Genomic DNA, 142,762 nt, shown 5'->3' on the forward strand with positions numbered 1-142,762 from the left:
GTCAAATCAGCTCTTATTTTCAGTGAGAGACCTTCTCTCACCTTAAGTTAGGAGAAGCAATGGAGGAAGACTCCAACAATGTGAGCCTCTGATCCCCAAACACAGAGACAGTTACACCTGTACACACACACACACACACACACACACACACACACACACACAGAGGGGAGGGTGATTAAAGACCCCCATGGCCAGACTGCCTGGGTTCCAGTCTCATTCTGCTATCCATAAGTTGTGTGGGCACAGGTAGGCTGCCTCACCTACTAATGCCTTCACATTTGCATCTGTAAAATGGCCTAACAAAAGCACCTACTGCTCTGGGACATGAAAGTCACAAGCTCCATGCAATCACTGGACCCTGACTACTGCAAACATTGGCGCGTGCGCGCACACACACCCTGATCTATGGTCTCCAAGCCACACTGACTCCTTTCTCTTCTCCAGCCTGGCAGAGCACAGTTCATTTCCAGACCTTAGCACCTGCCATTGCCTCTACCCAGACCTTCATCTTCAGAAACACCACCCCTGATAACCCTAAATGTAGCCACTTCTTTTTCTTGTGTGTCACGGCCTTTACCACTGTCTGATGAGTGTCACAGCAGCAATGGCCTAAGGCAGTGCAATATGATCTTACCTGAACCCATTAATGCTAGGTTTCAAGACAGCAGGGAATCTGACAAGTGACTGTATTCCCAGTGTGGAACCGTGCTGAGCACATGAGATGTAGAAACACCGGAGAAGTGATGACTTAGAGAAGGGAGGGTTCCACAGTCCTCATGAAATGGGTTTCTTATAACACAGACCTCTTTAGACTGAGACACCCCCGCCTCCATGTTAGCTTACCACAACCTGTTCTATAAAATAGAATTGTTAACTCTTTTAATTTTCCAAGTTTCTCGAACTGTGCTGTAATGGAGGTCTGCAGAGAGAGAAAGAGAGAAAGAGGAATTCCAGCCAATAAGGATTCTCAAGGTCAAAGACACTGGGAAATGCTGTCTGCACACTTGGGATTCATGGTGTTCAGAAAAAGCTCTCCCGAGCTCTAGAGGGAAAATAAGCATCGAACCTGAATTTGTTGTGTCTCCCAGACTCTACCTATGATCTTCTACATCATGAAACACAATTTCAAAGTTAATGATCAGGTCCCTCTAGTTACAAATACATCCAGAAAAGGAGGCCCAGAGAAGGCCAGAGGCTCATTCAGGATCGTGCACCCACCTCATGAATGCTGACACGGTGTACATTTCCCAGCCCCTGCCCTGTATCTCGATGATCTGCTCAGCTGTGGGCTTTCAGGAAGTCAAAACCTGAACGTAGACCTCAGATCCCAGGATTAGTTTGACAAAGATCCTGGGACTCAATATACTCAGTAAGGTCTGCTTTCGGCCTCACTGTTCCAGAAATGAGTCATTCAACCAACATTTATTAAGCACGATGTGGCAGGCACTACACAGTTTACAGGGAACAAGACACGGCTGTTCAGAAGACTCATAATACAGTCATCCATAAGGAAACCAAAATTGATTGAACTGTCCTTGAGAACCCGTCTTTGGAGCAGGGGCGTGTAGGAACTAACATATGCACATTTCGTTTCCTTTGCTACTTTTTTTTTTTTTTACATTTGTGTCTAATGAAATCATAACGGAATAAAGAACACTTTGCTGTACTCAGTGCAGGTTGGGAAAGCAAAAAGACACGTGGGCTCCTCCGTGAGCCCCTCACCCTATAAGTTCATCCAGTCATGTGTTACCTCTGGCTTTCCCCATAGAGGCTGAAGTTCATTCCATTTGCTATTGGCTGCAAAGAAAATCATCGGCTTCAAAGCAGGATTTTGGTTTTGAAGCATTTCGGAGCACATCACATCTAAAAGACCCTAGAAAATGTGGTTTCCAGAACCCATGTCACTCTGGAACCCCCCAGATGAGAGATGGAGAAGAGGGGTTGCTATGCTAGGTGGTCTTTCCGATGAACCCTGACTATCTGTCTAGCAAGCAGAACCATTGTCTCCTGTAATTCCAGAAGACAGTTCCAAAAGACAAAACAAAACTCATCGAGTTTCAGGCTTGAGGGAAATCCCGCATCTCATGTGTGAAGGAGAAACTAGCCTTGAGTGTGTTCTGAAGGTGTGACTAAGGAAAGGGAAGCTAAGAAGTCAGAAGTTCCTCAAGGCCCTTTGTCCTGTGTGTTCCCTAAGCAAAGCTGCCCAGAAAATAAATGTGTCTTTCAAGAGCACTTGCACTTGTGGTTTCTCCAGGAGCAACACGCAGCACCAACTGGCAAAGCAAAGGTGACTGCCCCCCCCCAGCCTTAAACGAATGTACTGTGAGCTTACAAAAAATCAGAACAAATCAGAAAGAAACCCCAGTCACAGGAAAGACCCCTCAACTGCACTAAAGCAGCTGCCAGAGCACAGGGCTACAGACCTACATCTTTAGAAAGTCACAGCCCACACCAACAATTGCCACTCAGACCTGTCATTTAAAAAGCAACCCAGGTGCAAGTCACAGAACAAATCTTTGTTAGAAAGGGTAAGTTGAAGTATATACTCTTAAAGGTCCAGGCTCCACTTTCTCATCTCTAAACGGAACATTCTTTGTCCAGAATGTCTGAGTTTATTCCAACAGCCTCGGTTCATTTTCTCAGCTAAGAATAGTTTGGTTTCTATGCAGCAGGACTACAGAAAGCATATGCACACTGGGAGTGTGTGTGTGTGTGTGTGTGTGTGTGTGTGTGTGTGTACGCACGTGGGTATTTGTGCATGCTTGGAAATATGGCCACCATTGTATATGCCCATGAGAATGTTTCTAAGCAGTTTTATCGAAACAATTGGGGGTGAGAGGTGAGATTTTGCCTAAGGAAACCTCTTCCTCACAGTCAAGCTCCCAGACAGACTCAGCAGCCAGGTCACCGTCTGGCGTCGTTGGAGAGATTTGAGACATGTGATCGAAAGGCCCCTCCTCCTCCTCCTCTCCCACCTCCCTGTCTCCGGAGGATACTGCATTCGGTATCATGTGGACATAGGCAGCAGCGATCTCCTTGTGGAAGACCGTGTCTTGGTTGTAGGAGATGAGCTCATTACTGATGTTTACCGTCTGCACTGGGGTCCGGAAGCAGAAGTGGCTGCACCCCAGCAGCTGGGCAAACACCTTCCGGAAGTCTGCATTAAAGGCATAGATGATGGGATTGAGAGAGGAGTTGGCCCAGCCAAACCAGACGAATATGTCGAAGGTGGTCTCGCTGACACAAGGGAAGCCAGTCTTTGGGCCCTCGGCATCCCCACTACTGCAGAAAGGAACCATACAGTTCAGGATGAAGAAAGGCAACCAGCAACACACGAAGACCCCCATGATCATTGACAGGGTTTTGAAGACCTTGGTCTCCTTCTTGATGGACGCTCGCAGGCTGGGGTCAGGTTCATAGGCTCCACGACTCCGGCAACTCTGAGCATGCTCAGCTGCCCTCTCTAGGGAGGAGATCCGCCGGATCTGCACCTGCGCAATGCGGTAGATACGCGTATAGGTCACGATCATGATGGCCACCGGGATGTAGAAGCTGATGAGTGACGAGGAGATGGCGTAGGTTCGGTTCAGGCTGGAGTCACAGTTCTCCGTCCTCCCTTCTAGCTCCCAGCCTTCCTCCCAGGGTGTCCCATTGGACAGCAGGCCCTCTTGGCCCTGGGAGCCTGCCTTGTCTCTGTGCCAATTGAGTTGGACCGGGATGAAGGAGATGAGGATGGACAAGGTCCAGGCCAGGCCCACCATGACCAGGGCTACTCGCTGGGTCATCTTGCGCTCGTAGCGGAAGGGTCTGGAAATAGCCCAGTAACGGTCCACGCTGATGATACACAGATTCAGGATGGAGGCAGTGGAGCACATGATGTCAAAGGCCACCCAGATGTCGCAGAATGTCCCAAAGGGCCAGTACCCAGCCACCTCAGCCACAGCCTTCCAGGGCATGACCAGCAATGCCACGAAGAGGTCTGAGACAGCTAGGGATACGATGAAGATGTTGGTCATCTTGGCGCGCAGATGGCGGCTGCGGACGATGGCAGCACACACTAGCACGTTCCCGAGCAAGGTCCAGACGATTAGGAGAGTCAGGAGGCCTGCGGTGACCACCTGCGCGGGTCCCAGTGGGGTTGCAGAGCCCGCTGGGGCGTCCACCTGAGCCAGTTGCCTCTGTAATCCCAGCCTTGCCGGTTGAGCCGTGCGGTTGCGCCCAGGAGGCAGCATGTCGCGCTGAGTAGCTCGGGCTCTCTGCTTGCGGTCCCAACTTCGCCCCTGCGCCCCGTGGAAGGCCCCATCGGGCACCCCAGAGGGTGCTCCGGGCCCTGCAGCTGACCGTCCCCGGACCCGAGGAGCGCTCACCGTGCACCGCTTAGGATCCTGTAATGGTAACACTCTTGCGCACCTCTGGTCCCCAAGATGGGACCAGAAACGACCGATGCCCGCGGGCCGCCGGGTCTGAGATCCTGTGTCGGCAGCACACCGGAGGCTGCCGCTGTGTCTGGTTCCGAGTCGGAGAAACGCAGAGCGGCCGCCAACGGGGGCGGGGTCCGGAGTCGCGGGCACCGGGCGATCTCTCTGGCGCGGTGGCTGCCGCGTCCCGCGCGCCCGCCCCTATCAGCCACGCTTCTGCAGCCCGCGCGCCCTCCCACCTGCTTCCTAGCTTCATGACTCTCTGATGTCTTCTTCCAACTTTAGAGGCCACACACAGGTCCGAGAGTGAACCCAGTGCCACACCCTTGCCCCAAACCCATGAATTAGCTTCTCCCAAACACCTCTCTTGGTGTCTCTCCTGGAACACTTCTGGGTGGAGGAGATCCAGAGGCCTCTAGACAAACCAGAGACTTAGAGGATAGGAGAGTGGCCTTCGAAGTCACAACTGTATCCCGAACCCCTATTCTGGGTCATAGGACCTTGAATTCTCTACTCAGTTTCTCTGATCCTTGCTTTCTTCTCCCAGAAGGAGAGATAAAAGGTCTCCTTCCTGGGTGCGCAAGGATTTGGGAGAGTCACCCAGAAGGTGATCAGTGACAGTAGAAGCCCCTAATCCCACCTCCTCCTCTCGCACTCCAGTCGCACACAGGCCTCCACAAGACCACCCACTTTTCTCCTCCCTCCTAATTTCAGACATGTTCAATTCACAGAAGTGGGGGTGGGCTGGGGAGAGGCTGGTGATTCAGTGTGTTTCACAGAAACGGAAGCTGTAAGAACCCAAACTGGAGAGGGAAAGAGGGACTGTGGGGAAAGAATAGAGAAAGAGCGGTGTTCTCTGGCCTTCGCACACCTCTCACACACAAGTCTCTCAAGATGCTCCTGTCTTCCTGAGCTCAGATGGAGTGAAAGAAAGCAAGCACCTGAAGGTTGCCCTTCCCCTGTAGGTGTGGCCTCCGATTTCAGCTGCTTGCCCTCCACCCAGAAGCACTTGCGCTTTGAGCAGCTCCCGGAGTCCTTGCTTCTGAACGTCAAAATACGCTTGCACCTTTAATCTTGCTCCCAGCTTTCTGCTGGGGGAGACAGACAGATCACCTGTCCCAGTGCCAGAGCACAAACTGGACAGTCACCCTTCACTCCTGCCTCTCCTCTCTGCCACCAGTGGCCTTGTCTCTGAATTCATTATGGTGTCACCATCCCAGCCTCCAGGTGCTGAACTGCCCTGGTCCCACCCTACACCCCCTCCCCGCTCAACCACAAGCAGAGTTCTCTTTCTGCTTTGTGGTTGGGTAGATTCTAGCATGGTTTCTCCTGACGGAGAAGTTCCCAACAGTTCCCTATGAGACTGGGCCTCTGGCCAGGCATATCGGTAGGATGGCTCATCAGTTTATGCTTGCTTGTCTCTACCCATAGCTCCTATTGTTTCTCCCGGGGTTCCTCCGAATTTGACCTGTGTTTGAGAAGGCAACAGGACCACTCTAAAGAAAGATCAGTCATCAGAAAGCTCAGATGGGTCAGATGGGGATTTCCAAACCCGAGTCAACCTCTGTCACGACCTTGACATCCTAGAAAGCAACCCCTCATGATGCTGGGAAAGAACTATGATTGTTAGAAATAGGCTCAGAGTCCAGCTATTTATTGAGCAACTACTAGATACGAGGTTCTAGTACAGACAGATAGATAGATAGACAGATGGATGAGATACATGCAGAATATGGATATCCATGAGCTGTCAGGCTTGCGATATGGTATATGTTTGAGGAACAAATTTATATTTGTTCTCACATTCTTTAGAAATCTGCAGCTCCACTAATCAATACCCAGGCACTTGCTGATGGGAGGGGTACAGCCCATGTGTATCATAGAGAGAAGAGGTTTGCATAGTGAAGCAAGAAAGAATCAGATCAACAACACACTCTGTTTCTCCATGTCCACAAAACCGCTGTTCGAGTCAGGGACACAGCTACAACCTATAGAACTTGCTTAGGCCTGGGAGAGACGGGGAGAATCTCGGACATACTCATTGGGCTGAGGGTATGTCTCTGTGACAGAGCACAGTCTTAGCGTGCCTGAGGCCCTGAGTTCAACCCCCATCTCCAAAAATTAATCGTCATAACAACTTAATTTCAAAGTAAGGCAGTTTTGGTTTGTGCTAAGTGCTATTCGGGAAGCAAAATAAGAGTATCTAGACTGAAGGCACAAACTGCTTCTCGCCAATAAGGAAGATGAGCAAGATTGGGTGAAGCCAATCACTCTGGAAGAGAAGACAGGCTGATGCAAAGGCCCAGAGGCAGAATGAGCCTGCCTGAGAAGAAAGCACAAAGGTCAGTAGGGTTCTTACAGCACAGTTTCCAAGAGAAAGCAAAGGTGTGAGACTGAGAAGGGCGTGAGCCATGTTGCCATGGTGAAGACACTGAACTGTGTTCTAAGCACCAGATGACTGGTGTTTAAATCCGCACCTCTCCCTTTTAACACCATCATCATTTTGGATGCACATGGCCATCTCTGCAACATTCATGGCAGTCCCTATCACCCTTCTCATGAGAGTCAGCTCCAGCTGTCCTTGGACAGACATCACTGTGATCCTTTACAGCAACGATGGCACCAGACTCCCTTGCTGCTAGGTGGAGGCTGGGTGCCAGGTTCTAGTCAAAAGCATGCGGCTAGGTCTTGAGAAGGCGTGCAGCTAGACTACGGTCTGAGCTTAACTCAGTTCTACTTCTCCAGGGCATCCTACCCACCATCAGAAGTGTGAGCCATGAGGAAAGGCTGCATGAAGTTCCCCTGAACTCCGGAACAACTGAATTCTCAAGAACACAGCCAGCGCTAACTGCCAGCTGAGGGTGGACTGGCTCAGACATTCCAGTCTGTTCTAGCCATAATCACCTCTGCTTGAGGCTGGTTGTCATGATCTTGGAAGCACCACTTGCCAAGCAGAATTTTCCAGCCTCGATGATGGGGGAGGTATAGAAATGGCCCCACAAACAGATCATAAGGCCTGCTTGTCTGGCCCAGCATACAAACAATGCAGAGAGGAGCTGAATGTCCTTCCACTAAGAAGCTAGGCTGAGGACTGGGGTGAGGCTTGCCTCTACAGACAGTCTTTTTCCATATTTGCAGTAGAAAAGAATGAGGCTCAGACAGAAAACAGAGCAAAGCAGAGACCGGGTCAGACCAGGTATGGGGGGAAGGGAAACAAAGAGAGACAGAGAGGCAGAGACAGAGAGACAGAGAAGCAGAGAGAGAGAGAGAGAGAGAGAGAGAGAGAGAGAGAGAGAGAGAGAAGCAGAGAGAGAGAGACAGAGAGAGAGAGAGACAGAGACAGACAGAAACAGAAAGACAGAAAGGCAAAGACAAAGACAGATGCAGAGAGAAAGGCAGAGAGATGGAGGAGAGGAGAGAGGAAGGGGAGAGAGAAAGGAAAGAGAAAGAGAATATCTTGTAATTCAGTCGTACCCCCTGGTCTTTGCAGTTGTAAAAGCCAATAAATCTCTTTTGACTGAAAGGTGTCTTTAGAGGTTCAGATGCCATCTGCCATCAAAAAGCTCACCCATGCAAAGCTGGTGAGCAAAGACTGCCCAGGGGCATGAGAACAAGAGTTTGCCTGAGTGCCTGTTAGGCTGACAGGGTGGGCTGAGCAGACAGGAAGGGACAGCACAACTGGTGAGCTGGTGGAATTCACCAGCATTTCAGAACTAGGGCATGCCTAGGAGAGGGAGCAGTATATGCAAAGGCACAGAGACCTAAGTGTGGAAAGGATTTCTGAAACTCTCACGGTGTAGTCTGCTATCCAGAAGACGTCTTGGCTTCCCCTCTGTGGTGAAGACTTTATCTACAGGGTCAGAACACATAGCCTAGGAGGTGTGGTGTGCATTTCTGCAGGCCCCTTCCACATGCAATAGTTTATGCCAGCTTTGGTTGATCAATAGTTTGATTAGAGAGGTGACTGGGTTGTCACGGCACTTGCCTAGCATGCATGAACCACCATGCCACTTACTTGCATAAGGTGATGTGGGCCTGTCATCCCAGCAGGCAGGAGTGAAGGCAGGAGAAGCAGAAGTTGTGGAGGTTGATGCTGCTGGTGGGACGGGATTAAAGAGAAAATGGCTTCCCTAGAAGAATTATGTCACTGGAGGCAGGATTTGAGAGTTTAAAGACTGGTGCTATTTCCAGGTCACTCTCACTGCTTCGTGTTTGAAGGTGAAGATGTAGCCTTCAACATTCAGCTCTTGACACCATGTCTGATACTTTCTGCCATGATTGTCTCATTGTTCTGGTGCCCTAACCTCAAACAAAACCTTTCTTCTCTAAGTGGCCTTAGTCATGTTTTGTCACAGATGTTCCATGATCCTCTTGCCTTCGATGTGAGTTTGAGGCCACAATGAGTGTCTTGAGACCCGGACTTTAAATGGGGAAGGGGAGTGCATGCATGGCTACCTCTGTTTCTCACCTGACTCTTTCTCACCAGAGTTTAGGGGAGTAGAGCTGAAAACCAGAGGTCTCTGAATCTTAGGAGTCAGCCTCACTGGGGCTGTCAGGGCTAGTTCCAAACAGCTAAGTGCTTATAAGCCCTTGCATTTATCCAACCAGAACCTCGCCCTCAGAGGCTAGTGTGGGAAATGATTCTCTCCTCAGCTGGATCCTGCACAACTCCACATTCAGGACTTTCACTGAGCACCCGAGCACAAGGTGGTCTCCCCATTCAAATGCTCGTCTGGGAATCCATTGATTCTTCTTTTGATGAAGAAGTGTCTTAAGTGGATTTATTCCCCTGACATAAAGATCATGACTCAACATTGACAGGACAAAGAGAGTAGGGTTCACCCCTGAGGACTCAGTCCCCGGCCCCTCAACTCACTCAGCTTGAAACACCTGGAGCTTGTTCTGAAAAGAGGAGAGAAGCCTTCTGTGTTGCCTTAGCCTGGCTCCTTTGTCTTCTGAAAAAGGCAGGCCACCTCTGGCTCACCCCAGTCAGAGGCATGGAGAGTCCTGGAAATTTCATAGGACTTTGTAACATATGGCTTTTCATAAGGTCAATGCAACAGCCCACTCTATCCCCCTTGCTTTGTGTTCCCGTACCATAAAAATGTTGGATAATCTCCCTTTGGGGACTCAGTTCAGGTCCCAAACTGGCCACTCCCCTGTGTGCTCAAAAGTAAAGCATTCAATTTTAAGCTTCTGAAGTTAGGTTAGCCTTCTCGGCTTCTACCCTGGACCCAACAAAAGGAGTCTGGTGCATTCACAGTGCAGCACGGTGTAGAAAGGAGCATAGACTTATGAAGCCATCTGAGGTACAATCCCTTCTTTTAAATTACCTGACTTGAAACTGTAAGCAAGCTACTGACCTCTGAGAGCCTCCATCTTTAGATGAGAATGTTACTATGCCATGCAAGGGTGGCGTGGGAAAATAAGAGGCTATCCTTAGGAAACGGCAAATGTCTAGCCCAGTCAAGTTGTGCTACAACAATGCTATGTAACACACTGACCTGGGTTCTTGACAGTTGGAAAATTACAAGCTGTATTTCCCGCTAATGATTTGCAACCAGCAGGAGAAGCTTCACCTCAACGAGGAGTCAGGTTCTGTTTGCTCTGTATGTCTTTCCTTCTGGGGTAGTAGCTTCCCGGTGTTTGCCTTTTTCTTGGTACAGGGGTTTCAGCAAGCCCATCCTGACCCCACATTCACTTAGAGCTGTGGATGGAACTGTGGGCCGGTGTTTACCCATACATGGTCCTTAACACATAGAACCCAAAGTTGACTGACAGCCAAACCCTCACTCATCTCCTCTGTTGTTTTCTATTTTGGGTCCTGGATACATTTGTAGTCACCATTGTCCATTGTCCAGTGTCTTCTGTGGATAAGTGCCTGCCCTCCACTTGGTCCTCTCCCACTATGACATTTCTCAAAAACATGTGACTTTCTTCACACCCCCATTCTTTAGGACCTGTTAGTTATCATTAATTTAATCAATAAAATTTACTCATTAACCCCAAACGTCTTAACCACCAGTCACCTCCCACTTTCCCAGCCTCGACTCTAGCCACACAAGGCTCCCCAATCACCCGGCCCCCTCTTTTGTCAGTTTTCAGCCCTCTCCTTTTGAGTCTTTGAACTCTACCTTTGCTCTTGTCCCTAACTGAAATATTCTACTCTCTCTTTCCTGAATGGAGGGGAGCTTATACTTGTCCTTAAACCTGTACCTATGCCCAGTCCTTCCCACGACTCTGGGCAGGCAGCCGCCGTCTTTGCACTCCGGCAGCACACAAGCCCAACGCTGTGATGTAATGCATGGGCACCATACCCACATGTGGCGCTAGCAATGGGGAGGTGCTGAACGCTTACTGCTAAGATCTATGCCAGGTAAGGATGCCCATGCTCGCCATCACTAGTCAACCCTCCGACTTCTGCTCAAAACAAAGCTTGAGTCACCACCAACAGCAATTAGACATGAAAAAAAAATTCAGGTTAGGAAGGAATAAGTAAAATTATTCCTATTTGTATATGACACAGTCTTACTGGGGGAGACCCCAAAGACTTCAACAACAACAATGAACAAGCAAACTAAAAAACAAAACAAACGAAACAACAGCAGCAACAAAAACCCTATGAGCTCTAACAAGCGAAGACTTAGGCTATGAGATCGATGTGCAAAAATCCAGTGGCATCTTCCTATGGAATAACTACCTACCCAAAAAAGAAATCCTTATCATTGCACAAAAAGAAGTAAATTTCATGAAGAAAGTGAGAGAACCCCACACCCAAACTGTAAAACTTTAAAAAGTTTCCTATGACCAGTTGGAGTGGGATGAGGAGAACCCATCAGTTTTAAAAGACCAAATGACTTGAACAGACTTCTAGGCAAAGGCTATAAGAAACACTGGGCAGCATAGAACAGTTGCCCACATCGACATCAGGAGGGTACCAGTTCTCAAAAGGACAAGGAGTCAAAGAATTGCTGCACTGGTGAGGGCGTGAGCCAGGGCAACCCGAGGCACTGCAAGGGAGAATAGCAGGGAAGCCATAACAGAAGGAAGTGTGGGAGGCAGAAGCAGCAGACAGCAGCCACAGCTCCTGAGCTTCACCCTGTGGAGGGAGACCTGAGAGCAGAGGGGACTCTCAATTTGGCTATGGGCACACTGAGTTTTAGGCCCTCCAAGTAGTCAGTTGGCATGGCCATCGTGGAGCTGAGGTGCAAATCTAGGCCTTGACAATGTCCCGATGCTAAGGGAGCTCTTGCTCCCGAATTGGACCCTCCGGGAGAACGAAGTGAGGAGCCAAGAGGTCCTTTGGACCACCAAAGAACTTCAAATGCTCAGAAAGTCAGGAGAACCCACACACATAATTCAAAGAAGAGCCAGAGGGCAGGGCCAGCCTGGAGGACGCATGTCTTTGGGGTCACCCCCACGCTGCAGAGAGCCTGAGTCACAAATGGTTTGATTCATGACTCAGGTCACCCTGCGTTGAGCACAAACTCAGATCACAGTCCCCGAATTCACCTCTCTGCCATTTCTATTTGTGTCTGAGGCACAGAGGGGGTGGGGTCAGGCTGGCTCCCTGCAGCTCCCCTAACTCTCTCAGAGGCAGAAAGCAACCAGTGCCATGTCAGCATCTTGGAGGTGTGGACCATCAGAATGAGGCTTGCTGGCTAAAATGGAGCGGAAAACTACGTGAGGTGTCCCTGCTGCCCTGCCCAGCCTCCACCAGCAGCTGGCCTCCCTCACCTGTGACACCTTAACCGGCATCTTTGTCTTAGGGGTCACACCATCTCCTCTGACTCCATTTAGGGTGACATAGCACAACTCCATCAGCTTAGCCCTGTCTATTGGGTGCCATTTCCCATTTACAGGTTCTAAACAATAGTCAGGTTTGGCACATGGGTTGCTGTCTCTCAGGCTCTCTGGATGGTGTGGAGAAACAGCGGAGCAGGCTGTCTGAGATCAGCGCTGCCCATCTGCAGAGAAACAGCTAGTGCCACTCAGCTACCCCTGAGATTCACTCAGAATTATACTCAGAATTACGATAAGGGTTCCTCGTGGCAGATTACGTGTAGGGCAGCCTGGGTGCCATCTCAAGCCACTTGATGACTCTCTGTGAAGACCTCTACTGCCACAGTGACACCAGAATACCCTGAGGGTAGGAAGTGATACCACAGCAGCTGAAACCCAGCCTCTAGACTCAAGTCTTATCCCACACCATACCAGGCACTTCCTTGAGGGGCCATCCAGCTCCATACACATCACCTGAGCAGAGAAGCGAGCCCTTTCCAGAAGATGCCACCCCTGGCCTCTACTGACATCTCCTCTTTCATCAAGGAGACTGCATCATGACCAGATTCATACTAGCATCGAAAACCACATGCATTCCTGCGATTCATCCATGGCCACTGGTCCAAAGGACTCGGCCATCTTCTCTCCTGGGCACACCCTGGGAGGCTCCACTCTACCTTTCATAGAAGATGAACCCTCTGCTGTCCCTCTTCAGCCTAGCTTGTACCATGTGGCCCTGTGGACACAGATGCTCTCTGCAACCCTGGTGCTCTGGGTGGCTCAGGCTGATAAATACACCAAGAGAGCCTTTCTTTACCAGTTATGTCAGATCAAAGACTGTGCTCAATGTGGAACTGAAGAGTTGCATGGCAATGCTACCCCACTGCTGTTGGGCTGACTCAGGCACATCTGAGAAGGTTCTGGAAGCAGTTGGACAGTGAACATGTAGAAAATGACAGCCAATGGGTGAGACTCATGATGCCCTCACCAGTTCCTGCTTCTCAGACAGGTTCTTCTGAGTTAGAATGCAAGGGCACTTCTGAGGCTGACTAAGGGGTGTGGCTGACTGAGGGGTGTGGCTAAGCTGGGTCAGCTACAGGCAACAAATAAGTCTGGTTGATATCAGGAAGTCACCAAACTCTGACCTGTAGCCAAATCCATCTCAGTTCTTCCTTTATACATTGTTATGGGCATAGCTTCATTCATTCACTAAGTCCACCATGTTCCCCTTCTCACTAGAAGACAGAAATAGCCCACAAAATCTAATAACTTTTCTATCTGACTCCTTATGAAAAAAGAGTTAACCCATCTCTGGTTTAAATGCTGACATCGTTTGATGAGGTCTCCTAAAAAAGGACTTGAGTAGATAATGGGTCTAGAACTATGTTCTTGAGGTCCCGGTCTCCTGTCTTCTGTGCAGTGATGTGCGTGTAATCACTCTTATTTTGCAGGCAGTTTGCCACCCCTATTCCCCATCCCCTCCTGGAACCCTTGTCATGCATCTCCCATTCCGTGCCCTCCTCCAGCAAGGATGGGCTTAGTCAGCTTTGTAGTCCCAAGCAACAAGTCAGGAGATCCGACCCCATACTTTGAGCTTCCCCTGGCGGGAGCCACACACCCGCAGTCTGCGAGCCACTGTCTTCCAATAAGGCTGAGAGCGCCCTCTAGCGCTTGGAAGGTGAATGCAAGCCTGGATCCGCGAGCTGCAAACCTTGGCCAGCAAAACTACAGGAGTATGGCAAGGGAAGGGGCAAAGGTGAAGAGTCAGGAACAAGGGCTCTGTTTGGATAGAAGATGATCTCTCCTCACTGCGGGGGACATCCTCTTGCTTCTGGTCAAGTTGGCTTTCAGAGCACGAGGGCTTCTGGTCTCGGGTTTGCTTTCAGAACGCGAGGGAGACGGAGTGGCCGCCAGCGCGCCCCCTCCTGGTCACACTTCCCCAAAGCAGGGCTCCCTTCTACAGCACAGAGCCAAACATTTTATGCCAAATCTAGTTGTTGGTGGTGGTTTTCTGTTTGTTTATTTAGGTATTCTTTTTTTTTTAACTAGGCGAAAAGTGAGGTGTTGTGTCAATTTAGCCAATATCAGGTCAGCTGATGAGAATGTGATTCTCTCTGAGGAATGAGTCACGTGATCGCAACAGCTCCTATCATTGAGCTTACCCCACTTTGAGGATCTCCTAGCTCAGGGATCAGAGTACACTTGGCTCAGACACCCACCTCTCAGCCACCATGGATGAGCTTTGAAAACCTCCCGTGGTCGCTTTGTCCGACTTCTTCCTTATTCTCCTTTCTTTTAGATGTTTTTATTATAAAACATCTCATGCGTATAAAAAAAAGTACCAAGGGAAACACAATGGATGCCTCTGTTTGATCTCCTTATTTAAGAGTGAAAATATTTGAGACACTGCATGTACTTGACCCCTGATCTCCATCCGGCACCATTCCTGCCCACTGCACTGAACTTAGTGTTCAGTTCTAATGTGTCAGCAACTTCCTACTGCAAGGTGTCTCCCAGAGCATTAGTGCATCCAGAGTTGTCCTGTCTGTTTCTAAGCACCTTGTTGGAACTTCATGCTGTCTATATTTCTGTTTTATGCTGTCTCTCCTTGAATACTGTTTGAGAATGGTTCACATTGAAAGATAGAGTTCTGGGTCATCCCCCTTTACACTCCTGTGGGTACTGCAATGTAGAAGCAGTCTGCTCCTGACCAACAACCAGGATGCGCTCCACTAATACCTGGCCACCCCTAAGCCTGTCTTAGGAGCCCCTAGAGATCTGGACATGCCCATTCTTAGGTAATGTGTACCTCCAGCCTTACCCAGCATTGCCAGCCACTCTAACCGACTGGTTTCTACCAGTTCATCTCTCATCCACAGCCAGCATGGGTCTGATTTCTTTCACACTGCTTTGACTTGGACAAACATATGGTGTCCCTGAAGGACAAGTGTGTTGGAGGCTCTGTTCTCCGTGTTGATGCTGAGAGATGTGGGACCTTCTGAAGTGGAGACGAATGGAAAGTGGTTGAGTCCCTGAGGGTGTGAACTCAGTGGTATCAAAGTGGTTCTTACAAGACAAAGAGTTAATCCTCATCAGAGTGTTTCTGTAAGAGAATCCTTGACTTTCCCTTTACTCACACCCCCTATCTTGCCCTGACACCTCTCTCTTTCACTTGGTCCAACCACAATGCCATGCCCCAGGGCCTTCACCATGTGGAAACAGAGTTGGCCCATATTAATTGGACTTTAAACCTCCAAAACTGTGAAATAAATAAACAGATGTCTTCTCTTGTTAAATACTCACACTCGGCCATGGTGCCATACATACACAGTAACAGAAAACAGACCAGTGTGATTTGCCAATGTATGTGTGGGAAATTCATTCATTGCTGCCTGAATTTGTGTTCCCTTTATGATAGCAGCAATAGCCCAAAGCTTGGATATTGTTCACCTTAATGTTCCCCTGAAAACTGCCCTGGAATGAAGAAAATAGCCCTTTCCTTAGCCTTACCAAAGGTATGACAGGAAGTTTGATGACAGCCACCGTCCAGCCTTCAGTTTGGGCAAGGAGGATCACTCCTGTAAGGGCTGCCCCTAAAAGACTCTGAACCCAGCGAAGCTGAGCTGACTTGGCCAAGCTCTAACAGGGTCACTCAACTACAGCCCAGTCAGTCAGGCCCAAAGTTACGGCTCCCTCCCCCTTCTTGGCAGAAGCCCAAACCCAGAAACCAAGGCCTCCACGCTGCTGAAGAGGGGTCAAGTTCATGCCAACCAAAACTCAGAAATGCCATCTCATGCCATGACCAAACAGGACTCTTTGGACAAGTCCAAAACCTCAGAAATAAAGGTATTCTCCATGGTGCAACTTGGGATAACAAGAAAAGAAAATTCCTGAATGTACCAGAATTTCCTAAGTCACAGATGACCAAACAGTAGTATAACTATCTCCTGGAAATGCTCTCCGAAGTTACCCATAACCATATTGCAATACCATGAGAAGAGAGCCATGATGGAGCCTTGGCAGTGCTGAATTACTCAGCAGAGTCCTGAGAGATGCTTCTGCAGGACACGGGTGCTGAGGTCCTCATGAAAGGGCAGGCCCCAGCCACGCCAGATGAACCGCCTCTGGACTTGGAGCCAGAGGGCAGAGGTCACCGTGAAGTGCCAAGGTGATGTCTATGCGGGCTAAAGGGTAGAGCCAGGGCCGTGGGGATTGGGAAATGGCGGAGAGGCATGGAGTGTTAAAAACGTCACATCCAAGTTCAGCACATGTAAGAATGACCTTGTTTTGTGGTGTATGTGTGGTGCGTGCATGTGCGTGTGCGTGTGCACATGCACGCATGCGTGTTGTGTCTGTGTGTGTCTACTGGTGGCTGCCTGGGAACTTCAAGTTAATGGCCACTGTGCCTGGGCCATTGTCTCTCAGCCTCAGGACTACTGCTTGAGACCAAGAGGTCGTTTAGGGTTGAGCTCTCCTCTGTATTATAGAATGCTCAGGAATGTCCCTGGTCCCTACCACTAGGTGACAGCAACTCCCATAGTGTGAGCAGCTACACGTGTCTGCTCTCCGAGGAATCAGTTCGCTAAAACTGCTTAAAACTGGGCATGGCAGTACAAGTCTGTATCCCTGCCACTAGGGAGGCAGGGACAAGAGGATCAGGAGTCAGTTTGAGAAAAACCTAGGTAAGACATAAGATTCTGTCTCAAGACACACACAGTTACAACAGGTACACACACACACACACACACACACACACACACACACACACACCTCAACACAATGCAAATTCCAATAAATGACTGCCAGATTATATTGTTTATGGGGAAATGACAAGAAAAATTCGTAAGAGGCAATTCCTTTTCTAAAGCTTTATTTTCCTTTTATTTGTTGGGGTAGCGCACTCTTGTGTGTGAGTGCAAGTGTCCCTAGAAGCCAGAAAAGGATATCAGTTCTTCTGGAGCTAGAATTACAGGCAGTTGTAAACCTCTATGCCATACTAGGAACCAAACTTTGGTCCTTTTTGAGGGCAGCAAGCCATCTCTCCAGCCCCCACCCCCAAGACCCAATTCTTTTTTTTTTTTTTTTTTGGTTCTTTTTTTCAGAGCTGGGGACCGAACCCAGGGCCTTGCGCTTCCTAGGTAAGCGCTCTACCACTGAGCTAAATCCCCAGCCCCCCAAGACCCAATTCTTAAAAAGCATTTTCTATGCAAAGATGGCTGAATGCAGATATGGGATCAATGGATGTGTGGGGCCAACCATCTCTTTTAAAATACCATTTTAAATAAGAGAGATGTTTTACAAACATGATTGGCTTTTGCTGGGCCACTTAGGAATGCAAAATTGTGAGCATTCTAAAATCAAAAGAGGCCAAGGATGTCAATTGTGGTTCATTCATTTGAGATTCTGACAGCAGTAAAATGATATTTGCCAGGAATTTATAACAGTGTAGAGAAAGGTGTCATCACACTGTCAAACAGGAAAGCGGGAAGATAAAATTAGAAATGTCAGGTTATCACTAGCGAGTACAGCAATTAAAAAAAAAGCCTGCATGTCATCACAGCTGAAAGATACACCATGATGTTTCAAAGTAATCGTTAACAATACAACGTGGGCCATTTTTCCTGCCTCCCGTTCCAAAAATATTCAGACTTTCTATGTAATAAACTGGATCTAGATGTAGCAAAAATGAGAACATCAATGTTTACTTTTTTTTAATGCTTCAAAATGATCACAGATAAAAATGAACAGAAAATTTAGGGATGGCCACATGTTTGTCTTAGCCTAGAGACAAAGCCTCGGGCAGTTGATTGAAAGTAATTCTGCCCCCAAATTAAACCAGCTCAAATATTAAACTACAAACTAAAATGCGTTTCTTTCCAAGCCCAGCAACCCTGAGCAGGAAAAAAATGTGAGTGGATCGAAACGCAGATGGCCAGGAAAAAGTTGTACACAGTCCTATAAATTACAGACAGGAAATGCTTGTTATGAAAAACTCCATCATTTCCCACCCCAAATTCGGATCACCTTCTTCTAAAACACAGGGTCTCAGCCAAAAGGAGCCCGAATCATTTTGGATCTGATTGGAATTGGCTGGCTAAGGACAGGCTCCAGCTACCTCGTGCAGTTGATCTAACTGCTTGCTCTCGCTCAGGACGAGGGCAACTCCAGACACAGACAAGACAAAAGGCATCCTTCCTGCCTTTGTCAGACAGTGTTTGCTCAGCCCTGCCCTTCGCAGGTGGCTGAAGAGCCCCCTCATTCCCCAGTCCCTTCTCCTTTCATGAGGACTCAAGCTAGATTTTACAATAGACCTCAAAGAGGGCGGCAGCTGCGTGCATCCTGTAGAAAATGGAGAAGGGCATGGCCAGGTTGACCACAATTATCCAGGGTTCAAAGCCAAAGACAATTTCCTCCAGTCCGTTGTCATACTCGGGACGGCAGCCAAAGGCAGGGGGAATCCAAAGCTGAAAGAGAAGAGGCAGGCTTCGTCTCCACTTCACCACAAATCATGCTACGGCTTCGCTTCGTGCAAGGTCTCCAAGGTGCATGTGTTCAAGGCCTGGTCCCTGGCTGACACGCTACTGCAAGTCAACTAGATCATGGGGAACTAACTTCATCAGTGGGCTAACCCAGGATAGAACCATGGCTGAATGGGCTACTATAAGGTGAGAAACAGAAGAAGTAGTTGGCCGCTGGGGACCCCTCCGATGGACATATCTCATCCCCAACCTTGTATCTCTGTCACTTTGCTGCCGGAAGTAAGCTGCCCTCCTCTGCACTTCCACCATGACGTCACAGACCTGTAAGCAACAGAGCCAGCTGACCATGGACTGAAACCTTCAAAAATGTGAGGCCAAACCACCCCTTCTCTGGAGCTGTTGTCCCAGTGTGCAAAGGCTGACTCTCTGGTTAGAAGCTTTCAAGACAACCTGGCGGTCCTCCCTCAAATTCCAGGCACCATAGATGCTGACCCAGTGTGAGTTGCCATGGCTGTGTGGTTGTACAGCAGTCCTCATCTCCATGAGAACCAACAAATCTATGAGCCTTCCCTGAGCTCTCTCCATCCATCATTTTGCACTCAGACCCAAATAAACTCATCCATTTCTCTCCATACCAACAGCCTAAGGCTGACTGACTCAGCTTTCTCATCTGTAACTTAACTCTCTCTAGGAGGCACTGATGAGAGTGACCAGCAAAACTTAATAAACGGATGCTCTTGCCACTCAAAAAAAACTACACAGTGTCCTCACCTCCTCAGTTTCTCCTCTTCCTTCCTACTGACCACTCTCAAGTGATACCTGGGCCCCCTCTATGGTCCTGGGTCCTTTCTCTTACTTAGTGCATGGTTCTGTCTCAATGCCTCCTGGGCTAGACCCTCTAGTTTAGCTGCCCTATGAAGAGCTTACATAGCAAAGGCCAGCAGCCAAAAGGAACTCCTGTTTTCCACCCAGCAACTCACAAAGGGGCTGAAGTCAAACCCACAAAAGGAAGTTTTGCAGCCAACGGCCTACGGTCAGACTAGGATCGTAAGCAGACAGTCCGAGCTCTTGGCTCACTACCTGGAGAAGCTACAAGATAAATACCCATGGTTTCAGGTTGCTCTCTTTTATTTCTCTGACTTCTTGGACTTCCAAAGGGTTTCACCCTTCCATCTCAGACCTTCTCTGACCAACAGCCCTCTCTTTTGGTTCTTCGCTTGCTCAGACTCTTTATGAGTCTACCTTCTCTTTTTCCTGTATATGCCCTCTAGGGCTGTCATCTACGTCTTGGTCATAAACACTAGCTGGAGGCCTTTGACTCCCACCTAACCTCCCCTGCTCTGGAGTCTTGCATCTATTTCCCACTGGCCACTCAAGTGTTTGGAGCACATCTCAACTCACCCTGTCTTTCCCACTTCCCCTCTTACCATCATCACCTTCCTCCCAGATGTTTGCCCTGAGCTCCAAGTGTCATCTGTGTCTTCCCTCAGCCTCTCCCATATCACCCCACCACCCAATCCACAGTGAGATGCCCCCAGTCCTTCTGTGAGTCTCCACCTGCAGCCAGCCAAGCCATCCCCACTGCTGGCCTTCCTATTTCCTTTCTACCCTAGTGGTCCATTTCTACTCATTTTATGGGAATGGGGGGATTTCATGTTTGTATCACAGTCCCCATGCTTTGTTGGGGAAAGGTGAGGACACTATTGCTTCGTTTAAAATACTGAGGTCTAGGGAAACTGTCAACCAGAGAGTGTCCAATGGGCAAGCATGAGGACCATATAGAAACTCTAGCTGGAAGGCATGTGCCTGTAACCCCAGGCCTGTGGTAGAGACAGAGGACCCCTCGGGCTCATGGGCCAGCTAGTCTAACCATTTGATTAGCGCAGGATTCAGTGAGAGATACTGACTCACAAAAATAGGGTAGTGAACAGATTGAAGACATCTCAACATCAACTTCTGGCTTTCACACACTTGTATACACACACACACACACACACACAGATAGAAAGAGGGGGTGGAGGCAGAGAGAGACAGAGACAGAGACAGAATAATAACAGCTTGATGAAGATTACCGAGATGTTGCAAAGGAACAGAAAGGCTGTGATGTTTCTGAGCAGCCTCCTCTTCATGCCTCCCTGAAGGAAGTCCAGACATCGGGTTGTCCCCGTAGCTCCTTCCCAGTCAGCCTCCTGGTCCTCTTTCTCACACCTCTGCTGCAGATGCAGATTCCCATTGACAGCAGGTGACCCATCCTGGGCCGTCCCCTGGCTCCCGAGACTCGATGCAGCCAGTGCAGCAGCCTCCCCACTGCAGACGGTGACCACACGCAGAGTGCGCACATCCTCGGGGACCCCCTCAGGCTCGAGGTGCACCGACTCAATGATGAAAATGTTCTGGACGTACTTCTCCACGATCACCAGGACAGAGTAGGGGAGGTTGTACCAGGTGTACGGTGGGCGGGTCTCAGCGCAGGCGATGGCCAAAATGGAACCCCAGGAGAGGAGCCAGGAACCCGAGGCAGTGGCCACCAAGAGGTCAGCATCCAGCTTGCGGGCTGGGTTCTTTGACTCATCCAGAGACTTCTCATCCACCCTGTAAATCCAGCTTCCTACCAGCCCCGCAGCCCCCATGAGCAGCAGCACCGTGATCGCATACAAATAGAACATGATAAGAGCCGACTCACTCTTGGACTTGGAGCGCCCGATATGGATCATGTACACCACAACCACCGCGATGGTGGCAGCCAGCACTGTCAGGCCCAGCACTGAGCCCACCAGGACCCCGTCGAATCTGCACTGCATCTTCTGGTGCCGGGAGCTGTCCACCCTGCGCCCAATGTTCTTCCACAGCACATAGAGCATGGTCGAGGCCAGGATCTGGTACTCAATGTTGAAGGGGTACAGATAGTAAATCCCGTGGGAGAGGGCAGAGCAGAGGGCAGGCGGTGTGCAGTTACACTGTGGTGTGTGGTCATCCAAAACTAGGGCAGTGAGCAAAGCATAGAAGACAGCCATCAGCACAGGCAACAAGGAGACTAACAGGCTTATCAGCCTGAACCTCTCACTTAGAGCAAAAGTGCACAGGAACCATATTTAACATCATATTTAACGCTATGGCTTCATAGACAAAGAAGCTAAGATTCACCCCGAACAGCATCAGCCACGGTCTATCCATATGTTAGCATGTAATGACACCATTATAAAGATTATAATGGTCACCACATAAAGATGGTCCAGAGCTAGCATTGGACTTCAAAAGCAGGCTTCTACAGAGGGCAGAGACTATGACAGCACTTGTGTAAGAGAGGGGTGTCAATGACAGGCTGATCCCCAAGTGTCTAAACCAGAAGGGTAGCAGCATTTCTTTCTGGTGGAAAGAGGAAAAGGTTTGAGTTTTCTTCTAGACCCTACTTCCCTGTGCTAATTTTCTTTCTCCTCCCCGCCCCCTCTGTGTGTTGGGTGTGTGTGTGTGTGTGTGTGTGTGTGTGTGTGTGTGTGTGTGTGTGTGTGTGTGTGTGTTTAGATTGTGGTTTTCAGGGCTCTGTGGGAAATGCCCCTTTTGATTCAAAAAAGCTCTCACCTAAATGCTGCCACCATGGCATGAGATGACCGGGAACTTTTGATCTCTCACTGCCTGTGCAATCTCAGACACATCACCTTTCAGTGGCTCAGTGGCTCTACCCATTAATAGTTAATACTGTCCACATTATAATTAATGAGTCTTGTAAAATGCTTAAGAGTCCTGCCAGGTAGTCAACAAGTGCCCAATAAAAGCCAGGAAGTGCCTAACAAACGTTTGCTCCTATTATGAAACTGTCACTGCTCTGGCTGCATTACCAAAGAAGGAATGAGGCCAAAGACAGAGTGCCATCCCCACCAGAGGGCTACAGAAGTCACTCCTGTAGCCTGACACAGCCAGGTATCTGAAGCATAGGGTTTTCAAATCTTCTTACTTTACGAAGAGGAAAGGCAGGCCCAGAGAGGTTAAATAACCCCCAAAGGTCACACAGCTAGCACTGATGAGAACAAGAGACAAACTTAAGTCCTCTTCTTCCCAGTGCACTGCGCTCCACTCTGCCTTTTTAGTCCAGGTGTTCTCAGGCAGATGTGGTGATGTCATACACACTCAAGAACTCCAGGGGAAGATGTGAGGATTAACCCCACCCCCAGGCTGTCTCTCTAGCAGAACAAAGGAAGATAAAGATGAGTGAACCTAAATAACGAGTCAAACGCAGTCAGCTAAAAACTTTCATGCGCACACAGGCCGGGTAAGAACTCCCCGGAGCTCTCAGACCAACCTCTCAGAAGAGAGATTTGCTGAAAGAGGCCTAATTAAAATGCTAACAGAGAAAACCACCAATCTTCCACAGTGGAAAATAGGCACAGAGGTCTCCAGCCAATGGGCTGTGAGAGACAAGACACACAAATGATAACTCTGGGCTGCCACATGCCCAAGCCAGGGGAAGCCTATAATTACTCCCTTGGAGAGGCAGAATGAAGGCCTGTGGGGCTAGAGAAACCGTCCACAGTGGACACCATCCGCCCAGGTGGCTCCCCAGGGACCTGGAGGGTCCAGCGGCAGGAAGGCTTCCTCACCTATGGTGATGTTGCCGAAGCCCAGAGTGATCAGCCGTTCCTTGTGTTCATTCAGCTGGTGTTTTGACTCATTCAGGACGCTGTTGGCCCACAGCAGCAGGTTTGTGAACACTGAATGGATCACCCCAAACCTGGAAAGCACAGATGCAAGACACATTTTCCTGAGTGGCCCTGAAGGTGCGAAGCCTGAGGGTAAGACAGAGACGGCCCATGCTCATGTGCACACACACACACACACACACACACACACACACACACACACACACAATCCTCTTCCTTCAGCCATTGGTCCAAGTGGCTGAGAGTCGTAGCATCTTGGCATTCTGTCTTCACTTTGAACCTGCCTGTCTTCAACTCATTATCTGTAGGACGTCAAAGACAATGCATCTTGGGATAACAGGGAGGAAATTTGACTAAAGGCAAGCAGTCATACCCACAGTTCCCCTCCTTCTCTGAAGGGGACACAAAGAGACAACAATGAAGGAGACGGGAAGGTCAGTGGACTGTGGACAGCATGTACACCCTCACCGTTGGCTGACCAACCCAGAAGTCACCAACCATTCCCTCTGCTTTCCCACCTGTCTGGAAAAACACTAAAACAATCCACACACCCTGGCTCATGGCTTCTTTGGGAGTTAGCCAGTCTTTCTAGGGACACACAGTGTGTAACGTCTGGTCAATTACTGCCAGGCTTTTGCTTATTTGATGGTGTAAGAATGACGGTATGAGGTATAAGATAGTGAAAGCCTGTTTGTGGACCACTGCTGCCTTTAACAGTTGGAAGCAAGGACCTGAAGGCTGAGCTGTGTCCGCCATCTTGTGATCATGAGACAATCAGCACAGGATGAAGCCCCAACCCACAGAGGATGGCAGCATGTAACACAGAAGAGGCCTGTCCCAGGCGACACTTTGAGCCTCTGGAGTGCCAGGTAGGCTCATTCCCCCCACGGTTACACCTAGAATACGTGGCCACACTGGAGTGATGGGAAGAATCTCAGTCCAGAGTTTTGCCATCTCCTCTAAACCACAGCACCTCCGCAGGAGGAGAAAACATGGCAGGTGGACTCTGGACCCTAGGGAACAGAAGAGACAGGAGGTCATGCAGCTCCATGCAATGGAGTTCCAGTATGGCTGCAGGTTGAAGCAGGAGTTTCTGGTAGATAGTTTCTGGGCAGTCTATAGGCTCTAGGGAAGGCATCCTAGTAGACTGGGAAGGAGAGCCTCAGGGCTGCTATGGGTGCCAACTGTCTTACCCAGGGGCAGCCCTGTGTGCTTGCCTATCCATCTTAGACACAATTTATCCATGATTCACTTACAGGAAACCGTGAGTATCCGTGACCCAGGCCCTTCCCACCTCTCAGCCCTGAGTGTCCACCCCAGCTGCGCCCAGGCCTTGAGGCCACTGTTGACATCTACCCAACAGCTAGAACTAACGCAGAAAAACCAGAAAGCAGGGGTGTCTGCCTGCCAGCCTGGCCCTGTGCCTGCCTTGTTACCACAGTTCACAGCCAGCTTGCTCTATATAGGCCAGACAATGCTGTTACCTCTGGCAGGTGGCTTTCCTTTTATTACAGTGCACGCAGCTGCTCTTCTGTCTCCCCTCTCCCTGTTCTATGCAGCACTGCCCAATCCTGAGCCTGCTAAAGCCACAGAGGCAGTGTGAGGTCACCAAAGGTCATGCTGTTTGGCCATGCACCACCCTGAGAACCATAGCCTTCTAAGACCACTTTGGATAAAAAAGGGTGGACCTTTAAGCTAAGGGCAAGTGTCATGTCCCAGGCCTGGGCCTTTCCCCATGCTTTGTGCCTGTACACAATGACAGAATGCATCCCGGGAGTCATTTCTGGTATTCGTCTGTGCTTCTTAAGATGTATGAAGAACCGGGGCTGGGGATTTAGCTCAGTGGTAGAGCGCTTACCTAGGAAGCGCAAGGCCCTGAGTTCGATCCCCAGCTCCGAAAAAAAGAACCAAAAAAAAAAAAAAAAGATGTATGAAGAACCATGGTCCCTCTCTGGGGAAAGAGATGGATGGAAGCCTGAAAGGAGCATTTCTGCACCTGCAGGAAACCTTCTGGAAGCTACTGAAGAAGGAGCTGACAGGATGGAGGCATTCATACAGCTCCCGCAGGAGGCTAACAGGTCAGAGGCCCACTGACCCAGCCAGAAGTGCTGGTACAGTGGATTTACGGGGACTGTCACCAGGTGAAGCCAACCCTTCCTAGAGGAGCACCCTGGATTCAACCCTAGCCTCATTCAGGACACATGCTTAGGGATATCTCATCTTCCACTCTTTCTAAAGAGGTTGACATCTAAAATCTAAGGGTGGTAGAATTTCAAAATGTTTCCCATCTCTCTCATCACACAGCAGCAGAGAAGAAATCGTACCTTCACACTGAAATGGGTATAGACCAGATATGATAATGGTCACGGAAGCCTTTGCCTCAGCTGATCTTAATAGCAGTATCCCTATATAGCCAAGAATGACCCTTGACTCCCCACAACTCTCCTGTCTCAGACTTCTGAGTCTGGGGTTACAGACAAATGCCATCATGCCTAATTTATTCAGTGCTAGTGATTGAGCCCAGGACCATGAATGCTACAAAAACACTCCACCAACTTCCCAGCCTCAAGAGCTGTCAGTGATGGCTTCTGGAGGTCCTGGATCTCATTGATGACCCCTGCCCTTGAGGGAACCAGGAGAGCACATTTTGGCTATGACCACCTTACCCAGGTAGCGGACCTTTCTGACACCAACGTTATAGATCACTGCCAAAGCCACTGCATGGGCCACATGTGAATGAGCGCTCCATGGTGCCTCTCACACAGCCAAGGACACCTCAGCATCAGCACCACCCACCCCACAGCACCAGACCACCAACCCTGTGCCAGCAGGAGAAACAAAGAGTGCATTTGGAATTAGACTCACTCTCTATGCTTGCAGCCTGTGGAAGCCATTCTACCCAGTGGTCACATGTCAACCAATCTGCTCAAGGCCAATGGTCATCTCAAATACTGGAAGGGGGGGACTTGATTTCCCCATGGAAAGGGCACACAATACTGGATCTTTCCATAGAGCAAGCGCTGATTCCTTGATCCATCCGTGTTTAGCCTGCCCTTAGAGAGCTCACCCCTCCTTCCGGACCTTCTTCCCTTGACCCACATAATAACCAGGGAGAAGGGGTGGTAGGCTCAGCACTCAATGGACACAGGTCACACATTTTGAGTCATTAGCCTCAGAGGTAGACCACTCTCCTGCTCCCCAACTCACAGCTGAGTAAACTGAGAACCATGAAAGGAAAGTGAGCGGTGACAGCAGAGTCCCCACCCACATTCTTTCTTCTAGGGATGACTTGGAAGGAACTGAAGTACTAGAAGGGCTTTCTTTGCTTTGGGGACAGAGCAGAAATCTGCACTCAGGGTTTATAGCCCCAGACAGATGCCAGCTGAGTCTGGTTTGTTCTAACATCTAATCTAAACAAATACCAACCAACATGTAAAGCAATCGATGGTAGTTTTTACCTTTCCAGTGTTTTGAAAGACATGATAATATCTTTAGCGTGGCCCCAGAGAAAATAGACCTACATGGAAATAAAAGAAAATACATTAGTGGCGAATACACTGTTCTGTTTCACACTTGAGAAGATATAAAATTGGGAGAAAACAGATGGCTCTCCTTGTCCTAGCAGAGCTGTTCTACAGTGAGAATAGTGATCCAAGTGGGAAGTAAGGTGGGGTCTCCCGAGTCAGGAGGAAGGAGTGCTGCAATTAATTAAGAACATCTGCTGTGGATGGAGATCTGTATTTGATTGAGGGTGTCTCCTGAAAAAGTAGAGAGAAATGACTGGTTATAATGGCTGTGGATGGACCTGTGCTGCAATTGATTGAGAATGTCTGCTCTGGGATAGGCATATGGGCATCAGTCTGTCTGTCATAAAACTCACTAGCTTGATTTTTTAGCCATATTTGTCAGGCTTTATCCAATAATTTCCCAGTGAACAGCTACTTTGCACCAATGTCCAGAAACCAATTTTCAAAGCAGGGTTGGTTTGGGTTGGGCTCCGTTTGATTTCCATGTGCATCCGGCCCCTGACCATGCCATCACTAACAATGCAGGAGAGGCTTTGTGGGCCCAGGCTATCTCCCTGTGGATCTGAATGCTGGGACCAAAAGTGTTTCGGGTTCCAGGGTTTACATGGGTAGCCCTGATTAAACAAAGCAATGACCAAATCAAAATAAAAGGGTGTGAGACTAGGAGGGGACTTGGTGGAGGAGGGGAGTGTGTTAGTGTGAGTGTGAGTGTGAGGGGAATCAGGTAAGGTGGAAATGAATGTAACCAGAGTATGCTAAACACGTGCATAAAATTGTCGGAGTATAAATATGATTTTTTAATATCAGAAAATTTGGGTCAAGGAAGGTTAAAAATAGAAAGGGAATAGATCACATGGGAGATGGCTCAATTAGTAAAGTACTTGCTGCCCAAGCTCAACCCCTAGGACCCACATGAGAGCCAACTCCCCATGGCCCACTGAGCAGATAACCTAGCTGAATTGCCAAGCTCTAGGCCAATAAGAAATCTACCTCAAAACACAAGACACATGGTGTTATAGTTAGTGTCAGCTGTCAACACAACTCAGGGTCCCTTGGGAAGTGGAACCTCTATTGTGGAATCCCCTCCATCTGATTGGCCTATGGCCATGTTTGTGAAGCATTTTCATAATCACTAACTGACATAGGAGGCCCCAGCACACTGTGGCGGTGCCATCCCTAAGCAAGTGTGCCTGAGCAATAGAAGAATGGTAGATGCGGGGAAGGGGAGTGGTTAAGAGCACTGACGGCTCTTCCACAAGAACAAAATCTAATTCCTAACACTCAGATGGCAGCTCAGAACTGTCTATAACTCTAGTTCCAGAAGTCTAATACCCTCTTCTGGCTTCCATGAGCACAGACAGACATGCAGACAAAACACTCACACACAAAATAAAATAAGTTGTAAAGTAGCAAGCTAGAGAGACCAAGCTACTAAGAAGTGTCCCTCAAGGTCTCTGCCTCCATGTTCCCTCCTTGAGTTCCTGCCCTGCCCTCTTTCGATGGTGGACTACAACCTGTAAGCCAAATAAAACCTGTTGCCAAGTTGCTTTTGGTCAGTATTTTTTCACATCAACAAAGAAGCAGAATAGGACAGATGCCTCTTAAAGAATGTACACATGCCTAACCATGAACACACACACATGCACACACACACACACACACACACACACACACACACACACACAGACTGACACATTCATTCTCATAGCAGCAGTGTTCCCAACAGCCAAGGGAAGGAACCACCCACATGCCACTGACAGATGGACGGGTGGACACACTGTGTGTGCACACACAGTGGTATTTGATTTGGCTTGCAAAAGAGAGGAAAGTTTCTATTTCATGCCACAAGAGGAGCCAACCTGAAGACATCATATGAAGCAAGTAAACCAACCACAAGGGAACAGAGGGCTGCACTTGTATTGCTGTCTATCTATGTTGCTGCTATAGTCTATCTCCTAGAGACAGTAGAGTGGTGGTTGTGAGGAGTGGTGAGTGGCAGATTGTTCAAGGAGAAGAGGGTTTCTGTTACAAGATGAGAAGGTTCTAGAGGTGGATAGTGGGGATGGTTATACAGTAAAGTGACCATGCTTAACACTACAGAATGATCCACTCAAAACAGTCAGGACTCTTCAGTACTGCTTTGTGCTCTGATCACAATTGAAACACGAGTAGTTTTTCTTTAAAAAAAATCTGGTTTTCCTTTTTAAGTCATCTTGTAGAAAAACACATGGTAAATGTGTGTCCAGTGGCCACACAACCCTCAACTGATTGACTTACCAAATGTTTAAGTTTGGAAAATAGAGATCTCTACCTGCCAATGTCTGTCTAGGCCATTCCTCTGCCTATAGCCCTACACCTTCTGGCATCAGAACAAGGCCGAGCAGAGGTACTAAGGTTGTCCCCTTTCCCCAAATAACTCCTGAAGGCCCAGGGAGAGTAAGGAGCTTACCCGAGGTCATACTAATGACCTCAATCAGTACCAACCAATCTGGCCATTGTCCAATCTTAGAAGCCTTAGCAAAAGCCATGACTCCAGTCCATGTCCCTGCTTACCTCAGCTTCCCCAAGCCCGCACAACTCCTCTCTCACCTCACGTATGGAAAGATCACTTGTCTCATCATATCCTGCTCCTGTGATTCTGACTCATCACATGGCTCCAGCTTAGGACAATGCCCTGGCAGACATAGATTCTCACCTCACACTGGCCAGATACCCTCTTCTATGCTCTGCCACCCAGATCAGGGCATCGAAACCATACTAAGTCAGGGCACAGGATTTCTGCAATGGATGAAGGACTATGTCTGAGGCTATCTGAAGCAGAGGGAGGCCCACATTTGATTAAAGATGCCCACTGTGGCTGTAGGGCTACACATATTATTTCAGTAGCATTGAAAGGCCAGGGCTCTCTTGAGACTCTAAGGAAATGTATTTCCTCCCAGCCAAGGAAACAAAATCTCTAGCCTAGGTGGAAACCTAACATTCCAGTCACTAGGCATGAACTCAGCTATGTCTGTCAATAATCTCCTGGCCAAGGGACCACCTTTCAGGAAGGTGGGTCCGCTTTACATCATGCTAAACATATGGGAAGAATAACTATTCCTGTAATGAGATGATGTACTTTTCCTTCCCAGAATCCCTGCCATCTGTGTGGTCACTAGAACAACAACCAATAGGGTTAGGTTAAGTTTGCCTGTTTTTCTAAATTACTTTTTCTCTCTCTGTCTCTCTCTGTCTCTGTCTCTCTCTCTTTCTCTCTCTGTCTTTGTCTCTGTGTCTCTGTCTTTCTCTCTGTCTCTCTCTGTTTCTCTCTCTGTTTCTCTCTCTGTCCCTCTCTCTGTCCCTCTCTCTGTCTCTCTCTCTGTCTCTGTGTCTCTCTGTGTGTGTGTGTGTGTGTGTGTGTGTGTGTGTGTCCCTCTCTTTCTTTTGGATACTTTCTTGGGATTCTTTCCTCTTTCTCTGAAGTCTGCTTCCTCACACAGCTGCTTATCAGAGGCTGACATTTGTCCTAACTCAAGAGGCATGCTTTTCTCTCTTCCCCCCCCCCCATCTCCCTTTTCTGTCAAGACTTGCAGCTTTCGGGCTCTGTTGTTTTTCTTTTAAACTCTAATAAAACTATCTACAAGCTTCCTTCTAAGTATTTTCTTAATTTCTTTTATTAACGAGACTGTGAATCCTGAGAGGGGATTCTTATTTAGCCAGAAATGTGTGGTATTCCTGATGGTTCCCCAAAATTTCCAGAAATAATGCCTGAGGTAGGTGGAAGGTTAAGTTTGACTAAGAATGTCTGCTGCAGGTGAGGAACAGTTACTTCCTCAGAAAACCACAAGGCTTAGTTATCATCAATGGCAACGTGGACAAACCTGGAGGACATTATGCTAAGCGGAATACACTGGGAACAGGAAGACACACAGCACACGAGCCCACCATATATGGAATCTCAAAAATGAAGGCTTGAATACACAGTAGAACAGAGACTGAGTTGGGGGAGGAGTGGGACGATGCAGGCAAAGAGCCCAAACTGGCAAGCATGCAGGAAGGCTGTCTAGAGAGCTGATGGCCAAGATGAGGTTACAGCTGGGATACTGTGTTGTCTGCTGCAGGCTTGTTGACATGGGCTTATAGGTGCTCTCACCACTAATAAGACCAAGAAGGGAAACTGAGGCACCAGCTATAGCAATTTCCTTGACTATAATCACCAACCGTGTGCTCATATGTGAAAACATCATTCTATATGCCTTAAATATGTGAACTAGAGAAAGAGTAAAAGATCGATGTTAAAGTATTTTGATATTGATTAGCACACTAACTGTCTGTAGCTATGCTGTGCAGTGCATTTCCCACTTGTACAGTGGGAAAGCACATAAGGCCTCTCTCTGCTTTCTCTGTGTGTCTCTCTCTCTCTGTTTTTCTGTCTGTCTGTGTCTCTGTCTTTCTCTGTGCTTTGTCTCTCTGTGTCTCTGTTTATATCTCTGTGTGTCTGTCTTTGTCTCTCTATCTCTCTGTCTCTGTGTGTTTCTCTTTGTCTCCCTGTGTCTCTGTGTCTCCATGTGTGTCTCTGTGTGTCTCTGTCTCTGTCTTTCTCTGTGTGTCTCTGTCTCTGTATTTCTGTCTCTATCTGTGTGTCTGTCCCTGTCTCTCTGTCTCTCCATCTCCCTCTCTGTGTCTCTCTTTTTCTGTCTCTTTCTGTCTCCCTCTGTCTGTATCTCTCTCTCTTTCTCTCTCTCTCTTTCTCTCTCTCTCTCTCTCTCTCTCTCTCTCTCTCTCTCTCTCTCTGTAGGTCAAGGGAAAACTTAGTGAAAATGACTCTCTCCTTCTCCCTTTTCGTGGGCTCCAGGGCTATGACTTGGGTCTCCAGGCATGCATGTAAGCACCTTTAATAGCTGAGCCACTCTGCTGGCCCACTTCTCTATGTTGAGCACATTCAGATTCTAGGGTTACCTGGAAATATTCAGTTAATGTCTGCCATCCGTAGTCTACTCCTCTCCTGTGCTACAGAACAGTAGAAGTTCTTGCCCCTGTGCAGCTACCCTCTGTAGCGAACAGCTATCCCCTCATGAGTCTTCACATGCCTACAGCCTTCCCAGGCTCTGGCACTAACTATGTTCTCTGCACTTCCACATGATCAGCCTTTTCCTATCCACGTATATGTGAGAGCACACTGTTTGTCTCTCTATGCCTGACTGTGGGATGTAGCACAGTTGATAAAATCCCAACCAAACATGTGAGAGGCTTTGTGTCCAATCTCCAGCACTATGTAAATCAAAGTCTTGACCAGCAGGCCTCGAATCCCAGAAATTCTGAGATGGAGGCAAGGAAGTCAGGAGGTCAGTGGCTTCCTGGCCAATCTGAGCTACACAAAGTTTACCTTCATACTGGACTGATTTCAATGTAACTGTCCGCCCATTCTGGTGTGTCGCTGCTGTGATGGAGTTTCGCTAATGCTGTGATTGACTACCATTGCATTGTGGGCTCAGAGCAACTTTCTTCCTCCGTTCACCTGCCAATGGGCACTGTATTTGTTACTTAGCATCAACTGGACCACAACTCCTGACAGAAACAGCTTAAAGGAGGAAGGCTTGTACTGGCTCTGTTTCATAAGGTCTTCTTCCTGCATGGCAGATTTCACGGTGGCAGGAGTGTGCATGACAGAGGCTTGTTGCATCGTGCCAGACCAGGAAGCAGAGAAAGAGGCTGGAACCAGGCCAGACTCAGTGGCTGTGCTTGTAACCATCAAAACTCCAATCCAGGAGCCTACTTCTACCTACCACAGCCTACTTTCTAACAATTCTATGGTCTCCAAAATTAGCACCACCAGCTGGGGGACAAACTCAATTCATGAAAACACTTTGTGTATCCTAAGTGCTATACAGACTCGACCATGCCTTTCCTTATTAGGTAACTCACAGCCGTCAGAGAGCCCCTCTGAGATCAGACGCTGAACTGGGGTCTAAGGGTCTCTGCAGGCAGGAGATGTTTGCTATTCTATGCCTGACTGTGAGATGTTGCACAATTTGTGGAGTCCCAGTCTAACACGCAAGTGTTTTCTTGCCTGTGAACTGTGTATTTAAAGGTCATCTATCAAATCCTTACTTCTTAGAGAAATCGAGTTCATCGTCCATGCTACAAACAAGAAACCCATGCTATTCTAAAAGGTTTCAACCCACAAGAGGTGAAACAAAAGAGTCCCAGTGTTCCAGAGAAGTGACAAGACCAGTTCATTATTCCTGATGGGAACCACAGAAACATGCTAAATTTGACTTCTGCCAGCTCAATGTGATTGTGTAGTGGGCTTTTACACACACCCAGGAGCAGAGGCAGCATGAATGAGTACCAATGGTTTACCTGCAACAATGTATGCACTGCATGGGTGACTGGGAAAACTCCCTCTGTAGCTGACAAGCACTCTGAGAATCCAATGAAGTATGCGACTTTCAAGCACCCCAGGACGATGGTGATGAATGCGAACAATGTGATGCTTCCTAGACAGGAGAGACAAACAAGTGTTAGCATGCATAGGGCCATCCCAAACAAATTACATAAGCTCTAGAGCATGTGGGTGACAGGCAGGTACCAATATCAAACAGTAAGAAACTCAGCACCCCCAGGCGAAAGAATAAAACTGGGACTTCCCTTATACTGTATGCAAACCTTAACTCAAAACTACTCAAATGCTCAAATATCAAAGTTAAAAAAGGCAAAACTAGTAGGAAAAAAATATAAGAGAACGTTTCATGAGATTGAATCAGGCAATGAGTTACATCGAAATGAAAAAGTGCGTGAACCACAGAACACTGCCAACAAAGAAAGAGGGCTCCAAAACTGGGAGAGATTATTTGAAAAGTACCTTTTGTGCTGGTTATGAAAATGACCCCCATAGGCTCATAGAGAGTGGCACTATTGGGAGATGTGGCATTGCTGGAGTGGGTGTGACCTTGTTAGAGTGGGTGTGGCATTGTTAGAGTAGGTGTGGCCTTGTTGGAGTGGGTGTGGCCTTGTTAGAGTGGGTGTGGCATTGCCAGAGTGGGTGTGGCCTTGTTGGAGTGGGTGTGGCCTTGTTAGAGTGGGTGTGGCCTTGTTGGAGTGGGTGTGGCCTTGTTAGGGTGGGTGTGGCATTGTTAGAGTAGGTGTGGCCTTGTTGGAGTGGGTGTGGCCTTGTTAGAGTGGGTGTGGCATTGCCAGAGTGGATGTGACCTTGAAGGAGTGGATGTCGCCTTGTTGAAGGAAGTGTGTCACTGGGGATGATATTGTAGTTTCAGAAGCCCAAACTTGGCCCAGTGTCGTTCTCTCTTCCTGCTACCTGCCAATCCAGATATGAACTCTCAGCGACGTCTCCAGCACCATGTCTGCCTGCATGCCACCATGCTTCCTGCCATGATGATAATGAACTAAATCTCTGAACTATTAGCCAAACCAATTAAATGTTTTCCTTTGTAAACATTGCCATGGTCATGGTGTCTCTTCACAGCAATAAAACCCTTTCTACACTTTCTGCAGAACCATTAATATCTAGAGCATACAAAGACATGTGCAGTATTAAATTATCCAAATAAACTTGAACAGACATTTCTCCAAAGACAATATTACAAACAGCCACTAACTACAGAAAAAGATGCCCTAAACCACTAAAAATTAAGGAGAGGCAAGCCAAGTCCAAGAGACACCAAGACATCCCTGCTATTGATGCTAGATTGGTGCTATTTTTGTTAAAGAATTTATTTAATCGTGTGTGTGTGTGTGTGTGTGTGTGTGTGTGTGTGTGTGTGTGTGAATGGGCACCATATATTTGCAGTGCCTTCAGAGGCCAGAAGAGGGCATCATATCACCTGGAACTGGAGATACAGATAGTTGTGGTGTCCTAGGAATGAATCATGATCCTCTGCCAGAACAGCAAGTACTCCTAACCCTAAACCATCTCTCCAGCCCCTGAGGTAAATGGTATCAACAAACAAACACCAAGCACCACGTAGTTGGCTCCATTTTGAAGCACTTGGCTGGAAAGCATGAGGACTTAACTTCAGATCCCCAGTACCCACATACAAACTGAGCACGGCTGCATCCCACAGATGGAGAGATGGGAAATTTGGATAGCCAGATCCCTGCAGCTTGCTGGCCAGATAGCCTTGCCTATTTGGTGGTATAGTAGGCTAGTGAGAGACCTATCTAAGGAGTGGCACTGAAGGCACCTGTCAAATGCTAACCACAGACATCCACATATGCCAAATTTTTATGTACAGGTATAGACACACACAGAGAGAGAGAGAGAGAGAGAGAGAGAGAGAGAGAGAGAGAGAGAGAGAGAGAGAGAGAGAGAGAGAGAAAAGTAAACCAGAAAGTTGGTTTCTTAACTCAGTAGGAAGAGTGTCTCTACTAGCAATCAGAAAAGGCCTTGCCAGGTAAGATAAAGGGTTAAGCAGTTGTTTCTTGATACCGATGATTTTGACTGAGAAACAGAAACAAACAAAACATGCATATAGAGGAGTCTGTCCAGGAATTACAAAACATGTTTGGAAGGTGCTGGGCAAATGCGAATCTAAGCAAGAAAAGCGGTGATGTCGGACTTGTGGGCAGCGTCTGAGCTTCTGGACCTTCCTGGCATCAGTGGCATGACTCACACATCCTCTCTCACGCACAGAGGAAACTGGATCACATGTGCTGGGCATTGAGGCACGAAGGTAGGAGCCAGGCAGGATTGATCAAATTACAAGACCGTCAGAGCGGCCTCTGGTAAAATGCAATGCAACAGCCTGGCTCACTCCTGCAGCTCAGAGCCCTGCAGAAACGATGAGAGGTCAAGAGGTCAAGTTCTGTTAATCCTGGGAATCCCCCAGGGAAATCAGAACCTCTGTATAAATGGAGATTTAATCCCAATGCTTCCAGATTGGTTGATGAAAAGATTCTTTCTGATTTAGGGGAAAAATAATAGTATCAAGGCAGTCAGGTTGGTGGCAACAGCCAAGCCCTGAGCTTAGGCACCAGTCAGATGTGTGTGTTCCCACTTGTCATCTCCCTGACCCTAACCTCCGTGTCCTTACCTACTAAGTGAAGGTCTACAGTAGTGATTTATAAACGAGCATACATCAGAGTGCCCTGGAAAGAGAATTGATGAAGATCTTGTTGCTGGCTCCACTCCAGTTTCTGACTTGATAGGTGGGACCTCATTGTCTCCAACAAGTTCCCTGGTTGGGTAGATGAAGTTGTTCTGGGGCCCCAAGTGATGTATTGTTTCTGTGATTGACAGGACATTGGTTCTGCCATGAAATCCTCCCTGGTCCTCTTGTTTTAGGACCTCCCTTCCTTCCACGCATCCATTCACTCTTCTCCTGATACAGTTTGAGGGCTCTCCCTGTCTGGATTCCATTGTAGTCTATGTGCACCCCAAAGTACATGTGCTGATAGCCCAGCCCTCATTGTGACGATGGGGGTGGGGAGTAGGAATCTTTAAAAGAAGAGGGGAAGCGATATGACTTCCAGGGCTAAGGATGTGGTTCAGGTGATACAGTCCCTGCCCAGTGTGCAGAAAGCCCCGGGTTCAATCCCCATAGCACATAAACTGGGTATGGTGGTGGGTGCTGGTAATCTTAGCATCCAAAAGGTAAAAACAGGAGGATAAGAACAACAGGTCTCTTTTCAAAAATAAAACAAGTAAAAAAAATTTTTTTAAAAAGTAGACTTAGCATGACATTCCATTCCTGGCTAACTAAAAACAATGATAATCTTGAGAGACTCTCAGATTTCTCTAAAAGCATAGCCTCTGGTAGTCATCCTCCAATGGAAGGTCACATATCCAAGAATATCTAGGCAGCATAAATTGGCCTTGATGGGGGGGGGGCAAGCAAAGTTGGATGGAAAGGGAAGGGTTTTGACCTGTGAATACAAACAAAACACACTGTATGAAGTTCTCAAGGAACCAACATGTTCTTAAAGGGACTTAGTGGAAGACATTTAGATCATTGGAAATGGTCTTTAGGAAAGATTAATATGGTTCTCTCAAAGGCCCAGTTTATTCTCATGAGAACAGGTTGTTTGAAGGAGTCTTTCCCACATGCCACTGGTCCACTTTTGCTCTTCTACACTGCTGTGACACAGTAAGAGGACCCTGGATAGGAACCCAGCCCTGGCTGTTTAAATGGACCAAACATCACAACCATGACTCAAATAAACCTGTTTACATTAGAAAGTACCCAGCCCTGGGTATTTTGTTACAGCAACACAAAACCCACTAAGGCACCTATTCAAGGATAAAGAAAGAGGTTGATGAAGAAACAAAGATACACAAGGAAGTCAGGCATGTGGTGGCACATGCTTTAATCCCAGCTCTAGGAGGACAGTCTTCAAGATGTGAGAAAGGGGAGGGAAGTACATTGTGGAAAAGCTTGGAAGGTGCACTGGACAAGAAGGAGAGATGAACAGGTTGATGGATGGACTGACAGACAGATGGATGGGTTGATAGATGGGAGAGCAGGCAAGGTGACAGAGAATTTACTAGCTGAGCAGCTGAGCTCAGAAGTCTGGAGAGAAGCTCCCTAGGGTACAAGTGGTTTGCAGCAGGAGCTGTCTCCACAAAACCTAAAACTTAGAGTGAGAAGGGCCAGATGGGGAGGAGGAGGAGGAAGAAGAAGAGGAGCAAGAGGAGAAGGAGGAGGAGGAAGAGGAGGAAGTTTTTGAAAGTCTGGTGATTTAAAAAGTAAAGAAAGGAAAGTTAAGGAAAGCAGAGGCAAGAGGGGAAGAAAGAGAAGCATTTGAATCTGGACAGTCCAGAGAGGCAGGAGGCACGGAGCTGTAAAGCATGAAGCAGGCTGACTTGCTGAAACAGGCATTTACTATTTTCCTCCAAATAGAAAGAGAGTTACGTGCCCTTGGCTACAAGGCAAGAGAAAATGACATAGCCATCTGTGGGGCGAAAAAACAAGAAAACCCCAAATGCTCAAGAAGAAGAAGCAAACTTGGGGCGATCAGAGATGAGCTGATATAGGGATTGGGCAGTGATCTAATTTGAAATACACTGTATACATGTGTGAAATTATCAAGGGGTAGATATTTTAAGAAAATCATAATTTAAAAGGCAAGCATGAGGATAGAATGTAAAACAGATAATTATAATCATAATTAAGTGGAGAAGCAATAGTGAGATATAAAAACCACAACGCATCTGAGAATGGTCCAGATTGTCTCATTTACTAGGAAGCAAGGTCAGAAAGACGGAATTAAAATTGAAATGGGGGATGTGCTCTCTCTATGACTAAGTGGTTAGTGAGAGGTTAGGGGTGGGTGTAAGAGGGGAAGCAGGCGACACAGAGAGTGGGAAGGGAATGTCACTATCAGAACATACAGAATTTAGAACAAAGAATCCTTCACATTACAAACAGTAAGACATAATAAATGAGGAAAATGTAACAGGGTGTACAGTTTAATAATAGAATGTTTAGCCAGGCGGTGGTGGGACACATCTTTAATCCTAGCACTTGAAAGGCAGAGAGAGGCAAGTGAATCTCCATGAGTTCAAGACCAGCCTCATCCACATATTGAGCTTCAGGCCAGCTAAGGCTGTAGAGTAAGACCCTGCCTCAAACAATTACAATAACAATTTGCTTTTATGTGTAACTACTACTAATTAAAAATAAAGCAGAAATTTTCAGAACCATAGATGAAGTGTGTGTGTGTGTGTGTGTGTGTGTGTGTGTGTGTGTGTGCGCGCGCGCACGCGTGTGTTTCAGAGCATATAGGCAGAATATGTGAGGTCACATAAGAATCAAAATCACACAATTTTCTCTCTGTGTAAAACTCTACCTCACCTGAAAACAGAGCATATAATTTTTCTGTCTGTAGAACATTGAAAAGTGTCAATCATGCCCTAAGAGACAGTAAATTGGAGGAGGGGCTGCCTACTTTCAGGTCCTGTTTTCTGCCGTGTATTGATTGAGACCTTGTGTGTTTATGTAACCTCTGTGCCTCACTTCCCCAATCTATAATATGGGGATAATTATTATAATGTTTCCCACAATGCCTTGGGATGCTGAGAAGACTCAGGGAGTCATTCCATAGAATTCCCCTGAAGACCCAGAAAGTTCTATAGATAGGTTGTTACCATCGATACCCTCTCCTCATTCCACTGAAGAAGAAAACTCTATGAGTTGGAATCAAGTTGAATGTCAAGCACCCTGGGGTGGACTGGATGGCCCAGCAGATAAAAGTGTGAAGTCTGAAAATCCATACAATAGAAGGAAATTGCCAGAACCCATATAATAGAAGGAAAAAGCCAACATCGGCAAGTTGTCCTCTGACTGCCACATGCACGCTATGTTACGTGCACTCGGGCACACATACACACACACACTGTAAAAAAAAATAAAAACAAAAAGATAATCAACTAGCTATATTACTTGACAATAATCCAAGCCCAACCACCTTTCTGCTGCTGGCACCACAGACCCCTTTAGGAGTCTAGAATATTGAACAGGTGGACAGTCCCAGTTAGTCTACATCTCTACTCCCTGGAGAGATACTCCCAGCATATCATGATCAGCCATCATCTGGCCTCCACCTGGACATGTGTGCTGGGAAGCTCAGAATCTCCCACAGTGTGTCATCTGTCACAGTGGCTATTACTTAGGTTTGAAGGCACGTCTGTATCTTGAAGTGCAGTATGCCTCCCAGAGTTCTTCACCCTCTTCCCTGGAGTTTCTGTCATGATCCATCCATCCATCTAGTCACTCACTCACCGTCGTGGTTTGAATAGGAATGGCCCCCATAGGCTCATATATTTGAATGCTTGGTCACCAGGGAGTGGCACTTTTAGGAAGTGTAGCCTTGTTGAAGTGGAGGTGGCCTTGTTGGAAGAAGTGTGTCCCAGGGAGTGGGCTTTGGGGCTTCAAATGCCTAAGCCAGGCCCACTGTCACTCTCACTTCCTGCTGCCTGCTGATCCAGATGTAGAGCTCTTAGCTGCCTCTCTAACACATCTGCTTATGTGCCGCCATGTTTCCCACCATGATGATCGACCAAACCTCTGAAATATAAGACGATTAAATGTCTTCCTTTATAAAAGTTGCTGTAGTCAAGGTGTCTCTTCACAGCAATAGAACATGGACTAAGACACTCACCCATACATCTGCTCAAACATTTCCCCATACATCAGCCCATCCATTCACACACACACACACACACACACACACACACACACACACCACCCATCCATCTACCCATTCACCTATACATACATTCACCAGACTCATACATTGCCCCATTCATCAACCATCCACCTTAAACACATATACATTCACCCACCCACCAGCCATTCATCCACCCACCTATTAACCGCCCATCACACAGAGCCTCCACTGATTCAATGATTCTTCAGACACCATCTGGCCCTCTCTACACATTAAGTCTGATGCTGGATCTCAGGACGCCATGGAGAGCAAATTCAGGAAGCACCTGCACCTTCAGGAACTCAGTCTGTTCAGCCTGACAAACAGTAACTGGCTAATGCAATCTCCTGCAGGATGGGTGCAGGACAGACGGAGGGCAGATGTCAAGAGAACAGTAGACAAGAGCTGTAGCCTAAAGGTGGCAGGCAGGAAAGGTTTCTCGATGACACTCGCTTGTTAAAAGGCCAGAGAGCCTCTGAAGCTGACTGATGAAGGCCTATCGCATTTCCTACCAAGGACTGCCCACCCTTCTGTCTCCTAGACTCAACATCCTTTCCTGCCCCTGGGACCACCGTCCTTCACATACCTATGAGACCCCTTCAGTCCTACTTCCTTTCCAGCGGATGCTAAACTGTAACTAGGTTATGGGATGGAAGAATGTGAATGCATGCTAATCCCTAGCACTGCATAAGCCAGATGTGGGAGAAGATGCCTGCAATCATGGGGAAGGTGGAGACAGGGGCATCAGGAGTCCAAAGTCACCCTCAGTACATAGGAGAGTCAAGGCCAGCCTGGGATGCACATGAGGGGCCTGCCTTTTCAAAAGAAAAGGGAAAGGAGGAGAGTAGAAGAGAAAAGAGAAAGATTGGGGAGGAGAAGGCAGGGAAGGGTAGGGGGAGGAAGATGAGGTGAGGGAAGGGGAGGGGAGGGAAAAGGAGATGGATGAAGGATGGAGCTAGCAAGACCTAGCCATGCTTCTGGAAGCATCTCGGGATCACGTGCCCATCTCCCAACCTTAGCTGGGTGCACTATCTCAATTGTCCTCTTTCTTAGTAACCTGTGATGGGTCCCATGAATGATAGGGATTAGCATGCATTCACTTTCCTCCATCCCATAACCTAGATGCAGTTTAGCATCTTGGAAAGGAAGTAGGACTGGGGTCTCATAGGTATGTGAAGGACAGTGGTCCCAGGGGCAGGAAAGGATGTTGGGTCTAGGAGACAGAAGGGTGGGCAGTCTGGTGGTCACCTTGTTGAGTTCCACAAAGTGGCCTCTGGGGATCAATCTCTAAGCACCCAATCCTTTCCAGACTCCTCATCTGCCCCCACCTTGTGCATTGTACTCCTGACTCGTTTGTTTCTCAGTAATAACGTACTCACCTCTCTCTTAGAAGCTCTTCTAAGCAGTTTATATGCACAAAGTCCCTGACTCTCATGATAGCTTGATATAATGGACAATAACATAACTCCCATTTTACAGGTGAGGAAACTGAGGCAGAAAAGTGAAGCTCTATACTCTGCCCAGGAGCCATGCTTCCATCCATCATTGTCTGCCACCTTCATTGTCTTCCTGCTTCTTACCCAGCAGGTTTGCTGTCTGCTCTTGAACGTGGATGTGACCAGCTAGTCCTTCGAAGTTCAAGACTTCACAACATTCCTGACAAGAGAGACTGTAATCTCAGTTTGTGAGATTCTGAGCGAAATAAACCCTTTCCTCCTTAAGTTGCTCTGCTGGGGTACGTTATCACAACGATGGTCAGGAAAGGTAAGGCAAAGTACTCCTCAGTGGTGGTGGCGCTGGTCGCACACATTGAAAGCCAACAATGAAAAGGAGACCATGAATTTGAAAGAAAGCAAGGAGGGATAGATGAGAGGGCTTGGAGGGAGGAAAGGGAAGGAGGATTTGGGATGATTACATTATAAATTTAAAAAGTAGAAGAAAGCAGCAGCAGCAGCAGCACTGATTCTCTTTGCTTCAAATGAGAGCTGAGAAACCACCTCAGGCAGTGGTATGGGCTCGCTATGCCAGTGACAAGGATAGAAGCCCAAGCAAACAAAAGCACCTGGAGAAGCGCTGCCTGCAGGAAAGCGAGGCTGTGGATTGAGATGAACCTCCATCCTGAGAAGCAAAGTGGAGCTCCAGGTGAGGTCTCATGATTGCTGTGCCTCCCCCAAAGTCAGCCAGGACAGATGGCAGGGACAACCTGTCCTCTGACCTAACAGCCTCTCTCTCTCCCTCCATTGGTTCTTCCCCTCTGCCCCATTCTCTTCTCCTTCCCCTCCTCCTCTATTCATAGCCAACCTGCCTGATGACACCAACACACACACACACACACACACACACACACACACACACACACACACACACCCCTTCAGTGTGTCACTGTGGATAGCTATCTTCCAAGCATGGACCTTCGCATTTGCCTTTGCAGCTTGTCCTAAGACCTTTGCCTTTGCAGCTTGTCCTAAGGCCACTCCTAGACCAGCTCACATCTGTCTGCTTTCTCCCAGTCCTTTAGAAGCACTACAAACCTCAGTCCCCATGTAGCCCATCTCCATGGATGGCCTGTGGTAGCACACTGGACAGAGCTCTGGAAAATCTCAAGTTTAGATGTGTCTCATTGAAAAACAAAAACTGAAAATCTGAATTGTAGAATAAACTCAGGGGTGATCCCCTATTCATGAAACAGCTCTCTGATGGGCTGAGATGAGTCTGGCACACTCAATAAGTATGCTTGTAACCATCGGTGTTTCCAGAATTTGTGATCAAAGGACTTTTGATCTTGAGACAGACAAAAATCAAAGGGAAACAACAACAACAAAAAGCCTCCCAGCCGCATCCCATTCTGAGCAGGCTAGCAATGAAGAAAATCAGGATTGGTGATTAACTGGTAAGAAGGCTGCTTACCATCTGCACAGGAGGCAGGCACAGGTTCCCTCCAGATTCACACACACACACACACACACACACACACACACACACGGAGGGGGGCAGGGGAGGCTGAGTAATGGCGGGACAGAGAGAGAGAGAGAGAGAGAGAGAGAGAGAGAGAGAGAGAGAGAGAGAGAAACAGAAAAGACAGGCTACAGTCATCCCTTCCAGAGAAACTCCTCTCTAAACTATTAAAGATGGAGTTAGATTCATAGTGTAACATTGCTACCTATTATTTAAGTGGATCAGTATTTTTTATTACAAATAAAATAATTCATCCCTCACAGGAAGTAGAATGTAATATTTCCTGCTCAAAGAGGTACCTTGGAAATCAAACCAAGCCCCACAACTTCCCATAGAAAACCTCAGGGCGGGAGGGTCTCCATCCCTAAACATCAGCCTCAGGACACTGCCCTACCCACCCCCCATAACATCCAGGACTGAGACTCTGCCACAAACCAGTCTATCCAGCTAAGAGTCCAAAGGAAACCTCAGTACCTGCTGGGGCCAAGGTACTTCCTCTTGGCACCTTGGTAATGGTTACCGTCTTTTTGCTTCCACATGAAGTCAACTTTCTGCAGGAAGGGCCAGTGCGTGGACATCTTCCTGCTCCTCCCCATGAGGTAGCTGTGATCCTTATCTAACTCATGAGAGCTGGAACTCAGAAAGCTGAAGGAGAAGTGAGGAGTACAAGCCACATCTTCCAGGCCAACAGCTTTACACAGCACATGGGTCTCCCTGGAGTGAGTACATCACTATGGGGCAACTTCCAAAGGGTCCACACATCCTACAGCATGCTCGACTCCCAGGTGTCACCTGAAATCCCAGAGAACCCATGCCAACTCCCCCATTCTCTGTGATACCGTTCCTCACCCCAGGACCCTACCCTGGCCTTTACAGATTTCTAGGCCAGCCACTCAACATTCTTTGAGGTCCCAGCCTCCCCAGGACTCTCTGAGCATCTAGACACGACGAGCCCTCCTGCTCATCCTCCTCCTGGGTACCATTTCTTGAGGGTTTGCAGTTTACTCTATGTTGGTCTCTGCCTGCCTAGTCTACTTCATCCCCACAGGCTGCCTGAAAAGCATGGAGTGCGTCTACGGGGAAAACCTTGGTCTGTGCTCGCTCCCTGCTTCCCAACCTTGGGCAATAACAGGGTCAGTCAGAGAGAAGGGTAGGGAAGAATGGAAGGAAGGGTAAAAGAAGTGACAGAAGTGGGGGAAAGAGGAAAGGGAGCTACAGGAAGAAGCAAGAAAGGAGAAAAAGTTGGTAACGGAGAGAGACAGGAAGTGAGGGGAGAGTAGAGGCAGAAGTCAGGAGGGGGAGAGGCTGAAGAAGAGTTGAAGGGGAAAGAGATGGAGAAGAGAGGGGATGAGTCAGAAGGATGCTTCTTCTTGGGAAAGGGTTAAAATGTCAACATCCTAGGATAACAGTATGAGTCCTGTCTATGTGATGTAGATCCCCCAGCCGTCATTCTTAATCCACAAACCCCGAGCTCCCTCACACCTCCATTTCCGCAAATGTAGGCAGTTTGTGGTCGTGTACAATTTTCTTGGAGGCAACATAAACCGATCTCTGAATGTCTTTATTCAAGGCAAGAGAGTGATTCTTATGGCAAGGGCAATTCTGATGCAAGGGCACTGGGGTCACACCTTTGAATCCTCGTCTCCTGGCTCCCTCTGGTCCAATCCAGCCTGAGATCCTCCTCTGCAGAGGCTCAGACTGGAGCTGGGGTCGTAAAGAACCAAGGAATATGCTTGAGGTCAAGTGTGCAAAAACTGGGAAGCAGCCTCTAAGGGAAATTACAGTCTAAGATGAGAAGTGGGAGGAGGCACCTTTGCCCTGGATCCCGTCCGCTCCCTTTGCCCTGGATCGCAGCCCTCTCCCTTTGCCCTCGTGTCTCTGACCCACTTTGACCCATTTGGGTCTGTTTTCAATATGGGCAGCCCCTCTAGCATGAGGTGAGGACGTCCCTTAAGACCATGCCCTCTGGACTCTCCTCTTCCTCTCAGCACCTCCTCCAAGCCAGGCCTGTGTGGCTCGAAAACCGAGCATCACAGGCTCCCCCCAATGGAGTGAAGAAGCAGCTGCTTGGAGTCCAGGCCACAGCGAGGGTGGGAGTATGAGCGGAAACATGGAATGGAGCAGTAGCATACACTTTAGACTCAGGGAAGCCTTAGCCCAGGCGTGGAAAGCAGGACAGGGGGAAGGATGGGATAGCATTTCCAAGAGGAGGAAAGGAATATGCAAAGACCCCGGGGCTTTCAATATTGACAGCCTACAACTACAACCCAGGATGAGGGCTCAAAAGGAAAGAGTTTATCTGAGATCAGATCATAGAAGACTTGAGCGCCAAGAGAGAGAGAGAGAGAGAGAGAGAGAGAGAGAGAGAGAGAGAGAGAGAGAGAGAGAGAGAGAGAGAGAGAGACCTGCAAGCCCAGGCCTGAAACGTTATAACAAAACTTTAAGCAGAGAGACCTTTCAGCGGAGCCTAAGGCAGACAAGGGAAACTCGAGAGAAGGGCAGAAAAGAGATGCATAGAGCTAAAGTTCTCAAGGAGAGGTGTGGAGGACAGCCCGGCTGCACTCACCGCGGAGCCAGCGCGCACCCGCGTGCGTGTCCTTGGGGCGGATGAGGCGGCGCTGCATGTAGCTGCGACCCACGTACCACAGCATCCAGAGCAGCTGCAGCAGCATGAGTGCGGTTAATACGCACAACAGGTCGCTCTTGCCCACACCCGTCGCGTGCACCGCCCAGGCCAGCAGGAAAAGAAGCCCCGCCACGAACACGTTCAGTCCATACTGGCTGCTCAGAGTCTCCGCCAGCTTCTGCGGGACGCTGGCACCGCGTCGGGGACCGGAAGCTTGTGGAGACGCCCGGGCTAGGGGAGACGGGGGCGGAGGGCATGCGGCGATCCCCGACGGCGCGGCACTCGGGGAGCCTGATGATGCTGCGGGAGAAGATAGTGCGCCCCGGTCCCCAGGCATCTTCTAGTCTGGTCCCCAGGCGGCTGCTCCCGCCCCGCACGTTGCTCTTGGCTCCTGTCCTTTCCCCACGCCCTCTGGGCACCAACCGGCTCGCCAGTGCCCTCAGATCCTGCTCTCCTCCTGTACTCCCGGCCCTCAGTTAGGTTCGCTGGCCTCCCTCCCCGAGCTCCTGATGCCAGCTCAGGTCCCTGCAGCCAGTTGCCCCTGCCGCTGAGCCTCGAGCCCTGCTGCACCTCTGCTTTGCCTGTGCCACCCGCACCCCACCCCCGCGCCCAGCCCTCCTACCCCACCTCGGCTCCCAGGAAACCCAGTATTGAAACAGGTGCCGCCCGTCGGCTCCGGGACTGGCGGGAAGGGGTGGGATACCAGGGGACACATGGAGTCGTGGGAGCCAGATCAGAGGGTTGTTGAGGGCGTGGCTGCGCCAAGGTTGTGTCCCCGACCCCAAGACTTTTTGGGTGGGCCCACAGGGGCTAAGCATGCATGGGTCTTTCTCACTTGTGTGTCCTAATTTCTGCGGCTACTGGTGCTTTTTGACCTATGAGTGGCTCAGGGTAAGAAGCAAGGGATAGACATCTTTGGGGTCCGTTTGTCCCTTGTGGGTGCCTGTGTGGGAACCTGAGTGCGAGCCTCGACGATAACTGAGACTGGTACCGCTACACAAGAAGTCATCCCTCGGTATCCTCTTCTGGAGATGCTCCCAGAGGGAGGTGAGCAGGGGAAAAGGGTCCCTGTAGTCTCGAGAGTCCAATTGCTTCCATTCCAAAGCTTTGTACTGAGACAGTCCCCTAGGCGCTCCGCTCCGGTGCCAAGAGGAAGCGCAGCGGATTTCTGCGAAAGAGCTTACTATGGTTGGCCATGACCTAGTAAGAGCCTGGAGCCCATCAGTGTGGTGCGAGAGGGCAATGGGGAGCAATCGGGACTTAGGGTTCGGAGAGGGCAATGCGGGGCAGAGCACAGGCCGAGACGCCCGCTCCACCTTGGTTCTAACGCTCTGCTGTAGCCGATTTCAAGTTCTTCATATTTTAACAAGGAAACCCACGGTTTTTATTAGCAGGACACCCTGCACACGGACACGGCAACAGTTGGTGGTGACTGCTAAAGGGGGATGGGATGAAACGGGGCAAGACGTCGTGGGCCCAAGGAGCTCTGGAGACTTGCCTTGACTTCATCATTAAATACATTTGTTCATTCAAATTATATCTAGGTAATCCACACTGAGATATTTTCTGCACTCACTTAGCCCTGAAGACTCAGCCAATGATCAGATGAGATCCTACAGCAGACAGCTGCCACCCTAAGGCAACTCAGCCCTTCCTGGAGATACAAGCACCGCTGGAAGACCCCTGCCAAGAAGGTTGAGAGGGTCTCAGGAGGAGGCAGCAAGCTCCAAGCCCAGAATAGCTATCCTCTGAAAAGCGGGAGGCCGGTGCAGACAGGGGCTTCCCTTGTGTGGAAAGAATGATTGAAATGACACCAGCGGGATGCCTCCCCAGGTAAAGACACTCGACACCAAGCCTGACCACCTGAGTTGGATGCCCAACCCCCACTTGGCGGAAGGAGAGGACAAATTCCTTTCAGGTTTTCCTCTGACTTCCTATTGGTCCACAGTGATATGCACACACCCTCGATAAATAACTAAATAAATGATTGCAACTTCAAAAGCCCACAAATGTTACCCTGGTCAGTGCCAAATCTGTCACTCTACAGATCCCAACGAACCTTTGATTGCCAAGGGAACGGATCTCAAGAAACCCTGCAACTGTATCCTGTCACTTTTTCTGATGCCTTTCCCAGTATCATGGGATTGTTTTCCTTCTGGAATGATGGAGAGCACCTTCCATACAGCTTCCTGACCCCTCCATGCACGGTGCTGGGCTAGGCATCAAAGTAGGAAATCCACACAGACGGAATGCTACCAACTGCCTAAGAAGCTTCACCCAAATGGGGCTACTTCTCTGTGTCCTTTCATTTTCTAAAAAGACCTTGTAGTAAACACTAAAATGGGCTCTGAGCTAATACCACGGTCACGTGGGAGGGTGGGGGGTGCAAATACATGTGTACATGTGTAGAGACCAGATGACAACCTTAGGTGTCACTCGTCCAGCACGGTTCCTGCTGCCTATTCCGCCTCAACTTGTCACATAGGCTAGGATGAGTATGGGGTGAGCCCCAGGGATCCACTCATCTCTGCTCCTCAGTGGGGGGGTTGCACATGTGTGCCATCATTCTGACTTTTTTTTAAATGGATATTCAGAGGATTGAGCTTAGGTCTTCATACTTAAGAGGCAAGCTAAGTACTTACCAACTGAGCTAAGGCTTTCAGTCCCTCCTGCGGTCACATCTCCTTCATTAATGTGTGTGAGATCTCATGATAATGAGACACCCATAAGTGAACAGATGAGGATGTCAGCAACAGTCTGATAGGACGCCCTGTGTGGCCAGCCCAGGAGGGAAAAATCCCCCTTTCCTCCATGATAAGAGGGCCCAACACGGGGCTGGAGAGATGGCTCAATGGTTAAGAGCACTGACTGCTCTTCCAGAGGTCCTGAGTTCAATTCCCAGCAACCACATGGTGGCTCACAACCATCTGTAATGGGATCTGATGCCCTCTTCTGGTGTGTTTGAAGACAGCTACAGTGTACTTATGTATTATAAATAAATAAATCTTTAAAAAAAAAAAAAAGAGGGCCCAACACAACCCTACCTCTCCCAAGCAGATCCGCAGAATAAGGTGTCCAGTGGGCAGCTTACTGCTGGGCTCATTGTAGCTTTCTGGGTATCAGTTTGCTAAACCACCTAACACTGTGGGTTCCTGCTGGTCATAGTTCTTTGGGGGTGCATGTTTTTATACAGTATCCATTTGGACATCCATCCTCAGTCCTCTTTCCCACATGCCTTGGTCTTCAGATAGTTCATCTTTCCAAGTCATTGATCACTGAGCCTCCCAAAACCATGGTTCTAGGCAGGTTTCTGCTCCTTACACTTCTTTATTCAGACAAGACAGACCATAGGACACAGCAGTCAATCATTCTGGGCACAGGAGGAGGTTTTATTGACTACTGTCCATCAGGGTCGGCAATATGTGGGACTGCAAGACTGTAGTTGTCCACTTTAGGTTGGTGCCGTCTTGCCATGCTCCTGTAGATGTGGATCAAAGAATTGAGGCCATGACGCAGATGTCAATCTGGAAGGGATAATGGACTACCTGCTGGTCAACTTGTTCTATGTTTTACATGCCACATCTGCTTGACAACAGACACGACTGTGTACTTGTAACCATGTGGTTGGCTAGATCAGATAATATCTAGCTCATAATGGAAACTGTGGTCACTTAATTCTCAGAAATAGAAGAGTTGTCTGATGGAAAAATAACTTATCTGTAAAAGGCCATTTGACTCTACAACCCTTTAGATCTGCACCATGATTCTCCTGTTGGTTCCTGCTAGACATTATCCAGCCAAAGCTGCCTCATGTGTCCTTGGCTTTGTTAGACTGTAAGATCCAAGCCAGAGCAGCTGAAAGTACAGGCTGGTGGACTAGAGTCACCATATCGCTGTTCCCCAGTCAGAACTGGGATGCTGACTTGTAGGCTCCACCTGTAAGTCATACATGTATTTAAGGATGGTGAAAGCCACAGCCCTTCCCTTTGGATCTGGGAAATCCAAGCTGCCTCATAAAGAGGTCAACAAAGAGTGAACCCTGTAGCCAGCACCCATTGCTTCACTTCAGTGAAGCATTTTGGAAGGGACTTGTCCAATCTCAGTTGAGTCTTGCTCCTGTGAGGCAGAAACAAGGTGTCCCTGCCAACTCCTGCTCAGATTTCAGATTCTTGAGCAGAATAAATGGTGGCCGTTGTTTCAAGCCACGTACATTAGGGTGTGGTTTGTTATGCAGCAATAGATACCCGGAACATACAGACGAAAGTGGGACTTGGTCCAAAGATCAAATGAGACCTGGGAGGCTTTCTCTGTGACCCCTGTTGATGGGACATAGAGCTACGTAAGGAAAGTTCTGATGGTCACAAAAGAGATGGTGCAAGTGTTGGGGGCGGTGAAGGATGCCGTGGATATTTGGCTCATGGCATGCTGAACTCACGTCTGTTCATTCCTGCCAGGTATGAGCTGGCAAGGACAAAGCATTTCATGTCCTTTGTGATTCCTTCGTATCACACACATGATGGACTCATCCCTTGCACTTCACATGCCACAATGAAGTTTCTTTTTTACTCTCAAGGTTCTGTGGTGAAAGCTCAGGGTTTTATACACAGTGGGCAAGCACCCCATCTCTGAGTCATATATATATATATATATATATATATATATATATATATATATATATATATATATATCTCCCCAGCGCTTTTTAAAAAATCGAGACAAGCTCTCCTATGTAGCCCAGACTGGCCTCAAACCCAAAAACCTTCCTGCTTCAGCCTCCCAAGTAGCTGAGATCACAGGCATTTATCATCACACTCCCTGTAATTTCTTTAAGAGAGGAACAGAGATGGACAATAAACAGGAAATTCTCTGGTGGTTTTGCAGTATAGAGGGATGAAAGAAATAGGCCTCACTCAAGAAACATGAGACAGTTTAACATGATGTTTATCTGCAAGTGGGAAATCTTACATTTGCCTGCCCACAGGAATGGCTCCCTCAACGCCATGTGGACTGTACTCCAAGTAAAGGATGCGAAAACTTGGAAACTGGCCATGGAGACAAAGGCCTGTAACCCCAGCATTAAGAAAGCTGAAGTAGGAAGTTTACAGGCTCAAGGCCAGCCTAAGCTATGTAGCAAGTTCAGGGCTGGCCTGAGCTATACAAGCCTCAAAACTGCTCAGGGAAGAAAGACAAACTACAGCAGCCCTTAAGGCTCAGACGGTTTGGAAGTGAATCACATTCCAACGCCACAGGGACAGAGTTCCTCAGCTGCAGACCTGAAGGCCTTTTGTGAATTCATGTCCTCTGTGGACTAGGCAATCCTCCACTCTTGGACTTGCCCACCTTCTCAACCTTCTCTGACCTGGGACGGCTCTGCTGCTCTACTTCCTTGTGTGACCAACAGACTACAATCTCAATTCTAAAATATCTGGAGACAACTGACTAGAATATTTAACTCTTTCCACTTCAAGGATGCTAAGATTCCAAGAACTTGTAAAAAAATTTTTTTTTTTTACAAAAACTGTAAAGACTGAAGGCAGTGCAGCTCCGTGCTAGAGTTCTCACAGAAGTGAGGCCGTGGGCTCCACCTCCAGCACTGCCAAACTTTCTTTTTTGTTTCGTTTCTTTTTAAATAAAATTTATTCATTTGTGTGCATTGGTGTTTTGCCCGCATGTATGTCAGTGTGAGAGTCTTAAACACCCCAGGACTGGAGTTGTAGACGGTTGTAAGCTACCATGTAGGTGCTGAGAATTGAACCTGGGTCCTTTGGAAGAGTAGCTAGTCTTAACTCTGAGTCATCTAGCAAGCAGTAGCGGTGCATGCCTTTGATCCCAGCACTCTGGAGGCAGAGGCGGGTGCTGATGGATCTCTTGAGTTTGAGGCCAGCCTGGCCTACAGAGCCAAACTTTCAAGACCATTTACTCTAACCTCAGCCACTGAAGCCCAGTCCCCAGTCCCTCCCCCCAAACCCTTAACAAGATCTGCTTAAGGAGAGCCAGGCTTCTTTTATTTTGTAAGTACAGTATGTGTAGTATACATGTGTGCCTACATGCTCACATGTGTGTGCACATATGTAGTGTAGCATATGTGTATGTGTGAAGAGTTGAAATTAACATGGGGTCTTCCACTATGCCTTATATGTTAAGGCTGGGAAGGTCTCTCTACTGAACCTACAGCTTCCCTTCTGGGTAGTCTGGCTAACCAGCTTGTTCCAGGGATTCCTTCTGATTCCTGAGCACTGGGACCACAGGTAGGCTTCATCTACCTCTGGCTCTTATGTAGGCTCTGGTTAATCCAAACTCCAGCCCTCACATCTGCACAGCAAGCGCTTCTCTCTAGCCACACAAGCCCTTTTGTTTTTTCTATTCTACATAAAGCAGATTCAGTCAGGAACATTAAATCTTGCTTTAGGTTTCTTAGAAAAACCAAGGCCTCCTTAGCCAGGTCCCAGAAGACTTGGGGAAGTCCTCATCTGGTTCCCATCCTTGCCAACTAAGTGACATTGCTATCTGGATATGTTCCCACCCACCCTAGCACCCTGGCTTCTCCAGGGCTGTCTCTACCCAAGCTGCTCACTAGAACCACCCCAGGGTGCTTCAAGCAAGACAAGCAGGCTTGGATCAGAGCCTGAGGGCCAGGAGCAATGTCCACTTGCTCTTCACTGACCGTCAAAGAGCAATGCCTCATTCTGTTGTCACAGTTGTCACCTTGATGACTAGAACTATACAACCATTAATTTCAACATTCATCACTCACAAGGGGTGCCCCTCCCCTTGGCTGTTTAGATGTGGTGAGATGGCATGACATCACTCATTTCTTTAGTCATTACAATAAAAGCAAAGGCTGGGGGCTGGAGAGACTGCCCATCAGCTAAGAGCATGTACTGCTCTTGTAGGATACCAGAGCAACGGAGTCTTCTTCCTACCATCTTAGTCGGACACAGTGTCTGTCCCTTGACAACTTGGGGTTTAAAGCGTAGACTAAATTTTAAAAATTCAAGCCAGGACAGTTTATGTGAGTGACTACCAGAGCCATGTTCACTACAAGGCCAGACAGCCACTCTGCCTGGTAGGTCAGCAGTCGCCAGCCTGTCCTGGGCCATCAGTGCTGACATCCTTGTCTAGCTGACTCTGGCCTGGGCCTGGTTCACACTCTGTTCTAAATGAGAGTCTCCATAGACCTCCCCACACAAAACGACAAACTGGCTTGACTCTACTGAGTCTACTCTGTGTCTGAGCCCTCATACACCCCAGTTTCTCTTTCCCTCATTACTCTTGTTCGCTGATGATGCCTCTACTGTGTGCCAGTCACTTAAGAACAGGGTAGCCTACTCTAAGAAGAGGATACATTATTTCTAGTTAACTCTAAATACAAACAGCAAAAAACGGAAGCTAGCCCCAAATTTGTATTAACCAAATGCACAAGAAAGTTATAAAAATATTTTATTGATGTTACAGAAAAAAAGTATATATACTTGAACATTATTAAAAGAACTTAAGTTGAAAAATGTTAAAAACCCAATAACTTAGATAATGATAAAATCCAGAATAACAGGAAACCATAAGATACTTTCATTTGGTCCTCTTACCTAAAAAGCTGTGACAAATACGAGCTCTCCAATGACTACTAACAGTGGCAACACGATTCTGTCATGCTTCATCCAACCACCTATATACAAGGGCAGCTAGCCTTCAAGTAGATGGGCCAGACTGTAAACCTGGGGACTGTGCTCCTGTGAGGAGCCACTACCATCTCCAAAATCTGACAGATTAACGCTCTCTAGCTCTGTCTAACAAAACTGCTGAAAATCAATCACTTGTTTTGAACACCCAAGAGAAAGATCATTTATTCTGATTTCCACAGCAGATCTAGAAAGTCACCAATTTTCCAGGGAAACAACTCACTTCAGAGACACTAGTGCACAGTGAGCTTCTCCTTTGTGTCAGCGGACAAGCTGGACGCTTTGTTCACTTTAAATGGTCATGTTCTTAAGTCTGGAAGAAAACAGCATTTATGTGCCAAGTGAAACATCGCAAGCTCTTGAATTCCCATTAAAAACAAAGTGTTGCACCTGGAGAGATGGTGCAGTGGTGAAGGGCACGGGCTGTTCTTGCAGAAGACTTGGATTCAATTCCCTGCACCCACATGAAAGCTCACGATCTCTTTAACTCCAGTTCTAAGGCATCCTGTGCCTTCTTCTGGCCTCCGAGGGTACCAGAGGCACATGAGATGCATACATACACAAACAAGCATATATACAAACACTCATACACACAAATATATACTTAAAAAAGAAAAACAGGGCAATCTTCACGGCTCCCAGCACCACACTACTCTCACTGCCAAGCATACACCAGGCACGTAGAAGTCCAAAGCACCCAAACACCTAAGAACAGCCAAATCGTCAGAGCCCAAGATCTCCATTCACTGGGGAAGGGGTGTGAGGAGAGAAAGGTGGGAATCAGGGCCAGCCAAAGCTGTGGGAATAGGATGATACAGGGACTCTAAACCTCTTAAAGTGAGATGTGCACAGGAACAAGGGGTCCCATAGGTCTCATTGGTCTCTGGACACAGTTTGATGCTGGAAGACAATGTTTGTGTCAGCGTGATGATGGCCAGCAACTCGCCTCTGACTAGCAACAGCAGGATCACATGTACCTCCACACCGCACTCCCCACTAAGGGCAGCAGGGTGCACACACTCAGTCAGCTGGAACACCCTGGCCCTGAGCCCCACCCGTCATTCTGACCTCCACTTCCCTGAGTCTCACTTCCCCTGTGTGCAAGTAGCCCCTTTCAAGTGGATTTTCTCTAAGTCAGATGTATCTGGCATGAGGGGAGGAACTATAATGTCTCTTTCACCCTAATCCTAACACCCTATACACTTATTTAATAAACGTTTATCAATACTCCCAACCTGGGCAGGGACACATAAATTCTCTAAATAGTAGAAAAAGGGCAGAATTTTTTAAGATTCATTTTTATTGTATGCACCTGAGTGGTTTGCCTGTGTGTGTGTGTGTGTGTGTGTGTGTGTGTGTGTGTGTGTGTGTGTACAGCACATGTGCACCTGACATCTGCGGAGGCCAAGGTGTTAGATCTGGATGTAGAGTTACGGAAGGTTGTGAGCCACAACAGAGATGCCAGGAATTGAAAGCAGGTCCTCTGCAAGAGGAACCAGTGATCTTCACCAGTGAGCCATGTCTTCGGTCCCTGAAAAGAATTTTTTAAAAAGGGCTAGGGTACCATTCATCCAATATCTATAGAAAATGGCAGAACTGTCCCCAGCTGGCTAGGATCTCCTGATTCCCATACTACTTCTAAGAGCCATCCCGCCAACAGTCATGCACACAAGGAAAAATGGCCTCTTGTGAGCTTATCTACATTAAGACGAACATGCTGTCTTTACTCGTTCTTTGAAAGGCATGATGCTGTCTCTGAAAATCGAGCACTTAAAACTGGGAGGGGGCCTCAGTCCTTGCAGCTGTGCTCACTGGTGAAACGCTACAGCACAGACACAACAGGAAGTGATTCCCAGGCAGCCTGTCAGGGGGCTCTCAAGAAGGGACTGCAAGGTTCCACAGCTCACCGTGAGAAACAGGTATCTTACCTGGAGCTCATCCGAGGAGGGAGATGAACATCACGACCCCCATAAACTGGGTGAACAGCAGCAAGGGAGTGAAAAATGACCACACATTCCACAGAGCCAGGTTGAAGCTGAAAGAAACCACAACCAAACAGCTGACACCAGCAAGTAGGATGACACAAGTATATTACCCTCCAGAGTCCGGGTGGGAGCTCCGCTTGAGAACGTCCACCCATGCAGGTGTTCAGACCATGACCTGATGGGAAGGAGAGTTCTTTTTTTAAAGATTTATTTATTTCATATATATGATGAGTATACTGTCGCTGTCTTCAGACACACCAGAAGAGGGCATCGGATCCCATTACAGATGGTTGCGAGCCACCATGTGGTTGCTGGGATTTGAACTCAGGACCTTGGGAAGAGCAGTCAGTGCTCTTAACCGCTGAGCCATCTATTCAGCCCTGGGAAGGAAATTTCTGCCTGTGCTGAGAGAAGCTGCACTGTGACCTGGGGTAACACGGCCTCTCATCGCTAGCATGTGGGATGGCCCTCAAACTCAAATGGCTGCAGACTACTTTATCGTCTCAGGCATTATCATGGGAAAAAGGTGAAACGGCTCTTAAAATAGCATGAAAAACCAATGCTGTGCACGATGCTATAAAGCCTTCATCCCAAAAAACAGTATTCCTGTCACCAAATCAAATAAAACACTTCCTAAAAGCAGTTGAGTTTCAGTGACTGAACTGATAGAAGCAGAAGCTATCAGGGAAAGCATATAAAATTAAATACGCTCTCCAGACAGCTATGGGTTTTAATCTGTAATCCTGGAGAAATAGAGATGTCAAATAGCCACAAGCCACAGGACTAAAACTAATTTGATGTTTTTTGGGGATGTTCCTGCTACAGAATGAAAAGTGAAACAGCATCCTTGGTCCACCCTGACCTCACAGTGGCAAGTGTCCAACTGCAGGCGGAACTGGGTCAAAGAAAGGGCATTTGAGTGGAATGTACATAAAGAATTAAGATTTTCCCAAAAAGCAGAATCCAGTTTACATAAAGAAAACCCTAAGAGCAGAAGCTTGGTTTACTCTACATGTTTTTTTTGTTTTTTTTGTTTTTTTGTTATTTACAAGTTTTTCTTCAGTGAGCAAGTGTTACCTTTCCTTTTCCCTTTTCCTAAAATAGCCTCATTTCTTCACTGAGCATACATGAATTTACAAAGTGGACTCCCGCTGGCAACAGGGAATGGGTTGAACAGTCCTGGCCTGTGCGCACTGTGAAGGACATATAACCTTTAGAAGGCACAGCTACTTCCCCTGTACAAGAACTACAAGCTACAGTGTGCCACTAGACAATCTGGAAAAGCATGACAGGCGTCCCTTCCTACCTAGGAATCATTAGCTCGAAAATCTTGCAGACACCAAGTCTCGAAATGCTCAGTGGCCTTACGGGAGCACTGTCTCTGCAGAGCACCTGCGACTTTCCCCACGTCCTTATGTCAAATCCCTAGGATCCTTGCAGTGCCACACACTGTGAACTGCTGCCCAGGGCGCTATTCACTGTGTTGTTTAGAGAACAACAGAGAAAAAAGGACTGAACATGTTTAACACAGAGGACATTCACTTTGGGGGACAGTGGCTGGTGAGACAGCTCAACCACTTAGGAAGAGCCTGATGCTATGTAAGGAAGCTGGAGGAATGGACATTTAGATGTACAAGCCTTACCTTTCTGGGTATATGCATACACACAGAAGCCCAGCAGAGAGCAGGGGGCTCTTAACATCCTTCCAAGCAGCACCAACTATAAACAGCCTGACAGTGTGGCTGCATAACAGATACACTAGGATTCAGTTACACGGTGGTATGACAACTGGAGTGAATAGCTGCTGGGAGCAAACTACACGTGAACAGCACACACTGCATGTGTAGAGTTAAATACTAAAGACTGGTGACTGTACTGTTCAAAACACAGACAAACAGAACAGTGTTTATGGGATGCACAAAGAGGCCAGAGAGGGGGCAGCATTTGCCCGTGGCAGGAAGGCACAGTGAGGCAAAGGGAGGGAGCAGGAGGGACCATCAGGACAGCAGTTCTACTCCTCCCCAAACTAAGGCAGCAGCACTCGCCTTGTGATCAGTTCACTCGGCTGCACTTGGTTTTCCTTTTGTCTCATCCATCACAATGAAAGACACTTAATGAACAAAACACAATGCAGAGTATGCGCAGAAGTCACCTTCTCTGTCTTAAAGAACTAAGGCCGATTAAGGGAGAAAGAAATTGATAGGAGATCCCCAAAGAGCAGAGTGCCTGGGACACCCTTTTCCCTGGTGCACCGCTTGATTTGGGGTCTGGGTCCCACTCATCATTACCTGAACGCCAAGTGATTGCTTTTCATTCACACTCAACATCCACTCACCAGACCCCTGCTGCGATGAAAGTTGCAGTTGTGATGGGCACCAGCGTTGGGTACTTGACATCATATTCTTCAATCCCACGATACCATTCCAGATAGACTATGCAGTAAAATGCAATTGACAGGCTGACAAACAACAAGGCCCCACCAAAGAGAAACCAACTGTGGAGACAAAGAGGAAGAAAGCGAGTGTCAGCCGTGCTGGGGGAAGTATAGGCCGTAGCCTTGGCCTGGTAGGGGGCCTTGGGCACTCACCACGTTGACACCAGGCCTGTGCTTTCAACTGTCGCTCATCCCCACAGCCCTGGCCCAGTGTCTAATGTCTATACTGCCTCTGCCACTGGAGGGCATGTGGTCCCAGGCCCCCCACTTCATGCTGTGGTTGAACTGTGTGGGATCATTTCTGATGGCTACTTTGCTCACATTCAAGTCCTAGGAAAGCCTAATGAAAGGACACACACCTAAAGCACTAAAAAGTCGAACTCCCCAGCATGGTGGCACCAAGCAACACCCCCAGGCCCTCCTGGCATCCTGCCCAAGCCCTGCCAAGTAGGCACCATGACACCTGGTAGTGAGTCTGCTACCTCAGAAAATACGCTGCTGAAATCAGAGGCGTCCCTGACGCCATGCCAGACCCACCCTGAGCACCACCCAAGTTATAGGTCACATAAGAGCAGCCGCTGAGGTGGCATTTCAGATACTCTGCTCTCTCCCAGTAGGTTCTAAACCAGCAGAGAGATGAAGCTGGCTGGCTGATTAAAACCAAGTGTCAGTTTTGTTACTGATGGAGCTGAGGGAAGAGCGTGGCTCTGGGGAGTGTGAACAGAGCTTCTCTTGACACTAAATCCCACACACAGACATTCCTTGGTTCCAGACCCCAAACTCCCCCTTTGTCCGTGTGGCCTGTGGGAGTGTGGAAATAAAAGCCTGGAGAGCGAGCGGAGTCCACCCCCTTCAGGAAGCAGACACTCAAGAGAAAGGTGCTGGGCCCCAGTTCTCCATCTAAAACTCACTTAGGCAAGTCACATGACCTACCAAAGCGCCAACCCTCAGAACGGGCGTGGGGTGGGGATGGTGGTGTTAAAACATTGCTTCCTCATGAAAGATCGAGCAGTCTCTTTTTCGGAATTTAAATGAGCTACTTCACGTCTCGCACGGTTCTACCTGAAGACTTGGAGGACTGCATTTCCCATGATTCGGCATGACCAAGTTCCTGTCTGTGTCTTTTATGGCTCTGCTGCTGTGTCTAGCCACTGTTCCTGGCACGTTTAAACACATTCCTCATGTGCCAGGTCAGACATCACCTACATCTCCCCCTTTTCTGATACCCGACAGCCTCCACATTATTCACGCATGGTGCATAACCTCTGCTCCGTGGTCAGCCCCTGGGATGAGAGAGGACAGGATCCGCCCTTGGGTATGAAGGGCTATTTGACACTAGGACTCAGACCTAAGCGCCTGACTCCTCCCGCTGACCTCCAAGGCAACTAACTCTGAGTCACACCCTCTAATCACCCCCGTGGTAACTACTCGGCCCTAACTACTCTGAAACACACCCTTCTCGGGTCACAGTTCCCACTCCTCCTCTGGTTCTCAGGCCTTTATTCTCCAGTCTTCTGGAGGCACAAGTAAAAATTTTAAATTGCATCCATACAAGGTACAATGGCATAATCTACTGCATGTAACATGGTAAAATGACTATTAGAATTAGCTTACATCAGGTAGCTAACAGTGTATATATAAGGGTAATGGGAGGGGTCCTGAGAAGACAACATAGGATAACTAAGATCTCACATACACCATACCCCCGAAACTTACTAGGCTTATATGTGCAAACCTGCACCTTTTGGCTAAAGCGTCTTGCTTTTTTCTGTATCATCAACAGTTGATTCAACATCATGTCTGATAGAGACTAACAATGCCAGAGGTCAACAGTGTGCATGCACATGTATATATGTGCCTGCATGCGTGTGCATGTGCATGTACATGTGTGTATATGTAGGCCAGAGGTCAACACTGGATGTCTTTCTTGGTCACTCTCCACCTTCTCTCACAGACGTGGAGCTCCCTGATTCAGTCAGTAAGTCCAGGGATCCCCATCTCCACCTACCCAGAGCTGTGATTATAGGCACCAAACTGGCTTTTTCTTTTCTTGTTTTCTTCTTTTTTCTGTTCTTTGTCTTTTAATGTAGGTTCTGGGGATCAAACTCAGGTCAACGTGCTTGTAATAGCAAGCATTTCACCAACCGAGCCAGCTCACCATCTCTTACCTGTTTTGAGAATTCAACTGACAAGCTGTAACAAACGGAACATGAAGCAACGAGGGATTTTGTTCTTTTCTTTCTTTTTTTGATTATTTGAGACAGTTTCACTAACGTAGCCCTGGATGTCCTGGAACTCGATGTGTAGATCAGGCTGGCTTTGAACTCAAAGAGATCCCCCTGCCTCTGCCTCCCGAGTGCTGGGATTCAGAGCATATGTCTCTACACCTGTCGAAACAAGGTTTTCTTACCTATTGGTGTGAAAATTTTCTTTAAAGGTTTTAAAGAAATCAACGTAATAGGTCACAATGATGGACGCCAAAATCCAGAATCCAGAGTGAATGTTAAGTCTTGGAAGAGGCCTCTCCTTTCTCTCAACAGCTGTGGGTGTCTCTATAAAATAGGGGAGATTTTGAGTTATGAACTTGCCCAATGTTTTATACCAGATGAAGTCATGTCCTAGAGCTTCCCAGGAACTAGAACCCCACCCACTACAGTGCCAACTCCTTCTGTCAGACCGTGAGCATAAGTTTATATGGAGGGGCAGAGATGTAGCCCAATGGTAGAATGCATCTTCAGTATGCATGAAGCCTTGAGTTCTACACCAAGAACCAACCAAACAAATAACTAAAACGGCAGATTAACATTTGCTGAAATGGTTAACAGGTGCTCACTAGAAAATATGCTCAACATACTAGTTATTCCTGCAAAAAGAATCTTGGAATCTTAAACCTTCATAATCCTCTAGATACAGCAGTGGCATCCAGAAGTATGGTCATTTATTTCACATTTCCTCTAGGAAAGTAATTAGTCATGTTAACTACGTAAAATGTCAAAAACATGGGAAAGAGAGGATTCTGTGGGTAAGATGCTTGCTGCACAAACATGAGAACCCGAGTTCATCCCCAACACCCACATAAAACTGAACATGGCAGTGCATGACTGTAACTCCAACGCTGGGACAGAGACAGGTGGATCCTGGGGCCAAGGGACACCTAGTCTCAGAAAAAAAAAAAAAAAAAGAATGCGGAGATCAACAGAGGAAGATGCCCAACGTTAATAATCTCGGGCCTCCAAAAGCACGTGCACCAATTAGTGTGTGTGCATACACTAATAAAAAGAAAATGCCAAATACAGTAAAACTTACACAAGGTATTTTAAACAGACATCAGCTTTTGGGGTACCTCCAACATGGAATGGAACACTAGAGCTCTAGCCCCAGAGCACAGCATGGACTGCAGGGTTGACAGGTAAGTCATGGCTCTCCCTGCAAACAAAATGAAGGGATTCTGGCATGCCCTCTCTGTATTGTCACATGAGGACTGCTGGTCTCCAAGTGAGGTCCAGATGACTATCAGAGTCTCTGGAGAGGTTAGCCCTAACACAAATTCTTGAAGATAGTCTCAAAATGTATACACTTTCATGCCTTGGCACAATGTTGCCAGGGTTTATTTAGAAAAAGCTAACAAATAAACAAAGGTTCTACAACATCCAGGTCAAATGGCTCTAAAATAAACCGTCTCTCATCCTTGCCGTTCTCCAGCCTATAGGCAACCAACATTATCAGTTCCTATGGAATTTTCTTATTCTGTGCATCCACGGGGGGGGGGGGGGGGGGGTTTAAAAAGATACATAACGGATTGTAGCTGGTACCCAAATGGTGGCATGTCATGTATTGTTCTGAGGTTCCTTCTGAAAACTACCCACGGAGACATAGAAAAGTCTATCTGATGTACCAGGCAGAGATACATCTCATCCAAACTTATTTTGCTAGCTTTCTGCTGACAGGCATCTAGGTATATCCATCCATCCATATCACAGCAAAGCTGAAGTGAAACACTCTGCATACGTCTTTGTATAGGTTCTTGGGTTAATTCTTAAGACTAGGAAAATACGGTTAGTTTTCATTTTCAAGGGTGTTTCCAAGCTGGTGTGTTAAGTCAGCTCTCCACGGAATGCGGAAATGCAGCTCAGGGGAGGATGCGAGGGTTGCAAGACCTGTCAGGACCCTGGACACCGACTCGCGGCCCTACAAGGTAAGCCCTGGGACCGAGAATCTGGGGAGCCTCACCTGCCTTGGCCTCCTCCTCGCAGTCCAGCTCCACTTCAGGAGGAAATAGGTAACGCCGCCGAAGCTGCTCCCGAGCCCACGGAGCGTCCATCTTGACGCCCGCCAGTGCGACGGAAGTGACTGCATGCAGCACTTCCGACGCCAGGCCCAGGGGCGGAGTCTCCGGACGCTCGGATTAAAACTGTATTACCTTGGCGGTTTTAGTGAGCAAAGAACCCGAGCTAACTCACCAAGACGAATTTGAACTTTAAAATACTGATCTCTGGTCTCAGGAGCAGTTAGTCCCTGGTTATTCCTATCTATGGAAGCTCTAAACGACCAAGATTAGCCTTGCCTCTGGCTGCGCGACCCCAAGAACATCCAGCTTCCAGCCTCTAAGCACAGAAAACCTTCTGTCCAAGTCTGAACTCCAGTCTCCTGGCTACTCTTGCTCTGTGAGGGTTGCTCCGCTAGTCTGAGATGAATTGTAGGCAGTCTCAGGAAGAGCAGAGAACTGTCATATCAGGGAGAAGCAACCTCTGAGATAAAAATAAATCGCACTCCCCCCACACCCCAGTCGGTTTACCAAAAAGCAAGAAAGTGACAGAGTTCTGATTCAGTATTCTGAGCCCCAATGATGGGTGTTTTCCCTCACCTTCAAGGTTGTTCAGAAGTATAACTCTGAGACAGATGATAATGCCTCAAGATCCTCAACTCTCACTTTCATAGCCTAGAAGAGTGAAAGCATGCACTCAGACTAACTCTGCAGGATGCTCCCTCCCAGATGTGATGACACCGTTTGCCTCCAGAGTCTGCAGTCCTCTTAAAAATAAACTTCAGCTTTCCCCAGTTTCTGGGAATTCATTTTAGAAGCAATTCCCCTTGTTCCCATTTGCTGCAGATAAGTTTTTTGTTTGCTTTTGGTTTTTTGTTTTCTGTGATCACTACTTTGGTGTTCTGTTCATTTTGTCTCTGGTAATACCGACAGGTTGCAGGTCTTTGGGCAAGAAAAGAACCCAAGGCTATTTGCCTTTCTGTCTAATAGACATTATATCCACCTCTATATCTGATTTGTTGGACTTAAGGGAAGACCACTGGTTTAGAGCCTCTTCTCTGGGCTTGTGAAAAACGACCCTCTCTGGACTGTGGGAACCAGCCTGCTTTTCCAGCCAATTGTTCCCACCACCCAATGCCCATAACATGCATTTCACTGGATCACGACTTTTTCCTCTATCAGGAACCCTATCGTTTATTCTCCTACTCTCCCTAGTGAGTCATGAGCTCAGAAAGTTTGCCCTTAACCAATCAAACATTTATTGCACCTGCTGTTTACTAAGAACTGCCCTGCATGAGGCCAGGCCATGGAAACGAGATGAGTAAGAACTGACCTTGCTCTTCAAGTGCCCCCGGTTCAAAACCGGCCTGAGATATAGCAGATAGTACAGGGCTCCTAGAAATGTCCAGAAATGTTTCATTAATCCAAGCAACATTTTTCTGACCAACTACTGACAGTAAATGTTCAGCATGGGGTAGGAATGTAATGGCGGAGACAATGTCAATACAGCGCCATAATAGAAATCAGCATTCAGGGTTTGGGGAGTATGGAAGAGAGGTCGTGTGCTCTGCCAGGGTGTGTAAGGAAGGCAAAGAGGTGAGCTGACTACAGCATCACATCCCAGCAGGAACATCTGAGCACTCTTCCATATGGTGTTGGGGGCCGATGAAGAAATAGTCCAGAAAGGGGTCATGTTTCTTTGAATTTGCTTCTGTTGTTACTTTAGCCTTTCTATGTCCTTTGAGGCAAAGAGCAACTGCTGAGCAGATCGGATGGCCTTTCTAAACAATAACTCCCTTTTCCTGGTTTTTCTTTTTCTTTCCAGGATCCTAAAGAACCAGATTCAGCTCTTCTCTGCTCTCCCCCTTTCCCCCCTGTACAAGATCAGAAAGTCTTGTTAACAGAACAGTCAGTTTGTCCCATCAACTAAGAAGGGTCACTGCTGGGTCTCCCTGGAAACTGGATAGTCCCACGAGAGTCACAGCCATTCTGGAGTTTCCATATGTGGTATATTTGGGTCAGGTCAAGTTTCCCCTGTGGTGTTTCTGAAGACTTTGTATTTAGATCTGAAATCCTTCCAGGTATCTCCCCTGGTATTTTTAACGGTACTGCCTTTACACCATGTTGATGATACTTAAAAGCTGATTGGAACCAGTCCAATATTTAATGACATCTTCTTTGCCGAGGCCTGTCTCCTAAGTCCTTCAGTGTATTCACCGTGACACCTTAATTATAGATATGTGATACAGGCCGAAACCAACAAAGAAATTTTCATTTTCAACGTTGATTACCTGTGGGAGAAAATGAATTTGACTGTGACCTTTGCCCCGTTAGCTGTCTAGTTAAGTCCACATGTTTATACTCTATTGAATCCTGCTCCCTGTCTGTGGGCTCTGGGGCAAGTGATAAATACCAGTCTATTCATCCATGAAGTTGCATATACTCGAAGGAAGATAACTCCGTTCTGATAGCATCACTCCATGCCTTTTGTGGCCTGCGCATTCAGACAGTGGTACCTGCCATTCTCTAGGCTTGCCCGCCTGCAAGATCCAACATCTGACACTTTTTGTGCCCTTCCCCTATCTCTCTGTCTCTGTCTGTCTGTCTCTCTCCCTTTCTATCTGTGTCTGTATCTCTGTCCCTGTCTCTCTCTGTCTCTCTCTTTGTCTCTCTCTGTCTATGTCTCTCTCTGTCTCTGTCTCTCTCTGTCTCTCTGTCTCTCTGTGTCTCTGTGTCTCTGTGTGTGTGTGTGTGTGTCCGTGTGTGCGTATGCACGCATGTGTATGGATATACATGCTGATGAGGGTCAAACCCATGGCTGTGCACTTGCCAGGGAAGTGATCTAACCACTGAGCTATATGGCCAGCCTTGATCCACTTGTTCATTCATCAGTTTTCTTGACCTTAGAATCTAGATCCCCGCTGTTCATGTCATCCTTTCCAATTATCAAGCTTGATTTTCATTCTCCACCTATCAAAATTCTCCTCAGTTGGACCTGAGAAGAGGCAGTCATGTTCTCATTGTCTGGCAAATACAGAACACATATCTGGGACTCTATAACCTAATCACAGACAGCACTCCCACCTTTCTCCCTTTCTGCTGTGGTTCTGGTTGTTTTCAGGAGGTTAACCCTGTCTCAGAGGAACATGACCCAAACCAGACCTCTCAGTCCCTGGAACATACACATACATTCATAAACTTAACACATGTGTTGGGGGGGTTCCCATTCATGAATCCTCCTGAGCCCTAGGTAGACCAGTTTATAATGTGGACCCCAGGAGACTATGGAGATAGTTCAGTGGTTAGGAACACTTGCCATTCTTGAAGGAGACCCAAGTTCTTTTCCCAGCGCCAGGCAGCCCACTACCAACCACCTGTAACTCAGACTCCAAGGTAGCTGAGGCCTCTGGCCTCCACAGATACCTGCACACGTGTGAACAACTCTATCCCCACTCCACCCCCACAAACACATAACTAAAATCAAACCTTTCGATGTGAGCTCTGGAGCTGGTAGCCTCACTGGCCATCATTACTGGCTGTGGTGGTTTGAATGAGAACAGCCCCTATAGACTCAGATATTTGAATGCTAAGTCACTAGGGAGTGGCACTATTTGAGAAGGATTCGAAGGTCTAGGGCGTGTGGCCTTATTGGACTAAGTGTGGCTGTCATTATCCTTTGCAAAGAGTTTATACATTTTTCTTAACCCCCCCAACACATGTGTTAAGTTTATGAATATGCATGTCTTTGTATGTTGGTGGGTGCACATCTGTTTACAGGTGCAGATGGAGGCAGAGGAAAACTTCATGTGCCATCCTTAAGAACACTGGCCACTTCTTTCACACAGGGTCTGCCATTGGTCTGGAACTCACCGAATAGGCTAGACTAGCTGGCCCGTGAATCCAAGAGATCACCTTGTGTCCCTTTCCCCAGTGCTGGGACTACAGTCATGCACCACTCTGCCTTCCATTTCCCTGTGGGTTCTGGGGACCAAACTCAGGGCCTCGGGCTTGTGAGGCAAGCATTCCACAAACTGAGTCAGCTCCCCCACACCAGTGCTCTTCCGAGTAACGTTGTGATTGGATATAAAGTGTTTCCCAACAGGCTCATGAATCTGAACACTGGGTCCCCAGGATGATATGGTGGGCAGGTCGTACAACCTTGATGGTGAAAGATGTGACTAATAGACGTGGACCACTAGGGGGGCAGAACCTCTGAGGATTATGGTCTTGCCCTGCTTCACGTCTAGTCCCATTCCCTGCTTCCTTTTGCTGCCCTGATGTGAGGAACCCTGCTGCATAGTCCCACGGCTGAGAACTTTACAAATCACCCCTGCTAGGATGGTCCACAACCACCAGCCAAAATAAAATGTCTTCTGTTAAGTTTCCATTGGCCATTCTATCACAGTGAGGGAAGAATCACTAACATAAGTCATTTCCTGTTCCTACAACCCTGTGGCCAGACTGATCCAGCCCCCTTTTTTCCTTTGAGCCCCGTAGCTGCCCTATAAATCAGCAAATAGTCCAGGAGAACCTCCGGGGAAACTAATACATGCACAGCTCTTAGTGAAGCACCATCACCTGGAAGGCACCCAGTAAGTATTAATAAATAGCATTTTAAAGCCTTTCATTTTAAGGAGAAACCTTGAGGAAAAAATGCCCTCATTCATAAAAAAAATTAATGACATATATACTCTTCACACATATGTCTGGCTACTTCCACAAGAGCTATAGTGTTACCATGGTATAGCAAGATCAAATATTAACGTCATGCAGTATTTGCTAACATTATCAATAAAAGGGGGCTTACTTTACATTCCCGCCAGCAGGGGGCAGATGAAACCATCTATCTTCCGCACTTTCTCCATCAATGAACTCGCTCAATTTGATAAGTGTTTCCCATTAGCTGGGGAGGAGACTGTGGTTTTAACATGCTTTTCTTGGTCTACACATTTATACACACATGTGTGACCTCTTCCGGGAGCATTTTCTCCTTGCTTACTTTCACCATGGATATTTTTTGAATCTCAGATCTACTTTTCTGGTTTGTTTTAACCTTTCGGTTCTATCATCTTCAAACCATGCCTCTCATCCGTGCTTCACTTCTTAAGCTGTGTCAAGCAGCCTTTTAAGGGCTCTGCTCACCAGAAGTTTCTCCCTGTATAAGGGCGACGCAAAGGGCCGTGCTTTCTGAGATGTCATTTACCACTGCCAACAGCAAAGCAACCGGATTAACGGACAATTCCAATACTAAATAATTCATAAGTTTGAAATTGTCCTTTTGAGTAGCACCATCCTACTTTCTCCCACAAGGGACACATCGCCCCCTTTGTCTAAAGTATCTGCATTGTATGCGGTAGCCACCCTGTGAGGGGGCAGCCAGTCAGCCAGGCAGGGGTGCACAGAGACAGAGAGATTTATACAAGTCTCATTACAATACAGTCATTATGACCGTCTTACTCATAGTTGTTGTCGATGCCTTACTCAGCCTAACATAAACTGAATGTTAACATGGCCACATATTTATTGGAAAACAGAATGTCTGTGGGCTTCAAAGCCACTGTAGCTTCAGGGTTTGCTGAGTTACTAGGACATCAGCCCCAGATCAGACCTGTCACCCTGAAAACATTGTAAATACCACCCGAGCACATCCATGAGCCTTGTTATTGCTTACAAATAGTCATTTCACTATCCTGGGAGAAATTCTATGACGAACAAAGCAGACCCCAATCATCAAAGTAACAAGAGTCACAGCCGAAACAGACTTTGCGATCACGGAATCCATGCGGAACTTTAAAAATAAACACTGGAGTTTCTCTGGACAGTTCCTTAAGGTCAGAAGGAAAAATAGCTTCAATCAGGCTGGTGCGAGTGTCCAACAGCCCTAATGTCTGCCACAAAGAGATAGCAAGATCATCCTAAAAAAAAAGGTATTATGTTTGTGGCCACCATCTTCTTCCTCTGGTAACCATCTCAGTCCCCAACAGCCTTGCTTCTGATTTTAGGCAAGAGTAGGAGGGGAGTCTGTGCAGGAGCCTGACTTCAATGGTGGAGTAGAGAGTCACCATGACCCTGGTGGGCACCAAGAGCATAGACAGCCTCATTAAGTCCCAAGGTCATCCACCTCACAGGGGAAAACAGGGCATCCCCAGCCCTGCTGGCTGTTTCCAGAAGGTGACAGGTGTTGGTGTCAGTTAACAAACCTGGGCAGGAAAAGTGCCATTTCCTAAGACTACAAGAGAAGTGGCATAGGGAATCAGGGAGCTGGCTGGGGACTGAGTCACCTGGCAGGCAGGCACCCTTAACTGTATGTGTCCCCAAGTGCTCCTGGAGATTTCTGGCCCAATCTGGGAGTGTTGGTTCTGTGAAAGGACAGTGTGTGGTTAAGTTGCCCTGTTCTAAGCCACCATCATACTGGCAAAGCCTGAGGACATAGAGGTGCCCTCCCCACATACCTAAAATTAGACTGTTGATGCCAACTTTTGTCACCTGTATATACAGGACCAAAACATTTTCCCTTTCAGAAAAAGAGTTCCTCAGGACTGGAAAATCTCTCAGTTAATGCCGCCGTGCAAGTGCGAGGCCTGTATTTAGGTCCCCAGCGCCCAGTAGACATGGCAGCTGGTGCCTGTAAGCCAGAGCTGAGGGACAGGTATGTGTGTAAGCTGACGAGTGCTTTGAGCTTCCACTTCAGTGAGCAGCCCTGCCTCACAATACAAAGGTGGACAACATTAAACAGAACAGGCACGGACAGTTCTCGTGGATTACAACTACTGAAAAGGTAATTTTAGAATGCAATGTAAAAGCTAAATTAGTTAATAAAGGTGGAGAACCATTGAGGAAAACTACCTAATACCCAACTCTAGGCTCAGCTCCTCATGTCTGCTCATCTACAAGCACATATCCACACACCCACGCTAATGTACTCACAAGTACATTGCACACACAATATAACACACATAAAACCATACCCTCAATGCACATACGCCTCCGTATTTTTTTAATTAATTTATTTATTTCATGTATATGATTACACTGTACTTAGACACACCAGAAGAGGGCATCGGATCCCATTACAGATGGTTGTGAGCCACCATGTGGTTGCTGGGAATTGAACTCAGGACCTCTGGAAGAGCAGTCAGTGCTCTTAACCGCTGAGCCATCTCTCCAGCCCATGCCTCCGTATTTTTGAATGGCTGTCACCCACTTAAGTACTGTGGTAGGGAATGGGTAAGTAAGTGTTCAAGGACCTGAGTTGCACCCCAGGTCACCACTGAACAACAACAAAATAAAAAGCGCTTTCTGGTCATGTGACCCAGAAATCCCCTGGGTTGGTTGTCTTCTTAAAACACAGACAAAGGGGTTGGGGATTTAGCTCAGTGGTAGAGCGCTTGCCTAGCAAGCGCAAGGCCCTGGGTTCGGTCCCCAGCTCAAAAAAAAAAAAAAAAAAAAAAAAAAAAAAAAAAAAAAAAACCACAGACAAAAAGAACTCAGGTAGGACATGGTGGCATTCACCATCAATCCCAGCATTCAAGAGGCAGAGGTAAGCAGATCTTTGTGAGTTTGAGGCCACCCCGGTCTCTGTAGAGAGCGCCTGGCCAGCCAAGGCTACATAGTGAGACCCTGCCACAAACAAACAAACAAACAAACAAACAAAACAAGTCACATGAAAACAAGGTCTGTGATGGGGAGACCTAGGGAAAATTTGGGACAGAGAAAAATCCTGATCAGTGCAGATCCTGCCATTGACCCCTGACAAGGTTTCCAAGCTCTCAGCAGATACTCATCTGTTTCATGGGATTCATTACCCTCCCTGGGAGAAGCATACAACAAACAAACAAGCAAACGAGCAAACAAAACTTCTTGACACTCATCCAGGGCATGCAGAAGGGCTCCCTCGATAGGGAGCAGCCGTGACTAAGGTAAAGTCTGACCCATGATGAAAGGCATCCGGGGAATAGCAGATTGTCAATTCCAAGGTGCAGTGGGAAGAGACAAGACCAGCATTAAAGGGCTGAAGCTGCTGTGTGTGCAGAGAGGCAGAGGCAGAAAACAGTAGAGATGGGATAGGGATAGTGAATCCTCACAGTTCTACAGTGTCTCTACTGTTATGGTTCTCATTGTTCGTGTGAGGAAACTAGGAAACAACATGTGTTGTCATGAGATGTGGAGGGTTTCACTTGCTCCCCTGATCTGAGGGACCAGTTCATTTGGGGTTCAGTTGTTAAGTACTGATTGAGCACAGCACAGGTCAGAGTTCAAAGGTCTTAGGCCACAGTCTTTCTGCTGGTGGAGAGGTACAGCTAAGACCCATGCCTGAGCTCCCAGCTGCCAGGCTACACTGCCTCTTAGGACTCAAAGTGTCTCAGGGCACGCATTTCAAGAAAGCTGCAAAGGCTGGGTGCCTCTTTGCTGAACATCATCGCCATGGCAGCACCGTGAAAGGCTGGGCTAGCGTCGTCAGATTGGAAAACACAAACATGATACAACTGAGATCCACTGGGCACTGACTCCAAGGGCCCGTGAACGCCAAGATGAGGCTCCTGGGGCATCAGAATTCCCAAGTCTCAAGCCAGGAGGTGGTGCTGCACGCCTTTACTCTAATCCCAGCTCTCAGGAGGCAGAACTCTGCAGGCCAATCTCTGAGTTCAAGGCCAGCCCGATCTACATATTGGTCAAGTTCCAGGACAGCCAGGGCCACAGAGAAACTTGTCTCAAAAAATAAAACATTTAAATCTCAGATGCAATAAAGAACATCTTTGCACACTGTCTGGGCACATTCTCCTGTAAACTTTAAAGCTATTATTATTATTATTATTATTATTATTATTATTATTATTATTCCAATGCATATGGTGTGTGTGTGTGTATGTGTGTGTGTAGGGTATGTATATGCTATTGTATGTGGAGGTCATAGGAGAGCTATGTGAAGTTGATTTTTATCCTTCTGCCTTCATGTAGGTTCTAGGAACTGAACTCAGATCTCCCTGCTTGCACAGCAAGTGTTTTACCCACTACACCAGCTCTTTCCCCTCTGGATCATCTCTATATCACTTGTGGTGTGAACTCTATGCAAGCCTGTTCTCCTGGATTGCTCAAGGAACCCTAAGTGTCAGATGCTAAGTGTCAACTGTGTGTGGCAGCCTGGTCACTACCTTCTCACTCAAGCACATGGTGAGCAACAACACCAGTCACAGCATTTCTTTTCTGGAGCCCAGTCTGGGCCTTGGAGCCCTGGGAAGCATTGATCCTCATTCCAACCTGGTGGGAATCAGTAAGTCCGAGGGAATTGGTCAGAGACTCACACGAGGCTGCTTCTGCACCGGTGAGAATCTGTGCATGATTCCCTAAGACACTTGACATCTGCTTTCCATGTGTACCAAACCCCAGAAGGGTTGAATACATAAATGTGTTTTAAAAAGAGAATCTCCCACCAAGCTTAGGAAATCCAAGTGGTCCAAGTTGACACTGGAGGAGAACACACCACACACACACACACACACACACACACACACACACACACACACACAAGTCAACTGGATTCTGATTCTCCCTATTACAGGTCAAACCCAGAGTCTTCCCTACAAAGGGCAGGTTGAAGTGCTTGCTCTCCAATAGGCCGCAATATCTTGAGACATGGAGTGGGGCAGGGCTTGCTTGGCATAGTATATCATTAGGGCAGGGCCTTTGAAAGCAATAGCTTAGCAGGCTTCCCAGCTATGATGGACTGAGACCCTCTGTAACCTGAGCTCATCCCACAAAGCCTTACTTGTAAAAGTTGTTGCTCAGGTCTTTACCATCACAGCACTGTAAACCTGTAATAAGACCCTTGAATCTCAATGAAATAAAAACAATTTTGGATTCTGTCTTAGTTTACTTCTCTCTCTCTCCGTCTCCGTCTCCGTCTCCGTCTCCGTCTCCGTCTCCGTCTCCGTCTCCGTCTCCGTCTCCGTCTCCGTCTCCGTCTCCGTCTCCGTCTCCGTCTCCGTCTCCGTCTCCGTCTCCGTCTCTGTCTCCCTCCTCCTCCTCCTCCTCCTCCTCTTCCTTCTCCTCCTCCTTCTTCTTCTTTCATTTGCTTTGTTTCACTTTGTTTTTTATTTTTTTGAGACACGGCTTCTCTATATAGCCCTGGCTGTCCTCGAACTCACAGATCCATCTGCCTCTGTCGCTAGAGCCTGCCTGTGTGTTGGAACTAAAAGTGTGTGCCACCATGCCCCACTTTAGTTTACCTTTCTATTGCTGTGATAAAACACCGTGGCTATAGCAACTTCCTTACAGAAGAAAGGGTTTATTTTGGGCTTAGGTTTCTGGAGGCTTTAGAATCCATCACCATCTCAGTGGAGAATTAGGACAGCGGCAAGTATGGTGGCTCAGAATGGAAGCTGCGAGCTCACATCTTAAACCCTAAACAAAAAGCAGAGAAAGCACAATGGAAAGGGTAGAGTCTTTAAACTCTGAAAGCCCACCCTAGTGATGCACTTCTTCCAGCAAGGCCACACCTCCTAAACTTTCCCAATAGTGTCACCAACTAGGGACCAAGTATTTCAGTGTCTAAGAACATCGGAGACATTTAAACCACCATGTTCTAACCTTAAAAATTAATAAAATAAAGCTTCCTGCACTGGGTACATAGCTCTGTCAGTAAAGTACTTCCGGCACAAGCAGGAGGACCCAAATCCAGTCCCTAGAATCCACATAAGGAAGCTGGGTGTGGTGATAACTGGTAATTTTGGCATTGCGGAGACAGACGCAGAGGACGCCAGGGCTTGCTGGCCAATTAGCTTAGCCTTACTGGCAGCGTGAGGCCCAGACCCCAGTGGGAGACCCTGTCTCATAAAACAAGGCAGATGGTTCCTATGGAACTTGTGAGGCCTCTGTGTGCACACAAACATGCATGCATACACACCGTGCACCCACATGAACATGCTTCCTCCCATGGAGACACACACACACACATACACAGAGAGAGAGAGAGAGAAACAGAGACACAGAGAGAGACAGAGATACAGAGAGACACAGAGAGATAGAGAGACAGAGACAGAGCCTGTGAAAGTCTTATGACCTTAACATTTTCCTGAATCCTTCAAGAGACTGCTGACTCAGGTTCAGCTGCCTACCATCACCCCTCGCAAGGAGGCCGAGAGGGGAGGTCCCATGACAGGACTATTAGTCTCCCGATTCAAGTTCACTGGCAAATCCCCAGAGCAACGCTGTTAAAACTGTATCTTACCTCCCTTTGATCTGCAGTGGAGAAATCTAATATGTGGGTGACTGGGGGCCTCAGACAGAAGTCAGCCTGAGGGCACTGGGAAGGGTAGAGAGGAGCAGTAAGCTATTTGAGCAGCTCACAATGGCCACTCTGTGGCCCAACAAAGGCCTGCCCTTCTGAGTGATGTCTGACCTTTAAACTCCCACAAACATATGTATTTGCTCAGCAATTACCATTTAAGCCACCAAAGGGGCTGTGTAAACCCTCGTATCAAAGGAATAAATTAAAGCTTGCAAGGATCTCATAACAAAAGAGGGCAGAACAACACTGGCGCTGCTAAGAAAACATAGGGGTCTCTTCCCCAGTGCATACTTTCCCTCAGAAATCCTGTCTGTTTTGTGACTAAAACGGACAAAGGTCAGGCTCAACCCCATACAGCAGAAGCTGAGATCTGCAGGCTAAGAAGCCTGGGTGAGACTGGAGGTTGTCTAATGAGAAAGGCTAAGGCGATGTGACTAGGCAGAGGCAATGTGACTAATGTCATTCTTCAGGCGAGGGATCCCTTATGGCTTCGTGTCGTATGTGTACATGCCCATGCACATGTGTTGGGTGCCCATGCATGTGTGCACATATGGAGGCTAAAGGACAAACCTGAGTGTTGTAAATCAGTCACCACTCACTCCTTCCTTTCCTCTTTCTTTTCCTTCCTTCCTTCCTTCCTTCCTTCCTTCCTTCCTTCCTTCTTTCATCTGAGACAGGGTCTCTCACTGACCTGGAACTCAGAGATTTGCCTCTCTGCCTCCCCAGCACTAAGATCAGAAGCTACACCACCAGGTTCAGCTTCTGTATCTCATTACCATGGTGATGGGGAAGGACTAGGAGTTGGGCACATCCTTGACAGGCAAGACAGGTGGGGACAGGAGCCATGATTAGATAAATAGAGATGGCTAGCTTCTTCCTCATATTCCTGAGCAGAGACAGAGGCTCGGACATATTTACACTAAAGTTACTGGCCTATCATCCTCTCTGTCTTTGTTCAAACTGATCAACTCTATTTTAGAGGATGAAAACCCCTCAAAGACTCTTAAAACCCTCAGCTTCAGCTTCTAACACTCCCTCCTCCCCGCAGAGGGTCTTTCTCTGTGTGCTTGCTGTGTGTGTGTGTGTGTGTGTGTGTGTGTGTGTGTGTGTGTGTGTAAGTGGCTTCTCACCTCTAAGCCTTTCTTCACCACCTGACTGTCTGTGGTGTCTGAGATTTCTCCTGTTGCTACCACTTGTGCTTGAGTTTGCTTGCCTTTGAATTCTTTAACTGGCAGAGAAAACAAACCCAATCCCGACCCATAGAGAGAAATGATAGGTCCTGGGGATGAAACCTGGCCCCTCGTGCTTGCAAGGCCAGCACTTTGCTAACCCCAGCTCCTTGCTGTCTTTATTTTTTAACATCACTCAAGGCAACTGTGCACGCCTGCTTGGTGATACCATTTACATCGAATTCAAAGCCAGGCAGAGCCAAGCCAGGTGGATGTAAGTAAGGATGAAAATGGTGACTCTCCTCCCTAAGGACTGCACATTGAAAAACAGAAAGAACCATCTTGAGACACAAATGTGAGAAGTACTAGATTTAGGGGGACAAAGTCCAATCCTGTCCTGGAAGTGGCAGAGTAAATCGGAAAGCTGATCTGACACCCCATAGCTGGTAAAGCTGAAATGGACTCAACTCTCGGTCACGGTCAACCACAGAAGACGGCGTGGGGAGAGAAGTTTCATCTACAGCAGAGGGGATCCATGTTGGACAGCAACACAGCAAGCGTGACCTCTGATTGCAGAGCCAAAGGTGTGGAGCACATGCAGAGCTGGGTGAAGGATGGCCGACACAGTGCAAGTGCTTGGTGACACCATTTACGTCAAATCCAAAGCCGAGCAAAACCAAACCAGGTGGATGTAAGTAAGGCTGAGGGTGAGCTTTGGATACGGGACCAGATTCCTTCACAGTTTGTGACACAGATGTACGCACTATGCAAAAATCACTGGGCAACGCATGCCCCTAGCACTGTTCTGTTTCCATGCAAATACCTCAAATGCAGGTTTGTATTAAAATGGTACACTGCATAGATCTGCCGGCATCTGCTTGTCCTGAGAAATGGCTGTCCCTTGTCTGAAAAGTGGATAGCCATTTCAAACTCCAGCAATTGTCATTCAGTAACAATGGCCACACTGCTACATGGTCCCATCTGCTGCAGTAGGCAGAATTAGCAGGGCTTCACGCAGGAAGAAGCCAGGTCCTGGGGCCTCTCCCTTGAGCCAAGGCTTTGGTCAGTGGCAGACCCTGCCCAGGAAGCATAGCATATGTGTTAGGATTTTCCTCCCATTTTCTCTCTCCCACTCTCCCTCCTCCTCCTTTTCTCCTCCCTCTCCCCTCCCTCTCTTCGTCCCCCGCCCTCTGTGTGTATGCTATGCTTGTGCAGGTCCTGCCCAAGGCTGATATTGGGAGTCATCTCTCTTCTGCCTTATTCTTTGAGGCAGGGTCTCTCTCAATCACTCAGAATTTGCCAATACGAGTAAGTCTCACTAGTAAGTCTCACTAAGAGAGTCCCATCTCTGTGTTCCCAGGCTGGAATTACAGGGATGCCATCATACGTACTTGGCATTTACGTGGGTCCTGGGAATCTGAACCTTGGTCCTCTTGCATGAATAATGGCTGAGCCTTCTCCTCTGTCCGTTTTAGGTTGTTTTCAGATGCCTAATGTGTACCAATCACTTCGTACACAGCGTTCACTTTATCTGCTGTAGGTCAGTATGAGAGACGAGAGTCTGGGGTTCAGAGACACTCATCAACCTGCTCCATTGAGGCTGTTGGCCAGAGAGACACGAGACTCGGACTCTAGTCCCATCAGTGTAGACTGTTGCTGCAGTCTGCTCATGGGAGCGATGAAGAGGGAGGGGTGTGGAGGAGATGCCTCACTTGTCAGGGGTAAATGACTACCGTGCTGGCTAGTTCTATGGCCACGTGACACACAAACTAGTGCTATCGGAAAGCAGGGATCCTCAGTTGAGAAAACACCCCCACAATATCCAGCAGTAGGGCATTTTCTTGATTAGTGACTAATGGGGGAGGGCTCAGCCCATTGAGGGTAGTGCCATCCCTGAGTTGGAGGTCCTGGTTCTATAAGAGCAAACCAGAGGAAGCAAGGCAATAATCAGCTTCCCTCTATGGCCTCTTCGCCAGTTCCTGCCTCCAGGATTCTGCCCAGGTTGAGTTCCTGTCCTGACTTTTTTTTTAATGTAAGTGGAAAATCCCTTTACTCCCCAACTTGTTTTTTTGGTCATGGTCATTCCATCACAGCAATAAAAACTCCAACCATACTATGTAAGAACACAGTGGAAGCAGAGGATGTAGCTCAGGGGAGGACACTTGTCTAGACTACAAAGGCCCTGTGTTTCATCCCTAGCTTGTTAAGAAAGAGCAAGGAGGGCTGGAGAGATGGCTCAGCGGTTAAGAGCACTGACTGCTCTTCCAGAAGTCCTGAGTTCAATTCCCAGTAACCACATGGTGACTCACAACCATCTGTAATGAGATCTGATGCCCTCTTCTGGTGTGTCTGAGGACAGCGAGAGTGTGCTCATACACAAAGAAAGAGCAAGGAGCAGGGGAGTCACCAGGAACGCCACTAAGCTAGCGTCATCCACCCTGACCTGGCAGAACTGCATCAAAACACCTGTGACATTCCCTGAGTTAGACTTGACCTTTCGCTCCCCTTCCCGAAACCTCCATGCCCTAGTACCTTGCACACAGCTCTGCCCAGGGTAAGCAATCTGGAATGCTGCAGTTAGCCATGTGACTTAGGGCATTCTCAATGGCAAGAGGCTTCCCCAAAAGGTACCCAAGGGCTCAGCATTGACAGAAGCTCAGATGGAGCACGTGATAGCAGGGGCTGGAAAAACGGAGAAAGCTCTGAAACGGAGAAAGTGAGTATTCTCATACAGACCAAGTCTTTGGCCGAACTCCAAGGACTAACTGTACCTCCAACCCCTTGACATACATAATTTAGAAACCACTGCAAAATAACACTTCCTACTCTTTCTAGTAGGTGGAAAGTCTAATAGGCTCTCTTTGGTGCAGCAGGCACTTCGGTAGAAGGCTTACTCCACACACTTCTTGAAAGCAAATCGGAAGAAGGGTTAAAGGCTTGAGTTTCAGGTCTGGTAGCCACAAAATGATGGGGGATGCCCAGAACTTGCCTGTCATCTTACCTTACTGAGGGTAGTAATTCCTCTCCAGTTTCCTTCTGCAAAAAGGAGCTACCATGGGTTCTGCCATTGTCATGGCTGTACCCAGGTATAAGTCAGCAACATGTAATTATCTATGCTGGAGTCCATGTTCAGCATGGACACAAAAGAGCATAAAACCAGTGAGGAGGGCAGGCTTTACCAAGGCACACTATCCACAGCCGCCGTCACTATGGAAGTGAACCAAATACAACACTGGTCTTTTATAACTCTATTCAGCTGTCGAAGTGTTTGCTTTAATATATATAATACATGTCTGTGAGCAGGAAGGGTGGCTCAGTCCCTGAGAGTGCCCACTGCCCTTGCAGGGGACCGAAATCCAGTTCCCAGCACCCATATTCAGCGCCTCATGGCTGCCCATTACTAGGTTTTGGGATCTGATGCTCTCTTCTGGCCTCAGTAGGCACATGTACTCCTGTGAAACACCCACACACATATGCATAATTAAAAAATAAAAATAAAAACTTTAAAAAGATGGGGCTAAGGCCCATACCTAAACATAGTAAAAGCAATATACAGCAAACCAGTAGCTGACATCAAACTAAATAAAGAGAAGCCTGAAGCAATCCCACTAACATCAGGGACTAGACAAGGCTGCTCACTCTCTCCCTACCTATTCGATACAGTACTTGAAGTCCTAGCCAAAGCAACTAGACAACAATAAGAGGTCAAAGGGATACAAATTGGGAAGGAAGAAGTCAAAATATCACTATTTGCAGATGATATGATAGTATACTTAAGTGACCCCAAAAATTCCACCAGAGAACTCCTACAGCTGATAAACAACTTCAGCAAAGTGGCTGGTATAAAATAAACTCAAACAAATCAGTAGCCTTCCTCTCCTCAAAGTTTAAACAGGCTGAGAAAGAAATTAGGGGAACACCCTTCAAAATAGTCACAAATAATATAAAATATCTTGGTGTGACTCTGACCAAGCAAGTGAAAGATCTGTATGACAAGGTCTTCAAGTCTCTGAAGAAAGAAATTGAAGAAGATCTCAAAAGATGGAAAGACCTCCCATGCTCATGGATGATCAGGATTAATATAGTAAAAATGGCCATCGTGACGAAAGCAATTTACAGATTCAATGCAATCGCCATCAAAATCCCAACTCAATTCTTCATAGAATTAGAAAGAGCAATTTTCAAATTCATTTGGAAAAGCAAAAAACCCAGGAGAACAAAATCTATTCTCAACAATGAAAGAACTTCTGGGGGAATCACCATTCTTGACCTCAAGTTGTATTATAGAGCATTCGTGATAAAAACTACATGATATTGGTACTGAGACAGGCAGGTAGCTCAATGGAATAGAATTGAAGACCCAGAAATGAACCCACACACCTATGGCCACTTGATCTTTGGCAAAGGAGCTAAAACTATCCAATGGAAAAAGGACAGCATTTCCAACAAATGGTGCTGGTTCAACCGTAGGTCAGCATGTAGAAGAATGCAGATTGACTCATTCTTATCTCCTTGTACAAAGCTCAAGTCCAAGTGGATCAAAGACCTCCACATAAAACCAGAAACACTGAAACTAATAGGCACAGAAGAAAATTTCCTAAACAGAACACCAATGGCTTATGCTCTAAGCTAAAGAATCGACAAATGGGATCTCATAAAACTGCAAAGCTTCTGTAAGGCCAAAGACACTGTCATTAGGACAAAACAGCAACCAACAAATTGGGAAAAGATCTTTACCAATCCTGTATCTGATAAAGGGCTAATATCTAATATATACAAAGAACTCAAGTTAGACTCAGAGAGTCAAATCTGATAGAGGGCTAATATCTAATAAATACAAAGAACTCAAGAAGTTAGACTCAGAGAATCAAATAACCCTATTAAAAATGGGGTACAGAGCTAAACAAAGAATTCCCAGCTGAGGAATGAATGGCCGAGAAGCACCTAAAGAAATGTTCAACATCCTTAGCCATCAGGGAAATGCAAGTCAAAACAACCCTGAGATTCCACCTCACACCAGTCAGAATGGCTAAGATCAAAAACTCAGGTGATAGCAGATGCTGGCAAGGATGTGGAGAAAGAGGAACACTCCTCCTTTGTTGGTGGGATTGCAAGCTGGTACAACCACTCTGGAAACCAGTCTGGCGGTTCCTCAGAAAATTGAACATAGTACTACTTGAGAACCCAGCTCTACCACTCCTGGGCATATACCCAAAAGATGCTCCAACATATAACAAGGACACATGCTCCATTCTGTTCATAGCAGCCTTATTTATAATAGCCAGAAGCTGGAAAGAACCCAGATGTCCCTCAACAGAGGAATGGAAACAGAAAATGTACATTTACACAATGGAGTATTACTCAGCTATTAAAAATAATTACTTCATGGAATTCTTAGGCAAATGGATGGAACTAGAAAATACCATCCTGAGTGAGGTAACCCACTCACAAAAGAACACACATGGTATGCACTCACTGATAAGTGGATATTAGGCCAAAAGCTTGGAATACCTAAGAAAAAATTCACAGACTATATGAAGCTCAAGAAGAAGGAAGACCAAAATGTGGATGCTCTATTCTTTCTTATAAGAGCGAACAAAATACTCATGAGGAAATACAGGGACAAAGAGTGGAGCAGGGACTGAAGAAAAGGTCATCCAGAGACAGCCCCACCTGGGGATCCATCCCATATGCAGTCACTAAACCCAGTCACTATTGCTGATGCCAAGAAGTCCTTGCTGACAGGAGTCAGATATGGGTGTCTCCTGAGAGGCTCTGCCAGATCCCTACTGATACAGATGAGGATGCTTGCAGCTAACCATTGGACTGAACAAGGAAACCCAATGGAGGAGTTAAAAGACTGAAGGAGCGGAAGGGGTTTGCAACCCCATAGGAAGAACAGTATCAACCACCAGACCCCACCAGAGCTCCCAGGGACTAAACCACCAACCAATGAGTATACATGGAGGGACCCATGACTGCAGTCACATATGTAGCAGAGGATGGCATTGTCCAGCATCAATAGGAGGAAAAGCCCTTGGTCTTGTGAAGCTTCATTTCTCCAATGTAGGGGAATGCCAAGGTGTTGAGGTGGGAGCAGGAACATCCTCACAGAACCAAGGGGAGGGGGGAGGGGAGAGGGGGTATGAGAGAGGGAGGAAATGGGATAACATTTGAAATATAAATACATAAATATCCAAGAAAAATAAAATTAAAAAAAAGCAAAAAAAAAAAAAAAAAAAAAAAGGATGGGACTAGAGAGATTGCTTTCTCAGTGGTAATATTGGCTGCTTTTCCAGGGGACCAAGGTTCAATTCCCAGCACCCACATGGCAGTTCTCAATGAACTAGCTGTTAACTCCATTTCCAGGGGATCTGTTGCCCCCTCCTGGTCTCTGTGGGCATTGCATGCAGGTGGTGCACAGACATATGTAGGAAAAGCACTCATACACATAAAATAATAAAATACATTTAAAAAAGAAAATATATAGGTGTTCAAGAGATGGTTCTGTGGGTAAGATCATTGGCTGCTTTCCAAGAGGATGAGTTCGATTCCCAGTACCCATACTGGGCAGCTCACAGGCAGATGGGATACTTTTTCTGTCCTCTGAGTACTGCACACTTACAAATGAAATCCTTAAGAAAATTTGTGTGTGTGTGTGTGTGTGTGTGTGTGTGTGTGTGTGTGTGTGTGTGTGGTGGGGTGCCAGAGAGATGGCTCAACAGCTAAGAGCAGTTGCTGTTCTTCTAGAGGACCTGGGTTCAGACCCTTAACCCATGTGGAAGTTCACGATTGTCTGTAATCCCAGTTCAAGGGCATCTGATGTCCTCTTATGGCTTTCCCGAGTCAAGCACACACACATACATGTAAGCAAACACTCAAACACATAAACATGAATCTTTTAAAGAACAGTAAAGGAGAAGACATTGCAGGAGGCCCTAGGTTTGACCTCCAGTGTCAAAAATGTTTAAAAATTATCTTAATAGGGCTGGGGATTTAGCTCAATGGTAGAGCGCTTGCCTAGCAAGCGCAAGGCCCTGGGTTCAGTCCCCAGCTCCGGAAAAAAAAAATCCTGAAAAATTATCTTAATAAATATTCCAGGAGCGGCAGGACCCCTGCCTGAGACACCGCCGGAACCTGCAAGAAACAGACCGGATAAACAGTTTTCTGCACCCAAATCCCGTGGGAGGGAGAGCTAAACCTTCAGAGAGGCAGACAAGCCTGGGAAACCAGAAGAGACTGCTCTCTGTACATACATCTCGGACGCCAGAGGAAAACACCAAAGGCCATCTGGAACCCTGGTGCACTGAAGCTCCCGGAAGGGACGGCACAGGTCTTCCTGGTTGCTGCCGCCGCAGAGAGACCGTGGGCAGCACCCCGAGAGCAAACTTGAGCCTCGGGACCACAGGTAAGACCAACTTGTATGCTGCAAGTGACCTGCCTGGTGAACTCAAGACACAGGCCCACAGGAACAGCTGAAGACCTGTACAGAGGAAAAACTACACGCACGAAAGCAGAACACTCTGTCCCCATAACTGGCTGAAAGAAAACAGTAAAACAGGTCTACAGCACTCCTGACACACAGGCTTATAGGGACAGTCTAGCCACTGTCAGAAATAGCAGAACAAAGTAACACTAGAGGTAATCTGATGGCAAGAGGCAAGCGCAGGAACCCAAGCAACAGAAACCAAGACTACATGGCATCATCGGAGCCCAATTCTCCCACCAAAACAAACATGGAATATCCAAACACACCAGAAAAGCAAGATCTAGTTTCAAAATCATATTTGATCATGATGCTGGAGGACTTCAAGAAAGACGTGAAGAACTCCCTTAGAGAAACACAGGAAAACATTAATAAACAAGTAGAAGCCTACAGAGAGGAATCGCAAAAATGCCTGAAAGAATTCCAGGAAAACATAAATAAACAAGTAGAAGCCCATAGAGAGGAGTCATAAAAATCCCTGAAAGAATTCCAGGAAAACATAATCAAACAGTTGAAGGAATTAAAAATGGAAATAGAAGCAATCAAGAAAGAACACATGGAAACAACCCTGGATATAGAAAACCAAAAGAAGAGACAAGGAGCTGTAGATACAAGCTTCACCAACAGAATACAAGAGATGGAAGAGAGAATCTCTGGAGCAGAAGATTCCATAGAAATCATTGACTCAACTGTCAAAGATAATGTAAAGCGGAAAAAGCTACTGGTCCAAAACATACAGGAAATCCAGGACTCAATGAGAAGATCAAACCTAAGGATAATAGGTATAGAAGAGAGTGAAGACTCCCAGCTCAAAGGACCAGTAAATATCTTCAACAAAATCATAGAAGAAAACTTCCCTAACCTAAAAAAAGAGATACCCATAGGCATACAAGAAGCCTACAGAACTCCAAATAGATTGGACCAGAAAAGAAACACCTCCCGTCACATAATAGTCAAAACACCAAACGCACAAAATAAAGAAAGAATATTAAAAGCAGTAAGGGAAAAAGGTCAAGTAACATATAAAGGCAGAACTATCAGAATCACACCAGACTTCTCGCCAGAAACTATGAAGGCCAGAAGATCCTGGACTGATGTCATACAGACCCTAAGAGAACACAAATGCCAGCTCAGGTTACTGTATCCTGCAAAACTCTCAATTAACATACATGGAGAAACCAAGATATTCCATGACAAAACCAAATTTACACAATATCTTTCTACAAATCCAGCACTACAAAGGATAATAAATGGTAAAGCCCAACATAAGGAGGCAAGCTATACCCTAGAAGAAGCAAGAAACTAATCGTCTTGGCAACAAAACAAAGAGAATGAAAGCACACAAACATAACCTCACATCCAAATATGAATATAACAGGAAGCAATAATCACTATTCCTTAATATCTCTCAACATCAATGGCCTCAACTCCCCAATAAAAAGACATAGATTAACAAACTGGATACGCAACGAGGACCCTGCATTCTGCTGCCTACAGGAAACACACCTCAGAGACGAAGACAGACATTACCTCAGAGTGAAAGGCTGGAAAACAATTTTCCAAGCAAATGGTCAGAAGAAGCAAGCTGGAGTAGCCATTCTAATATCAAATAAAATCAATTTCCAACTAAAAGTCATCAAAAAAGATAAGGAAGGACACTTCATATTCATCAAAGGAAAAATCCACCAAGATGAACTCTCAATCCTAAATATCTATGCCCCAAATACAAGGGCACCTACATACGTAAAAGAAACCTTACTAAAGCTCAAAACACACATTGCACCTCACACAATAATAGTGGGAGATTTCAACACCCCACTCTCATCAATGGACAGATCATGGAAACAGAAATTAAACAGAGATGTAGACAGACTAAGAGAAGTCATGAGCCAAATGGACTTAACGGATATTTATAGAACATTCTATCCTAAAGCAAAAGGATATACCTTCTTCTCAGCTCCTCATGGTACTTTCTCCAAAATTGACCATATAATTGGTCAAAAAACGGGCCTCAACAGGTACAGAAAGATAGACATAATCCCATGCGTGCTATCGGACCACCACGGCCTAAAACTGGTCTTCAATAACAATAAGGGAAGAATGCCCACATATACTTGGAAATTGAACAATGCTCTACTCAATGATAACCTGGTCAAGGAAGAAATAAAGAAAGAAATTAAAAACTTTTTAGAATTTAATGAAAATGAAGGTACAACATACCCAAACTTATGGGACACAATGAAAGCTGTGCTAAGAGGAAAACTCATAGCGCTGAGTGCCTGCAGAAAGAAACAGGAAAGAGCATATGTCAGCAGCTTGACAGCACACCTAAAAGCTCTAGAACAAAAAGAAGCAAATACACCCAGGAGGAGTAGAAGGCAGGAAATAATCAAACTCAGAGCTGAAATCAACCAAGTAGAAACAAAAAGGACCATAGAAAGAATCAACAGAACCAAAAGTTGGTTCTTTGAGAAAATCAACAAGATAGATAAACCCTTAGCCAGACTAACGAGAGGACACAGAGAGTGCGTCCAAATTAACAAAATCAGAAATGAAAAGGGAGACATAACAACAGATTCAGAGGAAATTCAAAAAATCATCAGATCTTACTATAAAAGCCTATATTCAACAAAACTTGAAAATCTTCAGGAAATGGACAATTTCCTAGACAGATACCAGGTACCGAAGTTAAATCAGGAACAGATAAACCAGTTAAACAACCCCATAACTCCTAAGGAAATAGAAGCAGTCATTAAAGGTCTCCCAACCAAAAGGAGCCCAGGTCCAGACGGGTTTAGTGCAGAATTCTATCAAACCTTCATAGAAGACCTCATACCAATATTATCCAAACTATTCCACAAAATTGAAACAGATGGATCACTACCGAATACCTTCTACGAAGCCACAATTACTCTTATACCTAAACCACACAAAGACACAACAAAGAAAGAGAACTTCAGACCAATTTCCCTTATGAATATGGACGCAAAAATACTCAACAAAATTCTGGCAAACCGAATCTAAGAGCACATCAGAACAATCATCCACCATGACCAAGTAGGCTTCATCCCAGGCATGCAGGGATGGTTTAATATACGGAAAACCATCAACGTGATCCATTATATAAACAAACTGAGAGAACAAAACCACATGATCATTTCATTAGACGCTGAGAAAGCATTTGACAAAATTCAACACCCCTTCATGATAAAAGTCCTGGAAAGAATAGGAATTCAAGGCCCATACCTGAACATAGTAAAAGCCATATACAGCAAACCAGTTGCTAACATTAAACTAAATGGAGAGAAACTTGAAGCAATCCCACTAAAATCAGGGACTAGACAAGGCTGCCCACTCTCTCCCTACTTATTCAATATAGTTCTTGAAGTTCTAGCCAGAGCAATCAGACAACAAAAGGAGGTCAAGGGGATACAGATCGGAAAAGAAGAGGTCAAAATATCACTATTTGCAGATGATATGATAGTATATTTAAGTGATCCCAAAAGTTCCACCAGAGAACTACTAAAGCTGATAAACAACTTCAGCAAAGTGGCTGGGTATAAAATTAACTCAAATAAATCAGTTGCCTTCCTCTATACAAAAGAGAAACAAGCCGAGAAAGAAATTAGGGAAACGACACCCTTCATAATAGACCCAAATAATATAAAGTACCTCGGTGTGACTTTAACAAAGCAAGTAAAAGATCTGTACAATAAGAACTTCAAGACACTCAAGAAGGAAATTGAAGAAGACCTCAGAAGATGGAAAGATCTCCCATGCTCATGGATTGGCAGGATTAATATAGTAAAAATGGCCATTTTACCAAAAGCAATCTACAGATTCAATGCAATCCCCATCAGAATACCAATCCAATTCTTCAAAGAGTTAGACAGAACAATTTGCAAATTCATCTGGAATAACAAAAAACCCAGGATAGCTAAAGCTATCCTCAACGATAAAAGGACTTCAGGGGGAATCACTGTCCCTGAACTCAAGCAGTATTACAGAGCAATAGTGATAAAAACTGCATGGTATTGGTACAGAGACAGACAGATAGACCAATGGAATAGAATTGAAGACCCAGAAATGAACCCACACACCTATGGTCACTTGATTTTTGACAAAGGAGCCAAAACCATCCAATGGAAAAAAGATAGCATTTTCAGCAAATGGTGCTGGTTCAACTGGAGGTCAACATGTAGAAGAATGCAGATCGATCCATGCTTATCACCCTGTACAAAGCTTAAGTCCAAGTGGATCAAGGACCTCCACATCAAACCAGACACACTCAAACTAATAGAAGAAAAACTAGGGAAGCATCTGGAACACATGGGCACTGGAAAAAATTTCCTAAACAAAACACCAATGGCTTACGCTCTAAGATCAAGAATCGACAAATGGGATCTCATAAAACTTCAAAGCTTCTGTAAGGCAAAGGACACTGTGGTTAGGACAAAACGGCAACCAACAGATTGGGAAAAGATCTTTACCAATCCTACAACAGATAGAGGCCTTATATCCAAAATATACAAAGAACTCAAGAAGTTAGACCGCAGGGAAACAAATAACCCTATTAAAAAATGGGGTTCAGAGCTAAACAAAGAATTCACAGCTGAGGAATGCCGAATGGCTGAGAAACACCTAAAGAAATGTTCAACATCTTTAGTCATAAGGGAAATGCAAATCAAAACAACCCTGAGATTTCACCTCACACCAGTGAGAATGGCTAAGATCAAAAACTCAGGGGACAACAGATGCTGGCAAGGATGTGGAGAAAGAGGAACATTCCTCCATTGTTGGTGGGATTGCAGACTGGTACAACCATTCTGGAAATCAGTCTGGAGGATCCTCAGAAAATTGGACATTGAACTGCCTGAGGATCCAGCTATACCTCTCTTGGGCATATACCCAAAAGATGCCCCAACATATAAAAAAGACACGTGCTCCACTATGTTCATTGCAGCCTTATTTATAATAGCCAGAAGCTGGAAAGAACCCAGATGCCCTTCAACAGAGGAATGGATACAGAAAATGTGGTACATCTACACAATGGAATATTACTCAGCTATCAAAAACAACGACTTTATGAAATTCGTAGGCAAATGGTTGGAACTGGAAAAATCATCCTGAGTGAGCTAACCCAATCACAGAAAGACATACATGGTATGCACTCATTGATAAGTGGCTATTAGCCCAAATGCTTGAACTACCCTAGATGCCTAGAACAAATGAAACTCAAGACGGATGATCAAAATGTGAATGCTTCACTCCTTCTTTAAAAGGGGAACAAGAATACCCTTGGCAGGGAAGAGAGAGGCAAAGATTAAAACAGAGACTGAAGGAACACCCATTCAGAGCCTGTCCCACATGTGGCCCATACATATACAGCCACCCAATTAGACAAGATGGATGAAGCAAAGAAGTGCAGACCGACAGGAGCCGGATGTAGATCGCTCCTGAGAGACACAGCCAGAATACAGCAAATACAGAGGCGAATGCCAGCAGCAAACCACTGAACTGAGAATAGGACCCCCGTTGAAGGAATCAGAGAAAGAACTGGAAGAGCTTGAAGGGGCCGAGACCCCATTTGTACAACAATGCCAAGCAACCAGAGCTTCCAGGGACTAAGCCACTACCTAAAGACTGACCTGGACTCTGACCTCATAGGTAGCAATGAATATCCTAGTAAGAGCACCAGTGGAAGGGGAAGCCCTGGGTCCTGCTAAGACTGAACCCCCAGTGAACTAGACTGGTGGGGGGAGGGTGGCAATGGGGGGAGGGTTGGGAGGGGAACACCCATAAGGAAGGGGAGGGGGGAGGGGGATGTTTGCCCGGATACCGGGAAAGGGAATAACACTGGAAATGTATATAATAAATACTCAAGTTAATAAAAAAATAATAATAATAAAAAATAAATATTAACATTACTATCTTGTCTATGTGTCTGTATCTATATCTTGAAAAAAAATTGTTCCTGGATATCTACTTTGGCAAAGAGGCAACTCCAGGCTAGTGAAGCTAGAAAAGGAAACCATTTAGGACCAGGCCAACTCCAATTTTAGCTTTGAAAGAAAAATGAGATGCTTACCCCACAATAAAGGAACTTTACAAAGGTATCGATAAATTACATGAATCTGCAAAGTGGCATTCATCTGGACAGTTGGGAACTTGCTCTAGTCACTATCCTGAGGGGTGAATTTAAATGGAGAGGGGCAGGCCTCTGGGAAAGCTGTCTCCTCTGAAGTTCCCACCAAGCCTGTTAAGCAAGCAATTGTGAAATTCTCAGCTTTCCCCACATACATGGCTGTCGTCTGCTCATGTCTGACTTCTGCATCCGCCTGAGCCTGAAAATTGTGGTCTGGCCATAGAGGCAAAGGCGGTTTGACCCTCAGCGGTCTCCACTCACATCTTTGAGGCTGCTTCTCCCTAGATTTCACAATGTGCTCAATCCCAAAGAGGGTCCAGCATGAAGCAGCCATACATCTTCATCTCCTGTGGGTTGATGAACCCCATCTACCCCCAAATTCCTCTGAGGTGGCATCATGGAAAATTACAAGTAGGCAGCTGACTGACTCCAGGAATATAAAAATCACGAGGCAGACTGGAGAGACAGCCCAGTAGTTACCAGCACTGGCTGCTCCCAGCACTCAGGAGGCAGAAGTATCTCTGAGTCTGAGGCCAGCCTGGTCTACAGAATGAGTTCCAGAAAAGCCAGGGATAGATAAACCTTTTCTCAAAAACCAACCACCCACCCAACCAACCAACCAACCAACTAAACAAACAAACCAAAAAAAAAAAAAAAATCAAACCAACCAACCAAAAAGAAAAAACAAATCCACTGGCTGCTCCTCCAGAGAACCTAGGTTTAATTTCTATATATTTTGGTAGCTCATAACCAATTCCAGTTCTGGAAGATCCAAAATCCTCGAACCTTCATAGGAACCAGGCACGCATGTGGTAACAGACTTAATGCAAGCGAAACACCCATACACATAAAATAAACATATACCATAAATCATAAGGCATCAAGCTAATACATTGCCAAAATAGGTGTTTGTCAGGTTAGAGACCTCGTTGCCAGACCCTGCAGGTGAGCCTACATGGGCAGCAGGGGGCAACACTGGGCTTGACATTGAACATGGACAGGAGGCTTGAGCCCTTAGTGGAAGGCTGCTCTGGTTTCTAAAGCCCCTGCAAAGTCAGGCGTGTTTAACAGTCCAAGTCAGGCAGGCAACAGCCAAGCTGGGGACAGTTTCTTTGTAAGGACCATGGGATGACGTGTGGTAATGCCAGAGTCCTTCTCCACCAGCTGCAGTGACCAGCAGACATCCACTATGATGTCAACTGTCAGAATGACAGCAGCAACCTGGCTTCCTTCTCCCTGTTCCATCTCCTCTGGGCCCTGTGGTAGGTGTTTCACTTGTTGGGTTCCCTGGCAGATAGCATAGTTAAATTTGTCACATCAAACACAGTGAAATGGGCAGTTGATAGGATGAGACCACACATCACCAAACACTGTAGTACCTGGACATTTTTTGAGACTCCCCTAGGGCTGCTTTGCCTAAGTCCATCACATGTGGACAACGGGGTCCATTTCTGCTCCTGGGGCCCTGAGAGAGAGTTGTCTCAGGATGACCTTAGCAGTCACGGGGTTTTTTGTCCCTCAGTAGGTGTGTAGTCTGGAGCAGTCTCCACTTTACCCTTTGCTTTGCAGAAAGTCTAAGGATTCTCCCAGCTCAAGAGTGCCTTCAAAACCAATGAAAGTAGCCACCAAAGGGGCTGTAAGTCTAGCATGAGGTAAGAACTTAGTACATTCATTCCAACCCCAAAGTGATCTTTCTGTCTAAACTGCCCAGCTGAGGGAGGTGAGGTCCAGGAGTTACTGCTAAGGGACCAAGCCAGTACACAGAACCACCCCACTCATCCCCACACAGTAGCATGTCCCTAACCACAAGGCCAGCAGCTAAGTGGAGGACACTTGTTTTGGTCTCCATCTTACTTTTACCCCAAGATGAGTGAATGATGACACTGGCCAAGGGATAATTCTTGCTAAAGGTAAGGGATTTGTGGGCAAAATGTCAGCTGTCAGTAGGAGGTGGCACAGGGTGTCAGTCGGGGTGACGTGCAGATCAGATTCCTTGTGCTTCCAGCCACCCTTCCCGACGTCAGCCTGACACCTGGCTGCATCTGCTAACCTGTCACAGTGATGCCTCCTCTACAGACTGTCACCCCTGCCTAAACTGGGATCACTGCAGGTAAAATCCCCGTCACCACCACTCAGTCTGCACCGAAGCTTCTGGCAAAGTGTCTGGCTGGAGGCAAACAGGTGGATGTGCCTAAGCCAACACCCTCACCTCATCAAACGGGGAAATTCACTTTCATTTGTCATTACAATACAGTCTAAAGCTTCCTTCGGTGTTTTCGGCGTTTTCTTAACGTACAAGAATTTGTTACACTAGATGCAGACATTTGACAAGGATATATTTTATTTTTTCATAAAAGTTTTAACAAAAATATATTTTTTCCTTAACTTAAAAAGTTTCAGGAAGCAATCTTCCGGCTGTTAGAATTCATTACACATTTTACAAAGAGAGGAAAGTAGCCAATAGGATGGTAGAGTGTGACGCAACAGAGCCCTCACTTCAGAAGCTTAACTTTGTCCTTCAGCACCTTAAAGGTGGGGTTCCTGCTGATCTTCTTGTTGAAGATGGCCAGGAGCTCCTCCTCCGATGTGTGATGGTCACTCATCACCGCATGGTACTGAGCTATAACCTTTACAACAAGAACAGACGTCAGGTGGGGAGCACATGTACCTGTCAGGGGATGAAGTGCACGGAAAAGGCCCAGATGCGGACCAACATTACAGAATAAAAGACATCCGGATGTTGGCCACACAGTGAGCTGCTCATGAAGATAAGCAGCTGCCTCAGCGTACACAACTGCAGGTCACGCAGAGCTACAGCATCAGCACCAAAAAGGGAAGGGCTCACAAGATGGCTCAGCTGTGAAGGGCCTTGCAAACTGAACACTCAAGTTCATTCCCTAGGGCCCCGAGGGCCCACAAAATAAAAGGAAAGAACAGACTCATCAAGCTGTTCTCTGACCTCCACGTGTACACGTGTGTACAGAAATGTATACACACGCACGCACGCACGCACGCACGCACGCACGCACGCACACAGAGTAAATAAATGCAATAAACCCTTTCTGGAAAAAGCATCAGTAGCCATTTACGTCAGCAAAGGAGAACCAAGTGCCTGGAAAGAGTACCCTCCGACCATTTCCAGTACAGCCAAGTGTAGGGAACAGTCTTTCGTCAGGTCCAGGGTAGGAAAGCCACCCTGGCTTGGCAGCAGGATGGGCTGGTTCCAGCTGCACACCCCTAAGGGGCCATGTGAGCAGCTCTGGGAATGTCTGTCTCTCTCAGTGTGGCAGGTTAAACAACACATACATATAAATCACCCCTCCTCAGCTGCTCCATGCCTGATTTGGCTGCAGGATATACCTTTTTCTTTAACTTCTTGACTGATATCTCGTTGTCTGGAGCCTGTTTCAGAACAGCTTTAATGGTCCCCTTCCAGTTGAATTTACCTACAGTAAGAAGAAAGATGGATGCATAAGGCCAAGTTTCATTTGTCTTGTCATCCCAAAGGCAAAGAAAACTGTCTGCCTAGTGTTCTGCTTCCTAGGAAATGACACAACTTTCCCATGAACAAGATCCTAAGTCCTTCACTAGCTCAGTAACTCACTAGCCCAATAATGGGAGCTTCCACGCACCAAAGTCTATGTTCAAGAGGAGAGAAGGCTTTCATAAGCATCACAGTTGGGACAGCCTCAGGGAAGAAGGTGCAACAGACATACTGACTGGGCATGCAGAGATCGTGGGGCATAGAAGGTGCACCTGAGCAGCTAAGCCTGTCCCTGGTTTTCCTGCAAGGCCCAACTCTAAACTCACCAGGCTCCCCAAACCCAGGACAATGTGGGAAGGTGGTGAGAGACAGATGGGCAGTGCCACAGGACTTTCCATGGGACAGGCTCTTCATTTCATAGTCTAGATTTAGAGCAGAGAAAGCCAGTGACCTGGAAGGCCAACAGGTACACACTTGCATTCAGCAAAGGAGCTAAGAAAGGGGATGTCTAGCCAGTCACCAACACTGACAGCACAACCATTACCTCCAGGCTAGTGCCACAGCCTGTGTTAACCATGGACCATTGCTGGCTAAGGTCGAATGCCTTCCAAAGGCTGCGGCAGGGACTGTGGGTAATGAGTAAGAAGCTGTCCTGCTGTGGTGACAGCAGTCCACAAGGAGACTTGCCTTGTCACTCAGCCTGGCAGTGACAAGGAGCAGGGAACTTGGACTTCCTTCACATTTGCCTGGCAGCAGGAATACCTACTACCTTAAGGTCTGGAGGGAAAATCAGGTAAGCAGGAAGTAGGCTGTGAGCACAGGCCTGTAGTCCCAACTACCCGGATGCTAGGTAGGAGGATCAAGGCTAGTCTGGGGTATAAAATAAGGTCAAGGCTAGCCCAGACAACCTTAGTGATGTTTCTGTTCCAAGATAATAAAAAAGGTTATGGATGAAGCTCAGTAACAGACTGTTTGTTTAGCACGGGCGAGACCCAGGTCAAGCCTTAGTGGGAGCAAGTGGCCGGGTGCGGTGGTGCACATCTTTAATCCTAGAACTAAGGAGGCAGAGTGCAAAGTCAGTCTGGTCTACAGAGCCCGGGGCAGCCAGGGATACAGAGAAACCCCTGTCTTGAAAACAAAACAAAAATGTATGTATAACACACAAATATGATACATAAACAAGTCTTAAATCACAATAGTGAGAAGGAAAAAAAAAAAAAACCCAGATCCAACCAGAAAAGGGACAAAAGGCCAAGAAAAGAAACAACAATCCTTTGAACTACAAAGTTGGAGAGAGGCTTCAAGAGATCTGACTGAACCTGGACAGTCACTGAGCCTTCATCTATGGCTGTAACTCCCATCTTGGCTCCCTACTGTCGCTTGACAACAAACAGAACTCGCAGTATCACGATGCAGGGACTCTGTGTGAGAGGCGGTATTTAAGAGAAGGTCTTGGATTCTGACAGCATATACACGGAAGGTTACAGATTGGGAGGTGGCTATGGAGCTTCCTGTAAGGAGATCCTAGGAACAGACCCAGAGACAGAGGAGGGGACATTGACAACTGCCTGGACCTCAGGACATGTCTACAGGATAAGAATCGGACAAGTCAGATGGGAAAGGGAAGAAGCTTGGAAAACCTCACTGAATTCACTGCCAATTCCAAGGGCAATATACTGCTATGGTCTGGATCTGGGTGCCCCTCAAGGCTGAGACCCAGCTCGGTGGCAGAGAAGTACAGAAGAACCTCGTAAAGACAGCACTAGCAGATGTCATCTTTAAGAGGATGTGGGACCTGAGCCTCTTCTCTTTCCCTTCCTGGCCTTTTGAGTAATAGGACTCTACCACAGACCCCAAATCAACAGGGCCTAGTGACCGTGAGCCAAAACTGATTTTATAGTTTGATCATCTCAGATATTTGTCACAGTAGCGAAATGCTAGCCAGCATCTATGTATTTTTAATCAAGATCCCCCCCCCTTCCTAAGAGAGGATTGAGGCACCAACATACAGGCCTGGAATATTGGATTAACTTCAATATTCTTAGCTGGGCCTCTGATGGGCATGACCCTGCAAGGAAGTGCCTGACCCACCTCTGGCAAGGAGCATCCCTTCCCTACCCACTCGGAGCAAACACAGGCAGTGGTACCTTTTGATGGAGCCTCATGGTCCTCAGGCTCTCCCTCTTCAGGCTGCCCTGGCAACTTCATCTTTTTTTTCTTGTTATCAGACTCAACTGTCACAGAAGCAAAGAGGGTTAGATGCTAGCACTCATAAAGTCTAACTTGGCATCAGCAGCAGCTCCTCCTGCACCTCACTCTGCAGATTCTGGTACCATGCTTCCTAACTGAAGGCTGAGAGGTGAGGCCGGCTGGGTCCCCAGAGCTTCTGCTCTTCTTACTTGGTCCATAAGGGAGGCCTAACACTCCCCCCGACAGCCCCGCTGCAAACCCAATGCACAGGCCGACACACACCTTCTGAGTGCTTTTGCCGCTTCCGTTTTCCTGCTGCTGTCTTGGTCGGCCCCTCATCAGCATCCTCCGCGGGGCCCCCATTTCTGTCTGCTCCCTCTTCAGAAGCCTGTGCATCCCGGGCTCTCTTCTTCTCTGGGGCGCCGTTGGCCTCCGCGGCATCCTCCCCACCAGCCTCATGTCCGGCCTCCTGGCCCTTTTTGCGCTTCTTTGGCTTCTGGCCCTTCAGATTTTCCTGGTGGTTTTCTAACTTCAGCTCTTTCTTCTCTTTCTTCCTGCTCTTCTGTCGTTCTTCCTTCCTTTCTCTTTTATTCTTCTTTGCCTCTGTTTGCTCCTCTGTGGTGCCATTTGTTTTTGTGGATGGAACCTTAGTGGGGACCTCTGTATTTGGCTTTGCCATGTGGCTGGGTGGCTGCTGATCTTGCTCCTTATGAAGTAAAACAGGAATCATCTAAGGACCCAGTCTGGCCAGGTCTACTGTTCACACCATACTGTTTATAATACCCAGCAGACAAAATTTAGCAATACAAATACAAATTGAACAAAAAATACCCCTTCCCTCTCTCAGATCCCATTCTGGAACGTGTTTCATGGTACAAAAGGGTGAAATGAAGCCACTCTGTGACTTGGCTCACTGTCACTCTTTATCTGGATAAGGAAGAGCAGTCAGGTATGGGCTAAGTCAGGGAGCTGTGTGTCTGCAGAGTTGGGCTAGAAGGAACTTGGGGGCTACTGCTCCAGCTATAGGACAGCATGTGTGACTACTGTGTGTGGATGAGTCACCTGCCAGGACACAGCATGTGCAACCTCCATGCACAGCTGACACATGGCTAACAAATGAGACACAAAGAGAACAAGGTAGGGGCTGAGATCTCAGCACCCCCTAAAGTCATGTCCTCAATGTCCTAACTTCATCCGACCAGGGCCCACTTGCAAAACCCTCTACACCTCCCAACAGTGCCAGAGCTAATGATGAGCCTTCAACACATGGGTCTTTGGAGATGTTCAGTGCCCCAACAGTAGTGCACGAGCACTGAGTGCCAGAGCCTTCAACTCCCCTTCTACTAAGCTCACACCCAGTCTCCAACTGGTGTCCAGGCAGCTCATGGCTGCAGGAGGAAGGCACACAGCAACTCCATTCCCTGCTCCTGAGTGATGCTTGATAAACCATTCCCCAGAGGAACACCACACCCCTTTCCTCTCTGCCCACCGCCTCTGCTCTTCTTAGACCTGCTGTGTGTAGCCCCTCATCCGCTGTTGTCTCTTTCCACCACTCAGCTGCACCAGGGCAGCATGTACCCTGATGATGGCTGCATCCATGGCCCCTGCTAACTCTGACACGGAGAGAAGCTGGACATCAGAAGAAAGAACCCTGACCTTGCCACATTTGCACTTACAGGAGGATTTGCCCACCCAAGGCTAAACTGAGCCCAAGGCCCATGTGCTCTGTAGATGGTCCCTGGGCAGAGGCACAGGGCCTGCTGCTATCCACTCTTTATTTATGCCTTACTCACTGCAGCTAGGTTTTAGCTGTCAGAGCATGGCAGAAGCCGACTGATTATTTTCCTATTTTTTTAATGAGTTCATAAATTCAAAAGAACTAGAAGAAAAAAAATCAAAACCCTGCAGTTGAACTAAGCAATTTCAAATCTTTGACTATTTTTGTGAAAATACAAATAGCCTTTTAAAATTATATATAATTTCAATAGTTATTTATATATGTGTGTATATATGTATATATACACACATATATAAATATACATGTCAATTAAATGATAAACAAATGACCTAGAAGCCAAAGGTCTATACCAGGTGTGTCTTTTTAGTCACTTTCCACCTTATTTTTTGTCACATAACCTCGAGCTTTTTATTTAGGCTCTCCCAGCTGGCTAACAAGTCCTTGGGATCCACCCCCTCTGCTCCTCATTGCTGGGTTACAGACAAGCACCACCACGCCAAGCTTGTATGAGAACACTGGGAACCCAAACTCAGGCCCCTCATGCTCAGACGGCAAGGCTACTCAGAGTATCTTCCTTCCTTCTCAAATGGCTGAACCAAGTTCCCAAACAGGATATAAGTGAACAGCTGTAAACTAACACCAAGTCCCGCTCCTGTAGTCTTCTCTGGCTCTCTAACTGCTTTCACCACAGAAGATTAATAGTTCAAATGTTCTTAGAAGCAGACTCAGACTGACTAACCACAACACTCCAATATGCAGGGAGTCTGGGGTCAACACTAGGCTGAAAGACCACTCAGATATGATGCCTTCAGTCTGTTTAAATTCCTTTCATGACGTCAAGCCACTGCTGATACTTAAGGTCTGCAATAAGTAAGGAATAAATAAGTGTATAGTAGCCTGGATGTTTTAGATTGGGAAGCTGAGGCTCAGAGGCTAAATAATGTGACCATGATCAAGCACACACAAAGCACCACAGGGGCCAGAAACAGGTCAGACAGACATCGAGTCCTGGACCATCCCCTGTACTTAGCCTGACTGCTGTGCCGGTCATTTCACAAACAGGTCCCACTGTCAAGCACGTGGGGTGAATGGCTGTCTCTGCACACCGGGCGCTCCCAGCTCATTCCTGCCCATCAAGGAGAGAGCACAGAGCCTCTCTGAAAATGTCATGACCTCACACATGCACCCCGTTTCGGTATTCCCAGTCGTCTGCCATAGTGCAATGGCAACGTGGGGTGGACTCACGCTGCTGGCTGCTTCGGAGAAGATGTTCCACACCTGCTCCAGAACAGAGTCGCTGTGCACTTTCAGGCTGTTCCTCATCCAGTTCTGTGGACACAAGAGAAAGAGCCACTGTCCCTCTGCAGGTCACAGATGGTCACACCATGATTTAGAAAGTTATTTAAATACATACCTGAAACTTCGCCTTTTTTCTGGGAACATTGTCAAAAGCACTAATTTGCTGCAAAAGTTCTCGCACCTTGGGGCTGACGTTGGGTTTCTTTATTAACTCATTAATTTTCTATTTAAGACAGAAGAAAACAAACAAATGGCAAAATTATATGAAGCCAAACTCAAGTGGTTGGCATGGCAAAGGGCTCTCACGCTTTAAACTAAGATTCTGTGTGTACATCTATGCACAATGACAAACTTTCTCCTATTCAACACAGCACTGGAGTCCAGGCCAAGGAGGTTAAGCAAGAAAAGGCAGCCAAAGCCTCCCTAACAGAAGGAACAAAATCAGTACATGCATGTACAGGCAGTGTTTGAGGGAATATGGTCTTGCATGTAGACAGCACTACATGGGACAGCCAGTTAGAATGAACAACTCATTCAGCAGAGCTGCAGAATGCACAACCTGCGCACACACACACGCACACACGCACACACGCACGCACGCACGCACGCACGCCAAGAAAAATAAAAAAATAAATAAATAAAAAACATTCAGACGGGAGCATTAGGAGAATTCTATCTGTAACCCAATATAAAGAACCATAACCAAAGTGGTGAAGGGACTGTGCACTGAACAGCTCCAAGAATGAAACAGGGCATTAACCTCATGGACTGAGACGATGTTTACATGTCAGCCTGAAAGCCCTGGTGAAGTCCAGCATATGTGTGCTTTAATTCATAGAACCCTGAGGGACTCCAAACGACAAAAACAATCTTGAAAAATAATAGGTTTGGTTTTTTTAAATTTCAAAACTTACTACAAAGCTCTGGAAAAGAACAGAAAATGCAGGGATAAGACAGGATGTCAAGAATAGTCCATGGAAGAATAGACCCACTTTTCAACAAATGATGCCAGGAATAGTGGATCCTCACAGGAAAATCGGATGCTTACCGTACCGTATGTTATAAAAAACACCTCAAAATGAATCAAGGATCTACATTTAAAGATGTAAAACTATTAAAACCTTGGAGAAGGAAGAACCTTATAGTTTGGTAATGGTTTCTTACACACGACAGATAGACAATATTAAGTAAAGGTCAACAAGATGGCTCCGTGGGGAAGGGGGCGGGGTATTTGTGTGGAGGTCAGAGCACCTGCATCCTAGCTGAGCCACCTTGCCAGTATTGCAGACATATTACAGACAGAGGTTTCAGCAGCTTCTCAAGTGGTACTCAACCAGGCAGCTACTGCAAGTCCCTCATGAGGGTCATGCCAGTAGCAGGTACCTTCAGGGAGAGCCACCACCCCAACTTCACACTCGCGCTGTGCCATTCTGTGGGGGAACTACTAATCTATTCTCAGGAGAACGCAGTCTGCACAAAGGTGACATCTGTCCACCCATCTTTCCTTGTTGCAAACCAGAGTTTGCTGCTTTTGTACATAATTTCACTAGAAAAGTTCTTCAGTTTGTGGAAATGTTCCTTTTGTTCAGCTGTGACAGACTGGCATGGCTTAAGCTGTAAGAGCTCTACCACTGGTGTAACCTGTACACACTCTGAACCCTTGAATATTTTGAGAGCGATCTGTGAGAGCATGAGCCAGATATAAATGCACAATTTTATCTTTCTCAAGGTGTTCCGACACTTCTGCTGCACCCTAAGATGTGTGCCTCTGGGACTTGTCTGCACAGGTGACGCACTTATCGCTGAACCCCCAGAAGGAAGTGGGTGTGGGACGAGCAATGGGATGGGAGAGCCTCACCTGAATCCATGCCTGCTGTTTCACATCACCTTTGTGTGTTTTGGCTTCATAGCCTTTGCCTCCGTATTTCTGATCTTCACTGATGCATTTCACATGGTTTTTGTAGTCGTCACCCCTGCAGAGGGACCCAAGCCTGGTCACTAGGCTGACAGCATGCTAACAGCTCTCAAAGACTTTCCATTTGACCAACTGCACAAGCCACCTAATTCTTAACCATTTCCCCCCTACTTAAGCTCACCCTCCCCTATCCTGAGCGCTTACTTCCTCACACTGGATAACAGTGGAAGTACATGCTCAATGGCCACATTTTCTCTAAAAACATTGTTTTATTAAGGGTGCTAGGAATGAACCTAGGGCCCCATGCTCACCAGGCAAGAGCTCTGCCACCGAACCGTACGCCCTTCAACTATACGCCCCTCAAAAGTGTGTGTGCTCAGTGCCACAGAGCACACATGGAGGTCAATCTGGGGAGTCGGCTCTCGTCCACCCCGAGTCCTGGGGGTGGAACTTAGGTAGTCAAGCTAGTAGGGCAAGTGCTTTAAAACCCACCTTGCCACTTTGCAAGCCCCAAATTGTCTAACCAACAGGATATGGTCCCTTTGGTCTTCTCTTGAACAAGTTCTTAAAATTAAAGGCACTTCCTGAAGTTTTGTCAACAGACCATGAGGTTTTTCAATGACAGACACAGAATAGTTTGAATGGGTTAAATATGTTACGAGCTAGTCAGGGAATGAGTCAAAGCTTATGGCCTAGGCATGTAATAATAAATTATTAGTCTCAGTCACAAATCTGGGAGCCAGGGCTGGGAAAGGAAAAGAAGACTTAAATTATTTTATCAGTTTCCTTCTTAGTGTCTGCTTTCACTCTGCTCCAGTATTCCCCCCAAGCTTTGTGGGGTCTATACCTGGATCTTTAGTAATTATCAGAACTTACCAGAAATCTTTCCCACAGTCAATGCAAGAAAGACATTCACAGTTTCTGCAAATAGACACGTGCTTTTCCACCTGTATTTTCTTCACGGATTCACCACATGCATTGCATGTAAAAAATACCATTTTTGGTTAAATGATTAAATATTTTCTGATACAGGTTTGAACTCTTGCCCTAGAAAACAAGATAAAGATGATTATAATACGCTGAAACTCCTCCCAATAAGTGAATTCCACAATAAGAGAGCAAGCTCAAAGCTTATCAGTAATTTCTGAGAAGTAGCATACTATACCAACGGCAGAAAACCCAGCAGAGTTCTCAGCACAAGACAGCAATGTGCTCTGGTGCTAACCAACGAAGCCCTCACAACAAGCTTACTCGGGAAGGACATGGCTCAACATTTCTATGAGGCCACAGAGGCACAGAGATAAAGAACCTGCCCAGGAGAGTGTAGAAGAGGATTTAAACCTCGAAGACTGGCAACACCAATAAAGCTTTCCCCAGTGCCCCCAAGCACTCCTCCTCCTGCTAAAATGTATGAAATCAATCCAAGCGGTAGCCAGTCCCACCGTGCAGGTGTGCTCTACAGATTGTCACTGAGCACAGCAACAAACCAAGGGACAAGCAGCAGAGCTTAGCAAGAAAAAGCTAAAGAACAGTTTCAATTGAGAATAAACATGATTCCTACAAGCACAATGGAGTCGCAGGTATTAAAATGAACACATCCCCTTGGCCTCAGTGGACAAGGACCAACAAACATGTTTCATTAGGGCTTTACCTATCACAGGAGCTGCCAAACCCAGGTGTGCCAGCCTCCCCAAGCGTGCGTGCATACACACACACACACACACGCACATGCACACACCCTGTTGCATGCATGCTACTATACTCTGCTAACAGATGCCTAAAGTGTTACAAATACCATGGTAACTTTCCATGCTTACATAGCCTTTTAGTCATCAGACTCTAAGAGGCAGTCATGTTCTTATAAAATAGGGTTCATTCAACCCAAATACTAACAGCTGCTTAGCCCACAACCCTTTTTCTCAGAATGGAATGAAGGTTAAGAGTTAAGTAAGCACATAGGACTTGCTTCTCTACTTCATGTAGGAACTCAGCACTAACGGGCTGTGCTTAGTTTCCAGTGAATTCAAGCATAAATCATCATTCCCCCTCTGACACACGACAGTGAGGCCATAACAAACCAAAGCAAGATCGGGGTGGTTTTCTTCCATTGAGTCCTCGATGGAAATGTCCACCCTTGTGTACATTTAAGGCACTGTTGGACAGTGGTTCACCTTAGATACAAGCCACAGGTCCTCTACATCAATGTCCCGTGCTGCCCTCTGCAGCTTGTGAACAGAGCTGACGAGCAAGGGCAGGATGTGGGCAGTTACCGTTTGGCACCAAAGGCAGACTGGGGTAGACAGGGCCACTCTAGGCTGGACAAACGTTGCTGTCTACCCTGTTTTTTTAAAGACATGGGTCACACTTCAGGGAGCTGGGACCATGCTTAATGTTCACCACAGCCTGGCTTCTGAGACACTGATTGTCATTTTGCACAAGGCAGATGGAGGTAAATAAATGTCGGGCAGCAAGGTCAGCAGTTCTGCTGCACAGCGAGAACAAGAGCCTACTGCCACCAGTCTGGACATCCTGACACATCGATGTAAGAACAAGAGGAAAGACAACTAATTGGATACCAAGAAATGGCCTACTGTGGTAGCATAGGCAACAGCTGTTATGACTAGCTAAAGGGTCCACTGAAAAACCAGGAAGCGCTTCTGCAATAAGGACAATGGAGAAAACACCCTGCTAACTTAGAGATAGTTTGGAGCTTTTCAACCTCTGTTACTGAGGACTGCTGTTTCTGGTCAAGCTCGAGAGGAGAGGGTGGGCTTGGATAAACCTTGGGATCCACGGGTGTGTCGCTGGGAAAGATCAGAATTAAAGTCCAAGAAGGACACTGGAAACAAGATACAGCAAGTGACAGAAGTGATATGGCAAAAAAATAAATAAATAAATAAATAAAAAATAAAATTAAAAAAATGCTGGCAGCATCTATGAAAAACAGGTCCCCATGGTCATGGCACAGTGTGAACAGCAACTCAGGAGAAGGTTGGAATCAAGACTGGAGCCATGCTCAACTGGTTTTCTACCTATTTATTGGGTATGAGAAGGGAATCAGTGTGCCCACCTGCTGGCTAATGAGATAAGATTTGTAAGGAGATTATTCAGATGAAGGGAGGGAGGGAGCCCAGAGTCACCTTAGCAGCATATCCACCTGGAGAAAACACCTTCCATTCGTGAGAAGTACGCAGTGCAGACTACAAAGAACAGAAAGCCAGCTCAACTGACCACCCAGCAGGGTCCAAGTCTTAGTCCAGGCTTAGGAGAATCAGAAGTGTGAAGGCCACATGCTATGAAACAGAATCCTGGGCTAAGCGAAGACAGCAACATCCTGTTAGCTTCACATTACTGTGATAAACACTAAAACCAAGAGCAATCTGGGGAGGCCAGAGGTCAAAATCAGGAGTCGCCCCGCCCACCTTCTTCTCTTTTCTAAAGATTTATTTTATTATGTTTATAAGCACCTTGCCTCTAGGTATGTGCCCAGTACTCATACAGGTCAGAAAGCAGCGTCAGATCTTGTGATGACTATTCCTGGTTATCAACTTGACTATATCTGGAATGAATTACAATCCAGAAATGGAGGGCACACCTATGATGCAGATCTTGAAGCTGAAAGATACAGGTTTCTAACCTGGATCTTAACATGGATATATTGAGGCATAGTGGCCACGGAAAGCTCAGGCCCAGGCAAGGTAGTACACGCCTTTAAACCCAGGAGACCGAGGCAAGCAGAACTTGAGTTCAAGTCCAGACTGGGACAGAGCAAGTTCCAAATCCAGGTGTGATGGTTCACACCTTTCATCTGGGCCACACCAGCTGGAGGCTCACATAAGAACATTGGAAGAAGGAAGGCTCACTCTTTTCCGCCTGCTTGTACTTACTTGCCAGCACATATGTTGAAACCTACTTCTTCAGGATTCCGGCTTACAGAAGAACAGCTGAAACACATAGCTGTGTGGGACTGAGAAACTACTAGACTCTTGGACTTCCCATTCACAGTTAGTTGTGCACTGTTGGGTTAGATGGACTATAAACTGTAAGTCATTACAATAAGTTCCCTTAATATATAGATGTTCCATAAGTTCTGTGACTCTAGAGAACCCTAATACAGATCTCTTAGATTTTGGGTGCTGGGAATTGAACTCAGGTCTCCTGGAAGAGCAGCAAATACTTTAATCACCAAGCCATGTCTGCAGTCCCCTACCTTGTCTCTCTCTCACTGGGAGTTGGGAGGCTTGCTGATTAGACCAGGCGAGCTGACTAGTGAGCCACAGGGATCCGTCGCCACACCTTGCTCTTTAACCTGGGTTCTGAGCATGAAAATTCAGGTCCTCATGCTTGTCTGTCAAGCACTTTACAGACTGGACTATCCCTTTTTCAACTCATGCACACATGATGACTACATTTGCCCCCCAAACAGCATATCTTAAAGGCCAGACTGGTAAATGCTCCCTTTAAACTTCAAGTCCTCCCCATCTCTGAAATAGGGAGTCCACCCACTATACCTAGACACAAGCCCCTTCCAGAATTAGTAGAAATCACAGGTGCACTGAAAGAGGAAAGCCACGCACATATCTCCACCCTCTTAGGACCCGGGGTAAGACCATGAGTGGGACATATGTTTCTACTGAAGCTCAAATAATCCAAGCCATTCCCCTGCCTTGAGGAAGGCAGTTCAAGTCTCCTCACCACAGCCTCACCTGAATAACTTGCAGCTGTTAGGTACTATGAAGACATTAGACGCTTGCCACCATTTGAGCAAGCCCCATATCCCTAGGCCTCAATGGCCAGAAGCTAGGCTCACAGGCTCACAGACCCCTATCATCTCTCTTACTTCTTTCTCCTGGGAGGTAGGTGCTGCAGGAAAATACATTTGCCGAGCAACTACTTCCCGTCAAGGTCTTTACCCTTGTAGAATTCACACACACCCCAAGTTAGGTCCTCTAGTATCCCTTTTGGACAGGAGTGGAGGTACCACTGGGCTAAATAGCTTGTATCTAGATCACTATTTGGGGATTCGCAGGCACTTAGTTAGGTCTTTGGTCCTCTAAGCTCAAGGAGCCCTCAGACCCTTTCTCCGGACCTAGTTCTCGAGATTCAGAGAAAAGCCCTCTCCCCATCAGCCAGCAAGTCTAAAGCCCTGTGAGGTGAGGACTAACCATGCCATCGGGCCGGACTAAAAACCGGGATGCAACGTCTCCAGCTCAGAACTCCAGATTTTGCCCGCGAGCGAGTCCTCAAGGAAGGCGGCCATGCCGCCATCGCCCTCCCTCCAGGCCCCGGGCTCCAAGCAACTCTCACCTCTCAGCCGACCCCGCCAACGGTCCCAACCGGCCGCCAGGAGCACGTGGAGCTGCAGCCGCCCAGCGAAGCACCGCCACCGGCTCGCCCAGCTTCCCCGCGCAGAACTCAATCCCGGCTAGCACGAGTCAATGCGCATGCGCATAGAGGCCAAGCCTCAAACGGAAGTGACGGCGCCGGAAGTTGCCGACGAGCTGCCGAGGGGGCGTTGTCGGAATGGTTCCGAGGCGGTTGGAGTCCTGCAGTTGACACCAGTTTGACGAGAACGAGTGTCAAGGAGGCGGCCGGGCGAGAGCGGCCTCCGTGGGTAAGGCGTCCTGGGACACTCGACTCGCGTGGGCTCCGGGTCAGCGCGGCTAGAGTGCGCGAGGCCCACTGACAGCGCGGTGTGATGGGGCCTGGCGGAGCACAAAGCTAAGATCCGTGCACTGGAGCGGGGCCTCCTCTTTCCTGCAGTCACCCTTGCTGCTGCGGTCTGCGCGCTCTTGGTGCCTGCGTCACCCCTAGATAGGAGAGGGGCCAGACCCCTTAGTCACGCCCTGCCTCATTCAGCGCATGGCCTTACGTACCTTGGTGTCCCATCGGTAGAATGCTATTATTGCAGCGCCTACTCCTCGGGACCTTGTAGGACTAAAAGATTTGTTTCATGTCAGGTGCTGGGTGGTCTTCTGCGGTTTAGTGGGTGCTCACTAGACGTTAGCTGTTCTCAACCTGAAAGACAGCATCTGGTATCCATTAGTTGTCATTATTGCTTAAAAGGTTGAATGAACGTCAAACAGGCAATGAACAGTATTGTGAGAAACATCGACCCAGGCATGGGCATTTGTTGGTGACTGGGAGGTTTCCTTCTGCTTGTTGTGACTCCTAACGCAAGGTACAACAGATGTGGTAGTTCAGATGAGAGAGATTTACTTTCTCACACTTCTAGAGGATGGATGGTCAGGAATGGGGTGTGTTCAAATTTGTTTGCTTTAGAGAACCGTCCTGGCTTACCAGTGGTCATTCTTGTTGTATCCCCGCACAATCTTCCCTCTGTGCCACTGCAGCACTGACATTTCTGCTGCAGAGCCCAACCGAATAGGCTGTTTTGAAAAAGCACAGTTCCCTTCCTAAAGGTCTAATTGCTACAGGTAAACCAAATTGTGAGGTTCTGGAGAATGCAACGGAATGCATAAAGAACCCATTTGAGTGGCATGGCCTTGTAACGTCAGAACTAGGGAGGTGAAGATAGGTGGATTCCTGGAGTTAGTGAGCCTCACATGTAAGTAAGAGACCCTTTCTCAAACAACAACAACAGCAAACCAAGGTGACCAGATAGCTCCTGAGGAACAATGCCTGGGGTTGGCTTCCACACATGTGCACCCATGTAGACACAAAACATGCACATAGGTCTGCACGTACACTCAGAAAAAGTCATAAAGATGGGCACAGTAGTTAACAGCTCCTGAGGACCCCTCTAAAGCTTGATATAAACAGTTCCATGGCAAACCTCCCACAGGTCATCCACCGGTGTTAACTACTTGGCAGTTACCCCACCAAACAGAAGGGACTTTGCTGTGGGAGCCCCTTGGGTTCAAATTCTTCGAGGCTCCTCTTTCCTTGAGAAGCTCTCCTTCATTCACACCATCCAAGCTGTTTTGTTCCCTGCTTCTCCTTGCCTTTCTCACTCTGGTATTTGCATTGTTTGATGTCTTTCACACTGATCTTCCTACTATCATATTCTTAGTTTCAATTTTAGCTTGCCGAACTAGAAGGAAGCCTACAGTTCTCTAGTCTAATGGAGTCACTCCATTCTCAAACTACACACTGGGTACCTGTGAGGCCCCAGACACTTGCAGGTGTCAGAGCTACAGCAATCAGCCAAGGAGAGGCGAGCCATGTCTTTACCACATAAAGACTGTTGCTTTTGCCTCCTAGGCTGAGTTCCCTAATCGTCCACTCAGCTGTGAACTTGCCAGTAGACAACCCAGTGAGGAAAGACACACCCTTGTGGTCCAGCCACCCCACATTTGTACTCTGCTGCACTGAGGACTAAACCTTAACTCTATCATCTTTTGGAAATACTTCATATCCAAACTACAATGTAGTGTGGGAGGGTCTCCACAGGCTTTACAGCAAGCAGGGGAAAACAGTCACAGTGAGGTAAGAATAAAATACAATCAGCTCAATTTCATAACTAGAACTGGACCAGGCCAGGACTTCTAGAGTCTGACCCAGATCATTTTACTTTACTCATATTTAAGCACAGTGCAACTTGGGGAGGGTCTGATAATAATTACATCACTTCCAAGTGCACAGCAGTTTTAAGACATGTTTACATTGAGATTCTTTACAAAGTATATCTGGTTTCCTTAACAAGAATGGGTACTCTTGATTTAGAAATAGTGCCCAAGATTTAGGATCCAGGGAAATTGAAACGTAATAAGGTAAACATAAAGTCTGTAGGATTGGCCAGGCCCTTAAGATAACATAGAAGTCACTAGGCTGTTGTTTTTGTACATATGACATCTCCCACAAAGATGACTTTTATGGCCTAGAAGTAATGCTCAAGGTTGTAAGGAGAAAGGGTCTGGGATAAGTTAAACATCAATTCTGTAAGATATGGGGAGGGCCTGGCTCAACAGGTAGCAAAGGATCACCAGGTTGTAAACCTCATTTCCCCCAGAATTCCAGGAAAACAGCTAAGCACTTCAGTCCATTGAAGAGATAAGCTGTGTGTTTAGCTTTTCTGGCTTCTCCAGTCTTAACTGTGTAGAGGCCTCTATTGCCCTCTACGAATTATTGCACCAGATTACTGTTTAGATCCTGGGCATCCTCCCATTCCTCTTCTGCTATGTTTGGATGCCAGAGGCTGCACCTGACCCAGCTGTGTGCCCACATGTCTAGCTGTAATTGTTCCATTCAGGTGATCTGAAGCTTCCTGGACACCTGGTGTGCGGCCCTCTCAGTTATTGCCCCAGAGGATAGCCCACAGTAGTTACTCAGGTGGATGAGGAATGACCAGGTTTTTGTATCCACACAGGAGTTTCCTGTCTCTTCCCCAGTCAGAGCCAGGGTTATCAGATGGTGTGAAGCTTAGTGTGACCTGCCCTCTGTCTCCATGGTGTGCCACCTACTATTCAGCCATACTCTGGAGCCAAGGAAGTTCCTGCCCTGGAGGTCCTCCACACCTACTGGTCATAGACCCCTGCACTCTCCACTCTGTTTCCTGTATCTGTGAGGAGCACAAAGGCACACCTAAGTAGACATGGTGCAGGTCTAATGGCGTTGCTCTCTGCCTGATGATGGTAGTTATCTTAGTTTGTACCTTACCTACTACCCAAATAGGCTCTTCGTTTTCTCTAGCTTTGAATTCACTGACCCATGCATAGATGCGTATTTGTTACTTTGACCGCTGCTATAACAAAATATCTGATACTGGAAAATTAAGGAAGAGCTTCTTTTAGCTCATGGTCTAAGGGCGTAGTCCATCATGGCAGGGTTTGGTTGGTGGGAGGAGTGAGAAACAGGTGGTCCTATCACATCTGCAGCCAGGGGTCAGGATGCTGCTGCTGCTCAGCTGCTTCCTGCTTTTCACTGATTCTGGGACCCCAGCCATAGATAATGTCACCCACATTCAGTGTGGGTCTTCCCTGTTCACTTAAGCCTTTCTGCAAGCCCTCGGACACTGAGAGGGGCACAGCCCCAGGATTCACAATCCCGCCAAGTTAAAGGTCAAGATTAAGCATCACGAAGTATTTAATAAATACAGGTTTGATCTTAGCTGGCTGACGTGTTTTTCTATGCTTGTTTGTGTAAATGTATTGATTTTCATTTTTAATTTGGAATATTCATAGTGAAGGAGTTAAAATAAAAACTTCATAAAAACTACAAAAGAACAGCAGATAAGGGGACAGGACAGAACGGGCCTGAGACGTGCCCGGCCAAGCCTAAAAACAAGGTCATGGGATTGTTCCAGGAACTGGCTAGCCACTACCAAACTCCCTGCTCTACAAATAGAGATAAGACGCTCTCCTACATTGTGAACACTCCAGCCCACACGTACTGCTTGCTGATGAGACCTTGTACCCATTTCCCTTGCTGATATATAAATCAACCAATCAAGTATAACCACGGTAAATCCCCTTGCCTTCCCCTATAAAAAGCCTTAAATTTCAAGTCTTGGGGTCGACTCCTCTGTCTCCTGTGTGAGATACGAGCCGTCCCACAGCTCTGATAATAAACTGCCTCGTGTGCTTTACATCAAGAGCCAGTCTCTCGAGTTTCTTGGGGGAGTACAATCCTGCGACTAGAGTGGGGTCTCCCAAGAGGGGGTCCTACAATAGTTGGCCAGAAAAAGAAATTCAGTACAGTCTTATCACCGGCTGCAGTCTACGTTAGTACACTCACAGACTTTGGGTTTCACATAGCTAATGACGTCCATAATGGATCTCTAAGAGGAGACATTGCCATATTACAGAGATTTGAACAACTCTGAGTTAGGTGCTGCCAAAACATTTCAGCGTGTGTGTGTGTGTGTGTGTGTGTGTGTGTGTGTGTGTGTGTGTGTGTGTGTAACTGTAACGATGCACAAGATGAAAACCAAGGGCAGTTTGCATTTGGGGCCCCCTTCGTGCCAATGGTGTCCTGAGTCTCTTGTATTTTCTACTGTAGGTCTCATGGTCTAGTATGGACCCTGTTGCTATTCATAGCTGCCACCTCCTCCAGCAGCTGCGAGAGCAGCGGATCCAGGGCCTGCTTTGTGACTGCATGCTGGTGGTGAGGGGCGTGTGCTTCAAAGCACACAAGAATGTGCTGGCAGCCTTCAGCCAGTATTTCAGGTGAGTGCCTCCACTGCTGCTGTGGAGGGCCTGCTTCCTCAGGGGAGGGGGCTTCTGTCTTTATCTTTGGAGTTTAAACAAAATGACAGTTTATGGGTTTTCTTTTTTCTTTAATTAGAATCACTTTGTGTTTAGAGTAATTCTAAAGAAGAGAGACTCTTAGCTAAAGTATATTGGGATGACTGAAAAGAATTTCAGTGTTCTTTCTGTATTTCACTTCCTTTCCAGATAAAATGATTGAGGAGTTGAATCTGAGGTAGGAATTTCACCGTCATAAGACTTTAGAATGGAGGATGCTGGCTGTCACTGTCACATCTTTCATCCCAGCACATGAGAGGCCATAGCAACAGCATAGAGAGTTCAGGCCAGGCAGGGCAGAGGGATGTTCTGTCTGTGAAGAGAAAGAAATCAGCATAGGGAAAGCGTTCTGTGTGCTCTCCTCCTTCCCGCCCTCCCTGTTGACCCACTTCCCTTCCTTTCTAAGAAAGCGGGATTCAGTTTTTGCCTTTCATTTGAATGTTGTAAGAAACTCTTTGGTTTAACCTCATCTTAGTTACTCTGCTGTTATTTTGACTTACGTGATTTAATTATACACACTGAATAACACCAGGCAGAGTGCTGCAGTGTAGCTAAACCTTCATACAGTTGTCTGTTCTTCAGAAGTGCACTCTCTGGTTAGTAAGTCTTTCCTTAGTGCACATGGACCTGCTGTGGTCAGCAGAGTGTGGGAAGTGGCCTGCTCTTGCCTTAATAGCACTGCATCATGGCACTAAGCTCTTGTGTGCATTGCTCACACACTATAACAACTCAGTTCAGTGGAGTGGGTGCTGGTTTTTGTCCTTGGGCAGAACGATCCTAGACTTGGGGCTTTGCTGTCCCCGGTTTCACTGTCTTCCCAGAACAGGTTGTTCTCTTCCCAGGTGTGATAATGTGGGCTCTTCTGAGCTGGCACAAAAACCAAAGGCTGTTGGGGAAACAGGTGACTATTGGCAAAATAACTGCAGCAGATGGGTAAGAGAGTTTACTCAAGTCATCTTCTCAAGTTGTACTTGATACCAGTTCCCTCACCCGTGAATGACCCAACTGGACAAGGAGCCTGGGCCTCATGTGCCTTTTTCTTTGTGAAGTCAGGTGCATTTCTTCCTGTTGGTGTATGGACCGTTGAGTCTCTGCAAAGCTAAGCAGCCCAAAGGGCCTGGTAGTACAAGCATTGGTGAAGCAGAGGCAGGTAAATCTCTGTGAATTCTAGGCCAGCAGAGCATGGTCTGTATAGCAAGTCCCAGGCAAGCTAAGTCTACAAGTCAAAAACCAGAAACCAAACCAAAATAAAAAAAAACTTAGCAGCCAAATTACAGGGATATAGTGAGTAAATGCTTCACTTGGTTAGTGTGTCTGACTTTACTTTTAAAAGGTTTTAAGGCACTTAAGTATATAAATATTTTTGTTATAAGGTGTGAAATGGATCTTGTCAGACTAAACATGAAGCACTGAAGTATGTACCCCCCCTTTTTGCTATACTATGTCAGTGTATAATTGGTGCATGTGGTTGAGCAGTGTACATAGATCATGTTCTATAGATTTTCTGCATGAAGACCAGACTCAATGAAAACTCCAGGCAAAGCTGGGAGATAGAGACATGTGGATCTCTGCGGCTCAGTGGCCAGCCAGCCTCACCTGCTCTGCAACCCCTGGGCCAATTAGAGACTCCATTTTCTTAAACAGAGTTCTAGTGCCTGAGGAGCAGCACCCAAAGCTTTCCTCTGACCTCTACATATGTGCTCATGTGCACATACACACACACACACTCACACATACACGGTACACTTGAACACACAAACAAATCCAAAAAACTAAAATAAGATCAGTAAAAGTGAAACAGTTTTAGAAATAAAGCATTGAAAATACTCGTGACAGAAACCTTAGTTAGTGTTCATAGACACACTCTTTTGAAGATTTGTGTGTGGACTTAGCAGGACGTGAAGGCAGCTAAAGCGTTCTCTCTTTGTCAGGAGTCTTTTTCAGAACTCTTCCAGCCAGAAGAATGACATCTTTCACCTGGACGTTAAAAACGTCAGTGGCATCGGGCAGATCCTGGACTTCATGTACACGTCGCGCCTCGACCTTAACCAGGACAACATTCAGGTGATGCTGGACACAGCGCAGTGTTTGCAAGTGCAGAACGTTCTGAATCTGTGCCACACGTTTCTGAAGTCGGCCTCCGCGGCACCGCTGCCAGGCTTGCCTTGTGCTGGCGGTTTCTCCCTGCAGGGTGTGAGTCTGGACGGCACCTGCGCGGCGGCGAGTGAGCACTACCCCCCTCACTCACTGCAGGACTGCCCTATGGAAGGCCCGCGGGCTAAAGACGTGTCCAGAGGGAATCCCCGTGCTCCACCAGCAGATTTCGGTCGTCCCACAGGAGAAGGGTCAAAACCAGCTGCCGCAAGTGGCAGCTGCCCAGAGGCGCCCCGCAAACAGCCCAACTGCTATTACAAACTCAGAACACTGTACAGCAAGCAGTACTACAAGCAAACTGCCTGCCCCAGTCCGGTGCCTGCCACAGAGCAGCCGCCCACTCCCCGTGCCTCCACAGACCTCGCTGCAGCAGACTCACAGCCGCCTGTGGAGGGCCGTGCAGGGGTCCCGGAGTCTCCAGAGCACTTGGCTTCCACTGTTGTGGCTCCACCGGTCAGGAGCTCTGGCATCGACTCAGAGGCAGACACCCTTTCTCAGCCACCTGCCAAGCAGATGAGGCTGAAGAAGGCCATGCACCTGAAGAAACTAAACTTTCTTAAGTCACAGCAGTCAGCTGAGTGCACTTCACATCCTCAGTCAGATAATGTGTTAGTCAGGGGGGAGGAATCTGCTGCTAAGGAAGATGCAGGGGAAAGAGCCGGAAGCCAGACAACTGAAGACAAAGGGAGGGAAGAACTGGGTCCAGAGAGCAGCCGCGAGGTGGAGATGCCAGGAGCCCCAGCTTCCTGGGAAGACCCGTCCCAGGCCCTCCAGTCCCAGAAACAGTATGCGTGTGAATTGTGTGGGAAGCCTTTTAAACACCCAAGCAATCTGGAGCTGCACAAACGGTCTCATACAGGTACACTGCCTGGGTCCCACAGGCATAGAAGAGGGAGCAGTCCCCTGGCCAGCCTTGTCTGTAAGACACCGGACTCCTCAGTGGAGCCGGTGCTGTCTGTAACGAGTCTCCAGGATGCTAGTTGCCCTCTGTCGCACTTCTTGTGATGTATGCACAGGTTCTGTGCAGTCTCATCAAGCTGCTATATAAAGGTGGCTTCTTTATGATCCATGCCATCAGTCTGGTGCAGTCAGCTCCCGTGGTGCACTCAGGTGTCTAACTCTAAAACAGACACGCTGTGTTTAGTGGCCTCTTTAGGGTTCTTAAGCCTGTTTTCTCAGCAGAATGTTGACAGATAGTGAACTGTAACAGTTAAATTTGAGTCATTTTGAAACTTCTCTCAGAAGTAATTTTAATTTGAGAAGTTAGGATTTTGGAGGCAGGAAGGAAACTAAATAAGAATGCACTACTTGACTTTTTGTTTATTTTTGCTTTAATGGTACAGGATGCTGTACAGGTGCCCTGCCACTGAGCTATGTCCGTCCCCAGCCCTCCTCTCCACCTGATATTTTCAATGAAAACTCTTCCACCTTGGATATTGAGCTTCCAACGTTTATTATTTTAATTCATACTATTGTCTTCCCAAAAAGTTTTTAAAGGTATAATCTAATATATATCACACTGTGTAATTCCATGCCTCACTCTCCCCCTGGCTGAGATAGAATTATTAGTGAATCATGAAATGGTAACAGTTAAGGCATAACCATGAATGAAGTGTAATGGCGCACATCTTTAATCCCAGTACTTGGGAGGCAGAGCTTGGCAGATCTCTTGTGAGTCTGAGGACTGCTTGGTCTACATAGTGAATTACTGGACACCCAAAGCTACAGAGTGAACCTCTGTCTCAAAAATACCTCAGCCCATCCCAAAAGACACAGGCATGAGCAGTGGCAACAGCAGCTTCCAGATTGCCTGTTTGTAAGCTGCCAGCTCCTTCCCTCACAGGCTAATCTCTTGCCACTTTGGGCTTCCAGTTTGCTCAGGTAAAAAGTCCTTTATAGATGTCAGTATATTCACATGTAAAGGATCTTATTTTTATATAACACACACACACACACACACACACACACACACACACACACACGCACACACACACACACCACTATTAGTAGTAGTTTAAAATGAGACCAGGTAAATACAGTCCTCATTCAGTCTTGCTATGAGAACAACTTAATTTAAATCATTTTGTTTGCTTAATTTCCTACAGCCTGAGGAATACTATTAGTTTTATTTTATTTTTCTTTTAGAAACTTACCTGTTGTAGCTTTAAAGGAGCAAAATTAAATTGCTAATTCTGGAGAGCATCTGTGAGTGACAGATACAGTCATAGGGCAGAGACACTTCCTCGGACATAAGTGCTGCACTGAGATGGCAGCCGAGCGTGGCCTGGACGCCAGGGACCTGTCTCAGAATGGTGCAGATGCCACTTCCTCCCTCCTCGGTGTGCTGTGGAAGCTGCCAGTGGCCACATGGTGTGTGATGATGTCCCCCTCATAGCCGATGAGACGTGTGTTTCTCTGTCTTCAGAATGCCTTCTGTTTCATTTCTAATGTGTATGCTAATAGTCACAGCCCATGACACAAAAGCTCTGTAGAGCCTCAATATTGACAGTGGGAAGGGCTCCCAAGACCTGTTGGAGTACGGATGTTAAAACCTTGGTCTCTTGTGACCCACAACTTCTCTTTTTTAAACTCCTCTCTCTTGTGGGGGATTGAGCCCCAATAATTACAGGAAGAAGGCAGAACATAGGCATACATGGCCATGATCATCTAGGGCTGAAGACTAGCTGCAGGCTGCATTGCTGACGTCACGTGCCCTGTATGCAGGAGAACAGTGTTACTTTTAAGAGGGTCTTAATGTAGCCACTTGAACTAGGGAGAGTGGGGAAATGACAGTTCTTAGGGGTTCAACATGTGTTTATTAGGCTCATGCTGACCAAAGGTGGCACCTTAAAGTGCACCTTCCAGCAAATCCCCATCCGGCTGCAGCTTCTTGTAGCATTCTGTATCCTCCAGTCTGTCCTGTCCCAGAGTACAATAACTGATACTGCACTCAAGTGGAGAAGACAGCAGGCCACACCTCTCCGTGAGCTCCACTTCTGTGTCCGCTAAGGCAGGGAGGGAGGGAGTGCAGAGGGCTGTTCCTCAGGCTGCTTGTGCCTACCCTTTGGGCTCCAGTGCTCACGGCCCCCGTGGTGTGAGGGGATTGTCTGGTAGGAGTTAGAGGTCTAGTAGAGTCATACAACAAGAACACCCTCCTTTGGTTTTGTGATGAAAGGAAGCTGGGCAGCTTTTTTTTAAATTCACCATAGGTTTGTATTTAGAGAAGAGTTTGACTTTTAGGTGAAGGTATATAGATTTGATTTTCACCGTCTTTCTGGAGTGTGTCAGGCGAGTGATAAGTGTTGGAAGTAGAGATGCCCCTCACTGTGGGAATAAAGAGTATCACGTGCTGGGTGTGGTGACTCTCACCTGTAATCTCTGGAGCCTGAGGCAGGAAATACCGAGAGTTCCAGGTCAGCCTGGGAGAGAGGGAGATTTGGTTCTAAAATAAAACACAGAACAGTGAAATGATGTCTTGGAAAGGGAAGATGCAGGAGATAAGGATTTTAAACAAATGATTGTGCAAATTTGTACTGATGACAGCTTGTTGTGTTTTGCTTTGTTTTAGGTGAGAAACCTTTTGAATGTAACATTTGTGGGAAACACTTCTCTCAGGTGGGAATACTCTTATTTACTGTTGATAATTGGCAGCCTCAACCCCATTGCTTACCTTATTACCAATAAGACTCACTTTTGTCCTCAGAAGAAACCTGTGGTGGTAGCTACAGTTTAGAGTCGGGGGCTGGGTCAGAACACTTACTTGTAGTGCATTAGAAGGTGCCGCTATTGTGAGTGAGAGTCCTCACAGCACCTTATCTGTTCTCGACTCATACTGGGTCCTGCCGTCTTGAAGTTCCTAGTGGTCCACAGTGAGCTTCCCTGGAGCCACACTGTTTGCTGGGCTAGGTCCAAGCCAAATATTTACTCCCTTTGGGACCATAGGCAGGATATTAGGCTAGAGAAGACCAAGCTATTTTTATCCTCTACTTTGACGACAGCCTTTGAACTGACTTTTGGGCCTGTGGAGTTATCTCATATTGATTTATGCCTTGCTGTGGCAAGTACTGTGTTGGCATTTGGAGACATTTCCTCCACAGAAGGTGTCTAGCATCATAACTGGCTCTGAGTAAGTTCCCTCTAAAATAGGAATAGAGTATCCCTCTGTTCATGGTCATGTTCTGGGTGCTAGGCTTCCAGGGCGGGACTCTGCAGGGGGAACAGCCAACACGGCTCCCCTACTCGGTGCAGTAGTCCCTTAGTGGTGCTGTGTGAGTTTCTGCTCAGCCAGGAAATGGCTTTGGGCTGGTCCTGTCAGTGCAGGAGACTGTGATGAGGGGGGATTGGAAAGGAACTCCCATGGAGCATAGGAGCAGTGAGTGCCATTTGATGCATATCCTGGTTCTTCCAGGGTCCACTGAGGGTGTTGGCTCCCGCTTCCTGTGCATCCACCCGAGCTGGCTAGTTTACTCATTACTCTTACCTCTCCGTGATGCCCTGCATCTTGTTGTTGGCCCTGTCTGCCCTGGATGATGACTTTGGGACAGCCTCATCACAGTACCAACAGGAGCCCCAACTCTGGACAGGTGCTGAGGGTACGTCCCTTTGTCACCGTTCCCTAGGAGACTGTCACTGCCTTTCACTTGGGCTCCTAGAGTGCTTAAGAGTCTGGATTTGAACCTGCATCTGTCAGATGTACTGTCCTATGACCTTGGATGGGACAGCGTCTTGATCTGTTAGACAAGGTTGAAGAAGCACCTGCCCTAGAGAGTGTGCAGGGTTAAGGAGTTGAGGAGGCCAAATTCTTAGACCAGCATGTGCCCTCCATCATGGCTCTGCATCCCAGTCCTTTAACCTCCCCACCATCACCATGTCCATCCTAGCTACGCAGGACTGTAACCAGTGACATAGCTACTGCAAGTTGTCCGCTAGTCTTCACATGTGGTTTTTACATGCTCCTCCCCACCCCCAGGAAAGTATATGAGTAAAAATTAAGAAAAGTAAAGTGGCAAACTGTTGATGACCATTGATAGTAAGCAACTGCCACGCTTCTCTAGGCCTCATTCTCACTCTTACAGTTCTATCCTATGGAGCTGGTGGAAGGATTCAGTCCCTTTCACACGAGTATCTTCCTGCTCAGAGCCCTTCTGTGGCTCCACTTGGTAACCAGAATACATCAGCACACTCAGGAACTCTGCCAGCCATGACCCCCATGCCAACCCAGCACTACTGCTAGGCTGTCCCTCAGAAATTCCAAGTTCCTGCTTTGAGTGGGTCTCTGTGGTCTTTTTAAAGAGTGTTTTGATGTGCAGCCGAGCTTAGGAACCATGGTTTAGACCGACTTATAGTAAGTGCCCACCCTCTGCATGCCACCCAGGCTGAGTGTCTGGATAACTCCTTTCTTCTGGGTTGCCTTCTGCTTTTGTCAGGTTTTTATTAACGCAGAGCTGCCCATAGCTGTGGTTTCAGATGGCTCTCGCTGTCTTATTTTCATAGCAGAAGGATGGGGCTGTTTTGGGAAAGGACTGTTTTAAAAGCCTGATTCAGCAAGAGTTGCATGTTACTAAGCTACCCTAGCTCTGCCACTTGCTGGGATGGGACAGATAGAAGAAAGGCTCTTAGGAGCTTGTTCTTCAGAGGGAGAAAAGGCTGTGTGCACCGTCAAGGGCAAGGATACTTGGGGCATGCTTCACCAGAATACATGTAGGAACAGTGCATACAGAGGGAAGGGAACAATCATGGCCACCCAACCCGGGTGCCATTTGGGGCAGGCTAAAGGCAGCACTTGACTCTCCTTGGATGAACCTTGCAGACTGCTAGGACTAGGTGGAGGGAGGGGTGCTGTTTGTTGCATGGGGTTACCTAGGAGCTAGTAGCCCACCCTCCCACTTGTGCTATGCATTCTTCTAGGAATGACTGGAGTGAATGGTGATATTCACAGTGGATTGGGATGTCCTTCCTAACCTGCCAGAGTGCGCTGGAGTACTAAGTTCCTAAGGGCTTTTTCTTTGGGAAATGTTTACCAGTGGGAATCTCTGATCCTGTTTCCTAAGGACAGGCTATCTAGAAGGGTTAGCTTGTCTGCACTTACCCACAGCTTTACTAATGAGCCAGATGCTCTGTAGCACACGAGCCAGCATCATCACTCAGCTGTTTACAGCATTACGTTCTCTTAGAGAATGGTCATGTCTTGTGTTCTATGTTGCCTGTGTGGTGCACAAGGCCACCAATACATCCATGACAGTGGGGAGAGAGGAAGCCTGGTGACTCAGCTGTCTTTGGAGAAGAGCAATGCTGTTCTTTCTCCACCCCTCTCCCCAGGTGGGGGTGTTGGGGAACAGGAAGAAAAGCTTTAATCAGGTGGTACCACATTCCAAGAGGCAGAGGGCAGTCTTGGGTAAGAGGCCCTGTTTTCCAGTAGTGCTGTCTAGATGGGAGTGGCTTCCCTTGTTTCCTGCTGCATATCAAGGATGCCCTCTGGGGCAGTTCAGAAGCAGGGTCCTGGGTGCTGGGCTAATGTCAGAGCAACTGTTCACCCTGTCCTTGGTGTAAGTGCAGGAATCAGGGACACCATAATGACCATGTCTTAAAGTGCTGACATGGGGCCCAAACTTCAGTGGATCTAGTCACATCATTTCCTAACATTAACTGGGAAAGTGTGTGTGTTTGTCTTTAGTGCCTTTTTTTATTTTGCTATTATCTGAAATTCTAAAGATTTGGAACTCAACTAGATGACTAATATCTGAGATGCCTTTCTGTCTTAGAACTTGTGAGGCCCTCTCTCTTACTCAGCTGCCGTCTGCCCATAAGGGAGGCCAGGTTCCTGTATGGTTAAATACTGAGGTTTGAGTCCACAGCAGAAAGTTTATTGTAAGAGTAATTAAACTCAGATGGTACTTTAAAAAATGTATTATGTATTTATTTACTGGGGGCCTCAGTGTGTGTGGCCAGAAGACTGGGGAGTCAGTTCTCTCCTTACACCATGAATGTGAGGCCTGGGGGCTGAATGAGTGTGTCAGGTGGAGACAAGTGCTTTACCTGTTGAGCCATCGAATGGCCCCAGATGTCGTTACTTTTTCTGGTGAGATTTTTCTGTTAACTTTTCTGATTTAACTTCAAAGTGATTAGAAACAAAATTATTTTTTGCTAACATCTTGGGCAGCGTTTTATTAGCACAACTTTGAAGTCTCAGCAGATAAAACCTGAATTAGGCCCAGCATTCAGGAGATGGCAGATCTCTGTAAATTTAAGGCCAGCCTGGTCTACAGAGTAAGTTTCAGGCCAACCAGGGCAACATAGTGAGATCCAGTCTCAGGAAACAAACAGTAGCATCAAAACCAGGTGAATTAGCTCTCTCAGTTGCAGTCTCTCAACAGCTTCAGCTGACTTCTCTGTAATTCAGTACAGTTCTATAAGCCTTGAGTTAAGCACTATATGCAGCCAATGCACAGAGCTCTGTTCGTAACATTATCATCACTGCTTGGCATGGTTTCTCTAAACAAAATTGCAGATTTTTTTAAAAGATGTTGTCTGTGCATTTTGGATCCCAATAGTGTGGCTACAATCTATTAAAAATAGAAAGTATGGGTTGATGCCTAAAGTAATAGGGCCCAGTCTCCTGGGTCATCTGTATAAATTACTTAAATGCATAAAGTTTGGGTTTTTTTGTTTGTTTGTTTTTTTGTTGTTTTTGTTCAAATTATTCCATTAGTTTTATTTACTCTGTAGAGTTTGTTACCTCAGTATGTGCTACTCTGCCTGGGAAAAGATGCTGATTTCAATATATATTTCCATGTCAATCGGTAAAGACGTGTTAAGGTTTTGTTGCTGTTGCTTTCTTTTGTTGGTTGTCTTTTTTGGTTTTTTCAAGACAGTCTCCCTATGTGGTTCTGGCTGCCCTGGTACTTCTAGTGTCACTGGCTTACCTCACACTCACAGTAGTTTTCAGGCCTGTCCTACCACGTTCATCTAGTACTGCTGTCACACAGTCCATCAGAAGAGCATTAGGTTATATTTGCTTTGAGCATGTGTGAAGTGCGTGTGCATGCGTGTGCGTATGTGTGTGTATGTTGTGTGTCCTACTTATAAAGGGCTAGCCTGTGTTTCATCATCATCCATCTTTATTGAGCGACTTAAGAGATAGCAAGTGGCATATTGATTGTTTTGGTGTATGACATTGGTTTTTCTGAAAAGTGGGTATTGCTGACTAAAGCAATTAGTATTTGAAACCCACTCTCCAAGGAGCCATATCCCAGGGGGCAAAGCGGGTATCGTGTTGGCTGTTCAGGACAGTTTCTTGTAATTTGCAAAAGCAGAGAAGACCTGCACACACAAGACCAGTACTAACCAGCCCAGCTATAGCCCTGGGCAGCTGTTCTGGTGCCAAATCTATTTTTCAGATGAAAAATAGAACACTCATTGCCACTGGGTATAAAGGTCTAATTAGAATTTTAGCATGGATTTTGCTGTTGATATTTGCCGTGGTCTTGTTGCTAAAGGTTTCTATATTAAAAACAGGCTGTTTACCCGCATTCTGCCAAAATCTGTCTGATTATTGAAAGTCCCAGTTTTCTCTCAGCTGTGTTTAGCACAGTCTTGAATATAATGTGTAACTGAGGTTTCCCCTGAATCAGATTCCACAAGTGTCTTTTGTACTGGTGAGTTTTAATTCACAGATGGACTATAACTGTCTCTGCAGTTTGCTTAAGGCTGCTTGCGGAAGTAAAGAGCGAGTTTGCCTGCCAGCCGTTGCTTGTTCTCCCTTCTGGTTCTGCTGTGTACCGCAGTGTGGCCCTTGGGCATCTTTGTCACTGAGGGCTTGCTTGGCAGGAGGACACTAATAGCTTGAGCTGTTCAGGTATAGTGAGGAAAGGCTTTGCCTCTCAACCCTAGTTTGGAACATTTCCAAGTGGGGTTTGTACATGGGAAGCATTTGCAGCTGTCACCGTATTAGGTAATTTTCTGACTTCATACCATTAAGTGTATAGAAATGGATATGCAGACCCTGCTAGCTTAACAGACTAGGATGCAGACCCTGCCATGCTGCATGGTTCTCCTGAGATGCACTCTTGCACAGAGGTAAAGATGAAACGCTGGCCAGGCAGAGCCAATCTTACTGTGAGAGCATACACTTTCTGGAAACAGCTTTTTCATCTTTTGTACAAATGCATGTTTTTGAAAGAAGTCACAAGCATTGAGATAAGCCCCCTTAGTGCTAGGTTCTCCAGATGACCTTGCACGTGGATGGTCCTAATTAACAAGGTCTGCTTAAAATTAGACTTGGGAGCCCAAGTGCCTTCCCAGGGTAGCCTGCCCTTTACAAGGGAGGCATCACCAAGTAGACACCAGTGTGAGGCCACAGCTGGGCTCCTTGTACAGCAGGTGGCTGGAAGTATGGTGGGTGGGACCTGCTAAATCTGTCAGTTCTCCTTTGAGCTTCTGTAATTTTTTTTCTGACCTTACTGATGTGTCTCTTGCCCTCTTGTAGGCAGGCAACCTTCAGACTCACTTACGCCGGCACTCTGGGGAGAAGCCATACATCTGTGAAATCTGTGGAAAGAGGTTAGTGCTGGGCTGGGGGTGCCACGTGTAAGGACCGTGTATGGTCCAAGTGTCTTTGTTCAGTGTCATGTCATTGGCTGCCAGGGCTCACGCAGCCATGGCGGAACATAAGTGCATTCACTCTGCAACAGGAAGAGAATAAGAAGAGAAGTTAACAGAAAGCATGAAATCTAAGCCGGAGCCCCAGGAAGGAAAGCGGCTTTACAGGAAACAGATTAACTTATGTTGAAGTGTTCATTCTGAAAGCATCTCCAAGGAGGAGACGTCTAGTCAGGGGAAACAGTGCCTGCGGCCTGAGTAACTAGACCTCCAGAGAGAAGGCAACAGAAGGTATCTAAGCTGTGTTATCAAACCAGGCTGTTGGCTTCGGGACAGAATTGATGACACTCAGCCTTGCTGGGTGAGTTTTGACCTGAAAACCGAATGTTGGCATGGCAACAGAGAATCAGCCTCTTTAGGTGAATTGATGCCAGTGCAATGATTCTCTCATGGGGCATGGGGTAATAAGCAAGGCGCTAGTCCATCCCTCCCGTGTAAAGAGCACAGCCTCAGCCCTCTATCCCCTTGCTTGGTAACAGGCCAAGAGCTTCTTACTCTACTCCTGCCACTGTGTTAGAATTGCAGGCCTTCACCAGAAGCCTCGCATGGCATCTCCGTTGCTCCATGCCTGGTTTCCATCACTTAGTTACTCATTCACCCAGCATCTGCTACTCCCACTGTCTGCTCAGGGCTGTGAGGGAACATAAACGTCAGCCACTCAGAGTCTCTACCCTTCACAAGTCCCCCTTGCAGTCAGTGTCTGGAGTTTAGAGACAGACATGGGATTATTCAGAAGTTGGAGTTCAAACACATCCCACAGCACATGCTGTGAGCACAGCAGAGGGAGAAGCAAGCCTCAGATAGGTTTTGGGAGTATGGCCTGCTGCTACATTGAGGAAAATGGAGCACATCAAAGGCTGCCGTGCTGACCATGGCTCCCTTCTGTTGCAGCTACCTGAACAAGCTAAGCCAAGCTCTGGGCGGTAGTCATCTGGTCATGGCAGGGGCCAAGCAGCACACAGAACGGCCCCACATACTCTCACTTCCCATAGGCTCCTGAGTATAGTTTGCAGAGTTTAAAATTAGGACCTTGGGATTTCATGTAAATCTCTTCTGTGCCTCACCTGCCCTGGAACAACCCGCCAGCCATCACGGGGTGGGAGTCTGGGGCAACCAGGAAAGAGTAGACTTTCACAACATGGATGAGGAGGTACTTGCTGCCTAAGACCCTGAGACTCTCTGCACTCACTGTGTTTCCCATCAGAAACATAGGCGATAGGGTAAGAGGGTTTCCTGGTATCTGGAGATAGTCATGGAAGGTGACAGCCGTCAGGTCCCCAACTTGTCCTCGGCTGGGGCAGCTGCTCAGTGAACTCTGGTTCCATTTTCGTCCCCATCTCTGTTCCTGTCTCAGGATGGATGTGTTTAGGCTTCAGTTTGGGCTCACGGTGAGCTCGCTCATTTGCTAGGGAGGGTACAGGGGAAGCTGACTCTGTATCTCACCCTGGGATGAGCAGAGTTGGGTTTAATGCCAGGACCATGCAGAGCTCACCCTCTGCTCTTCACTGTGTCCTGGGCTGGTGTTTTCCCACAAACCCGTAACCCCAGCAGGATGTCAGCACCACAGGGCTCCACATTCACCTGAACCGTGAGCTTGCCAGTGAGGTGGCTCAGATCAAATGCACTTGGAGGCCAAGCCTAGTGACCTGAGTTGGTTCCTGGGAGCCATATGGTGGAAGGAGAGAACTAATTCCCTAAGTTGTCCTCTGACCTCCACTTGCATGCTGCATTGTACAGACACATGCACTAAATACATAAATGAATTTTCTTTTGGCTTTTTGGTCTTATGAGGTTGGAAACGGTAGAGTGTGATGAAGCAAGAAGCAAGTGTCTTAAAACCAAAATGCTGGCGTCATGTTCTACCTTCCTGCACCAGAGGGATGGAAATGTGTTTACACTAGAGCAGGCCACAGCCAGCTACTCGGAGCAGGTGGAGCAGTCAGTGTCACCTGATAGGACTTTGCACTTCCTTGCAGGTTTGCAGCCTCTGGTGACGTCCAGCGCCACATCATCATTCACTCTGGAGAGAAGCCACACTTGTGTGACACATGCGGCCGAGGTATTGCTGAGTGAGCACTTCCTTTGTTCTCAGGGTCACTGCTACAGGTCTCGTCTGCCGGCCTAACCCCTGCTGTGGTCTGTCTAGGGTTCAGCAACTTCAGTAATTTGAAAGAGCACAAAAAGACGCACACAGCTGACAAGGTGTTCACCTGTGATGAGTGTGGGAAGTCCTTCAACATGCAGAGGAAGCTGGTGAAGCACCGTGTGCGGCACACGGGAGAGCGGCCATACAGCTGCCCTGCCTGTGGTGAGTCTAATGTTGGCCAGCGGTAGACTGGCCTCATCCAGTGTGAGGTGGAGGGGGCCCACCCTGCTGCTGCTGGCTGCCATAAGCCACTGTTCTCTCACAGGGCGGGGGTTCCTTTGCTTCCATATGGGAATAATGCCACATAACAGACTCTGTATCTGTAGGCATCAGGGACTGCCTGATGCCCAGATACAAAGTGACTCCAAGCCCCACCACCCAGAGCTGGCAGCCCCAGTGGGAAGGGTAGAGTGTGGGAACATACTTTGGGAACTAAGGGCAGGCTTCTTGGAGTCATGGGTTAGAAAGCAAAGGGCCTGTCTAGGCCTCAGCGAGGACGTTGATGGTAAATGAAGGATAGGTAGCTCTCTACCTCGGGTGCCTTGCTGCACGTACGAGGACCAAGCGTCGGGCACTGGTAGCTTGTGACTACATGGAATCAAGTCATCCCCCCCCCCCCCCCGACACTTGAAGAAGGCATGTGCCCACATACGTACCGTGTGTGCTGGCTTGACATTGCTATGCTTCTGTGATGGCTGAGAGAGCAGTCTTTATGGCAAGTCTGTTCAGAGCAGTTGTGGGGGTGCTCAGAGCACACCTGGATTAGGGTCTGCGAGACTGGGGCTGCAGTTGGCATCCAACAGCACAGAACTTGGGAATGCAGCCAGGACTTCCCTCCCATCTCTGTTCTGACAGACCTAGCCTACTGCACACTGCCCTGATAACTGTGAGATCAGGTTTCACTCCTCTTTTCATGGTGACTCCAAATGGTTAAAGCATATATGTACTGGGGACCCTACAGATGGTGGCCGCAGCTTCCCAGAAGTCCCAGATGAGCGTTAAGTTAAGGGTACAGTGAGAGGCAAAGCATCTTCTCCTGCCCAGAGGTGGTAGGGAGCAGAACGCAGCTAGGACACGGTGGTGTAGGAGCCAGGACACAGCCATAGACTACCACAAACATTACCAAGATGACAGAGATGATGTAGAGCTGCGAAGAGACCTGACTATGATGTCATGTGAGAACTCTGACCCTAGCATTGGGCTAAACAGTATGAGCTATTAGTGGGTGCTGGTTCAGGTTTTATATGGAGGTATTCAGAATTTTTTTTCTTGGAGAGCCCTATCCAGTTTGTTCAATCAATGGCATTCTTCTTTGTAGCCCCATTCCACATGCTCCTATTGCTTTACAAGGCCTACATAGCTGAGGAATGAAAGGTAGTGGTGTTTGACAGTCAGTAAGGGAGAAGTTCTCAGTATGTCCAACATGCATGGGGTATTTCCTTTAAGGGAGCTCTCTAACCATTAGGCCTTTGCAGTTACCTACTGAGTTCCATTCCTCACAGGGAAGCAGGCTGAAGGACAGACAAATGTATGCATGTCTTTGGTACAAGTGTACTGCCCAGACATGAGGAAAGTGGTGTGACTAGGTCCTAGGCTGGCCATGTGGCACTGCTGTAGTAGCCGGCCACTACCAACACACCACCGTTCTAGACAGAAACCAGAGCAGAGCGATTGGTTTGGGCTTTCGGTTTCCTTCAGAGGTCTAGCCCTAGACTCACTTTCACTAGCTGGGCCCTCTCTCCTAAAGGTTCCACATCCTCTCTAAATACCACCCTCAGTAGAGGACTGAGGACTTCACAGGTTCATGTGACAGCCGCATGTCACAGGACTGCCATTGTTGGAGGGCAGTGTTTAGCCTGATATGGGAGCAGCTGCTGGCTGCCCAGGCAGACTCGTGCTGAGTCTCAAACTGCCAGGAGATGGAAAGGTATTTCATTCAAAGGGAGGGTGCCATCACCCACCAGCTTCCCTTATATCAGATGTTCAGAAGGAGGGGAGCCTTCCACTTCTAAAGTACCCCTTCTCTGCAGGGAAGTGCTTTGGGGGCTCAGGAGACCTGCGTAGGCACGTCCGCACTCACACTGGGGAAAAGCCGTACAGCTGTGAGATCTGCAGCAAGTGTTTTACACGCTCCGCCGTGCTGCGGCGGCACAAGAGGATGCACGGCAGAGCTGAGGCCAGGAGCCCAGTCGTGCTGGATGAGCTGAGCCAGGCCATTGAGACCTCTGACCTTGACAGGTCTCAGAGCTCGGACTCCTTCTCCCAGGACGTGTCTGTCACACTGATGCCTGTGTCTGTCAAGCTCCCTGCGCACCCCGTGGAAAGTTCTGTGGCTGGATTTGATGGTCACTGTACTGGCTCCTACTGTAAGTTACGCTCCATGCTTCACCCTCCTAGCATGAGTGACCAGGACAAACTGAGCCTGGAACCCACTAAGGTGGCCAAGCCACCAGAGTTGCACAGCCAGCCGCAGGCCTACACTTACTCAGATGTGGACAGCTCAGCAGGTGTGCAGCAGCCACAGGCTGATGGCACGGCTGTGTCCCGCTCCTCCCTGGCCACTCTGGACAACCACTGCACTGAGCCACTGGGCAGCCGGGCACCTTCGGTGACTTACAGGAGCTCTGAGGGACAGTTTTTCTCTAGTATGACTCTCTGGGGGCTGGCAATGAAGACGCTGCAGAATGAGCATGAGCTGGAGCAGTGACATCTCATAGCACTGAATGGCTACGTGATTCCCTCCCACTGACTGCTGGGAGCTCTAGCACCATGAATTCAGGCTTTGGGAGAAAGCCCTGCTCGCCCCCTGCAGTCCCAGGGAGGCAGACTGCATAGGGTATAAGAACAGCCGGCGCACGTTAGTGTGACAGCGTACCTCATGTCAGCTACTGTACATTTTGGTCCTGCTAAATGGCATATGTATATACAAAAATATAGATATTTTTACATTTTTATATGATAGAAATGTTTAGTATATTTTAAAATATTTATACAGATTCTATTTGTATATCGAACTTATAATTTAATTTGAATAAACAAGCTAGTTTTTCCATATAATGTTTTGTATTTTGTAATTTTTTTCCAGTACTTTACTCTTTTTTTTTTTTTTTTAAATTCAGGGTCTCACTACGTAGCCTTGAACTGTTTGTCTAAGTAGATCAGGCTGACCTTGAACCTTGGCCAGGCTAAGTCCTCCAGTCCGAGTACCACAGCTCCCTGACCGGGTCATACATCTCATTGATGGACAAACCATTCTGTTCTCTGTGTACCTGACTGGTAACAAGTGGCCCTTTGGTTTCTAGATAATGCTTCCGTTGAGCCCTCACCCCTCTCACAGCCACCCTGTGCTGTCCTTGTCAGTCTCCGCCAGCTCCTGGGGTTATAGCCCTCCTTTCATCCTTCCTGTGGTCTTGCCATGGTTCTGAGAACACAGAAGCGAATAGGAACATTCGTCTAACTCCCACTCGCGTGTCTACAGTTCAAGTGCAGCCCGCTCCCCCTGTCATTGCTGCAGAGGGCAGTAAGCCACTGTGCAGGCCTTTGGTCTCCGTGCAGGGAATGCAGGCCAGGATGTAATGCCTGGCGGACACTCAGCACTCATGTGGCCGTGGGTGCTTTGGAAGGTTTGCTCATTGGAATATGGCCCCCTAGATTGAGCCTCTGATTTTCCTTTGAGTCCCAGTCATTCAGACCTTAGTCCCAGTACTTCACTGAGATGTTTTTCCTCAGGTCACCAGTGACCTCTCCATTGCAATTCACAAATAGATTCTCAGTCTCCAACTCAGGCAACTCTCAGGTGGACCTGAGAGAATCGGCCATCTTTCTAGATCTACTCCTTTCTCCAGCGACGGCCCAGTCTCAGAACTCATCTTCACTGACTCCGCTCCACAGCTGAACATTAAATGCCCAGAGTCCAGGCCCTGGACCCCCGCTCTTCTTCCTGTCCACTCCTTAGATCCCAGGACTACTGACTGCAGGTCTGTGAATCCTGGACCTCTCAGAGCTCTGGAGTCATATGACCCCACATCAGTTCAGTTCTGCACCGGGATGGTCACAGCCGCCTTTCACTCTAGCTCCAGGGCGGTCTAACTCCCTCTTCTGGCCTCTGCCGGCACATCACTCACTGGTACAGATGATGTGAGACCCTCTGCCATGCCCTCATGCTCTCATCAACTCCAGCACCCCAGCAAGGTAGCACTGGTCCCATAGTGGGTTAGCTCTTTCCAGATACCTTCCTCAGATGCAAACTCACTTCGACACATCTCTCTAAGTGGTACACAGTGACCTTACTGTGTCATAAATTGATAAATTGTCACTGACATTGTTCCATGTCAAAAACATCTGTAGAAGGACATCTGTGCCAGGAGTCCACATACAACTCTTTGCCATCACTGCAAAATAACAAGTTTATTTTAAAAATCACTAGTTGTATGCTTTTATGATGTGTAAATGAGGCTTAAAAAAATAAACGACAAAAAGTGAACCAAAAAAAATGCTGTTGGCACTAGCATTCTGCATGCGTGCGTAAATGCCTTGTCTGGGATCCTTTCAGCTTGATGGGGTCGGTGATGGAGCGCAGGCTAGCTGTGCTCTTCTGCCTTGGCTGCTGCTTTCTGCAAGTTTCCAATTAGCCAGCAGATGGCAGCATCACCATTCACAACCTCAGAAACATGGCCTCATCCGGTAGCAAATGCCAATGGCTGCTTTGCGCTGTGGCACTGTGGCATCCTTGGAGTTTCTCTCCAGAGAACCAAGCACATCTGCACCTTAGCCTCCTCAAGCCCTCCTGCAAGCCTGTGGGGGAGAGAACAGTTCTGCCCCGACCCCGAAAGGGAAATCATTTTCATGGTTATTTTTCAAGGGACTTGCCTACAACTCCAAGTCTAGTATCCACACTGAGATTCTCCTCATGGATGACTCAGACTGGGGAATATGCCTAGCAGTGCCAGGCACTTCAGATGCCTTGTGCTTACTTAGCCAGTGGATGCACATGGGCACATCCACAAGCCAGCAGCAGTCTGACCTTGTGCAAAGTCCCAGGGGCCCTGGTTAGTTATGACTCTGGCTATCCAGAGTATGGGCCTAGCGTTATAGCTACCCAGAGTCCTGGGTTCAGTCTCTAGCATGGAGGAAAACAAGTGGCTCTGTGAACCTTGAGCTGTGTGAGCCATGCCAGACAGAAAAAGCCAGACAGTGGATGCACTACATGACTATATGCTTCTGTGTGAGTCATCTGGACTAGACAGATCAGAAATACAGAAAGCAGATAGCCGGCAGCCAGGTACAGGGAAGGAGAATGGAAAAGTGAATGCTTAGTGGGCCCTGGGCTCTTTTTAGTGCGGTTAAAACATTCTGGAATTAGCTAGTGTTTATTTAGGCCTGAGTTGTGCTGATGCCCTAATTTATACCCCTCCCCCTACAAACTGGAGACAAGGTCCTTACCCAGGAAAGTAGGTTTGAACAGATCAGACGGGTAGGACTGACGTGATTGGCGTTCTAGTAAGAGATACCCATAGTATCCATCCCCCACCTCTCCCTTCCTTGCTTCTCACTCCTGATACCCTGGGTTTGGATTGTGCAGTGCAGGTCTTACAGAGAACTGACTTAGTTGAGGTCAGATACTGTTTCTCCAGCCTGGGGCTGTTGACTGTTGCCACCACCTTGAATTTGCCTCGCTTTCCTCCCCTGCAAGATGCCAGTGGAGTGACTGCTCACCTCACGGGGTTTGCTGCTATGCTAGAAGTAATGACCAGAGTAGAGCCTGCAGGGCAAGTAGAAGGCTAAGGTGCTCCTTGCCATTGCTCTTTTGTGGGGATGGCGCGAGAATGGCACTCTCACCTCTTTGCTCACTCATGTCCTCCAAAGCCCTGCAATGGCGCCCAGCCCGTAACAGGTATGGATTAGTCATTGGAAACGGAGAGTGGATGGTGTTTATGGTAAACAACATTCCCTCCATGACAGTTGTTCAAATGGCCAGGGGCATCGTAACATGGAAACCAAGCAAACATTAGTTATTAACATGGGTTGGACACACACACACACACACACACACACACACACACACACACACATTGCCATTTCTACACTGAAGCCCTAACCCCCAGCACATCAGGATGTGACCTTGTTTGGAAAATGGGTCACTGTAGGTGTCATTAGTAAAAATGAGGCCATGCTGGAGGAAGGGCCATACTCCAGTGACTGGTGTCTTTGGAGGACATTTGGACATAGGGACATGCACACAGCAAGAACTTCATCAGAGGATGTGCACCATGCCTCCATAAGCCTGACAGCCCAACTGGCCATCACAGCCCTCAGAAGGAACCAGCCAGCCATGGCCTTGGCCAGGTCTCCAGCCTCCAGCCCTGGGCTGGCAATCAATCGGGCTTTTCTGTTGTTTAAACCACCAAATCCGTGCCTCTTGGTTGCAGCAAACTAATTAAGTTCCTGGTGTTCCAAAGATTCAAACGCCAAGTGTTGAAGTCTCACACTATTCACACCACACACAGGTGCGCAGGTTAATTGTTTAATTCTTTTGGAATCAGGGAAGAGGAGAAAAAGTAAACACAGCATCTGGCCCAGTTTTAGGCTCAGGAGAGAGTCTTTAGGAATCACTTGCTCTCCCAGGACCTCCTCCCTGCTCTTGGCTGTTGCCCTAACATGGACTTGGAGGTCCGAGGATACACAGGTTCATCCATGACAGGGGAAGGAATCAGGGACCTGGAATATGCCTGAACCTCAGAGGCTACTGCCCTATGTCTTCAACTAGGGACCTCTTGTCTGCAATGGAGACCCTGTTCAGGGGCTCTCAGGCACTCACTGCCTGACAACAATACAGGGCTGCCCCTCAACCCCACTATTACCACCTGTAGTCCCTAGAGCTAGCATATTGGCCAACCCTTTGCCTATGGTGACCCTGAATGCATATGCACTATGTTCAACCTACTGTCACGTGGGCACCCAGGGCCTTAGCCTAAGTCAGGCAGGGAGGACAGAGTATCCTCTGTGGGCCTGACTTCTCTGCATCTTGAGTGATTCCTGGTTTGTCCCCATGGGGAGACGCCACTGGAGCCTCCCTGTCCAGTCCCCTGGAAGTCAGAGAGTGTAGCAGTTCATCTTGATTGTCAACCTGATGGGATTTAGAATCACCATGGAAACAGGCCTCCAGGCACAGGGGATTATCTAATAAGGGCTAATTGAAGTAGAAAAGGCCCATCAGAAATACAAACAATTCCATGGCTGGGGCCCCAGAGTGCAGGAGATGGGAGTCAGCTGAGCACCAGCAGTCATCTCTGTGCTTCCTGACCAGATGCAATGTCACCAGCCACCGTCCCCTCCTGGTGCCGGACCTCCTCTGCCATCATGGATAACAAGCCCTGAGACCAGCAGCCAGAGCAAAGCTGCTTCCTTCTTTAGGTAGCTTTTGCTGGGCATGTTGTCAAAGCAACAAGACAGGAGGTGAGGAAGGACAGGAGCATATGTGAGCCACGGCACCCTCAGGGGTTCAGCCCATCCTTTCCTGCCCCAAGTCCTGTTTTCCTGCCCCATGTGCTAGATCTACACCTACCCGAGCCTGACCTGCGAGGTACAAAAGCACAAAACGAAGGAAGTTTTGAAAAAGCATCCTGACTTCTGCAAGAGGCACCTCCCAAGTCAAAAGAGGCCTGGGGCCTGTTACTCCCTGTTTGTACACCAGTGCTGGTCTGACGTCACCTGCACCCGTCTGAGGCAGGTGGATGCTTTGAGTGGCCCTTAGAAAGACTGTGACCTCAACACCACAGAGAAATACAACCGATAGCTTACAAAGGAGCGTCCTTAACATGTGTCAGTGTTGATGCTTCCACGAGCCTGACCCAGCCAGCGACCCAGGCAGGAGCCTCCTCTATGCTGGGACCTTGACACTGACCTTGTGCCTTGAGCCTGCCTCAGCTCCTCTCCTGTAAGAGGGCCACAATGCCATTCCCCACCTGGCTGATTTAGGTAATTAATGCAAACCAGCCGTTGCCTCTCCTCTTTATTTCCTGCCATGTACATGACAGGAAAGGGACAGACAGGGGACATTTCAAGACGTGTACTGTGCATCTTCAGAGTAGTCTGTGGCTTCATGCCTGTTAACACATGTGAATAAAGTTGCGTCTAGATACAAACTGACAGTGAGCTGTATGCAGGAATTGCCTGGCTTATGAGAGCCGAGTATGACATTAGCAAGTACCACTACCCCTACATCTAATAAGAACCTGCTGGGAGCTGGGCGCCAGGGTGCACAACTTCAACTGTAGCCTGACACTGTTCCAGGCCGGTTTCTACTGCTGTGATAAATACTATGACCAAAAACATCTTGGGGAGGAAAGGGTTTATTTGGCTTTCACCACCTGATCACAGTCTCACTGTGGGAAGTCAGAGTGGAAACTCAAGCAGGAACCCAGAGGAAAGCAGGAGCTGATGCAGAGGCCATGGAGGAGTACTGCTTACTGCCTTGCTCCCCATGGCTTGTTCAGTGTGCCTTCTTATACAACTCAGGACCACCAGCCCAGGGTGACGCCTACAGTGGCGTCACATCAATCATGAGTCAAGAAAATGCCCCCAAAGCCTTGCCTACTGGCCAATCTGATGGAGGCAATGCCACAATGGATGTTCACTCTTCCCAGATGACTCTAGCTTGTATCAAGTTGACAACAAACAAACAAAACAAAACAAAAACCTAAACGGCACAAAGGCTGAGGCAGGCCAGCCTGGGCCACACAGTGAGACCTTGTGAAGAAAGAAGGAAGGGGGAGGGGTAAGGGGAGGGGGAGGGGAAGAGGAAAGGAAGGAAGGAGGGAGAAGAAAGCTACAGAGGAGCAGAAATGATTCAAAAGAGTCTTGGATGCATGGTGGAGAGAAGCCCATTGGAGCTGGGATGGGGAGAGGGAATAAGAAAGGGAGGGGGAACTCCTCCTGTTGATGACCATAAAGTAACCCACTGGAAGCCAGAAGAAGGGGGTTGACAGTAGAGTGCCTTCCCATCAGCCTCACTCCAGGTGTTGTCCTTGCACACACACCCCTCTTCTCCTCCTGGGACTTCCAGGAGGCATATCTTCTGGAGGAAATCCCTCTGCCTCCACACACAGTATCAAGCTCTTCCCAGGCTGACTCCTGTCAGATTCCTTGACTCATTGCCATAGTAAGAAGAGTGGGTAACCTACAACACTACAGACCCCGCCAATGGAGCTGTCGTAGAGGTGCCACCAGGCCCTTGGTGGTCAGGAGCTAAGCTTCCTTGTGCATGCCAGGCATGGACTCTGTATTCTCCTCCTCTCCTCCCTGATCAACGAGCAGAACAAAAACCTTCATCACACATTCTTCTTGCTACACATGAAAAACATGGTTTCACCTGTTAGGAAAGTAATTCTTAGCTGACCTCTGAAGTGAAGTTTTGCCTATATTTTGACTATTTTTTCTCCCGATTTCTATTTAATTTATACCTGAGTTTGGTGGCTTTCTCAAGCAGAGAGTGTCTACTTGGCTGACTGAACAAAGCCCACAGGCTGGGTACAGAGACAGCAAGTGTGTATCGTCTCACAACATTGAAGACCAATGGCCCAGATGAAGGAGGGGCTCTTCCTGGGGCTTCTCTCCTTAGCTTGCAGAAGGCGTTGGTCCCTGTGTCCCATAAGCTCTTCCTCTGTCTCTGTGTCTCCATCTCCTCTTGTCAGAGGCTGCTGCTAAGATTGATCCAGACCCACCTGTGTGACCTTGCTTTAATCATGTCGTCAGGAGCTCAGTCTCCACACACAGCTGCACCCCAAGGTTCTGGAAATGACCTCATTTCGGTGAGGGACACAAACTGGTCCCCAAGAAGCATGAAGTGTCAGAGTCTGTGGTGTGGAGAGACCTGGTGTACCGTAGCCAGGTAGAGGTGTCAGAAGCCTGCGGGTTGGCCTGAGCACAGTGCTCAGCATGTATAAGCAGTGTGTGCTAGGGACCACATGCTTGGATCTGCCCATAATTTCAAACTCCCGTATTAAAAAGCTGATGGCAGGCAAGGTCAATAGCAGAAGAAAGGGTCATTTTATTTTGTCCTTGTGATTCTCAGTGCAGCAGATTTTCTTACCAAGGCACCCTATTGTAGACTCTGACTAGCATTAGAGAGGTGAGTACTCCCGTGGTTTCTTTCTTGCAGGTATCCCACGGGCTTAACTGCGGTGTCTTAATGTATTGCATGGAAACCTGATCAACCACTGAGCCGAAGACATGATGAGGCCCTTGTTGCCAGGTAAACAGCAGCCTCGAGCCTAGGGTGCACACTTGTTGTGATTCTCGGCTCCAGCCTTGCACACCCAGGGCCTCCATGAGACCCTCTAAGACCCTTAACAGCTCCAATGAAGACCACTGAGCTAGGGAAGAAGAGAAAGCTAGAAATGACTTGTTAATCATGTCTGCTACATGGACTCCAGGGCTTCGCCCACAGAAGTTTCTCTCTCTCTCTCTCTCTCTCTCTCTCTCTCTCTCTCTCTCTCTCTCTGTGTGTGTGTGTGTGTGTGTGTGTGTGTGTGTGTGTGTGTGTGTGGTCAACCTCAGATGTCTTCTTCAACTGCTTTTCACACTATTTGAGTCAGGGTCTCTCAGTGAACCTAGAGTTCATCAATCCAGCCAGACTAGCTGGCCTGCAAGCTTCCATGATCCTTCTGTGTCAGCCTCTTCAATACAAGGATTACACATGTACATAGCTATACCTAGCCTTTATCTTGAGAGCTGGGGATCTGAACTCTGATCTTCAGGCTTATGCAGCAACACAACTGAGACATCTCCCTGGCTCCTGTAGGGTTATTTATAAAGATTACCTCGCTCTAAGAAGACTGGGCATTCAAATGCATTTACATATACAAACCTATGTATTTGTAAAATAGCCACTGGGCCGAGACAAAGAGGCACGAGACATAGTTCCCACATGGAAATATGCAGTGGGGGAGGGGCCAGCATATATGACTTAGAAAGACTGGAGTTCTAATGCCAGAAGTGAGGAGAAAGACCTGGAACAGATCTTTCCTTAGATCCTTGGAGGAAACGCAGCCCTGCTGACGCCCAGATCTAACTTCTAGCCTCTAGCACTATGGGACAACCAATTGCAGTTGTGCAGTCTCCTTGGTTTGTGGAGTGTTGTTACTGTATCCCTAGCAAACTAATACACAGATGCTCCTGCCGTTCACACACAGGAGCTCTGTCTTCAGCTGGGAGATTCCTGGTGGCCAAAGCAACTAGGGAGTCTGTTACTAGGCTCCACACTTCAGGCAGGCCAAGCCAGCCATTTCCACAGAACTGACAGGTTCATGCGTTTAGCCCAGTGATGGAGATCCAGGTGGTGCTTTAAAATAACGTCCCCTGGCACTTATCTCTGTTTTAAACTTTCATCACTAATGTTTTTCCCCATAAAAATCATCACCTTGGAAACCAATAGGCAAGAGAGATCTGCCCCTCCAGCCCTGTGGTTTTAAACTCTTACAACCTCTTCCAGAAGCTGGTGTCCACTTTCATGGTAGAGAAATCACTAATAGGGGAATGCATGGGCTGTGGGTTCCAGCCAAGCCACAGGCCAGGCCGCTCTGTTTCCCAGGCATGTGCTATGGGAACTATCCCCAGAGCTGGCCACAGACCAGGGAGAAGCCATTCTTGGCTATGGGTTGACCTTCCCCCTTGGCTAAGAGGAACCCCCCCAACACACACACACACACACACACACACACACACACACACACACACACACACCAGTGTTCTTTTTCCTCCATCTTGTAATGGGAGTCCTGGGAGAGTGCTTGCCCTCTCTAATCCTGGCTGGCTTCCTCTGAGAAAGCTTGCTGGGCTTATGTGACTGGTGTTGCAGGCAGATCTGTTTCAGTTGCAGTGTTTCCTCACTGAGCTGTGGTGGGTTTCAGGAACTTCCTGAAACCCCCCCCCACAACATACACACACACACACACTCTATCTAGTAGCCCTTTCCAGCCTGACTGACTGCACCGGAAAAGGGCCTGGACATCTCCATACTAAATTGCCTCAACAGTCATCTTGAGGGTATGTGCTAGAATGCCTAACCTGTGGTAGGCCTCCAGATTTTGGTTCTCATACCACCTTGTGGGTTTTCTCAGGCAAAAAGCAGAACTATTTATCACCTTTTTGTGTGCATGCATACATGTCTACATATATGTGTGTGCATGTTTGTCTGTGTGCACAGGTCCTGATGCACACGTGTGTGTGTTCGTGTGGAGGCCTGAGGACAACCTTTTTTGGCAGTGTGATGGTTTGAATGAGAATGGACTCCATAGGCTCATATGTTTGAATAATTGGTCCACCTAGTTGGTGGACCTGTTTGGAAGGGATTAGGAGGTGTGGCTTCATTGGAGGAGGTATGCCACTGGGGTGGACTTTGAGGCTTCAAAAGCCAATGCAACTCCCAGTGAGCTCTCTGCTTCCCATTTGTGAGCTGTCAGCTGCTCCAGCACCATGCCTGCCTCTTACCATGCTCCTCACTATGATGGTAATGGACCCAAACCCTCTGGAACTGTAAACCTCAAATAAACCCTTCGTTTTATAAGTTTACTTGGCCATGGTGCTTTCTCACAGCAATAAAAACCTAAGACAGACAGGGTCTCTCACTGGCTTGGAACTTGCCAGGTAGGCCAGGCTGGTTGACCAGGAGTCTCAGGATTCACCTCTCTCTGCCTCCTTAGTACTGGATGACAACTTCATATCGCCATGTTCAGCTGCTGCTTCCTTCCTTCCTTCCTTTCTTCCTTCTTTTTCTTTCTTCTTCCTCCTCTTCTTCCTCTTCTTCCTCTTCCTCCTTCTCCTCCTAATGTGGGTTCTTGGAATTGAACTCAGATTCTTGTGCTTGAGGTTGAACTCAGAAAGTTGTACAAACAAACATGTTACCAGCTGAGCTATTTCCAGTTGGCAAATCTTTAAGCTTCTATGTCTCTGTGTCTCTTGTCTGTCTCTGTCTCTGTCTCTCTTTCTCTCTCTGTCGCAGGTGTCAGTGTGAATATCACTTGTTTCCTTGATCATTTAGAACATTCAGAACAGCAATTCTGAGAAGATGCACAGTGGTTACGCATGTGTCCTCTGGTTCTCTTCTTTGCCACTTTCATCAGATGGTTGGGAACAGGCTGTCTGTCCTCTCCCACAGGAGGATGCAGTCACATCTTACCCCATGGAAGGGGTAAGAAGGACTAAGGTGCTATGATCACTCAGGTTTACCCAGGGTCTGTTCAAAAACACCAGCTGGACACTCCAGCCTTTGAATGCCTCATTGGATGTGTCCTTTTGTCAGTGACCTGGGTTCTCTGGCCTCTCTTACCTCACTGCTGCACTATCTTATGAATTCAGCTGGATGCCCACTTCCTGGAGTGCTGGAGTTGAAGGCATGGCCTTCATGGTAAGTAGATATGAATGAGTAGATATGAATATGTAGAGCTACCAGACCTGGGACATTTCAGACAAAGAAGTGTGTGTACATGTGCCTATATGCATATACAACTGGAAGAGGACCTCAGGTACTGTCCCTTATCGGCCACTGAGGTGGTGTGAAAAGGAATGGCCCCCATAGACTCATGTGTTTGAATGCTTAGCCCATAGACTAAGCATTGTTAGGAGGTGTGGTCTTGCTAGAGTAGGTGTGTCCTTGTTGGAGGAAGAGTCTCGCCGTGGGGGTGGGCTTTGAGGTCTCTTATGCTCAAGCTATATCCAGTGTGGCACACAACCCCCTTCTGCTGCCTGAAGGTCTCAGCTCCTTCTCCAGTGCCACGTCTGCCTGCCTGCATGATTCCTGCATGAAGCTACTGGACTAAACTCCAAAACTGTAAGCCAGCCCTAACTAAATGCCTTTCTTTATAAGAGTTGCCTTGGTCACAGTGTCTCTTCACAGCAATAAAACCTTAACTAAGACACCTATAATTTCATTTTTTTTTTTTTGGTTCTTTTTTTTCGGAGCTGGGGACCGAACCCAGGGCCTTGTGCTTCCTAGGTAAGCGCTCTACCACTGAGCTAAATCCCCAGCCCCTTATAATTTCATTTTTGAGGAAGCGTCTTCTACTGAAGTGGAAGCTTGTGGTTTGGGCTAGACAGGCAGCCCTGCCAGTTCACTCCTAGGACCTGCCCGTCTCTACCTTTCAATGCTGGGGTTACAGTTGCACATGGCCATGTCTGACTTCTATGTGGTTGCTAGGGGTTTGAACTCAGGAGTCTTATAGCAATTCTGGTCTAACCTGCTGTTAAGTGTTGGCTTCCCTACCTGAGTTCACCTCCGAGCCCAGAGAGGAACCTGGATGGGTTCTTTCTGCCTCTTCCATTTCTGCCTCCTGTCCGATGCCTTGTCTGTGTGCCTGACCCATCATGTACAGGTGGGGTGGGCTCTGCTGTAAAGGGGAAAGAATGGTCCTCCATAGCTGCCAGGGCTCACATTTGCTCTTGCCTGTCAATGCCCCCGGCCACAGCCTACCCCATTCTCCATCCTTCCATGGGCTCTTGGCAGCCCACCCTTGTCTGTCCCCACTATGCAAGTTGTGGGAGTCTCCCTCACATCCCCTCCAACAGGCTTCTCGGACATCCAGCAGCCTCTGTGAGCTCAAGGAGTCATCAGGTTCACACCGGGGACATCAAAGTGATGTTGATGACAATGTCCTTAACAATAAGGAGAAGGAAAGGTTTGAATAGAGAGGACAAAAAAGCCATTTCCCCTCAATGCTCAAAGTTTAGAGACTTCTTAGCAAAACATGATTAGCAAGAGAAAAGCAATTTGTTAGCTATGCGTAGGCTTCACAAAATCACAAGGCAGAGAAAGAGCAGCTAACTAGAGGCTTGGCCTGGGTGACTGGCTTCTTAGCAAAGAAATACGCTTTAAAGAATGGAGGGGGCAAAGAGAAGCTGCAGCTCCAGAGGCAAAGCCTTCCAGAAGGACACACCCAGGAACCAACTAGACTTCTAGACAGCCTCTTTGTAAACTGCAAGGAGGAAGGTGGACATCCATCCGGTCTGGAGGAGGGGGAGGGGGAGGGAGGCCTGAAGACCTCTCTTCTTGATCATCTTTCATTGCCTTTGATCAAAATGATCTATGTCAAGTGGATACATCTTTGGAGACATGTTCTGTTTCTATCAAAGGTGTCACAGGGATGGAAACAGAGTTGAGGACAGTGACACTGCCAACCAGCACACCAGTCTCAGGAGATCCAGTATCACCTAGGAAGAGAGTCTCAAGCAGGGCTGCCCTTGATCAGATTGGCCCGTGGGCGTGTCTTCAGGAGTTGCCTTGATTGTACTCATTGATGTGAGAAGACTCAGCTCACTGTGGGCGACACCATTCCCTAGGGTTCCTGAACTGTGTAAGTGTAGAGAGCAAAGAGACATATGAGCACCAACAAACATGCAGACCTTCCTTCTTCTGCTCTTGACTGGCTACAGCTTCAAGTTGCTTCAAGTTCCTGCCTGACTTTGCATAGGGGTACATTGTCATCTGGAATTATAAACAAATAAGCCCCTTCTTCCTTTGAGTTTCTTTTGTCCAGGCATTTTATCCCAGCAACAGACAACTAGAACAATCAGTATTGGGTGACCAATATGTGCCACTCTGAAGTCCTCTGGGGCATTTGGTACTATCCTTAACTTACAGAAGGGAAAACCGAGGCACTGAGAGGTGACAAAACTGACCCATCTTGTCAGAACAGAGCAGCAGAGCTCAGGTTAAGCTTGTGCACCCTGACACCCTCAAATGCACGAGCTGGGGTATCCCAGGGCCTTTACCCCAGTAGCCAATTCTCCCTGTCAGAGCAACAAGCCTGGATTAGTGCCTGTGTCTGTCAGACCAAATCACTACCAATAGGCGGCTTAGAACAACAATTCTTTTTCTTAGTTCCATAAGGCCAGAAGTCAGAAATCAGGTGTCAGTGTGGCTATGCTCCTGCTAATGGCCCTAGTGAGGTCTCTTCCCCATCTGCTGCCTTGTGGAGCTCCTGGCAATCACTGCGTTACAGCTGCATGGGCGCCCTACTCTCCACATACACCATATGCTCAGCACTGAAGAAGCAGACGGGTAGAGCTGGAGGCCCTATGGTGCCTGTCACTGTGTCTCAAGTATCGTAGGCTGTGATCTCCACAAAGCAGAGACTTGTGCTTTTGGTTGGTTCATTGTCTTTCCTCCAGGGAGCACCAACAGGGGACAACCTGTTGGTGTCAGGGGCCCCCAATCGGAAGCCATGCCTTTAGGAGGTGGAGGGCAGGCTGTGGACACAGCCCACTGGCAGACTGGTTGAACGGACTGCAGCTGTTCCAAGCCCTGATCATCCTGCTTATTTCAGCTGATACAGCCGATTAGGGCTGGCAGACGGCTCAGCTGGTGAAGTGCGTGTTGTGTAATTGCAAGGGCCTGAGTTCCATCTGCAGAAATCTACATACAAGCCAGTCATGGTAACATATGTTTATAGTTCTAGTGCTGGGGAGGCAGAGACAGGAGGACATCTGGGATCATTAGCTATCTTCAGGCCCCAAGGAGAGATTTTTGTCCCCGAAAAATTAGGTAGATGGAACCTCTGAAGAATGATACTTGAGGTTGACGTGTTCATGGGTATGTATCATCACCCATGAACGTGTACACATTGACACAAACAAACAAATAAACAAACTAAAAACCATTTCCTGCCTTCAAATGAGTGGAGGTTACTATTTTTAAGATTTATTTTTTATTGTTTTTAATTACGTGTGTAGGGTTATGTGCGGGTGTCTTTGGAAGCCAGACAGTGGGGTCTCCTGATGCTGGACTTATAGGCACTTGTGAGTCATCTGATATGGGTGCCGGGAATTGAACTGGGGTCCACTATGAGAGAAGTAGGCATTCTTACTAGCCGAGTCATCTCTCTAGCTCAGACAGTTACTATTTTCAGTAAAGCGGTCACGTCAGTGCTGGAAGTGCTCTGACAGGTCACGCCATTGAGCCATCTAAGCAGTCAAGAGTCTGAGGCAGGAGGATCACAAGTTCCAGGAAAACCTGAGCCACACAGTTGAACTCTGACTCAAAACCCAAAATATAAACAGATAGCCATTCTTTTCCATTGCTGTGGTCTCCTTGGGGGAAGTAATTTGATCACATTTCCCAAGTGCGTCCAAAAGGCTGCTCCTATTTGGTTCTGTGATTCACTTATAAAATCTCTCCAAAGGAAATAATCAGAGACATGGCCAAGGTTTCCACATAATGATGTTATTGCAGCATCTAAAAAATAGCGGTTAAAAACAAATTAGAGATAGCTTAGATGACTAACCATAAGTGATCGCTTAGATAAACAATGGCATATTGGCCGGGCAGGAACATGTTCAAAGGGTTCCTAATAGCTTGGAGGAATGCTTATGCTGTGAAAAACGATACAGAATGGAATGCCCAGCAGGACCACAAATGTGCACAAAATCATGCAAAGAAGAAAGAACTTGAGCTGTTCATTAGAGTGAACCTCATCAAAGGATGTGTCATCCCCTAGGATGACAGAATGACTCTCTGGGACAGATGTGGGCACCGTCCAAATGTAAGTTGTGCCGTCTCTTTGGCACTGGTGTCTCCTGGAGCTACTTAAAAGCCTTGGAATTTCCTGAGCAATGGGCATCATCGGTTCTTCACACACAGCCCAAAGTCAGTCTGCATTTGGCTAATGCGCTGGTTCAAGGTAGAGCCTTATAGACTCAGGATGGAGGGGGTGTCCAGGAAGGCTGAGGCATTTGTAGCTGAGCCCACCACGCTCTGGGAAGGTTCTGTTCTAGTTTGCTTTCTGTGGGTGTGATAAGGTACTCGGACCCAATACAGCTTAGGGGAGGGAAGGGCTTATTTCACCTTAAACACTCCCATGCCACAGTCCATCATGAAGGAAGTCAGGGCAGGAACTTGAAAGAACTTGAAGCAGAAACCTTGGAGGAACACTGCTTGCTGGCTCACTGCTGTAGAGTCAGCTTGATTGTTGTCAAGCCTGAAAACCTGAGTTTGGTTTCCAGTACCCACATGGTAGAAGGAGAAAACTGAATCCTTCAAGTTGTACTCAGGCTTTACACACACACACACACACACACACACACACACACACACACACACACACACTCACACACACACACACTCACACACACACGCACACACACAAACACACAAACACGCGCGCGCACAAAGACACACACACGAATGCACACACACACTCACACACATACACACACACAACCACACAAACATGCACGCGCACACAAACACACACACACACACGCACTGGCATTTACATGCACTCATCCATGCACTCGCACACAGACGCACACACACGCACGCACGAATGCACACACACGAATGCACACACACGAATGCACACACACGCACACACACATGCACGCACGCACGCACTGGCATTTACATGCACTCATCCATGCGCATGCACACAAAATAAAAATTTTTAATATAAAAAATGTGTTTCACCATGCAGTGGTGGTGCACACCTTTAATGCAAGTATTAAGGAGGCAGAAGCAGGTGGAACTCTATGAGTTTGAGGCCAGCCTGATGTACACAGAAAGTTCTAAGACAGCTACGGCTACACAGAGAAACCCTGTCTTGAATTTTCCCCCACCCCTAAACAACAGCAACAACAAAACAACAACAACAAAAACAAACAAGAAAAAGAAAAACCAGGTAGAGCCACTCTGCCCACCCCCCAAAAAAGGTTTCAGGGTCCAGTGGCTCCTGAGCTGAAACTGACCTAAAGGCTTCCTCTCCAAGGAGTAGATAGATTTCGTGGTACCAGAAAATGTTATCCAAGCTTCCAAAGGAGGAAATCAACCAACATTCTCACCCAGCAATGAAGCCTGTGAACCACACCAAGGACCACCATGGTACAGTAACCCTAAGGGTTCAGGAGTGGTTCACATATCTTGGAGGTAAACAACAGTTCTCTTGAACGTGAGACCTGCTTAACCAAAGGAAAACCATACCTAGAACCAAAACCTAACCAGTTATCCAGGACTAGTGAAGCCATGGATCTTGGAGTGAAAGACCCCCGGAGTGGGGAGACCCTCACTCAAGTCTCGGGATGACGCGACCCCCCAAGAACTCACACAAGACCGTCCTTGCTGTAATCACATGAGGTTTATCGATAACAACCAGTGCACTGGGGTCAAGACTTGTATCCCACGCAGGGGCAGTGGAGTTCGACCCCGAGAGGCCGGGAGAAGAGGTATTTAAAGGGAGAAACCACAACCCGAGGGGGCAGGGATGGCATCATAGAATAACAGTGAAAAATCACAAGGAAGAACTCTGTCCCCCAAGATTGTTTCCTAGGAGAAGCTGTCTCCTACTTCTCAGATTGTTTAACTTCATGGTCCGCTAGTTCCTAGGAGAAGTTGTTTCCTGCTTCTCAAGATTGTTCTCTAAGATTTATGGTCAGCTAGTTTCTGGGAGAAAGCTGTTGAGCTGGCCAATGTAATTATCCATTCTATAGCCCTAGGAGAGGCTTCTTGGAACATACAATTCTGGGGCCTAACCTGTTTGTTTTTGTTTTGTTTTGTTTTTTTCTGCTCTAAACTTTGTGTCTAGGGGGGCAACTTTAAAACTTCTATCTTTCAGGAGGAGAACCTACAACTCCCACTTTACTAAACCAGCACAATCTCTGAGTGCATTATAATATTTTTCTTTATACCCAAGCTAAGCGTGGTCCTCACCTCTCACCAAGGAAACTTCTCTTTGCAACAGACTGAGACCTCTACAGAAAACCTATAGTCTATAAAAATGTGAAGTTGTAGAGCCCAGTCCAAATGGGTGTGTCTGTGATATAACTCACACGCCTAAGGCTTATGGGTCCTTGCTAAAGAGGGGGCAGAAAGAGTGTGAGGGTCAAAAGGACAAGGAATTTGCTTTGAGACTGTATACCTGATATCGTCAGAAGCTACACCCATACAGTCTCCC

At 47.4% G+C, this 142,762-nt stretch overlaps 5 protein-coding genes and 1 long non-coding RNA gene across 18 annotated transcripts; 1 reads left to right on the plus strand and 5 right to left on the minus strand.

Annotated features, from left to right (window-relative positions):
* Positions 1-1,407: 1,407 nt before the first annotated feature.
* Drd5 (dopamine receptor D5) lies at positions 1,408-4,508 on the minus strand. Its single transcript, NM_012768.2, has one exon. It carries the CDS (start codon positions 4,230-4,232, stop codon positions 2,805-2,807), a length of 1,428 nt encoding a protein of 475 aa, NP_036900.2. The 5' UTR covers positions 4,233-4,508; the 3' UTR covers positions 1,408-2,804.
* Positions 4,509-18,493: 13,985 nt separating this feature from the next.
* Positions 18,494-45,949, minus strand: Otop1 (otopetrin 1). The gene is given in 6 exon segments (NM_181433.1): positions 18,494-18,664; positions 20,752-21,659; positions 23,275-23,405; positions 26,793-26,851; positions 33,204-33,340; positions 45,529-45,949. Coding segments are annotated over 6 exon segments (1,803 nt in total). The 5' UTR covers positions 45,926-45,949.
* Positions 45,950-53,011: 7,062 nt separating this feature from the next.
* Positions 53,012-62,740, minus strand: Tmem128 (transmembrane protein 128). 2 transcript variants are annotated; one of them, XM_006251099.5, is made up of 5 exons: positions 61,917-62,740; positions 60,097-60,238; positions 57,588-57,746; positions 55,196-55,302; positions 53,012-54,798 (listed from the first exon to the last, which is right to left on the minus strand). In XM_006251099.5, the coding sequence occupies exons 1-4, from the start codon at positions 62,005-62,007 to the stop codon at positions 55,203-55,205; spliced, it is 492 nt and encodes a 163-aa protein (XP_006251161.1). In that variant the 5' UTR covers positions 62,008-62,740; the 3' UTR covers positions 53,012-54,798; positions 55,196-55,202. The 2 variants fall into 2 exon arrangements, with proteins under 2 accessions (XP_006251161.1, NP_001101832.1); NM_001108362.2 differs by having other exon boundaries at positions 53,012-53,580; positions 61,917-62,011.
* Positions 62,741-72,215: 9,475 nt separating this feature from the next.
* LOC134481772 (uncharacterized) lies at positions 72,216-73,321 on the minus strand. Its single transcript, XR_010057570.1, has 2 exons — positions 73,178-73,321; positions 72,216-72,351 (listed from the first exon to the last, which is right to left on the minus strand). It is a non-coding gene; the product is annotated as an uncharacterized LOC134481772 (long non-coding RNA).
* A 17,035-nt stretch (positions 73,322-90,356) lies between these two features.
* Lyar (Ly1 antibody reactive) lies at positions 90,357-104,137 on the minus strand. 6 transcript variants are annotated; one of them, XM_063272940.1, is made up of 11 exons: positions 103,829-103,978; positions 102,874-102,979; positions 99,540-99,710; positions 98,607-98,721; positions 96,864-96,971; positions 96,695-96,778; positions 93,994-94,417; positions 93,669-93,755; positions 91,848-91,943; positions 91,398-91,483; positions 90,357-90,664 (listed from the first exon to the last, which is right to left on the minus strand). In XM_063272940.1, exons 3-11 carry the CDS (start codon positions 99,659-99,661, stop codon positions 90,530-90,532), a joined length of 1,257 nt encoding a protein of 418 aa, XP_063129010.1. In that variant the 5' UTR covers positions 99,662-99,710; positions 102,874-102,979; positions 103,829-103,978; the 3' UTR covers positions 90,357-90,529. The 6 variants fall into 6 exon arrangements, with proteins under 6 accessions (XP_063129010.1, XP_063129008.1, XP_063129009.1 ...); XM_063272938.1 differs by lacking the exon at positions 102,874-102,979 and having other exon boundaries at positions 103,971-104,137; XM_063272939.1 differs by lacking the exon at positions 102,874-102,979 and having other exon boundaries at positions 103,829-104,064.
* Positions 104,138-104,151: 14 nt separating this feature from the next.
* On the plus strand, positions 104,152-136,737 carry Zbtb49 (zinc finger and BTB domain containing 49). Of its 7 annotated transcripts, NR_174704.1 has the most exons (9): positions 104,170-104,277; positions 108,624-108,790; positions 110,800-111,881; positions 113,168-113,392; positions 114,591-114,637; positions 120,507-120,580; positions 122,656-122,738; positions 122,826-122,987; positions 124,856-125,882. NR_174704.1 is itself a non-coding variant. In XM_063273141.1 (8 exons), exons 2-8 carry the CDS (start codon positions 108,639-108,641, stop codon positions 132,999-133,001), a joined length of 1,617 nt encoding a protein of 538 aa, XP_063129211.1. In that variant the 5' UTR covers positions 104,152-104,277; positions 108,624-108,638; the 3' UTR covers positions 133,002-136,737. The 7 variants fall into 7 exon arrangements, 5 of the variants coding, with proteins under 5 accessions (XP_063129211.1, XP_063129212.1, NP_001381611.1 ...); XM_063273141.1 differs by lacking the exons at positions 113,168-113,392; positions 124,856-125,882 and adding an exon at positions 132,985-136,737 and having other exon boundaries at positions 104,152-104,277; NM_001394682.2 differs by lacking the exon at positions 113,168-113,392.
* Positions 136,738-142,762: the final 6,025 nt, after the last annotated feature.

This window comes from Rattus norvegicus, chromosome 14 (assembly GCF_036323735.1).
Source record: "Rattus norvegicus strain BN/NHsdMcwi chromosome 14, GRCr8, whole genome shotgun sequence".
Classification (NCBI taxonomy): Eukaryota; Metazoa; Chordata; class Mammalia; order Rodentia; family Muridae; genus Rattus; species Rattus norvegicus.

Excerpts from the sequence above, each read along its gene's own strand:
- Drd5 (NM_012768.2), bottom strand. The coding sequence starts at position 4,232 with ATGCTGCCTCCTGGGCGCAACCGCACGGCTCAACCGGCAAGGCTGGGA.
- Tmem128 (XM_006251099.5), bottom strand. The coding sequence starts at position 62,007 with ATGGACGCTCCGTGGGCTCGGGAGCAGCTTCGGCGGCGTTACCTATTT. Across the intron at positions 60,239-61,916 it reads CGAGGAGGAGGCCAAGGCAG|AGACACCCACAGCTGTTGAG; the intron begins GTGAGGCTCCCC and ends CCTATTTTATAG. Across the intron at positions 55,303-57,587 it reads TTCATCGCAGCAGGGGTCTG|CTTCAACCTGGCTCTGTGGA; the intron begins GTGAGTGGATGT and ends GGTTTCTTTCAG.
- Lyar (XM_063272938.1), bottom strand. The coding sequence starts at position 99,661 with ATGGTATTTTTTACATGCAATGCATGTGGTGAATCCGTGAAGAAAATA. Across the intron at positions 91,484-91,847 it reads TCCTGGGTTTGGGGAGCCTG|GTAAATTCAACTGGAAGGGG; the intron begins GTGAGTTTAGAG and ends TTCTTACTGTAG. Across the intron at positions 90,665-91,397 it reads TCAAGAAGTTAAAGAAAAAG|GTTATAGCTCAGTACCATGC; the intron begins GTATATCCTGCA and ends CTTGTTGTAAAG.
- Zbtb49 (NM_001394682.2), top strand. The coding sequence starts at position 108,639 with ATGGACCCTGTTGCTATTCATAGCTGCCACCTCCTCCAGCAGCTGCGA. Across the intron at positions 114,638-120,506 it reads GTGGGAAACACTTCTCTCAG|GCAGGCAACCTTCAGACTCA; the intron begins GTGGGAATACTC and ends GCCCTCTTGTAG. Across the intron at positions 120,581-122,655 it reads TGTGAAATCTGTGGAAAGAG|GTTTGCAGCCTCTGGTGACG; the intron begins GTTAGTGCTGGG and ends ACTTCCTTGCAG.